We start from the raw sequence: 115,374 nt of genomic DNA, 5'->3' as shown, positions 1-115,374 counted from the left end.
TCACAATGCTCTTATTACGAATATGCCCATAATAAAAGTGAATAAAAAGTTGAATATCAGAGTATGGAATATAGGTATCTCATGACAAAAATAAAAAATTTGATGTCTAGAATATTTGCCTCTAATACTTATTCTGGCATCTGTTATTTTGATGTGATACAAGTCAAAATAATTCCCCACTTCCCACATATAAAAAACGACCTTAGATGAAAAAATTTCTTTAGTATTGTATAGGTTATTATAAGTCATTATTACCATCATGATATAAAGTTATTATAACAAGAACTATTTTGTAATAGAAATTTTGTAACTCAAAAAAAATTTATTTGGACATCATTGTACACAATGCATTGATTTAACCATCTCAGAGTGTCACCTGATCATAATATTTGAAAACCATAAATTTGCATATTATATTCACACAATACATAAAATCATCATAATTTACCCCAATGCAATAGAAGATCCATTTGGTGAAAATATGCAAACGGATCCTGGTTTATTCAGAGATTTTTCTCTCGTTGGTTCATTTGTCCACAAAGACCATACACGTAACCTGAGTGAAGAAAATTTGCATATTAGTTTAAAAATGTCAATACACAACAGGTTATTCATTAAAACTAACATATAAATTCCATACCATCTTGTCTAATATTGAATATTTACACAAGACAAAGGCAGTTCCGAGAGCTGAACACCGTAAGTACAGTAAACTCAAAACTATCAAATAGTAGATAAATCACAATGACGAACAGGACAAATATTGTTCATAGTTAGTCATTAAAAAAAAACAGGTCAAAAAACTATGAATAATGTGAATACAACCTTTTCTCAGAATATTTGCATTACGATATTGTTGCAAAGGTTTTTTTCAAACTAAAAAATGAAAACTAGTATGATTCAATGTGCTTTATGAAAATGTAGACACGGTTATTTAATACGCAGAAGAATACTTGTTTTGGCTTATAGCAAGATTTTAAGATTACTTAGAATGGTATATAAATTTTAATTCTAATCGACATTTTGAAAACTGCTGACAGTAAAGCCGCACCTGCATCCACAAAATTTGTTTCGGCAACTGATAATTAAATCAGCCAATCAATATACAATAAATCAAGCCAGTGAGTATTTAATATTCAATCCAATTAAACAATCTGTTAACTAAATTCTTATCGATCAAACATTTGCATAAATTTCCAAGACGAAGCTCAGCATATCGATAACTTTCATAATACACAAAGGATTATTAACATGTATTCGTTTGATCAATCATACATTTTTCCAAACGGCAATATGAAGGCCTACAGCATCACAATTCACAACTATCAAATATGCAATTACAAACAAAATGGCAAATTGGTATAAATATTCTAAGTTCTCTAGTACAGATCATATAGCTTATATATGGTATGAGCTTAACAAGCTATGAAGTTCATTTTCGTTGCATATTTCTATCCATTTTTCACACTTGACAGAGAATTGTTAGATACAGGTTATTCGAATCTGTTAATGTGTTGTCACTTGTCACTTACTTTTCATCTTCACATAAAGTTGCAATTTGACTTCCATCTGGTGAGAAACAGACGCAACTGAGCCAAGCACCGTTTGCACCACCTGCAAATATTGGTTCTGGTAGAGGGTTGACATGCCTAAAATTCAGCAACCAGTATGTTACTGATGTGTTGTTCTACATTAGGCTAATGACTGAGAAATAAGCAATAATCGAACCCCAGGTTTGTTGTTTTTGTTAATCGTATAATATGAGCATATTTGCTGGAATTTTTTGATAAACGCAGAGTTACCCATAACTGCTGACCAATTAAGCATGACTTGACATAATAATAAATATTTTTTACAACACCTATCACTCTGAACAGGGTCCTATACAAGCAGCTACTGACATTTAACGATATGTGAAAAGTTACTATTATTCGAAAGGTTATCATTATATTTCCAGTTAGGCATTACCTGCCAAATTTATTACACCATGGAATTTGAACCAGAAATGTGTAATATGTGATACAAATACAGTTGGGTGTCAGTGGTATGCCACATCGCGTTAAACGTTAGAAATATGCTCGCCAGCCGCCACTACACCTCTGATACCCTGCGTTGGTTTGCAGGTTCGAACACCGTAGGGATAATTACAAATGAGAGGATCGCTGTCTCAGATGTCTCTATGATCAGTAATGAAGATTTTATTATCTACACTAGGCACGTAAAATCATTTACTTAGCAATTTGAATTTTTTAAGCATAATTATTCATAAAAGCCCAAACTGCTATTCATTAAAAATTAACCACAAAAACGTGCGGTATGTATAGAATTCCTTTCAAATAAAATGATATTTTTAATATTTAACCAAACAGTTTTCTTACCCCAAGACCATAATTTGCTGACTGATGTGAGGATCCCAAACTATTACAGTCGTATCATGTGATGCAGTAGCTACAAGAGCTCCGTCAGGAGACCAGGAACACGACACAACATCATTATGATGCCCTCGTAATTGACTCTTCTTTGTACAATGTCTTTTGTTATGTAGTTTCCAAATAATTACCTTAATGATAAGCAAGCAAACAGTGACCAAACAGTGGTGTGACTAAATAAATATTAAAAACAAGTTTTAGTAAACCCTTCAGGTCCCTATTCTTCATAGTAATGAACACCGAAATGTTTTGATCAGGCAAATACACCCTTTTCATCAAACAAGGTCGTAGAGGTTGTTAGCACATTTACATCTGGCATGGTAAAAGAAATTCGGAAATTTTCTATAGGTCTGCAATTTTTTGAAACAATAGATTATTTGGAAGAAAATTGATAATTTGATAGACTTTTTCGAATTGTGAATTAACAAAAACCTCTAGTCTTGTGACTATCTGCGTCTATAATGAACAAAAAGTTCTACAAAAGTAATGACTGGTGCTAGGCTTGCACGTAATTTACAAATTTACGGAATTACGGAATTATTTCGAATTACGCAAGCGAAGTCACGAATTACGTAAAGTCGTAATTATTGGTCGAGCGCTTTCGCGATTGAAACGAGCTCTCTTCAGAGCAGTCAATTCCGTCGATTGTAAAAAATTAAAGTTTAAGGAAAAGAAGTTAGAGTTCCGGTATTCGCAGCCGTTTTTCTCTCTCTTGTTAGGCAGATGGGGAGGGCATAACGCGTCATTTACTAACCTATTATCAACTTATCTAAGATGGCCAATGTACATATTAACCGTAAATAAGGAATAGAATTGTGTCGAGACCGATGGACGCCAACACACCTGGTTTCAACTTCTTCGGGTGAAATGAGTGAAGAATGTAAGAGATCAACTTATAAAACATGGTCTATTTGTAAATGTCGTGATAATTAATGTCGCGCTTATCAAACAGCAAGAGACGGAAGAGAAATTGCGTAATGAACCAACGCAACTTAGTCCTTTCGGCATCGGTAAAGCGATTGAGACGGCAGAGAAACAACATTACGACGGGATTTCCCGTGTTTATTCTGCGCGAAATCCATTTTCTATTACAAAATCTTGATGTTCTGTTACCGGTTTTATCGTTATATATCTGTCCGGACTTGGCATTGCTCAATATGTTTTTCACAATGCCTCGCAAATCGCAATATGTCGGCCAAATATGATTACCTGTCTTTACCAAATGCGGCAACTTATTTTGATTTATCGTCGACCTGAATACCACCGGCACTCGACCAAACTTGTGTCAATCTTGGCAAATAGGATTGTCGACTTGAGTTAGAAAAATAAATTAATATTTTCATGAGTGCAAAATAAATGTCACAAAATGCATTGTTTTGCGATATAACTTTGTATTTCCGGAGAAGGCATGTCATATAAGTACGGTATTTTAAATAATGCGCAAATAATTAATATTTGATCTAAATTTATCGTAAATAATGTTATAACATTTAGGCCGCGAAATGATTTAATGTAAAATGAAGCATGGAATTCGGAATATCGTCAATAAGTCGGCATCAATAATTATTATAAAATGCTAACTAAGTAGTAAAGTCGGATATTGTAAAAAACGGTGAAATAACAAGTCTTCGTCGCGAGGCAAGCGAAAGTATAATCAAACGAGAGAATACGCTTGTAGTTGATTAATAAATTAGCAACCCGGAATTTTTATTCAATACGAAAGTCGTATTAATACGTCAATACGATTTTAAAAAAGTGAACTATCGTTTCTTAAATATATTACCAGTGTTGGTAATGATAAAATTGATCGCATAAAATTTGGTGATAAAGTTGATAAAGGAAAATCAAAGCTAATACAAATAATAAAAATCAGAATAAAATTATTTTGAATTCACTCCTTGATATTTGTCTTTAACATCTGTCTCCGGCGTGTGGTACTGCCGGGAATATGAAAACCAAACTTCGATGTCCCATTCGGAATAGAAGTGGATTAAATTGGTTGGTATGCTAGGTTTAAATGTGTGAAAAAAATATCGCAATTACGGGGTCATTACGTAATCGATTTGGCCGTAATTACGGAATTGATTTTTGTCAATTACGTGCAAGCCTAACTGGTGCAGAAGTTTTGAAGAAAAAAACTTGTCTTCAAACTCATGACCCAATTACAATCTATAATATGAGTCGAAACGCAATTAGAAAAATTCAATTTATTTTTGAAATTCTTAATTAAATGTGGACATACAAGAAGTAATTTTTAGGAAATATACTGATATTTTGTGGTGAAATTATTTCACGTTGCACTACTGCACCACGACACACATTCTAGGACCACTGGACTAGTTTATTGTGCCAATATAAGTCGACTTAAATTTATTGATCAATCTTTGACAACTTTTTACAGCATATTCTAACAGGTTCGCAACACAATGAAAGTCCGATTATTATACAAATTTACTCGGTAAATTCTAATTAAAAAAGGCATTAAAAAAATATTATTCAAAATCATCAGCAGAAAACAATTCTATATAAAATAGCATTCAGATGAATTTCTTCAGACATATTTTAATAGTCAAAGAACACTGTCATCTTAAATTCTATTCTACAAAGGTAATTTAGGTAAATAAACAAACTCACACAGCTTCCTTTTCCAACTGAACAAATCAGAGATGGATCAACAGGAGAAAAAGCACAATCAAACACTGATAATGGATGTCCTGTTATTGTTAAAGTCATGTTGCCATCGTCAGCTAAATCCCATACCTTATTTATAAGACATGAAAAAATTGCAATGAAAAAAACATACAGAAGAAAGAACGATTGAGTTATATTCAAAAATTCACGTAAGTTATAAATATCAACTGATAATAGTTTACCTTCAAAGTCTTATCTAGCGAGCATGATATAAGAAGTGGTTCCCCGAGTAAAGCAAAAGATAATGCTTTTACATCGAAATGATGATCTGACAAATTATACATCATTTCACCTAAAAAAAAAATGGTGAAAGGTTCAATAGAATATCAAAGGAACAGTGAGCCAGTCTTAGATGCTCAATGGAGAACACAATCAGATAAAAACTGTTGGACTCTCACTTAAAATCAGCCCGGGAGCATAGTCGAAACATGCAAGATAATACTGTTCATTACATAAATTACATTCTAAAGAGTATCATGAAGTCGGCAGGATAATCAATCGAAAGATTTTTATCGAGCCATATTTTTGGGGTTACGACCTTCACCAACAGGCCACAGCCCTGGGATATTGCTTGATAGGGTCCTCATTGTTGCGCTGAATAGCCCTAATTTCATTATCCTGATGTGCCAATGGTCCGGGCATGAAACACTGTGATAAAACTATACATATCATATTGATGCACAGGAAATTTTCCTTTGTACTGATTGATATTTCCAATTGAAGAAAGGGAAATTAAAACCAACCATTCATGCTGGGTTTACGGGGCTGAAAATATGAGAGAAAATGCCTGAACCCTCAACTAATTAATATAAAAAGTCACTGACTAATCATGGGTATATCACCTGTAAAAGGGTTCCATAATTTGATTCTTCCACAGTCCAGCCCAGTTGCCAAAAGATACTTAACATTTTCATTTACGTCACATCTCAAAGGACCAAACTTTAATGTTACGACCTTCTTTGCACAGTCAATTGTCAGTTCAGAGTTACTAAAAAAGTGGCATAATTTGACATATTTTAGTAGCATAATTTTATCTATCAATATGTGGCATAATTTTTTCTATCAGTATGGGTGACAAAAAGAGATCTTTAGATTTTTTAATAAGGTACTTCCATCAAATTAAAAAAAATCTTTTTATTGATTATTCATTTGAATACTTCTACAAAAATTAAAGAACACTTTAGCTTCTGTTTGTGTGTGATTATACCCAAACATTTCAGTAAATTAGTACACTTTGCAAAAAAGCTTTTTTTGAAATATGTTTCAAATGACAAGGGTTCTGTTTATTGAGTCACCCTGTATATACATATTCAGAGAAGCAGATACTTCGCTGAACGTACTTTGATAACAAACTATCTTCTGATGCATTCCTGTTTGCGATGGGTGCAAACCAGCAAACTTTTACAAATCCATGTGCAATAGACCAAGCTAGTAATTTTCCATCCGGTGAAAATGCACAACAATGTGTTTCTCCAGCATCTCCAAGTCTGCGATGTGATGGACCAATAAAACTTCTGGACTCTTGGATATCATCTAAAAATAAATCGAAATTAATCAGGTTTTTGCTTCAGAATTGGTATAAAAAACATCAATCACACGCTTATGTTGTTATCGCTCCCTACAGCTGTACAGCCGCTGTCAAGTGATCAAATATTGCGTTTCATGCTAAAAACCCTAGAACGCACATAATTTTGTTGATAATCCAATGGTACCGGTATCGTTTTCAGATTGTGCGTCCTTTTACTTTGATAAAAATACACTACCGGTACTGAAGTAGAATAGACTAATAAGATCTAGTTCTGTAGTTCCTACTGCAGTACTGTCAGAACAGCGGAATGTAGTCCAGTAGTGAATTACTTTATGGTACCAGTATTGATGATTTCAACAAGTAGCACTAAAAGACTAATAATAGTGACTAGTACAATATTTTTTTTCAAATTTTTCAGTAGTTGAATCAGCAAACAAAAAAAAATTAATCACCTAGGTCAGCATCTCCATCCACAAGTTTAATTTTTAAAAAGTTGTCCAGCTTTAGTTCATTCATTAATAATAAGGTTTTGATAATTACGGTACTGAATAGAAAATAAAAGGGTGAAAGGGGGGCTCAGTCAAAAAAAAAATAAAAAATGATAGCAAGCCGAAGGGCGCCGACGACTGAAAACAATATAATGTAACCTGAGTCAAGAACAGGTAAAGTAAACTGTAGCTGGTGAACATATCATAATTTTCAAAATTAACCAACTAAGTTTCAAACACTCCTTGACTACTTCGACTCGACGACAATCAAAAGGAGAACTCTATGAATGAGTTCTGGAGTAAACAAGGTATACCACTGTGAAGTGAGTCGCACGGTGACCTTTGTGCGCAACCAAGCAAAAAGTTCAAATATCATAGCAGAATTGCAGGCGGGAGTAAATACCCATGCGCATAATTCGGAAAATGAAAGTAAAAAAACAAAATAAAGATATTCTTATGTATCTGACTTGAAATAATAGTAGCGTCTAAAAAAATATTTAAAGTGCGAATCATCAAGCAACAACTTATAAATATGAGTTGAAAACTACAACAGTACGGCACGAGAAAGTACTTTAAAAAAAGATTGCTGAAAGGTAATACCGAAGTACCTCGCAAGTTAAACTAAACTTTATTGACATTTCTTTATACAGAAAGAATACCAACATTTTCAACAACAAAAAATATAAATATGCTATATTGTACAACTAGGAATTTTTGAGAACAATCCAATATATCAATACAATATATCCGAAATACATTGCTGGAAATGATATAGTTGTATCAAATAGCCATAATTAAATCATTTGGTATTACACCTTTTCAACCCATTTCGCCCAACTGGGGTGAGATATTATTATTTGATATTGCTAAAGTTCTAAAAGTCTACACAATACAACTTGAGTCGATGGGTACAAAATTTTAAAATTATGCGTAATCGATTGCTGAAAAGTGCCTATTTCTCAAATAATGGCATAGGTGAAAAACCGTGAAAATACACACTTTTCAAACGTTAGTCACATCGCTTTCCGCCCAAGTGGGGAGAGATTTTATTATTTTATATTGATTAGGTTCTAAAAGTCTACACAAAACAACTTGATTCGACGGGTACAAATTTTTAAAATTATGCGTAATCCATTGCAGAAAAGTGCCTATTTCTCAAATAATGGCATAGGTGAAAATCGTAAAAATACACACTTTTCAAACGTTAGTCACATCGCTTTCCGCCCAAGTGGGGAGAGATTTTATTATTTTATATTGATAAGGTTCTAAAAGTCTACACAAAACAACTTGAGTCCATGGGTACAAAATTTTAAAATTATGCGTAATCCATTGCTGAAAAGTGCCTATTTCTCAAATATCGGCATAGGTCAAAAATCGTAAATATATACACTTTTAAAACGTTAGTCAAATCGCTTTCCGCCAAAGTGGGGAGAGATTTTATTATTTGATATTGAGGAGGTTTTAAAAGTCTACACAAAACAACTTGAGTCGATGGGTACAAAATTTTAAAATTATGCGTAATCTATTGCTGAAAAGTGCCTATTTCTAAAATGATGGTATAGGTGAAAAATCGTAAAAATACACACTTTTCAAACGTTAGTCACATCGCTTTCCGCCCAAGTGGGGAGAGATTTTATTATTTGATATTGATTAAGTTCTAAAAGTCTACACAAAAAAACTTGAGTCGATGGGTACAAAATTTTAAAATTATGCGTAATCCATTGCTGAAAAGTGCCTATTTCTCAAATAATGGCATAGGTCAAAAATCGTAAATATATACACTTTTCAAACGTTAGTCACATTGCTTTCCGCCCAAGTGGGGAGAGATTTTATTATTTGATATTGATTAGGTTCTAAAAGTCTACACAAAACAACTTGAGTCGATGGGTACAAAATTTTAAAATTATGCGTAATCCATTGCTGAAAAGTGCCTATTTCTCAAATAATGGCAGAGGTGAAAAATCGTAAAAATACACACCTTTCCAAACGTTAATCACATCGCTTTCCACCCAAGTGGGGAGATATTTCATTATTTTATATTGATAAGGTTCTAAAAGTCTACACAAAACAACTTGAGTCCATGGGTACAAAATTTTAAAATTATGCGTAATCCATTGCTGAAAAGTGCCTATTTCTCAAATATCGGCATAGGTCAAAAATCGTAAATATATACACTTTTCAAACGTTAGTCACATCGCTTTCCGCCCAAGTGGGGAGAGATTTTATTATTTTATATTGATTAGGTTCTAAAAGTCTACACAAAACAACTTGAGTCGATGGGTACAAATTTTTAAAATTATGCGTAATCCATTGCTGAAAAGTGCCTATTTCTCAAATAATGGCATAGGTCAAAAATCGTAAATATATACACTTTTCAAACGTTAGTCACATCGCTTTCCGCCCAAGTGGGGAGAGATTTTATTATTTGATATTGATTAGGTTCTAAAAGTCTACACAAAACAACTTGAGTCGATGGGTACAAAATTTTAAAATTATGCGTAATCCATTGCTGAAAAGTGCCTATTTCTCAAATAATGGCATAGGTCAAAAATCGTAAATATATACACTTTTCAAGCGTTAGTCACGTCGCTTTCCGCCCAAGCGGGGAGAGATTTTATTATTTTATATTGATTAGGTTCTAAAAGACTACACAAAAAAACTTGAGTCGATGGGTACAAATTTTTAAAATTATGCGTAATCCATTGCTGAAAAGTGCCTATTTCTCAAATAATGGCATTGGTGAAAAATCGTAAAAATACACACTTTTCAAACGTTAGTCACATCGCTTTCCGCCCAAGTGGGGAGAGATTTTATTATTTTATATTGATAAGGTTCTAAAAGTCTACACAAAACAACTTGAGTCGATGGGTACAAAATTTTAAAATTATGCGTAATTCATTGCTGAAAAGTGCCTATTTCTCAAATATCAGCATAGGTCAAAAATCGTAAATATATACATTTTTAAAACGTTAGTTACATCGCTTTCCGCCCAAGTGGGGAGAGATTTTATTATTTGATATTGAGGAGGTTCTAAAAGTCTACACAAAACAACTTGAGTCGATGGGTACAAAATTTTAAAATTATGCGTAATCCATTGCTGAAAAGTGCCTATTTCTCAAATAATGGTATAGGAGAAAAATCGTAAAAATACACACCTTTCAAACGTTAGTCACATCGTTTTCCGCCCAAGTGGGGAGAGATTTTATTATTTTATATTGATAAGGTTCTAAAAGTCTACACAAAACAACTTGAGTCGATGGGTACAAAATTTTAAAATTATGCGTAATTCATTGCTGAAAAGTGCCTATTTCTCAAATATCGGCATAGGTCAAAAATCGTAAATATATACATTTTTAAAACGTTAGTTACATCGCTTTCCGCCCAAGTGGGGAGAGATTTTATTATTTGATATTGATTAGGTTCTAAAAGTCTACACAAAACAACTTGAGTCGATGGGTACAAAATTTTAAAATTATGCGTAATCCATTGCTGAAAAGTGCCTATTTCTCAAATATCGGCATAGGTCAAAAATCGTAAATATATACACTTTTCAAACGTTAGTCACATCGCTTTCCGCCCAAGTGGGGAGAGATTTTATTATTTGATATTGATTAGGTTCTGAAAGTCTACACAAAACAACTTTAGTCGATGGGTACAAAATTTCAAAATTATGCGTAATCCATTGCTGAAAAGTGCCTATTTCTCAAATATCGGCATGGGTCAAAAATGGTAAATATATACACTTTTCCAACATTAGTCACATCGCTTTCCGCCCAAGTGGGGAGAGATTTTATTATTTGATATTGATTAGGTTCTAAAAGTCTACACAAAACAACTTGAGTCGATGGGTACAAAATTTTAAAATTATGCGTAATCCATTGCTGAAAAGTGCCTATTTCACAAATAATGGCATAGGTGAAAAATCTTAAAATACACACTTTCCAAACGTTAGTCACATCGCTTTCCGCCCAAGTGGGGAGAGATTTTATTATTTTATATTGATAAGGTTCTAAAAGTCTACACAAAACAACTTGAGTGTATGGGTACAAAATTTTAAAATTATGCGTAATCCATTGCTGAAAAGTGCCTATTTCTCAAATATCGGCATAGGTCAAAAATCGTAAATATATACACTTTTCAAACGTTAGTCACATCGCTTTCCGCCCAAGTGGGGAGAGATTTTATTATTTGATATTGATCAGGTTCTGAAAGTCTACACAAAACAACTTGAGTCGATGGGTACAAAATTTTAAAATTATGCGTAATCCATTGCTGAAAAGTGCCTATTTCTCAAATAATGGCATTGGTGAAAAATTGTAAAAATACACACTTTCCAAACGTTAGTCACATCGCTTTCCGCCCAAGTGGGGAGAGATTTTATTATTTTATATTGATAAGGTTCTAAATGTCTACACAAAACAACTTGAGTCCATAGGTACAAAATTTTAAAATTATGCGTAATCCATTGCTGAAAAGTGCCAATTTCTCAAATATCGGCATAGGTCAAAAATCGTAAATTTATACACTTTTCAAACGTTAGTCACATCGCTTTCCGCCCAAGTGGGGAGAGATTTTATTATTTTATATTGATTAGGTTCTAAAAGTCTACACAAAACAACTTGAGTCGATGGGTACAAAATTTTAAAATTATGCGTAATCCATTGCTGAAAAGTGCCTATTTCTCAAATATTGGCATAGGTCAAAAATCCTAAATATATACACTTTTCAAACGTTAGTCACATCGCTTTCCGCCCAAGTGGGGAGAGATTTTCTTATTTGATATTGATTAGGTTCTAAAAGTCTACACAAAACAACTTGAGACGATGGGTACAAAATTTTAAAATTATGCGTAATCCATTGCTGAAAAGTGCCTATTTCTCAAATATCGGCATAGGTCAAAAATCGTAAATATATACACTTTTCAAACGTTAGTCACATCGCTTTCCGCCCAAGTGGGGAGAGATTTGATTATTTGATATTAATAAGGTTCTAAAAGTCTACACAAGTGCCTATTTCTCAAATATCGTCATAGGTTAAAAATCGTATATCATATATCATTCGATCGACGTACACAAAGAAAACAAAATATTCTTAAAGTTTGAGATTTATTCATATTTATTCAAAGTCCCTAGTGCATATTTGATACATACAAAACAGACCTAATATTATACAGACAAAATTTGAAAGCCAAATCGTAGAGAATTCATCTAGAAAAAGCCAGGTTTAATTAATGAATATAAAACATACAAAAATACATACAATATATACATGTTATAAGTCTTTCGAATTCAAAATTTTTTGCCTAAGGTGCAATTAAAATACATATATTTAGGATGCAAAAAATTTAGAAGTCCAGTATCCACGCAAACAGGGTGAGATTTTATCATTTTGTACAAATGAGCTATATTTAATTAATAAGGTACATACACTATACATACATCTCAAAAACATACATTGCGTATATATATATATGTAATCAGTAACTGATAATTTTATATCTGAGCATGTCGTTTAGCATATTTAATGGTCTAATGATAAATAAAACACATTTGATGCATTTACACTAATGAAATTCCAAAATGTCCGATTAAAAAAAAAATTGATAAAATTATCTGAACAAAATTTACCTGTTACGCCAGTAAGGGAGGTTTAGGGGGTGCTGTCACTTCTGGGTGAGCCCCTAGACTAGTGGACCCAGACTAGCTGCCTTAAGGCTCCATTCTCTACTGGCACCAACAAGCAACAGTAAAGCCACGAGCCATCATCCATCCTTTGTGTTGACTAAACTTCTGAAAAAAATATGTGATATGCTAACTAATTAATATTTAATATAATTCTACACGGACTCGAGACCAATAAAATGTAGACAGTATGCCCTTGGTTTGATTGTCAGCATGTTCGTGGTTTGCCCGTTATCCCTTTAAAAGATTGGCTGCGCATTTTACTGTTCAGAATTTAAACACTTCTGGTTTAGTATCAATTTTTACCTCTTTTTTTGAAAACATTGATCTTATACGTCAACAAACCAGTAAATACAAGTTTTACATTGATAATTAGTAAGACATCAGAACAACTTAACACATATACCAGAAATTTAGTTTTCAGGTTTAAAAATCTTTTCCTAACTGAGCAAACTTGACATCTTCAACTTACATCAGTTGAACGTGGTTGGTGGAATAATCTGATAACACTCATCGTTATTGTGGTACGAGAACAAGCATCAAAAGAGAATTACCGTAGTCTTGTATTATGGCACCGTGTCATAGGCCGAAAACAAATACATAGTCAACAAAGTGATAAGGAAATTACCGGTACAGAATATGGTGATACTGCACCTGATCAATTAGAGCCTTTTTTTTCTTGACGAGACACATTTCAATATAGAGTTCAATAAACAATTTTAATGCAAAGATTCGAATTATGTCATATTGGATAGAATTGTCCTATTTATTCCGGGGAGAGGGAAGGCCGATAAAATGGTTTATTCATACGGCGCGACACGGCCTTAGGACATGGTTACGAGTCCATAAAAATATCCAACCAGGTATTTAATTCCGGTGCGCGGACTTGACGTCGGAGGAAGTTGTAATCGACCGGGGACTACATGAACCACTTTCTAGAGACCAGCAGTCCTCTTGCATGTGATTATCCCAAAGGATTTGAATCTTTGAACCTGCCCATCGCATTCGGAGATGCGGTGGTAAACTAAGCACCAACCGTTTTGTAACAAGACATTGTCCGTTGTTATGGTGTGCGGATGCTATAATGTCATCAATATTCCCATTCTTTCCAAGTTGAAGAGGTGCAGAAAAAGGAATCACATCCGCAGTGAGATGAAAAGTCGTTCATAACTCTTAGTCACCCTACGTCACCCATCATATCCAACCATCCAACGTCAACATCGCACAAAATCCATAATTTCAGCAAGTATGTAAACAAGTTTTTAAAAAAGGTTTCGAAATTATGACATGTATTTGAATGTGGTGATCGGATTATATGGTCGAGAAAATTAAAAGAGCCAAAACCTATATTATTTGACCAAGCCGTTTCATAATTTCTCGTGTACTCGTTTGTCATCTTTGACTGATAAGAAAGCCCATGCATCAATAACATCGCTGAAACTAAAAATCTATTTCTTGCAACTTCTGAACGGCGAAAAAGTCATTTTATATTAAAAACGGTTGCGCTCATGCTACTGAAGAAAGAAGTCAACCTATGATACCCAACACCAAACCATGAGATATTTGACCTATCTGATTGCTAATCCCATATCTGATATGAAGACCGTATCCCGCTATGCAGTTTTCTGTATCTGCCTCGAGATAAATATGAATATATACTATCATACAATCCTACCAAATATTCCAAACAACTATTCAAGTATGCCAATATGAGCTCAAAAACATCATAAAATGTAGGTCATTAATTATGACAAACAAACCTTTTTTAAAAATTGCATCAACATTTTGTTGCAGGATTACGACGCACGCCTGCAGCCCCATATCGGAAAGATTGACGTCGTCCCCAGCCCAGTTCCCCCAGTATTCACCTAATGCAGGGGTGGGCAAATTACGGCCCGCGGGCCGGATCCGGCCCACCCGAGTGTTTCATCCGGCCCACTTGTGCCGACATCAGGACTATGGTTTTTATGAATATAAATTTCCGTTGAAAGTATCGATGATTTAAAATGACATTCCATTGAAAATATCGATTACTGATCGTCGGCTAAAGTAAATACCGTAATCCCTACGTATGGATGTTTCCCCCTGGTTATATCCGTAACAATGACCAATCAGCAAAAAGTTTACGATGACGTAGCTAACAATTAAAGATATTCAAGCATAGATGTAAACATTGCCTAGTTTTAGCGATTTTGCGTGAATTTGTCGATTTTTAGTTGTGTTCCAATAAATTAGTTGTAAATGAACTGTTTAAATTGTCACTATGTCTTTCGGTGAGCTTCAGTTTGGTTGCAATAATCAAACAAAAATGGAGAGGTTTGTGCATGTAAATCAGTTTGTACGTGTCAACTCTCCAAAACACTTGCAAACTTCTTTTTCTATAAACTTTATTCGTGCAGCTGCCGTAATATGCCATCCTCTGCTATAACGTCCCATTAATAATCGTTATGTCTACGTATTTACAAATAACCGTTTTTGATCATTCTGATTTTGGATCCTCTGGCCCAGTAACCAGGTCTATTATCCGAATCCGGCCCACTCAGTAAAGTAATTGCCCACCCCTGACCTAATGCTTCTAAGTTTATAATGCTCTATCTTTTAGTTATTGCCAATCGACAAATAGCATCATTGACCTCTGGCACGCAGTGAGCATGTCGGCCTGGTTGGGGAAGCACCAATGCCAAAACAACCTAAAATAAATAAATAAACTTGATCTATTAATGAAATGGAGATGGTATTTGACGCAGCATTTCAAGTTACAATGTGAATATAATAGCTTGGCTTACAGAGTTTGATAATTCTTATTCCCTATTGTTGTCAAATGTAACGAAAAAGCAGCAAAACTATAAACGAAAAGATGTATCTCCCTTAGTACTCAGATACACGAGCGACACGGCATCCAAAAGTGGGTTCAAGTCTTTCTCGATTCGCTTTCCATACGTTGAACAAGGGCCATCGATGTCGTTCGTACTGAGCGCAAGGATTATATGTCTACCAAGTGGAACATTTTACCCTCCAATATCTAATACATGATTTTAAAATTTTGTACCCGTCGACCTAAATTGTATTGTGCAGAGTTAATGAATCTTTTCAATATCAATCAATAAAATCTCGCCCCTCTTGGGCGGAAAGAATTGTGAGTAATGTTTGAAAAGTGCATAATTTTACGATTTTCCACCTATGACGATATAGGCGAAATAAGCTTTTTTCAGCAATGGATTACACATAATTTTAAAATTTTGTACCCATCGACTTTATATGTATTGTGTAGAGTTTAAGAACTTTTTTAATATCAATCAATAAAATCACGTGCCACTTGGGCGGAAAGATATGTGAGTAACGTTTGAAAAGTGCATAATTTTACGATTTTTCCCCTATGCCGATTTTTGAGAAATGGGCTTTTTTCAGCAATGGATTACGCATAATTTTAAAATTTTGTACCCATCGACTTCATATGTATTGTGTGGAGTTTAAGAACTTTTTTAGTATCAATCAATGAAATCTCGTGCCACTTGGGCGGAAAGACATGTGAGTAATGTTTGAAAAGTGCATAATTCTACGATTTTTCACCTATGACGATATAGGCGAAAAATGCTTTTTTTAGCAATGGATTACACATAATTTTGAAATTTTGTACCCATCGACTCCATATGTATTGTGTAGAGTTTAAAAACTTTTTTAATATCAATCAATAAAATCTCGTGCCACTTGGGCAGAAAGACATGTGAGTAATGTTTGAAAAGTGCATAATTTTACGATTTTTCACCTATGACGACATATGCGAAATAGGCTTTTTTCAGCAATGGATTACGCATAATTTTAAAATTTTGTACCCATCGACTCAAGTTGTTTTGTGTAGACTTTTAGAACCTTATCAATATAAAATAATAAAATCTCTCCCCACTTGGGCGGAAAGCCATGTGACTATCGTTTGAAAAGTGTATATATTTACGATTTTTAACCTATTCCGATATTTGAGATATAGGCACTTTTCAGCAATGGATTACCCATAATTTTAAAATTTTGTACCCATCGACTCAAGTTGTTTTGTGTAGACTTTCAGAACCTCCTCAATATCAAATAATAAAATCTCTCCCCACTTGGGCGGAAAGTGATGTGACTAACGTTTGAAAAGTGTATATATTTACGATTTTTTACCTATGCCATTATTTGAGAAATAGGCACTTTTCAGCAATGGATTACGCATAATTTTAAAATTTTGTACCCATCGACTCAAGTTGTTTTGTGTAGACTTTTAGAACCTCCTCAATATCAAATAATAAAATCTCTCCCCACTTGGGCGGAAAGTGATGTGACTAACGTTTGAAAAGTGTATATATTTACGATTTTTTACCTATGCCATTATTTGAGAAATAGGCACTTTTCAGCAATGGATTACGCATAATTTTAAAATTTTGTACCCATCGACTCAAGTTGTTTTGTGTAGACTTTTAAAACCTTATCAATATCTAATAGTAAAATCTCTCCCCACTTGGGCGGAAAGCCATGTGACTATCGTTTGAAAAGTGTATATATTTACGATTTTTTACCTATGCCATTATTTGAGAAATAGGCACTTTTCAGCAATGGATTACGCATAATTTTAAAATTTTGTACCCATCGACTCAAGTTGTTTTGTGTAGACTTTTAAAACCTTATCAATATCTAATAGTAAAATCTCTCCCCACTTGGGCGGAAAGCCATGTGACTATCGTTTGAAAAGTGTATATATTTACGATTTTTTACCTATGCCATTATTTGAGAAATAGGCACTTTTCAGCAATGGATTACGCATAATTTTAAAATTTTGTACCCATCGACTCAAGTTGTTTTGTGTAGACTTTTAGAACCTTATCAATATAAAATAATAAAATCTCTCCCCACTTGGGCGGAAAGCCATGTGACTATCGTTTGAAAAGTGTATATATTTACGATTTTTAACCTATTCCGATATTTGAGATATAGGCACTTTTCAGCAATGGATTACCCATAATTTTAAAATTTTGTACCCATCGACTTTATATGTATTGTGTAGAGTTTAAGAACTTTTTTAATATCAATCAGTAAAATCTCGTGCCACTTGGGCGGAAAGACATGTGAGTAATGTTTGAAAAGTGCATAATTTTACGATTTTTCACCTATGACAATATATCTCAAATAGGCTTTTTTCAGCAATGGATTACGCATAATTTTAAAATTTTGTACCCATCGACTCCAATTGTATTGTGTGGAGTTTAAGAATTTTTTTAGTATCAATCAATGAAATCCCGTGCCACTTGGGCGGAAAGACATGTGAGTAATGTTTGAAAAGTGCATAATTCTACGATTTTTCACCTATGACGATATAGGCGAAAAATGCTTTTTTTAGCAATGGATTACACATAATTTTAAAATTTTGTACCCATCGACTCCATATGTATTGTGTAGAGTTTAAGAACTTTTTTAGTATCAATCAATGAAATCTCGTGCCACTTGGGCGGAAAGACATGTGAGTAATGTTTGAAAAGTGCATAATTTTACGATTTTTCACCTATGACGACATATGCGAAATAGGCTTTTTTCAGCAATGGATTACGCATAATTTTAAAATTTTGTACCCATCGACTCAAGTTGTTTTGTGTAGACTTTTAGAACCTTATCAATATAAAATAATAAAATCTCTCCCCACTTGGGCGGAAAGCCATGTGACTATCGTTTGAAAAGTGTATATATTTACGATTTTTAACGTATTCCGATATTTGAGATATAGGCACTTTTCAGCAATGGATTACCCATAATTTTAAAATTTTGTACCCTTAGACTCAAATTGTTTTGTGTAGACTTTTAGAACCTTATCAATATCAAATAATAAAATCTCTCCCCACTTGGGCGGAAAGCCATGTGACTAACGTTTGAAAAGTGTATATTTTTACGATTTTTTACCTATGCCATTATTTGAGAAATAGGCACTTTTCAGCAATGGATTACGCATAATTTTAAAATTTTGTACCCATCGACTCAAGTTGTTTTGTGTAGACTTTCAGAACCTTATCAATATAAAATAATAAAATCTCTCCCCACTTGGGCGGAAAGCCATGTGACTATCGTTTGAAAAGTGTATATATTTACGATTTTTAACCTATTCCGATATTTGAGATATAGGCACTTTTCAGCAATGGATTACCCATAATTTTAAAATTTTGTACCCTTAGACTCAAATTGTTTTGTGTAGACTTTTAGAACCTTATCAATATCAAATAATAAAATCTCTCCCCACTTGGGCGGAAAGCCATGTGACTAACGTTTCAAAAGTGTGTATTTTTACGATTTTTTACTTATGCCATTATTTGAGAAATAGGCACTTTTCAGCAATGGATTACGCATAATTTTAAAATTTTGTACCCATCGACTCAAGTTGTTTTGTGTAGACTTTTAGAACCTTATCAATATAAAATAATAAAATCTCTCCCCACTTGGGCGGAAAGCCATGTGACTATCGTTTGAAAAGTGTATATATTTACGATTTTTAACCTATTCCGATATTTGAGATATAGGCACTTTTCAGCAATGGATTACCCATAATTTTAAAATTTTGTACCCTTAGACTCAAATTGTTTTGTGTAGACTTTTAGAACCTTATCAATATCAAATAATAAAATCTCTCCCCACTTGGGCGGAAAGCCATGTGACTAACGTTTCAAAAGTGTGTATTTTTACGATTTTTTACCTATGCCATTATTTGAGAAATAGGCACTTTTCAGCAATGGATTACGCATAATTTTAAAATTTTGTACCCATCGACTCAAGTTGTTTTGTGTAGACTTTTAGAACCTTATCAATATAAAATAATAAAATCTCTCCCCACTTGGGCGGAAAGCCATGTGACTATCGTTTGAAAAGTGTATATATTTACGATTTTTAACCTATTCCGATATTTGAGATATAGGCACTTTTCAGCAATGGATTACCCATAATTTTAAAATTTTGTACCCTTAGACTCAAATTGTTTTGTGTAGACTTTTAGAACCTTATCAATATCAAATAATAAAATCTCTCCCCACTTGGGCGGAAAGCCATGTGACTAACGTTTCAAAAGTGTGTATTTTTACGATTTTTTACCTATGCCATTATTTGAGAAATAGGCACTTTTCAGCAATGGATTACGCATAATTTTAAAATTTTGTACCCATCGACTCAAGTTGTTTTGTGTAGACTTTCAGAACCTCCTCAATATCAAATAATAAAATCTCTCCCCACTTGGGCGGAAAGTGATGTGACTAACGTTTGAAAAGTGTATATATTTACGATTTTTAACCTATTCCGATATTTGAGATATAGGCACTTTTCAGCAATGGATTACCCATAATTTTAAAATTTTGTACCCTTAGACTCAAATTGTTTTGTGTAGACTTTTAGAACCTTATCAATATCAAATAATAAAACCTCTCCCCACTTGGGCGGAAAGCCATTTGACTAACGTTTCAAAAGTGTGTATTTTTACGATTTTTCACCTATGCCATTATTTGAGAAATAGGCACTTTTCAGCAATGGATTACGCATAATTTTAAAATTTTGTACCCATCGACTCAAGTTGTTTTGTGTAGACTTTTAAAACCTTATCAATATCTAATAGTAAAATCTCTCCCCACTTGGGCGGAAAGCCATGTGACTATCGTTTGAAAAGTGTATATATTTACGATTTTGAACCTATGCCATTATTTGAGAAATAGGCACTTTTCAGCAATGGATTACGCATAATTTTAAAATTTTGTACCCATCGACTCCAATTGTATTGTGTGGAGTTTAAGAACTTTTTTAGTATCAATCAATGAAATCTCGTGCCACTTGGGCGGAAAGACATGTGACTATCGTTTGAAAAGTGCATAATTTTACGATTTTTCACCTATGACGATATAGGCAAAAAATGCTTTTTTCAGCAATGAATTACACATAATTTTAAAATTTTGTACCCATCGACTTTATATGTATTGTGTAGAGTTTAAGAACTTTTTTAATATCAATCAATAAAATCTCGTGCCACTTGGGCGGAAAGACATGTGAGTAATGTTTGAAAAGTGCATAATTTTACGATTTTTCACCTATGACAATATATCTCAAATAGGCTTTTTTCAGCAATGGATTACGCATAATTTTAAAATTTTGTACCCATCGACTCCAATTGTATTGTGTGGAGTTTAAGAATTTTTTTAGTATCAATCAATGAAATCTCGTGCCACTTGGGCGGAAAGACATGTGAGTAATGTTTGAAAAGTGCATAATTCTACGATTTTTCACCTATGACGATATAGGCGAAAAATGCTTTTTTTAGCAATGGATTACACATAATTTTAAAATTTTGTACCCATCGACTCCATATGTATTGTGTAGAGTTTAAGAACTTTTTTAATATCAATCAATGAAATCTCGTGCCACTTGGGCGGAAAGACATGTGAGTAATGTTTGAAAAGTGCATAATTTTACGATTTTTCACCTATGACGATATAGGCGTAATAGGCTTTTTTCAGCAATGGATTACGCATAATTTTAAAACTTTGTACTTCCATCGACTTCAATTGTATTGTGTAGAGTGTATGAATCTTTTTTATATCAATCAATAAAATCCTTTTTTGACATGTGTCCTTATTTCTGTTTTATTTCAAGGGTAGAGGTACTTATTCCGGGCGCTCGGGTTGGGCAATTGAAATGATTGATTTGACAGAAAATATATTAGAATCTTATTGATTGCTAGGCGCATTAGTGACAACAACAACAGCAAATTATTGCCACAATAGCCAAGATCAGTTCGTTTATCTAGAAGCAAAATACAACTTAGAAGTGAGATGGAACTAATAGTTTTTAGGACTAAAGAACTTATGTAGCAAATCTTTGCTAATGAAAAGTATGATTGGACCCTGGTCGCTCTGGCATGAATACATTTTGGTTCATTACATTTCGTTCTTTGTTATCTTATGATTATGTTTCCCTGTTGTCCTTATTGTGGGGTTAATATCGATGGCAGCCCTGGCTATAGGACTTCGGCCTGTAATTGTCCTGGTTTTAAAACATTTTCAAAGTCGTATATGGATACATGGTTCTCACGTTATAGTAGCACTGGCATTAATAATGGTATATTCTCTGAGAGTAAACTCCTTTGATTACGAATCTTATTAACTGACCTGCTCAGATCTTATTTTGTTGGACGGGTGAATACTTTTTTGATAAGGTATTTAAAAAATACGGTATATTTCTTGAAATTCTTATCCCTAAGTTACCGTAAAATGTACTTGATTTTACCGCTTATCGGGATGTATTTAGTTCATATCCCAAATTCGAGAGAATTTTCTCCGTGTTGAATTTAGGACTCGCCCATGTTTCACACCACCACTCTTCACTGAACACAGACGAGAGATTCATCGCACCACTACACAGGAATAGAAGAAGGCATGTGAGTCACTTCACAGTGGTACAAGGTATGATGCTTCATCAACCTACAAATAAAAACAAATAGTAGTGGTGCAAGGAGTCAATTCCAATAGAGTCCAATTCCAATGTGTCTAAACAGGACAAATCTAATTGACAGTTACAAGAGAGAGGAGAAAGTTTATTTCAGTTTGTCAAACAGGGAAAACAATAAATGCATACATATATAAATATCAAATAAAGATGATCATAGCGATATGTTTTATACAAAAACTTTTTTGTTATTTCGTATCGGGCAACAAACAAAAAAACGTTGATCGGCGGTGTGGCGCATCGTGCTGAGCGTTAGGAATACGCTTGCAACCGCATCTGTGATTACCCTTCGTGGTTTCGCAGGTTCGAATCCCATGCGGGGATGATCATGTGCGGGAGGATTGCTGGACTCCTCGCCGCCGTAGGGCGGTTCACGTAACCGATAATCGGTTACGGCTTCCTCCACCATCAAGTCCATGCTTCCAAAAACAAATAACTGACTAACTAATCCCATGGACCTTTCCCCGAGCATCGATTTCCTTGTTTACTTCGTGACCTTGGCCAATCAGCAAGATGCAAAAAGTGACGTAACAATGCTTCCTTTTGGCATCCGCTCAGACACTTTTCTCACTCAGACAAATTTTCAGGCGTGGACGTAAACATTACCCCGTTTTCGCATTTTTGAACTCTTTTCGTTAGTTTTCAGTTGTGTTTTGGAAATTTAAATATAAATCAGATAATTCAATGGTCACCCTGTCTTCCTAGGAGTTTTAATTTAATTGCAGTCATAAAAATTAGTGTAGAAATAGCTGTGATAGATTAGGCTAAAATTCTTTACCAGTACATTTAAAAAACAAATTGTTGTATGCGATGAATCATAATGATGGTTTGAAACACATACCCCATTTCACAGGCGCCAACTCGCAAAAGTACTCTTAAAATAGCCCCGAAAATTTTGCAATGGTAAAGTATAGGAAGAATTTTCCGGGGGTCAAAGGTCGGGGAAAGGTCCATACCCGAGCTGGAACGGTAACCGGACGAGAGGCCGTGGTTCGCCATATGATTAAGCCGTCTTATCAGCTTTCCTATCCCCTGAGATAAATATGTAAAACCTTCCTTCCTATTCCTAAATACAAGTTTGTCTCACACAGAATAAAATTCCCGATAGAAGCGTTTAGGTAAATTCAAACCCGTTAGCGCTCGTACCTGGTGATAAATTTTCTAAATGATTGTAACAAAAATTAGATATTTATTTTAGTCAATCATTTATTTGTGAACACAAAGTATACAAATGATGACGCAAACGTGCTAAATGTCAGTTATCTGGGTAAATTGTGTAGTGGGATCATGTCAAAAGCACGGTAATCTCTGTAAATATAACTCAGGTTGACAAGTATAAAAGGCAAGTACACGCAAGTAAATTTTAAAACCCGGTAAAAACGATTAAATCAAAGCAAAATTTTTTTTAAATAAATTGAAGAAAACGGTAATTTTGCGAAATATGCAAATAACCGAATATGTATTATATTTTTTTTACATGAAAGTTAATTAATTTTTCGGTGCTCCATGAGGTATGCGCATCAAGATGTCGCACAACCTGAATCCTAACCGTACACACATACCATGTTAAAGTTGTGCGCCATCTTGGTCTGCATACTTCCGGAGGTTCAATTTTTCATTTCATATTTATTTCAGGAAAAAGACAACAATCCGGGGTTGGTATTGCTGTTCATGTTTTGAGCTTCACATATGTAGTAGTAGCCTACATTGTTCAATTCGATGAATCGCCTAATTACAATTTTTTATAACAGAAATGTTTGTTTGTTGTTTTGCAATACTTTTTAAGTTTACGGGTCGCCAACAATATAAAAGGTTACATAACCCGCTGGTCAGTGGTTCGGCTCCTCTGAATTATATATGTTCCATGTACATTTTTTGATCATTTGTGACTCTGAGTCATAGAAATAGTTGAAACTATCCATACACAGATACCAAATACATCATATATACCAGGGATGGAGAACCACTGACCCGCGGGTCACAAAGTGACCCACCGCGTTTTACTCGTGACCCGCCAAGGCACGAATAAAATTAAAATAAAATGCTAGCATATCAGTGATGAAAATTGATGAAACCGGCCTTAAATAATCTAACAATAACTAAACTATTATAATGTACCGTCAGTTGGGCAGTTAGGGTTGCGATAGCTCACATTCAAATTCTTAATTTTCGGGCCGTTTTATTTCAAAGCTTAGTATAAGTTTATGTCGACTCCATAATTAGTATAACAATAAAATGATTGGTAAAAATAAATAAAAAAAATTGATTATGAAATCAGGAGAGCAAACACAACTTTAGATAAGGTTTAAAACGTACAGAATGTATATAAGATGGAAGGTTTTGCCAGGAAGAAGCGGTACGTGTTCACTCACCTAAACACCTAGCCTATAAGATTTATTTTAGAAGTTTCTTACAGATACTAACATTGATTAAATATCTGTGACCCACGCTCTTCTATTCAGTGATAAAAATATAATTTTTGACCTATTGATTGAAAAAGGTTCGCCATCACTGATATATACAGTATACAAATTTTGCCGATATAAAAAATCTAAACTTAGTCAGTCCTTATATGATATGTGCGTTACGTATATATTTTATGGGAAAATCCGTTTCTTTGCCCTTACTTCATTTTAAAATATAATGATAATGTCCCAATATAAAAGATTGATTTGATATGAAATTCAGTTATGGATACCCTATGTGACATTCGTGCTAAATTCCACTATAATTCAAAACAGGAAACAGCTGATTTGACACGAACCAAAACGTACGCAAATCGTAGTAGTAATTATATCCAAAAAACCATTCGGTAAAACAACCCATTCAATTTGGTCATACATGAATTTTTCAGCTTATTTGAATGTGATCTGAAAAAGCGATATATTTATAGAGTCGTTTTGTCAAACAAAATCTTCATTCTCGATCAACATTCACAGAAATAGTATTGAAATAAACCGCCGCTATGGGAAGGCTTGACAACAACACCGACATTACTGAGTATTATACGTGGCAAGTAATGCACGAATACTTACCAAAAGATAAAATATTAGATTACAGAAGGCAATTCAATGCATACGATCCCAAAAAATCAGGAACAATTTTATTGGAAGATGTCAGCAAAATTTTAAAAGATTTCGAGTGCTGTATTTCGGAGAAAGAAATGCATCAGATACTTGAAGTTAATATGGGAACTGCAAATGAAAACAATAATTTTGTCAATTTCGAAGAATTTATAACCATTGCTTCCTTGGCTCGCACGGTAAGTTGTTCTACGCTTCATTCTGAGTTGGTTTTTCGATGAATATTTTCTTAATGCTATATTTGTTTTTGGTGGTATCATAATAATGTATGCTTATTTTTCAATACAGATATGTGTGACAGAAGACGAAATATTGGAGATATTCCAAATGTTCGATAAAGATAAAGATGGTTTCATATCAGCGGCGGAGTTGAACAACTTAATGTTGCAACTCGAAGAAAATGTATCAGAAGAGGAAGTAGAGGTATGTGTCATGTTCAATATATATATATATACCATTTTATTAAATATCGATGATACAAACCCATGTCACTACTCAACATTATTATCAGCTATATATGAACAACGTAATATAAAGAGTAGACCAATCCTTCAGTGAGCAGATAGATTTGCCAATATATAATTTCATGAAATTGTCATTTTAATTTTTAGCACGTGGTTTTGTAAACAATTGCAAGTTATAGGCTCCTCTCTAGTTACAGCCTCTCTATAACAAAAACTTTCTTCTTTTTTTGTAGGAAATGATACATCTAGCTGACCAAGATGGAGACGGAAGAGTTAGCTATGAAGAGTTCGTTAGACTTTTGACTGGTTCAGTTCAGCACACAAGGGAGGAGACCAACTATAAATTAACAAAGCACGAATTTTTCCGCTGTATTTCAATGACGAACAAAACGATTGATATCACCACATTTGTGGAATTGGACAGCAACAGTGACTTTCACGAATTTACCAAATCAAAAAATACAAAGATATCCTCAACGTGTCGGAAAGCTATCAAATCGATGAAACAAATTACGAACAAATTCACATCATTTTTAACTTTTAAGTTTAACAAAAATTAAATCGGATTCGCGCCCATTGTACTAGTAACCTCGCCGCATTCATTGCATATTTCACTTACAAATTTTGATACAGCGCTATTTTTAAATTTTTCAATTTTCTACTAAACCAAATTGTTCATAATTTTATAGAATACTGGCGCTTCAATATTCACTATATTTTATACCATCATACTATTTTTGTACGTTTTTATTTTTTGATACTTTTACTTTTCAATTTTGATAATGCCCATATATATATTTATATATTTAAATACGGTTACACTATAAAATGTTTTTCGATTAATGGAGTTTGTGATGTTATAGCAGTATGCGTCGATCCAAGAGTATTGCAGAACCTCACTAAATCTGTCATAGCTACACAACTGTGTATACTGGATGGATTGGTATAAATATAGTAGTAATACTTCGAATTGTTAATTTGATCCCGACCTGACTTCAGACACTTTCTCCAATTCTTGGTATAAAAATAAACATTATAATTATAGTATAAAAATAAACATTATAATTATAGTATAAAAATAAACATTTTTTTAGCCACATTGGACCAATTCCTAATGTTGAGTGGACCAATTCCGAACTACATTTCTCATTTCTGACTTAAATTTCTTAGAGTTTCGTTTCATTCAAATATACATATCTTTATATAAATCATATATCATATATATTTGGTAGTTTTCTTGTTTTCCAAAGGTGGGAAAATATTTGATTTTTGTGTTTCGTTAACCTTTTGCACAACCTGAATCGGCGTTGTAGGTGTCGTTGTTTGAATACCTTTTGAGGTCCCTCGCGACTTCTGTCACATAATTCAAGTTAGTTTGGTTTTGTTATTTGTACGGTTTTTCTTATGATACGTTTATATTATGTTGACAAATAAATGACGATCGATGGATATATACTGCATCAATTTGATGATTCTATTCAATAACAAGAGACTGAGGCTTCGAGAAAAATTATCAATTAGTAGTAACCATTGTTTGAGACACGGTAGCTTTATTCAAAATCAACAGCCAATATTTTGACGTCAATCGACTGATATCGCATACTATATATATGTATATGGCATGAATATTTCGATGTCGCTCAGCATGTACATTGCATAAAATAAATTAAATTTATGCTTCCGTATGCTTATATGCTTTAATGAAATACAAAATAATAATTTTAGGGACAACTGTCAGATGACAATACAATACTATTCTTTCGTTTATGCCGGTCCTCAAGTTTAATTTGTAGAAATTATGCCAATCAAGTATATAAATAGATGATGATCTTACTACCAGCCGAAGACGCTGCTAGATGCAGCGGATATGATATAACGTCTGAGTGAAATAAACCCTTACTAGTACGGCAATGGTAACCGCTAGTTCTATTGAGTTTTGCATAAACGATTTTTATTTAGAAATGTGGTACTTCGGACCGAAGTGTATTCATTCTCCAATTACACGGAGTCTATCAGTCGAGATTGAAATTAAAATTTCAAACATTTAAAAATCGTAATCGGCATATACTGGTGTTATATTATACTGGTATATTAACCTGTGTTATAATATACTTAGGGTTACCATGTTTTTGTGACTTCAAATCGGGACGCCTCGACAACGACCCCTTAGCTGTGATTTTATAGCTTCACCGATTTTACTACATAGGCCTACATTCCTACATTTAAAGCTGTCTTTATTGACCATATTGTTATCGAAATTTCATGCGCATATTCTCTGTCAAAATATCGGGTTCAGTTCGAAAAATAGGAAGGACATGCATTCTACAAGCTGAACTCGGGTTCGAAATTTTTATCAATCCGGAATCAGAAATTGAAGTTGATATGGAACTCCTTTGTCTCCACAGCTATTGTGTCGCAATATTGCACATTCAATCCGAAAAAACCGTTATTACAATGTTTACATGAACTACATTGTTGAAATCCAATCATTGACCGATTACAATACTAATGTAGTGAGATTGATATGTTGAGAGCTAACTGTACTGTTGTCGATTCCAACCACAAGAATTATTTACGAGACAGAACGAATGTAAAATTAATTTACATCGTGACATCACGCACTGCGGTATAACAAATAATTAACATTGGCAATGAGATCAAATTGGAGTGTGTAACGCAATAGCTGCGCTTCAAATAAAACCAGAATTGTAAGATTGAATTAAATCTGATGCAAGTCCACAAAATACACTAAAATAACACATTACTGCCTCATTTTTCAACGTTTCTCAGAGCGCAGTGCATTACAAGCGGATTGAACCTATTACAATTTACAACCTTATATTTCCTATGTAAATTTCAGCAGTTTGAAAATTACCACGAATCAAATAGCAAGAACTGTTTACGCCTGCCTGTGTTTTATTTTAATGTAATGACGTGAACATAGGGGAAAACCAGAGACTGCATATGTGTGCTAGTTTATATGTCAACAAAATTTTGAATGGTGTTAGTTTTGAATATATGTACATATGTTTTAAGGTGAAAATTTCGTGACGTGAGGTGACGTAAAATAATAAGATTTAAATTTGAAACAAAAAACCCTCAAATGAATTATTATCTGTAGCATATGAATTTAATATTTTATATTTCCGATTTTTAAGTAAAGTAATGCAAATTATATTTAAATCCATACTTTTGCGTATATTGTGTGTATTTGTGTATTGATAACGAAAGAAAAAGTGTAGATTTTAAGTCCGAACCTACTTTGACTATAACACAAGGCCGAACGACAGACGGTTTCTTGTTCTCAGAAATGTACTCACATCACGCTCTAACCACCTCTAGCTTCTTCTGTCAAGCCGTCAGCGTGACGTGAAAGGGTTTTCTCCGAAAAGGGGAAAACAAACGCAGTTGTTAAATCCAGGAAACGTCCCATGGGATGGAATGAGACAGTACGAATTTGTATTTCTCATGACAACTCAATTACGACAGAGCTACCTTTAGTTTTTATACTTTTCACCCTTCGAGAGCTTTTTACTCGGCTTTTATATATAACACCTTTATCTATTATTTAATTTGTGGCGGGACACCGAATAGATGAGTCACCAAAGTTGAAATTTTGCATTTACAACCTGTTTTTGGCAATTTATAAAAGGGGGCGGGTCCTTAACTTAATGCGCATTCGCAACTCGATTTAAAATGCAGCGCGGTTTAACAGTTGTTAATTGTCGTCTTTGGCAATTTTCATTTCAAATCCAGTTAAAATCTGGCGTAATTTGGTTCACTGCTGTCAGCTATCTATTTCATTGCTGAATTTCCATTTGACTTAGTAACTTAAATTGGGCAATCAGGCAAGCACTTGAAGACATGGTATTACTGAGTATAGACTCTGTAAGCCTATTGTAGCGAGTACATGAGGACATTTACTGTTTGTTTCAATATTTTTCACTACGTATTGTTAATAGTGCATGTTATTTGTCTGAAACAATGTCTTTGCCTCAATGTATTTCCTTTGTGATATTCCCCTCGTTCAAGTATTGCTCGTCTTGTTCGTTCTTTGTTAGTTAGAAATTTGGTTTATCACATACAATTGCGTAAAGGTTTTAAGTGTAATTCGTTATCTGTTATTTGGATTAATACGATTGTGCAACTTTACAATATAAGAACATTTGGCATTACAATATATCGTGCGCGCATTGACTTCTGAGGAGTTCAGATCGGAGTTATGCTCAATTAAACGTGTGTTAAATAACACGTGAGCGAATGCGCAGATACGGTCTGTCTAACTATGAGTTCCGGGTGGTGCTAATACCGTGGTTGCTTATGTTTTGAGAGGTGACATTTGACTATAGACTGATGTTTCAAAAAATATGTCTTCATACGGTCTTCATCCGTTGATGTAAAAACAGTTAATATCTAAAAGTAAAGTCCCGTTACTTTAATTATTTTAAATGAATATAAACTGTATTTTGTATTCCATATTTTCATGATTATCACGTGCAGTCATGGGATGAGATGAAACGGGAAATTATATCCCATGAACAAGCCTGGTTATAAAATTTTAAAGATATAGAGTGTTGAAAAATGTCATGGCTCAAGGTCGGTTACGAAGTTGAATCAAGTTTCCATCGAAAAAGGACAGCTAGCACCAGAATTCAAATAAATATTTATTTATACTATACTAGCATCTAAAAAAAAACAAGTTGGATAAATTGAAAGCAATCCATGAATATACTATTTATATATGGCTAAATAGGTCATACCGCACCATCTCATTTAACTAAAACGCGATTGCAATCACAGATGTTCTTGGAAAAGTGTATAAGGGGAAATTTATTTTTATTTGACGGGTTTCTCCAAATTGAAAGCAAAACAAAATTAGCATATTTATGTTATCATATTTTAATTTTAAAAAAAGTGACAGGAAATTTTGAATTTTGTGAACTTTTCCAATTTTTTAGTCGTGATTTCAAAATTCCATACCAGGAAATCACGAATCGTCGAAATGTCACATAACGCACATTGAACGCTTCGATGCTCCTGTGTCTTTTAACTGTTAAAAGAAAAATCGGTTTATAAACAAATTTCGAATGAGATACTATGTGCTTTTATATATATTTTTTCAGATTAGAATTTGAATTTTAAGTACACAAAAATGTAACGAAATGCATAACGAAAGGATAAAAATTAAACAAAGAAAACGTTATATAATTTGTTGCGGTTATGTGGTTTCAGATTCACATGTATATTTCAATTGTTACGAAACGGGATTGTTGTATTAGATAGGGAATGAATGATTCATCTCTTTGTACATCCTTTTTCTGTTTATATGCTTTTATTTTGTACTCAAATTGATAAAACTGCAATATCCCGAAATACATAAAACAAGAACATTGATGTCGAGAAAACACAGCTCATTCCTTCTAGAATTTTGAATTTCACAGAAAACATATAAGGTAACAAAAAGCAATCTAAGAAGGGAAGTTCTGTAATGTATGGATTAGGTTCGAAAAATATCCCAGAGATATAGAGTAAAGAAATGATTCATTAATGAGATATGATGCCCCGGTAAGTATAAAAGATGGGATTTCCCTAATGTATGATACCTTCGAAAAATATATATATAGTGCACAGAAACATGCATAAAAACGTTTGTTGTAACAAGACAACGTCAACATCAATGCTATATTTTTTCTGGCTGCATATATAAGTTGAATATGCCACACAATGGTTATCCGCTAGATGACGGGCAAAAGCTAAAATTTATCTCTGCTGTAACAAAAAAAAGATGCGAATGATTGCTCATATTGCAAAAAAATTTCATTGTTGATAGATTCGCATCTTGGGGTATTACTGAAAAAATAATGCAAACAGCCCTCGGGGTTCGCGAAAAAAGTTTGACCGTGCCAAGTGGGCCATGATGATGAAATTTGAAGAACACTGCCGTATACAATAAGCATTGTATAGCAACAAAAATGCTGGAACTCATTGATATACAATGGCATTACTATTCATTCATTTCAAAGAAAAAGAAATGATTTTGGAGTGTAGATTCTTGCGGCAACACACAGCTAAGCATTTATGTAGATTACACATTCAAAGAAAAGTAATTATTATTCGATTGACTCATTTTGAGACTACAACAGAGCATCAAAAAAAATTACGGATTTAGGAAAATAGAATTCGCAGCATACATTTCAAGCCAAGTTATCACATATACAGATGAGCCCAGTACAAGTTATGTAGAAAGAAAGCAACCAGCAAATATTCTCCTATTCCTATTTTGACTATAACTCAAGGACGAACGACAAACGGTTTCTTGTTCTCAGAAATGTACTCACATCACACACCAACCACATCTAGTTTCCCTTTTCAGGTCGTCAGCGTGACCTGATGAACGGAAATACTTGAAAAATAAAGGATTTTCTCCGCAAAGGGAAAAAACAAACGCAGTTGTCAAATCAAGGAAACGTTCCATGGGATGCAATGGGACAGCGGGCATTTGTATTTCTCATGGCAACTCAATTACGACGGAGCTACCTTTAGTTTTTATACTTTTTACCCTATGGGGGCGTTTTACGTACTATTTATTTATAATACCTTTATCTATAGTTTATATCGTGCCGGGACACCGGATAGATAAGTCACCAAAGTTAACATTATGTATTTAAAACCTACTATGAGTAATTTATGAAAAAGGGGCGGCTTTTTAACTTAATGCGCATTCGCAAGTCGCAACTCGATTTAAAATGCAGCTGGTTTAACGGGTGTTGATTGTCGTCTTCGTCAATTTTATTTCAAATCTAGTTAAAATCTGGCGTAATCTGTTTTATTGCTGCCTGCTATCTATTTTATTGCTGAATATCTCTTGAAATTGCTACCTTGAATTGGGTAGTCAGATAAGCAGGCGCTTGAAGTTAGACATTACTGAGTATAGACTCTGTAAGCATGTCATCCCATATCGCCAATCAAACTTATAAGTACTGTGGTGGCTAATGTTTTGATCGGTGAAATATGCCAATAGACTGATGTTTCAAAAAATAGGTATAAAGTCTTCAACTGTTAGAGTCCCATTACTTTATTAATTTTAAATTAAATAAACTGTATTCTGTATTCAATATTGCCATGGGTATCCCGTGTGACGAGATGGGACTGGAAATATACGCCATGGACAAGACTGGTTATAACATTGTAAAGATATAGAGTTTTAAAAAATGTCATGGTTCAAGGTCGGTTATGAAGATAAATAAAGTTTTTCATCGAAAAAGGTCAGCTAGCACCAGAATACAAATATATATTTTTTTATAGTCTATACTAGCATGTGAAAAAAAAAGTTGGATAAAATAAAAGCAATCGATGAAAATACTATGGCAAAATAGCGCACCATCTCATTTGACTAAAACGCAATTGCAATCACAGATGTTCCTGGAATTGCTTCAAAACCACGGAAATCAAATTATGTTTCAAGCGTGACGTGTGTATAGGGGAAATTATTTTTAGTCAACGGGTTTCTCCAAATTGTAACCACAACAAAATTAGCATATTAATGTTATCATATTCAAATTTAAATATTTTTGTCTCAAAAAACATTGTGTGTGACAGGAAATTTTGAATTTCATAACTTTTTCAATTTTCTTCAATTATGTAGTCTACAATATATTACACTATTAAAAGTGACATAAAGTGGCTTTATGGGGAATCACATTGCGCGAAAGAATCTCAAGTAATAACTCTGTTAATATTAATCAAAAATCTTCTTGAAATACGAAAACATTAACTTCTATATATATATATTGCTTTTTTAGGTGGTGATTGGCATTTTTTTGGCGTTCGTCCTCATATGATGTGTTGTTACGTCTTTGAAAAGTGTCTTACAATACGTTTTCGTTATCAGTTTAATTTCTTTTGTGAATGAATTCTTTGCTTGTATCGTACATCAGTGATTTCCGAAATTCCATACCAGGAAACCACGAATCGTCTAAATGTCACATGACGCACATTGAACGCTTCAATGCTCCTGTCTTATACTGTCAAAAGTAAAATCGGTTTATGAATGAATTTCAAATGAGACAGTAGGTGCTTTCATATATACATTTTTAGATTAGAATTGGAATTAGAATCTTTATATACACGAAAATGTAACAAAATGCATAACGAAAGGATAAAAAGTAAACAAAGAAAACATTATATATTTTGTTGCGGTTAGGTGGTTTCTGATTCACATGTATATTTCAATTGTCACGAAACGGGATTTTTGTATTAGATTTGGAATGAATGATTCACCTCTTTATTCATATTATACGTTTTATATTTATATGCTATTATTCTGTTACTCAAATAATGATAAAACCGCAATATCCCGAAATACACAAAACAAGAACATAGATGTCAAGAAAACACAGCTATTCCTTCTAGCAATTTGCATTTCACAGAAACCCAGAGAAAACCATAATCGTGTTAGTAATGTTAATATACATATAAGGTAACAAAAGGCAATCTAAAAAGAGAAGCTCTGTATGGATTAGGTTCGATTAATATCCCAGAAATATAGAGTATACAAATGATTCATAAATGAGATATGATGCAAAAGATGGGATTTCCCACATGTATGATAACCTTGGAAAATATATATATAGTGCACAAAAAGCATGCATAAAAACGTTTGTTGTAACAATACAACGTGAAAACAATGCTACATTTTTCTGGTTGCATATGAGTGAACATTCCGTACTATGATTATCCGCTAGATGGCGGGCAAAAGCTAAAATTTATCTCTGATATAACAAAAAAAGGATGCGAATGATTGCTCATATTGCAAAAAAAATACATTGTCGATAAAATCGCATCTAAGGGTATTACCGAAAAAATAATGTAAACAGGCTCCGGCGGGTCGCAAAAAAGTTTGTCCGTGCCGGGTGGTCATGATGACAAAAATCTAAAGAACACTGCCATATACAATAAGTATTTTATAGCAACAAAAGTGCTGGAACTCATTTCACATAATACAAGTTTTACCAAGATTTTGTTACTGCATAGTCGATCACATTCAGGTATAGTAACGAATATAGATAGACTGACGAAGCCACCTGGCGGATATACCACCTGGACTCTAGCGAGCTGTTTTCAAATATGCGCAGGAAGAATCTAAGAACGCAAAATTGTATTCAGATTAAAAATATAAATCAAATTAGAATTCCAATAACCCTTCTGTAAAACAGTAAACAAAATATTGCTCTAGGTCTAGGTGATATTTTAAAAGTTTTTCGGTGTCCTCAATGTCATCGAAATTATAAACTTGCCATTCATGCTAAACCAAAGGTCTTTTAGAGATCCACATAAAACAATTACGCATTTTTTTGCGTGAAAAATCGATGCTTGTTAATTGTCCATTACGAAATAGCATCATCAAGATAAGATGACAAACAACAGGTGCCACTTCCTAAATTAGGAAATAAAAATATAAAATTCAATAGCTTTACGGCAGGTAAATTCGTTGAATTGCTGATTTAATGTAAAATAAATGCAATTATTACAGGGAATCTTCATATTTGAAAGGGAATAAAATAATTGGATGTTACGCTTTTTTCTTTATGTTTCCGTTCCCTTTTTTAACTCGCCGATTATTACATTTATTTCGATTTATGACAAATAAAAATTGCATAAAATAAGATTGGAATTGATTAAAATGTCTTTAAATATTTCAGAGATGATTATGTCGCCGAGTTTTCATGTTCTAAAGAGGATGTTGTGACTGGGAAACTACTGTCAAAAATGTTAACAAGATTTTGTACAAAAGACGAAGTGACTTTACCATAAAAAACGAGAAAATAGATTTGCGTCTGGTTTGCGTCAACCTTCATTAAATTTTCATAAAGGTGTCCGGTAGTGAATTTGAAATTAGGCCCACTCCAAAAATTTCCAATTACGTGTAATCTGACTAAATGTAAATTTTACCTTTGTAGAGAATACCAAAAATTTTATTGCCTTCTTTTTCTGTTAGAATTGATTTGGTAAAAACGGATGATATGATATGATCCAAGTATTAAATCGTTTATAATAATATTCCTCCCAGATGTACATATTTATCAGTGAGAATTTGTCTATCTCTGACTAATATACTATAATCCAATACGACCAGACATTGTGAACTTGGTGAATGGGGTTTGTATTTGAGAATATAATACACTTATATTGAATGGTGCTGTTGAATAAATTATCTTAGATGTCCAGCCCATGGGTTTTCCAACCTGGGGTGAATTCACCCCTTGGACCAAATTTGACCTACATCTGGCACCAACTTTGCAATCAAGAAATGTACCTGGTCATATTTAGCTCTTGACTATACATAAAAGATTGTAATATTGATATGATTGCAGCATACATCTTGGAACAGATGGTATTACGCTATCGCTGCGGAGAAAATGTCTAGCCTTCTGGTTTCAAAACTAAAAAATTATATAATAATGATAATCCCCATGTATTGATTTGCTTTGGTGATAATTGAAAAAATTATTTAAATTAATGAAGCTATAAATTGATGGCTGGTTTCTTTAATATACCAGGAAAATATAATCGTTGGTGAGAATTTGAACGTGCGTGTATAGGACGTCATTAAAATTTAATGAAGCCAATCTCGAACGTGGTTCAGAGCGAAGCAATGACGCAACAATGTTAATCCATTGCATCCGAAATAAAGAGTTCAAAGTGATGAAATATATTACGTTAGAAATATACGATCATCCTCCAAAATGATGAGCAATTGATAGTACTCGGTTATTAAACGTATATACGTCACTTTTTGAACCTGGCATAATAAACAAGAAAAACGATTTATGGTAAAATATAATTTATTCTTTGTATGTTCTGCTACAGGAGTTGATTAATCGCATCATTCTATAGTTTTAAAGTTATATTCATCAAACTTAACCTGTTTTTGGTGAACTTAAGATGAGCAGCTTAAACTCTCTTGAAAGTGAGTAACGAACTTGATTTAATGTTTGAATGACGTCTCTCAAAATCTTATGTCATTGGTATTTATGTCATAATTGTTCACTGTCATTAATGCAAATGCTACATGTCCTGTTATGTGAGAATACCAATGAAAGGTTGAGTGCATGGGTTCACGATAATCCGCTTGCGTCGGAAATCACCAACCGTTGATGAGGTCTGCTAAATTATTCTCTCTCGAGGTCGGGGCGCTTCATTTACGTCATTGATGCTGAATTTTTCTATTTGTACAATTTTGAGAGTCCCCTGGGTACCATGGAGTATTAATTTAAATTGCGCTAAGATAGATCTTCGGAGAAAATTAAAATTTCAGCTCATATATAAGCCGTTTTCCGATCGGTCGGCATTAGTTTCTTATCCAGTTTACAACAAAGAGCTGTTCTATTCCGTAAGTGACGAACATGGGGATTTGCGAAGTTAGTTATGAAGAGCCAAAAAACAGTGTCGTTCACGGTTCAGCACAATGTTATCAAAGTAACAACCTTATGAAGGAATATAGAGACGTATTCAATTTTTATGATGTGAAAAAAACTGGCCGCATAGAATTAAATGTAAGTTTCACTTTCAAAGTATACTAAACATAATTAAAATACTAGTTAATGCTAATTCAAGTATAAAACTTAATTTCGATAAATTTATATTTAGGATTTCATCGAAATATTGGATCGAGTAGGGTTGGACTCGTCAATTGAAAAAATAACAGAAGTAGCGAAAAACATGGCTATTCTTGAATGCGATCGACCTTTGTTGGACAAAATAAGTTTTGAAGAATTTGTGTCTCTTATGATTTCACTTGATCCAGTGGTAAGTAAAGTGATAATATTCAATTGATGTAAAATATAATAAAAAAAGTTTAATAAACACGTACAGAGTTGCAAATGTGGCCTTCTTATTCCATCTCGTTGATATATATATTAAAAATGTATGATATAATTTCGTTTAGAATTGGATTCGCGATGAAGAGATGCATTTAGTGTTTCAGCGATTTGATACGGATGCTGATGGATTTATATCAGGAAACGATTTAAGAAAATTGCTAACGAGCCTTGGAGAAAATATTGACGATAACGAACTTCAAGTATGCACAAATTTAAAATTCATTATTTGACCTGTCATAAGCATTTTACAATAACTAATTCTCAATCTCAACTTGAATGAAATCAATGAAAGGAATCAATATAATCATCGTTTCATACTGTTTGTCAATAATTCAACTTCAATAATGTGAAAAAAAATGTAATAAATTCGAAATGATATTCGAAGATAGTGAGAATACGACTAGCTGTATTTAATTAGCTATAACTTTGCCCTTGTTTCAATTCAAAAACATAGTTTCTTAAAGCTGTTCGTTTAGCTGCTTCTATTATTCAAGTATTTTGTTTTCATTAGGCGATGATGTCAGAGGCAGATAGAGATGGCGATGGAAAAGTTAATTACAATGAATTCATAAGAGTAATGACGAATACTTCCAACAAAACTTGTGAAAAATCGAAAAATATGACCAACAACAAAAGTCACGTTACAGAAGCGAAAATAGAATCTACGTCTCATACATTATCGCCTTCAAGAAAAAACAAATCACAAGTAAATGAAGACAAACATAATTCTAAACAGCGGAGAAGATCCCGTCTACTACAGATTCAAGAACAAGTGTCAAGAATAAGAATGCAAATAGCTGTAAGAAGAATATTGAACAAAGGTTCATGGAACTAAATTGTTGCGTTTATAATCTTTTTAAAAGTGCCTGTCGTATAATTATACATTTACAATCCTTGACTAGAATTATTGTGAACATGAATATAAAAATATTTATTATATACCGGCATGCCTGCTATATCTCAACTATACTTCGCAGATGTTGCAGCTGCTAACACAAGGGTACATTGCTATATTTTTCACAAACAAATAAAAAGAATTGCACCAATGACATACGTCCCGTCAAAGCAAGTAGTGTTCAGAAAATTTTACGGATATTTCCTAACGTTACACAATCGGAGCAAAACAGCGCAGATTTTTATTTATGGTAAAGGTGCCTCGTTGTATTTAATTTCAAATTCAAGCAATTGCCTAAAATGAAAAAATTCACAGAGACTTTTCTTATTGCGCAGGATTTCAGTATGTGTAAAACAATTATACAAACTGGGAAGTCGGTACAATCTGAAAGTAACAACGTTATTTGAATAGCCAGGAAGATTTTAAAGAATTATGTTATATAAATATATATACGTCATGTGGTTTATGAAACTATGATCAGATGAATGATGTAGGTAAAATAACTGAACTTTTCGAGGTGAGGTCACAAACAATTACAAAAGCAACGAACGCAGATAAAAACATTCAGTTCCGTGAACACTGAAAAAAAAAATAGATATTAAAAAAAAACATGATTCGTCATTAACTAGATCTACGTGAGCTGTAACCAAGTATGGCATCTCTTTAAAAAATAAATTCCAAAAATAAATTCCTCATATGTGAAAGAAATAATTGATGAACTGACGACTGTTACATTGGAAAGTACTTTATTTTGTTTGACGAAAGCAGACAAAGATATAGGGAATAGATAACCTTGACAGACAAAAAAAGGACCAGCTTCGTTTGTTTCAGTCGAGTGGTTCGTACACGTTCCATTAATAAAATATGACATATATGCTTTCCATTTGTTCGAAATGTGATTTTGACGGAGCTGATCTACATGGAGTTCTGACAATTAATAGCTTCAGGCCACACATGGTTTTAATATATCTATCGTACGTGTTGATGGCGCCTCTTACAATATAGCTGAAGACTATTTGCGACAGTTGGCATTTTGAGAACAACGACCATGATGAATTTAATATAATTTAGGAACAAAATTCGATAAAGTAGTGATGGTATTCCCAAGAATCTTCACGGATCAGTAGAGCATCCGTCTGTGACAGAAAGTAGCATGATTAAGAATTGATATATATATATATTATATATATATATATTTACACATTTCCTACCCAACTTAAATAAAAGTCCCTTTGATTTGAGGATGCTTTAATTTCATGTGTGAGCAAATTACTTGATAAAACATCATATTTCAATTTTAACCTCAACCTTCGTTGTTGAATCTGTTATTCTGGCATTGGAATCATTGGATTAGTTTATGTCATCAGTTGTAAAATATCATAAATTTATATAACCGTCACCTCCTATAGAGTTTAATTTGAACATGTCATATATACATATATATCAAGTAATTAAAGTGAAGTGTTATCAAACAGTCACTTAGTTGCGTTTTAACCCAGAACATAATACCCAACTCCGATGTATATGTGTTCAGATATCAGTTCAAACTCGCAAGTCGCGTAAAATCCTTTTAACGCGAACTATGCTTCTGCCGGTAGTGGTAAGATATGATTTAGTGTCGCGCGTGTTGTCGGGCGGTGTATTTCGAACGATTCTCTGAAATTTCCAAATTCAAACTAGATTTAACATATATTTCAAACACTCGATGCAAGGCCTATGATTATAAGATGTATACCTATAAAATACGCATTGGGGGAAATGAAACATAAATTTTATGATATTGGTAAACTCAATCATTTGAAATTTTATATACTCCAATACCTAGTACCTACTCCTGTCATAATACACATATGTCAGCAGGAATCGGGTAGGCCTGTAAACTTTACTATACCACGAATTTCTGTATAATGTGAATTAATATTGGTAATAATAATGTTAATATTGAAGGATGAACACAGGAGATGAACAGAAATAGGTACGTGATTGGGATTTACTCAGTGCTGTCAAAATATTTATTTCAGTGTTGCAAGATTATATCAGGGAAAATGCACACATGCCGGATACATTCATCAGTAACGGCTTTTAATTTGTGCGACTGGAGTTGTCTCATTTTTCAATCTGGATTTTTTGCTCTGTTTTCACGTCAACCATCATTGAATTCGGAAATACAATAATTGTCATTGAACGACATCCGTGAATGTAGTGTTAATTATGTATTCTTTCGGTTTTCAATCCGACTACATGTGGGTTCCATTAAATTCAACGCGCGGCAAAGGTCAAATTCATCAGTAAATATGTCGTTTTACTATTAACTGGGTCTTAATTACTAAGTTGGCCACATGTAGAGCGGAACTTATTACGTTGCCCGTAACAGACTTAGTACCCCATTATTTTGGAATGTTTTTTTCTTATTTTCAACGGCACTACCGGCATTTTTGACATTGTGTCACGTCACAACACGATGAAATTTCGTTTGTCGAGATTCAGTAAACTCGTATTAATTGTGCCGTGTTGCAATTGAGAATGGTGTTTGTTCGATGGTTTGTTGGTTTTCAGTGTCTCCAAAATTTCAGATTTTGGCCCATCGCGATAAACAGTCGCACGTCGCTGAGCTAGGGTGAAAACTTTATACGTTACCTAGGCTAAATTTGGTAAACAAATGAGATTTGGGAAGGTAGTTTTTTACAACATCCTTCCATGCCGGTAATATAATCTATAAGTCAGCATTGTCATGTCGGTAAACAACCCCAATAATACTCTAGGTTCTAGTTCAAACGAATTTGGTAACCGATGGCCGATGGCCTTTTTGCCGATGATTTATCACCTTTACATGCCAATACAGTCTTAAAGTATTCTGGTGGATTATTCAAATTAATATGTAGTGAAATAAACATAATTAGCGTACTCTAGTCTAGTCTACATACACCCGGAAATTCCCATGAAGAAAATGGCAACAAGACTCGCATAAAAATATTTGTGCAGTTTGATTTCAAAACCACACCGGGAAAAACAAAATAATGTCAGCGTGTAGCGCTGTCAAGTGCAATCGATTTCGGACTACCGCTGTAATTTCATTATCTCATTTGACAGGATTCTGAACAACATGACAAAATGAATATCGATCAATTTCCCCGTCAGGAATTTTATGCCGAAGCATTGAAATTTAGTGGTCGGCGCCATTCACTTTCGATCACCGCAAACGCCAAGTAATGGGCAGAATATAGCAATTAGGTCCTAATTTTTCATTTAGCCCGGAATTTATAAATAAATCCTGTGTTTATATTCATTACTTTTCCACATAATAATAGTGGGCACATGGAATGTTAAAATTTAGCAACACATTCTCATCATTATTACTCCATCAATTTCAAATCAGTAACGGCGAGGATAACAGTCACTAATCGTTGTCAAACGTATTTGATTTTGCCATTTACGCCCATTCAAAATTCGTACGCAATGTGTATTTAACGAAATCGTGACCAATCGGCCTTTATGAATTGGGCGCGCATTAAACGATCTCTCTTCATTTTGAAATTCTATTATTCATGAGATATCAGAACAAGGGAAACAGAAATGACTTAATAGAAGCAATTCTCCGATCAAAAGTAGATAATTATTTCTGAAACGAGTAAACAGCACTAAATGTTAAAACCTACGTCAGCGCCATAACTTAAATTGAATTTAATTGAAATTATCAAAACATAAAAATATTACCGTTAAAGTGAATTTATTTGTGATAAACTGATATTTCATTCATGCATTTAGGAATACAAACACCAGGCATATGTATTCTTTAAGTTTTTGAGAAAGTTTTGTGAAAAAACAAAAGACTGTCACAAGACGATACTACCTTTTTGCAATTATTTCACCAAGTTCGTTGGTGATGCGGCTGTCCAGGGTGGTTTATTATTATTCCAACTCCCTTGACTTCTGCTCTGAAATGTTCATCAGCAATATCTGATATAGGGGAAAGTGAGGACGGTTGGGACACTTTTTTTCTTTTACTTCTGTAACGGCTATAACCTGCACATTCATTTGACATTGTGGGGCTAATGCATAGAGGTGGAAATGTAGTTTTTATTCAACGATTAGGAAATTCCGACACACACACATCTTACCCCCCAAAAATGCTTTGAAAAACGTTTGTCAAGTGTCCCACTGCATCCCACTTGTCGGGCACATTTGGACACACCCGGGCACAATGTGGCGATCTATCAAAGTAAACGAAGTATGTCGTTAGAAATAAAAAAAAATAAAAAAGAATCAACATCTTCATCTAAAAAGCAACGTTTCCCCAAACTTTTTGCCACGGAACACTTACGATTTTTATCTCGCCTCGTGGAACACCAAAAAATAAAAGAAAAATGGTGTAGTGCAGCGATTCCGAAAGGGGTGGCGGAGTTGCCAAATGCGCCGCGAAAACTAACAGAACTAAAATATGATTGAATATTTTACATATTGCATTTATTATATTGATTTGTTGTTTCTTATTTTAAATGCTGTGTATATGAATCAATAAATTCATTTTACCTTTCCATGCTGACTGTTAACGAAAATGCCACTACACTCAAAAAGTTAGTCCGCTTTAAGTTGACGATGACGCGATATTGAACGGTCACCAGTTGGTCAAAAGCTTCACGACCCCGGGATCGCCATGTCGACCAATTTAGTCGTAATTTTGATCCCATTTCCACGGAACACTCGGAAGACGGTCGCGCAACACTATAGTGTTTCTCGGAACACAGTTTGGGAAACGCTGATCTAAATAACTGCACGACTTAAAATTTGGAGATTTATTATTATTTTTTTCAATGTTCCATCAAAAATTTTCAGTTCTTTTTCCAAAAAATTCCTTGAACAATGAATTTTGAACGCTGTTGAAAAAGAACAAGAAACGAAAGTGTATTCTTTTTCAATCACAAAAGTGTTAACTGCGTTCAATAAAACAACTAAACCAACTTTTATAACAAGTAAAATGTCTAATTCCGGCCAAAAGCGAATGATTTACTTTTTCGAATACATCCTAAATAATATTTTGGAATCTAGAAAATAATCCATATTGCGGCATGGGTCAAGAGCTACCCTAATATAACACAAAAATAACGCATCTCTAGGCTTCATAAGCACTTAATGAATACAACACTGTCGAATTTTGCTTAGTGTAGCATCTCTCACTGAACCCCTATCCATTTTTCCTCATAGGAATCAAATACTTTTTAGACTGCCCCACGTCGAGATTAAGAAGGCACATCCATTCGCCTACGTTATGAATATTTCACAGTAGACTAAAGCTAAAAATACCAGACAGTGGTTTGTTCTGTTGGAAAGCCCGAAGTAGAAAAAAAGGAAATATTGAGATAGCGAAATTAGAGTTTCAACCACCCAAAACCAATTTCATCTCATAGCTTGCGTCGCTCTGCAAGGCCGCTGTCCGTTTGTGGGGACGTCGTAACTCACCGAAAGGCGGATTCAAACATCAAAACGCGTACCGGATTCCGGATATAATATGAGTGTGAGAGCTGATTTTCCACTGTGCCCCGTGGCCCACCTTCCCCAAGTCTTTTACTAAATTTTGTAACATACACATATAATCGAAATTACAAGATGGAAAAATATATTTCATGTATTTTAAAATGAATAGAGAATAAAGTATACCAATCTTAAGTTTATAAAATTGGAACACACAAATTTACGACTAGTCGGATAGTACAAATTGCAAAATTATTATCAAATTTAGTGGTTGATTTCTACTAAAATCATTAAAAATACTACTTCTATAAACAGTACAGAATTCATATGGAGTGAACTGAATTATTTTCAAAATATATTTTTATTATGTGTATTACTTCCCTTGGTAAATGTTTATTCAAAATTAACCAGGAAAATTTTCCTGATACTTTCTCTTTCTTAGAAGTTGAGTTAAATTTTCTTTCAACAATTTGGCAAAAAATGTACTCTATGGTGTTATCAGCTCAAATAATCTTCATGCATAATGTGTTTGATGTCTAGTAACGTCATGACTGCGAAAGTAGTCCTGATACCTTTTCTTTCTCGGGAGTTTAGTTCAATTTTCTCTGAACAATTTGACAAAAAGATATTTATGGTGATATCAGTTCCACGAATCTTTATGCATAATACGTTTGACGGCTATCAACATCATAACTTTGGACACTTGATCTTGTAGATGAAACATGCGTGAAGTTCTTTTCCGTTGTTTCGAATCATATTTATCCTCGTTTGCTCGAGTTTTACTATTTTTAGAAGGCGAAGAATTCCTCAAGTGTCGTTCACTCTTTGAATGCCTCCGCAAGCATGAATTCGAACTATTCTCCGTCAATGTATCACTCGGTGAAAATAACTTGGTGGAATTTATCATTACTGAGGTAAAATCGTCATAACTTACTTTGCCATCTCCGTCAGCGTCTGCCACACGTAACATGTCCTGTAATTTATGAAAAACAATTATAGCAACAGCTGGACAAAATTAGGCGAGTAATGACTGAAATGATAATACTTGCCTTGAGTTCGTTATTGTCAATTTGTTCTCCAAGACTTGAAATTAAAGCCTTCAAATCTTCGGCTGAAACGAATCCGTCGTTATCCACGTCAAAGTGCTGGAACACCAATTTCATTTCATTCTCCTCCACCAAATTCTGAAAATTAACATTGATTATTATGCTTTTGTTTGTTAGAAATGATATATAAAAATTAAATCTTGAAGGTTAACAGTCTTAAACATAATTTTCCCAATAATTTCATAAACTCTTAATAAAAAAAAATATATAATTTCGGATTTAGGTCGTATACGCACAAGATACAACTGATTATGTAGGACGAGGAGTGTCATTACGATTCAAGTTATCATTCAAAACCGGATCCATTTTATCGAGTGGAGTAAATAAAAGTGGTGCTAATTAATAAATCAACTATTTTCGGCTGGAACTTTGTGTAAGTTGTCAAATATACCCAATTAGACGCTGTGAATCAGCAAATAAAATCAATTGAATCAAATCAAACTATATATATATATATATATATATACATTTTCTTTGAATCTGGCAACCGAATAACCTTGGTTCATATTCCTGAACCACTCATAGAATCTTTTTATTCAATTAATATATCACAAAGATAGCCACAGAATCACTACCTCGTTTGATACTTTATTTCTTTTTGTGATGTCCGGAAGCTTATCTTTGTTGTTAGGTCTATCACGGGCTTCCTGATTTCTCGTTGATTTCATTTTAATTTTCCTTCGAGGAAACGGTACAAACTTGAAACTGAAATATCAAAAATTTGTCTCATCTTAAATATAATTTTCAAATTTATTTTTTTCTTGTAAAAAAATTTATTTTTGAAACCTAGAAATTAAGAATACTAAAAAAGCTAAGTGAATCATGAATGGAAAAGATGACGCACCTTATGTGCGAGTGAGAGAATAATTAGCGTTTGCTTGATATACTATTCTGTTATCAACAGCCCTGTATATGTATCCATGGAGTACGTAGTCCCTGCTGGCCTTGATAATGAGTTCCGAAAAAAGGTTTTATATTGTGTCAACATTTAGAAGAGAATATGCTATTACCGTGGTGACCCACAAACCTAAAGATATCTGGTACTATTTAAGTTGCTAAAGTCATTATTGGGTATATTATAGGATTGCGTAATATCTTTGTAATTACAACGCGTATATCAATATATATAACTTGAGAAATATTGAATTACCAAATGTCGATGTTTTATTGAGAATAGTGAATAACTGAAGAACCGACCTGCCCGTATTCACGAGGGATTCTGGTTTTTGTGAATTGTCGAAATTCAGGGCAACATTTTTAAGCAATCCTAAATAGTCGGTTACGGTAATTACTCGCTGTTTCTAAGTTAAGCTAAATTCTGAAAACACAAAATAAATGATTCTTTATAAATCTTATAAACAAGAATAGTACACTGCTGTCTGGACCAATTGTCATTAAACAATTTCATACCAATGACGCGTTTACAAGACGTGCCGTACTTACTATCCTGCTAACACAAAAACAATCAAAAGTTTGTTTATCATTGATTCTGCCGTTGTAACTATCTGCCAGAATAGGAAAGGTATATTCTTCAAATATAACCATAAAACTCTACTTATGCTCAACAGCAACTCAGCGAAGGTGCAGTTTTAAAGCCTTGCACAAAATTAGCTTTGAATGTTCAAATCGTTGGAGTTCGGCAAAGCATGCTTGATAACGTAGGTTAGTGGTTCTCAAACTTCTTTGTATTGTGACCCCCTTCAAAAATATGTTCAAGTTGCTAATCCACAATAAAAACATCTTGATACTTTTCATTAAAAGACCTTTTTCGAAAAAAGTTTTTTTAAACGATCATACAAAACATAACGAAAGTCAGTGAAATGGCATTGAATGGGATGGGTGTAGGCTACTTTTTTTTACAAATGTTATTAAATCTTGTGGTTGAATTGTGAGAGAGCCGCAAGCAATTGTCATTCAAAATTTGCTCGAGATCGATATTTCGTCTAGATCAGGGGTGTCAAACTCATGAGTTTTCGAGGGCCACATTGCATTTTGTAAATTCTGCCGAAGGCTATGTGATATATTTTGAAATGTATACTTGAAGCATATTTTTAGATAGGTGTAGTCTGTGACATATATATATTGTGCTATCGGTTGGGTTTCTACAAGATCAACTAATTTTCCGTTTTCTATGCTTTTGCGTCGGTAGATCCGTATGCATATAATGCAAGGATGTTGTAGCAAGAGTGAAGATAACTATCCTGAGTAATTCAATAAATAGTCTTGCTGCACACTAACACAAATATATTTCTGTAACGTTTCGTCTGACCAAGGTCAAACTTACTCAGACATACATATTTCAACTAAAGCAAGAACAGCAATTGCAAGCACATTTATTTTATAAATGTGCTTGCAATTTAACTGTGCTTGCAATTGTTGTTCTTGCTTTAGTTGAAATATGTATGTCTGAGGAAGTTTGACCTTGGTCAGTCGAAACGTTACAGAAATATATTTGTGTTAGGAATAGGAATCTGATTTTGTACAAATTTATAGAAAATTTAACCGTCATCAGTTGATAGAATATGAATTCGTTGTCTTACTGTTGAGCATAGGTTGTTTTTTCGGGTGAAATTTAAAAGGACACGCTTTGTCAAGAGAGTATCAACCACCGAAAAAAAAAACTGGTTGCGCCATTGGCTGAAGCAAAATAAATCGCAACAAACAGTACTTTATACATTCATTAAATTTATTAGTGACACTTCTGCTGCTGTTTTTCAGTGACCAACTGAGAGATATGTGGCTTTGTTTCAGAAAGAGTAATTCTCATGTAATTTTATCATTGGAGTCATGTTCAGATGAGCAGGTAAAAGCCTATATTCATCAGACAAAGTCCTTTTTTTGGATAACATATTGCACAAAAAAGACTCCTCGGAATTACAAAGAGTTTTTGGAGAAAACAAACGTTGAACCACTGTGAAAATTGCGGTGTAATATACGCCGTGGCGAAATGACCATTGTTATGTCACAATGGTGTTTGCGGTCCATACCCCTTTGGGAAGAAGATGTTTTTTGTGTTATAAAAGTTGTGCCGATAATAAGGGGAAAACAGCGAAAGCAAAATGGCAACATTGGTGATCCAGAAGCTGAGATGATGTCTTTAAAATATACTTGGCTCGAGTCATACACATCACATATTTGAACTTGCCGTCAGATGGGAATCAAATCATTTCCTTATTGTTTCACAGAAGGTCGTCGACGGGGATGATATTTTTATGCAGAGCTCCGCATGGCATATTCTGTCCTGGAAATACTATCTTTCAGTGGAATTCAATCATGCCCTGATTTCTCATTCATTTCTTATGTGCACTTAATGCATTCAACTTGTTTGTAAAATTGAGCTACGTTTTATTAGTAGGTTATAATAACCATGCCGTTTACACAAATATCCAGGTTTAAAAATTAGAGGTTTGTAATAACAACCTTAGGTATTTTGAAGTCTACATCCAAGCACGTGACGTCTCTCATTGACAGGTTTTATAAAACATGAACTGAAGTTTGGAATTTGAATATCTGCTTCAAATTATAGTTATTTTTACATATTTAATTGGTTCGGAAATAGAAATACTTCGTAAAACACGACAATTTCGCAGGACCTTCGTCGAACCCCTGGTACAGCTCCACCGAACCTCAGGGGTTCGATCGAACCCAGGTTAAGAAACACTGACACAGAAACACACGACTTGACAACTATCGTGTTTCTCCAAAAATAACACCCAGCCTGAATTCCAAAAATAATTCAAACATAATCTCTCCCTTTAAAACAAGAGAGCAATGCTCAAATATATGGACACGAAAAGAGTGGACAATTTCCCGAAAATCATATGAGGTAACTTAATAGTACCTGTATCAAAAACGTAACAAAACAGCAAAAATGAGAACAAGTATCACAATTGTACAGACATTCTCATTACAGCTAAAGAAAAAGAGACAACAATTGAATTATCCCGCAGACACACTACAAGTAAATAAATTCGGTAAGCTATGGTAAAATTGCCAAACTTACGACAAAATAGAGTACTATTCTTATTTACAGTGATAACTCTATTGCAGTATTACCGGTACGGTATTAGGTAGGGTATGTTTTTAAGTCTGACATTCTATGATACCGGTACCGCAATCATGAAAAAACTTTCAATACTGTCCCCATAAAAAAATTTCAATTCCAACTTTCGCTAAGGCGGTACGGTAACGTCCCTGCAGAAAAAAAAACCAACATTATTGCAATACTGTACGGTACAGTACCGGTACCGTAGTAAGACAGCGTAAGGAAAAATCGTGGCAAAGTACCGTAAGGACTTCGTTACGAACCATCGACGTTCGATGACATTCTATGGTACGGTACCGGTATGGTACCTGGGTACCGGTACCGCAACCATGAAAAAACTTTCAATACTGTCCCCATGAAAATTTTTCAATTCCAACTTTCGCTAAGGCGGTACGGTAACGTCCCCGCAGCAAAGAAAACCAACATTATTGCAATACCATACGGTACAGTACAGTACCGGTACCGTAGTAAGACAGCGTGAGGAAAAATCGTAGCAAAGTACCGTAAGGATTTCGTTACGAACCATCGACGTTCGATGGCACGTGATCAAAAAGAAGAGGAGTGTCGGCTATGCGTCCGCAGAACGTTCGGTGACGTCATAGCAAACAAAAACAAATCTCACAGAGCTGACAGAAATATTTGAAATAAATAAAAGTAATAGCCTTCTGAAGAAAAATTTCATCTTTAACCAGTAAAAATTTCGAAGCAATCGGTCCAGTAATGAAAGAGAAAAGCGGTTTTTTAGAGTATCCACTAGATGTCCAAAAAGTGTCAAAGAACAACAACAACAAGAGAGCTATGCTCAAATATATGTACACGTAGAGTCACATAATTTTGATGACGTCATAGCGAAAAAAAAAGTAATAGCCTTCTGGAGAAAATTTTTATCTTTAACCACTGAAAATTTCAGAGCAATTGGTCCAGTATTCGAAGAGAAAAGCGGCTTTTTAAAAACGTGTCAAAGAACAACAACAACAAGAGAGCTATGCTCAAATATATGGACACGTAGCGCCACCCAATGGCAATAATTTTGATGACGTCATAGCGAAAAAAAAAGTAATAGCCTTCTGGAGAAAAATTTTATCTTCAACCACTGAAAATTTCAAAGCAATTGGTCCAGTATTCGAAGAGAAAAGCGACTTTTTAAAAACGTGTCAAAGAACAACAACAAGGACAACAAGAACAAGAACAACAACAACATAATATTGAAACGATCGTTATGTCCACTACGTGTCCAACAACAACATAATATTGAAACGATCGTTATGTCCACTACGTGTCCAACAAGAGAGCTACGCCCAAATATATGGACACGTCTGTTTGCAGTACAGTACGAATTACCATACCGTCGATCAGCGTGAGGAAAAAATCGTAGCAAGTACCGTAAGGACTTCGTTACGGACCATCGACGTTCGATGGCACGTGATCAAAGAGAAGAGGAGTGTCGGCTATGCGTCCGCAGAACGTTCGGTGACGTCATAGCAAACAAAAACAAATCTCACAGGGCTAACAGAAATATTTGAAATAAATAAAAGTAATAGGCTTCTGGAGAAAAATTTCATCTTCAAACAGTAAAAATTTCGAAGCAATCCGTCCAGTAATAAAAGAGAAAGGCGGTTTTTTAGATTTTCCACTAGATGTCCAAAAAGTGTCAAAGAACAACAACAACAAGACCAACATAATATTGAAACGATCGTTATGTCCACTACGTGTCCAACAAGACCAACATAATATTGAAACGATCGTTATGTCCATTTCGTGTCCAATAAGACCTAGTCGACAGCGCGAAATTTTTTTTTAAACTAGCCGATAGTAAGAAATCTCTCCTACACGTTTTAAATGATTGGTCATTTCTGAATAATCTATGTTTTGCAGTATTTTGTATAAACACGTGTTATTTATAAGTAAATGGATATCGATATTTTCATATTTTGTATATATATATATATTTGAAAATCTTTACTTTGTTTCGTAATTTTGTTTTTAGTGAATGAAAATAAAAAGCATCCCCCAAACGTGTTATTTTTCGAAAGAAAATTGAAATAAAACCCTGTCTTATTTTCGGGGAAACACGGTACTTAAAAAGTGAATAATAGTTTAAAAAAGGCTTGCCGACCCAACATTCCGGCCTTCCGTGCCTAATGGTGAATCCAGCACTGACTGTGAACGCTGTAATGAAACATTTGATTACATTATTTACATATAAAATGTGATTTAGTCTGTACCAGAATATATTTAAGAAACAAAATTCGGAGCACTATACTTAGCAACATAATTGCTAGAATAGGTTTTTCCCATTGTACCAGAATTTATGTCACCTAAATGTTGTAAATTACGACAATGAGACAAACAAACACGCCGTCGTCTATAAAAAGAAAATGAGTAATTTTATCCTTTGTTCCAGAAAATTCGATACACATGTTATTGACAATTGCAACATCATGAACAAACAAACCGACGCGATGCCCTAAATACGAAACATTGAGAATTTGCTAGAAACTTACAGTGCAAAAGCGTGCTCGAAGTTTGTCTGAAGGATTTTCACCGAAATACCCAGCCCTAATATATGGAAGAATTTAAAAAAAAAACATCTAATGTATTTCGTCTCAATTTAAGTTATCCTTTGTGCCCTTGTACTTTTTCTAACTTTATTCCAAGTTATGCTCGCCTTCCAGGTATCTCTGCATTTTGTTTGTCTGTTTACTTTTTGTGCTGAGAATACAGATTGATGCAGTGATTCCAGAGTGTTATCCAGAGCGCAATTTTTTGTGAATCAAGAGTCTTGATACACAATAACAGAATGTAGTTTTTGAACGTTTCAAAGACTCCTGGAATATTTATTTCCGTTGTTGCTACCTATCACCAAATCACACTTTTTCTTCTGCTCATCCCAGGAGACCATATAATTTTATTATTTCAATTTACATTGGAAAATGCATGACATGGTAAAATGGCTTCTCTTTATAACTTATCATTCCCTATCCCACTGTACCTTTATACCTTTCTAATCTTCTGGCTGAAATGCGTTCTGGCTGAAAATCGTTTTTGGCTGAATCCAGAATTTAAAAAAAAAACTTACAATAGTGAGTAATTTGATACATAACTTTATAATATTTCACCAAAACCTGTAGGGTCACATTTTGGCCAGAACAGCCATAGACCACTTTTAACACTATCGCCCTTGAGTGGTGCATACCATATATGTACACACCCTTTAAACTTGACCATTCCCGCTTTTTATAGTATGTGGTATCATCACTCAATGGTGTTGTACATTCGTCCAAATTCTTAATTTTTTTTTATTACTATATTCATATGCAGTGTGTTTCATGTTGTGTTGTGTCTCTATTTATAGATGTTGTTTTGCCTAACATACTCCTTTGTACAAGCAGTTTCGTACACTCCATCATTATCCCTGTTACCACACTTACCCACCCTCCTTGCACAACTGCCTGTATAAGGGACCATATTGTACATATTTGATTTACCCCATTACAATTTATATATATCAAAAGGGGTGTATACCGCACATTTGTGTTATAATTACTTACTCTTTTATATTGCTTTTACGAGAGGAATAAACATACATACATATTCATTTTTTGTTTGCATTATACGCACTCACCAGCAAATGATCGGTAGTTGGCCTCGCATAATCTCATTTGAAAGTCATGTGCAATTTTGCCGTCACTCGTTCCTATTATATTTTGTTGAACAGTAGCAGAAGATAAGTTTTTGAGACATCGCCATGTTTATATTTCATAATCTTGCGTGTTTTCACCCATTTTTCGATTCATTTAAACTCAAACAGGAATCGATAAAGATGCTAACAAAGTCGAACTGATCCAAAATAAACTTAGAACATATTTCGTAATATATATATATATATTAAAAATATATTTTATTGGCATTAACATGTATATAAATCGACAAATTTAAACTAAGTTATGTATTAGTATTAGGCCAAAGAAAAATAGGTAATGTCAATAACAGTATATAAATAACAATTCTTAAAATTGGTGTCAAAATGGTAGTCACCAGATTGAGTATCTGATTAATTATAGATAATTTCATCCTCTTTCCCTTCTTCGCTGCATATGAGATCAGCTTTACCGTCATTATCCAAGTCTTTCACATTCAAAACTTGGGAATTTGATTGACAGAAACCATCATGAACCTGCCCTCTGGTCGACTCTCCAGCGACATCGAATTTGCCATCTTTAGAAAGTACCACGGTGTATTTTCTGTAATCCCGATGTCAAATTTTAAACGCCGAGTATATCAAACAGGGAAAACAAGCAAATTTGGAGAAAGATCAAATATATCAGGGCAAGTCAAGCTAAAGCACATATACGCGACATAAACCTTTCGCGATCGACTGTGCACAAAATTACCAAAAATAAATAACTGTATATTTGTGACGGTAGTTACAGATGGATTTCCCGAGGCAGAGTGGGAGCGGACGGTGGCAAGAGGTAATTTCCATTGCGGGTAACAACGAGAATACAAGGTATATAAAAAGTTCCCTCAGGTGAGATTGAGGTTTAATGACATGGTATGTATTGTAGATACAGTTACAGCATTCGACCTTTCAGTACCGGTATGGCCCACCGTGGTCAGCCAGTATTGATAATTGGGAAGTGATAATGAGTATAACAAAAAAAAGAAAATGCTTCATTCACTATACAATAGAATCACGATATGTTCTCCTGGCATTTCAGGTCAAAATTTAAATCTCTACTGATTAGTTAAAATTTCTACAAAAGAGAAAATAAAGTTTTCAATTGGATCTTCAACAGCTATTGGCAATGATATGGCTGGAATTAGTATTGCATTACGAATGAAAGTATGTTTACTATAATTAATTGTAAGTTTTAGTAGCCTGATTAGCTTACTGAAAGACGATTTTCCTCATTAATAACCATAGCTTTTGAATTATCACTAAAATAAGAATAACAAATCCATTTACCATAAGAAAGAACAAGTGGATATAATACATAAACAAATCGATCAAAATGTATTCATACTGACCTGGCGATAGGATAGGATTTACATATTTATCACGGAGAGAGGAAAGCCGATTAGACAGCTTAATCATGTGGCAATGTCGGGTATGAGATTAGGTAACCAGTTATCTGTTTTAGAAGCATAGACTTGATGGGTGACGGAGCCGAAACCGACCAGCTGATACGCCACCTTACGGCGGCGAGGAGTCAAGCAATCCTCTTGCTCATAATTATCCCCACGGACTCGTACCTGCGAACCAACTCAGGGTAATCAGAGGTCGAGTGGTGAAAGTATTCCTAACGCTTAGCAGAATGCAAACATTGCCGAGTCGATCAGTTGGAAACTTGATAATAATAATTTGGGGTATTAATTTATGTTCCCTGTGTCATAACCAGCAACTCAAAGCTGATAATCAAACATCTTACCCTGTATGTTTTTCAAAACACATCAAATCATTTGCTTTATCATTGTTGAAATCTTCAGCATATACCAGTCCAATTGTCTCTGTCCAGTTGCAAAATCCTGCATCACTCTCCCACTCTGGGAGTTGAATTCCATCGTCACCAACCGTATAAGCTATTTTGCTACGATCAAAAATATTTATATTTGGATTCTACTAAACTAAATAACAGTCTTTAAATGACGAGATTCACCCCTGTCACCTAGAACAAGGACAATACAAGCAGCCACTGATATCTGATGATACGTTAAAAGCTATTTTATTTGGCATAGCCTCACAAATTTAATACACACCATTGCTGACCTCTAAGTCTATTTGATGATCGTTGTTTTTCTTTTTCTTCTACAATGGTTACTTCAATGATATTTTGAAATAAAATCATTATCTATCTCTCTACGCTCTTAATGAGGTGAAGAAATCAAAAAGTACAGACGGATTCTGAATCTTAAACTACCTTATGTACGTCGTCCGAGAAGTTTGTAAACCTATTAGAAACATCGAAATATCCAAAACTCACATCTTCCCTTTTGAGCTAAGACACAGCATATCATTGACACCGTCTCCATTAAAATCTTTCTGATATGATCTGCTACCAGTGGGACAGAATTCTGGTTTACTATTTTGAGGCTTTCCTCCAAACATTCTCTTTTCAGTCGACTTTGGTTTTGTTTGTACGGACTGGCTCGAACCTTTAAAAAATCTAGCCAGCTTGCCCTGGGCAAATATTCCTATCAAAAAAAAATTATTTAAGAAAAAAATTTTGAAATTTTGAACACGAGTCTAGTAGTTATCAAGTATAAAAGGGCATATGTGGATTTCATAAGGTTTTTATGCAAATGGACAGTAGAACCTATAAACAGCCTATCGAAAGAAATGACATAAGTTTTATATCTAAATGAAACACATTCTGAATTGTAGAATTCAATTCTAAAAACTAAGAAATCAATGTCTTCTTTTATTCAGGTGTCATTTTTTAAATTATATAACATCTGTACTAAAGTGTGCATTTCGTCTACGCATTTACCGTTTATTCATCCTACCGTACCATATATCATAGTTCATGGAAATTTAACAGTAAAAATAAGATCACAAGAGAAAATTGAACTCCCTTTTTTATAAACGGAACAAAATTAAATTTATCATAACAAAAACCTTTTTCGTTGGACTTTTCTTTTTCTTTTCCAACGTCACAAGAAATGATTTTACAGTTTTTGAAATCTACATCAGATCCTTTACATTGATCACGATCTGCAAGGCACAGTCTTGTCCTGTGAAAAAGATAAAAATAAATACACAAGTTTAGAAGATAAGAAACACCAAGCATTCTTTCTAGATATGTGATTTTTTTAATTTGCTTTGAGCTTATGCAGCCTTCTGCCTTATATTTAAAAAGCTTGCAGGAGAACACCCAACTCCATAATTGAAGGTTGGCAACACGATACCATTGAAAAGCTGATGACATCGGTTTGTAGGTTCAAATCCTAAGGATAATAATTCCGATGAAGAGGATTGCTGGACTCCCATACACGTTGAACATGAGCCATATCATTGACTTTCCTCTCCCCACTACATAAATATTGAAATCCTATTTTTGAAATTAGATGGATATACTAGTACCAAAATGTAGAATAACATCTTACAGCAAATGAATTCACAAAGTGCATTTACCGAGCACGTAGACAATCGTTGTCTACAACTTATACAAATTTAATATTATACCTTCTATGCTTTCCAGCTCCACATGTAACATTACAATGTCCCCATGACTGCCAAGCACTCCATAATATAATCGGCTCTTCACAACGCTAAAAGTAATAGGAAATGATGCATGGAATAATATCTTTTGTATCAATAACATACATGCATCTATTAAACTGGATTCCCAATCACGTACATGATCTTTATGGGCAATAAAATGATAACCAATCGTTTGTAAATGTGAAAAATGATTACGGTAGGTCACTTTGATGACTTTTCTTTTCTACTATTGAAAATTCAATGCAGGTTTCTGAGAATGAGCTTCATGTTGTAATAAAGTTGTTCCTATGTTTCACAATAGCGAAATAATTTCCATTGAATGTTCTATTCTCTTTTATGTTCAAGTTACATTTTAACGTTTTTTAATGTTTAAGTTTGGTAACATAACAATTCATAGTCGTGGCGAAGTTTAGAGTTAAGACCAAGAATAAGCGCTCTGAGGTCTGCCCTGCAAGCAATGCAAATCAATTCATTCTTGATATATTGTTTTTCATCCATTAAGCCTCAGTTTGTGCTGCATTCTACAATTACAAGTAACATTAAAATCAGAAACCGCATTATGTAGTTAATGATACAAAGGAAAAGTTAAGACGACCAAATGGTGCAATTACTTGGTGCGGCGGTGTGACTCAACGGGCTAAGCGTTAGGAATACCCTCGCCACCGCACCTCTAATTACTCTGCGTGGGTTCGCAGGTTCGAATCCCATGCAGGGATGGTTATGTGCGAGAGGATTGCTGGACTCCTCGCCGTCGTTGGGTGGTTCACGTAACCGCTGGTCGGTTACGGCTTCCTCCACCACCAAGTCCATGCTTCCGAAAACAAACAATATAACTAATCCCATACCAGACTTGGAATGGAAACCGGACGAGAGGCCGTGGTTCACCATATGTATAAGCCGTCTTATCGCCTTTCCTCTCCCCCGGGATAAATATGTAAATCCTATCCTATTTGAAAATGATACTGACTTGGGTGCTGCACTTTTTCTTTTCTGTGATATGCCCCTTAGTTTGATTAGTCTTCGTCAAGCAATCATATGCCATGACCTGATTAGCAGTTTCACACAGACGAAACCTCTTCTGCCATCCACCACCACAAGAAACAGTGCATGGAGTCCATTGATACCATCGAGCCCATCTACTGCCAGTGAAACCTGGATCTGAAATAACAAATTTTTTTTTTTTGCAAAAATATTGATTCAAATTTAATATTCTAGTTTTTAGTTAAGATTAGATAGGCATAATAATTTGATATTGAAGTATTCTATCTTATAAGCTATCCAAAAATAGAAAAGAACTTTTTGGTAGAAGTACAATATTAAACATGAAATTAATATGGAATGTCTGTTCAATGATCTGGTAGTTTAAATTTTCTATTAGCAACAAATATCCAAGTTTTAACAGATACATAAAGCGTGGAAACTTGTTCAAAGCCTCATGCAAATTAGACACTTGTGCCAACCACGATTCGGCATATTGCCGAAACAATTTAAGTCAATGACAATGACCAGCAATGTCATCAATATAAACTAAGAGGCTAAATGTTCCCATGCAGTTCAGGATGACCAATCAGATAGTTAATAGTAGTAGTAGTCATGTTTTCGAATAATAATATGCCAACAAACTGATAGTCGATGTTCTTGATCTTGGCTCGGGGGTTGGTGCATTGTGCTAAGTGTTAGGAATAAGCTTGCCATTACATCTCTGATTACCCTGTGAAGATTCTAAGCTTGTATGGTTCATTCTTGTACAAGGGTTTTTGTACCTTCTCATCAGCATAGGGTAATTCACATAATCACTGGTCGGTTACGGTTATAAATACCAGCATCAAGTTCATGTATCTGAAACAATGTACTAGTTAACTATTCCCACCCTCGGCATGAACTGGTAACCGGACACAAGAGGCCATTGCTTGTCATACAATTAAGTCGTCTTGTCGAATTTTCTTACCCTCTCAATAAAGGCTGATACTCACCAACAGCAACTGATCTTCCTGCTGTATCACAAGATTCGTCGTTACATGTCCTTGTATCATAAATAGCATCCCATTCGCATCCAGGATCACCTAGATTGCCTGCTAAGCAGCTTCGCAGTCTGGAAACAAGATAAACAAAACTAGAGCAGGCAACTCTGGTGACAAATTGTAATGCTTGTGCTTAAATTATTCGCTTTTGGTCAAGGGTGGGAAATGTTATAACTAATATTTTATGTCACTAGGTGAGCGTTTTGTATTGCATGCTCAATCCTCAATTGACGTTTTGACAACTTTCCTGAACTTTTGTTCTGTGTGTGTTGCTTTTTATACCATGGCATAGTTTTCAAAATAACTTACCAATCTTATTTTACATTTTCTTTTACTAATTGTAAAATTTTCCATCATAAAATTATTGAGAAAAAAGATGAATTGGTTTAATTTTTGAATCAGTGGACTTTGTAAAAATTTCAAATCAAAAATTACATCTCCTGAATAGGAATTATATTTGAATACATAATGCAAATTTATAGAGTGAAAAACGTCAAGGCATAAGAAAATGTTATGTGAGTTAGCAAATATATAGTTCTGTTTTGGGAAAAAAGACAGTAAAATCTCAACAGAAATTCAAAGCAACATTGGTAGGCAAACTTGTCTTAGAGAGTCTCGTCTGCCTCAGAAACTTCATACTCAATCTGATATAAATACATATCAGATTCTCAACTGCAGTGAACAATCTGCTAAGAATTTTAACAATATCTCAACTAATCTTTCATATAGTTTCATACTCATTTTCTAACTCTAGTTATGGATACAGTAGCAACACAAACCTCCACTGACTTCCCTTACATTCTGCACTACATTCTCCCCATGATTCCCACTCTGACCACATAGTTTTATCTGGATCACAGGGCTAAAATTAAATAATTTTAATCCTCTATCAATAGTATTTGCATTATAAATTGAGTCTTAAACATCAGTCTATAATATCATTCAATTACAGAGTAGTGCATAGATATATGAACATATAGGCGTTGATCATGTAAAAATATTGTATACCGTTCATTTAGCACTCATACATCAGAAACAGATCAGGGAAAAATGGAAATAATAACAACACCTATGTAATTCTACTTCATGCCAAATATTCACTGCATGTTGTTTACAATAGAATGACTATCAGGATTACAAATTTGCCTGAATGCTTCTACCCATTGATGGCTCCTTGTTCAATAACTCAAATTCATTAACAAACTATATAAGAAGCAATTTAGACCATATCATAGAAATCACTGAGAAACAGATTAACCTGAACCTACATCTGAATCTGAATATGCAATTCAGACCATATTATGGAAATCACTAGATTAACCTTAACCTACATCATTATGACAGGTCTCCATTCTTGACTCTTCATCTAAAAGTTCCATTGATTCCCCACAGTCTGTTTCCAAAGTGAGTGGCACAGAAGATTGACATTTCCTGGTCCTGACTTTTCTACCACCTCCACATGTCACTGAACAATCTGACCATGGGCCCCATGGCTCCCACAGTGATACTGTATTACATGTTTATGAATAGACAAAATTACAGTTGATTGTTTTGAGAAGAATTCAATCAGTCTCGATCAGAGCTGACCAGCTCAACAATAGGAACCATGTGCAAAGTGTTGGGAATATGCCTCTCATAGTACCTTCGATTGGCCTGCGAAAGTTTGAATCCTGTGATGGATAAATATGTACAAGAATTGCTGACCTCCTCATACATATGATTAAGCCGTCCAATTGCCTTTCCGCTTCCCGATGATAAATATAAAATTTCTATCCTATCAAAACTTTTTGAGTAATGCAATATAAAGGTTTCGGACAAGCGCATAACGCTGAAACCATGTTTGTCGTCACACTACCGACTACCCTATGTTGGCTCCTAGAGAGAATGATTATGTGACAGAAATTGTGGGACGCATCACCAAAATAGGTTAGCTCATCTGCTCACTTGACCAAAACTTATTAGGTAACGCAATTTAAAGGTTTCGGAAAAGCGCATAATGCTGAGACCATGTTTGTCTTCACACTACCGACTACCCTATGTTGGCTCCTAGAGTGAATGATTAGGTGACAGAAATTGTGGGACGTATCACCACCATAGGGTAGCTCATCTGCTCACTTGACCAAAGATTAGTTTCCTTTGCAATTCAAGTCCATACATCTTGGTCAACTAAATAGTTGGGGGAATCCATTAGTTAAATACTCAACTTAAATCAGTACTAGACAAGATATATTAAACAGTAAAATAGATCATATGATAAAAAACAACTCACAAACAGGATCAGGACAGACAGTCATATTGCAGGACTGAATTTCTATGTATTCACCAACACAATAATTGGCTTCTTTTCCACTTTCTGTCAGACATTCACGAGCTCTGAAAATATAATACTCAGTCCAACCACATTTTTCCATAATATTTTTTCTATAGTTCATTTACTTCGGAACAGCGTTTCTCAAACTTTTTTTGCCTCGGAACACTCACGCTTTTTATCTGGTCTCGCAGAACACCAAGGAATTAGGAGGTAAAATTTGTAATAAAAAATTCACTATATGCATCAACTTGCGCAACCAGCTTATCACAACATCTTTCGAGGCTTCCAAATTTAAGCCAACATTCCATTGAATAGGGTTGGTGTCCCAAAAAATAGCCTATGATAAAAGTAAAAAGTTTGCTGTAAACTTGACAATTACAAAATAGGGCCGGCGGTTAACAATATAAACAGTTGACGATAATGCCATGGTTGCAGCAAAGTTGTGAAACTAAAACACACAACATTTAAAAATAGGATTAATTCATCAAAGTAGACGAAAATATTATTACTTATATTTACCTTTTGAAAGATCCCACACCGCAAGTTCTTGTACATTGACCCCAGTCACCCCATTCGCTCCAATCCCCGACTTCAGGAAGAGTTTCTGGGCAGGGTTCGGCAGCACAGATTTCTATCTAGAAAATTGAACACAAAACCCTATGCGGATCAGAGCTCCCAATAATGTTATATTAGCCCTCCTATAACACTGACAGCTTAAAAAGCGAATAAATGAACTATATACAATGACACATTATTGAATTTTATTACGGTAATCTTGCAATAAGGCCTCACTGAAGGTGTCAGCCCTTTAAAATCGATGCACATTCTAGCATAACACAATTTATTTTAATTCCCACCATAATTGACTATTTGGATGTCTAAGCACTATGTCAATATGCTGTACAAGTCTTACTTCCAAATGTGAAGTTCCAACTTGTGGACATCTTAGATTCTCAACCGTGTCTTCAAACAAGTCAAAACAAGATCGATATCTACGCTTCATACCATTACCACACGTCCTCAAACATTCACCCCATTCTTGCCACCCCGCCCAGAATGAAGTTTCTAAAATAAATAAAACATTTATAAGCATATAAATCTGGTAATCAATTAATGCAGATCAAAGACGTTATAAAAACAGTCAATGCTTCTTCACCATACATATGCAGCCTGTGATATGTAGCTCGGTGAAATTGAAGGCTTAAAATTGCAGTCAAGGTATGACATTTTTTGTTAGGTGTGGATAGGATTTACATATTTATCCCGGAGAAGAGAAGACAACTTATGGTCATATGAACCACGACATATCAATGGGTTACCAGTTCATGTCAGGTATGGGATTGTTTATTCAGTTATTTGTTTCAGATGCATGAACTTGATGATGGAGGAAGGCGTAACCAACCAACAGTTACGTGAACTACCCTGAAGCAATGTCCAGCTATTCCCACACACATAATTATCATCCTTGGCATTTGAACTTGCATGTGTAATTAGAGGTGTGATGGCGAGTGTATTCCTATTGCCTAGCACGATGCACCACACCGTTGTGTGTGTTATATTTTTGTTTTCTATTTTCTCATGATTATTCCTATACTATTTCTTGCATGATAAAAAGTAATATCCGATTCTCTATGAAAAAAAATCTTCATATTAATGTTTGATTCACGGCTGGGAGATAGTTTCAAATTGCAATGTAACAACTCATCTTAATGATTTTATCCTGTATTATTTGATGCATAATACAAATACAAACCAGGATCTTCGCATTCTTCTTCTTCACATTCTTCCACTTCAGATGTTGTATTTTTTCCACAACAAGACACTCTGAAATAAAATGAATAGGACAGCAATAAACTCAAAACCCTGATTATACCAAGAAATATACATGATAGATATATTCCAGAATATGGGCCACAAAAAATGGAAAAAAATGAAAGAACACATGCTAGCCATCATAATAATCATTGTCTTAATAATCATCAAACTTTTAGTATTTGAGATCAATCATTCATTTTGACATGGCCTAGTGGACTTAAGTAGTAGACTTAACTGTATTGGCATCGCAGATTACACTTCTCAGGTTCAAATCCCATGCCCCCTGACTCACTCCGGTAAGCAAGGGTCCAAATATTAGCAGCTCCTTACATATCGTTAATTATCAATGGCTTCTTGTATAGGGCTGGAGCGAAAAGCGTGAATAAGTGTCATTTAAAAAAAATATGCTGAAAAACCAAGACAGATGATGAAAATAAAGGTTTATAACATGACTCACAACCTGCTAACCAATAGTAGGATATGGTTCAAAACGTTCAAGCTACCTTTTTCTGGTCCCAAATCCACAGGTATGATCACACTGAGACCATGGTCCCCAAACACCTTGTTCACAAGGTTCAGATTCACATTTTTCTTCCAAATAATAATCTGTACCACAGTAACGTCGTGGAATAATTGCATTTTCACCATCCAAACAATCTCGTACTTGATAGGCAACTCCAGAACCGCAAGTCATTGAACATTGGCCTAACTCCGACCACTCTCCCCAATGAGCTCCAGCTACTTCTTCTGTGTTAATGAGATGTTTAATTTAAATAGCATGTATGTATCATTTGGTTACTGAAAAAGTTCTTATTTTTAATATGATATAAATTCTACCTTCGCTGGAGAGAAAACACTCGTACAGAGAATTAATTTCCACAATATCTTCTTTTGACAAGCCTTCCCTTTGTATTTTTACAGGTTCAGAAGTGTTCAGATCAATCATAGATGGTTTAGAAAGGTCAATACTGAATGAAAAACCACTTCCCTGCATAACAGAATCCACATCATATGGTGATCCAAAATCAAAAATAGTTTCAATACTTCTAGTGTTGAAATGGTGTTGGTTTGCTGTGAAACAATATTCTAAAGTTTGAATGTGGATAAGCAAAGCAATAATTCAACAAAAAGCCAAACAAACTGGTACTGGTACTAGTTTTGAGTGTAGGCAATAAAGCAGAGGTGTGAAACATTTTTTGACGGTGGACCATATAACCAACTACAGACATCTGGCCCACAGCTGCCTGTTGCAAACCCCTGCAATCAAGAATAAAGCACTACCTGATCCATACATTAGGATTAGGCACCTGCTTAGAAGACTGATATATTTGAAGTGCGCCTTATGGTTCATACGAAACATGGACATATAAAGGGAAATAGGATGTGACTTTATAATTGCACTCAAATACAATTATTTCATGCCACAAACTCACATTATGAATCTTTAACATTTTGAACTATTATATGAGTACAGTACAGTTCATGCAAAATATGCATCACTATGCTTTTTTACTTACAATTACTTATCAATATTTTATTTTGATCTGTCACTATCCATGCTACTTCAAGGGGAAGAACAATTGAAAAATAAAAATGAATCGATTTGTTAATATGTTGTTGTTCGCTTTTCTCTTCAATCACTTGGCCAATTGCTTTGAAATTTGCAGTGGGTAAAGCTTGTTGTTGTCGCTAGAAGACTATTGCTTTTATTTATTTCAAGAATATCTGTGGGCTCTATGGGATTAGTTTTTCACTTCCAACTTTTGTGTGAAGACATCACAAAAATTAAAAATTGTGTGCAGTGGTTCAAGGGTCACATCTTAGTTATCTGTCAGACTATCGGTTTTGAGCTACGTGGTCATATATTAGACCAATCTTTTTTTATCTATGCATTACATCCTGACATTCCTGGTGCATTCTGTTATCTTGTAAACAATATTCAATAAAGACTCGCTTACACTCATCAACATTTTCCCATAGCACTCTGACATGTTCATTTCTGTCTGGTCTTGAATGTTCATGCCAAAAGCCAAGTGTGTGCATAATTTCATGTAATACAGCTCCCACAGCACTACAATGTTTTGATAATATTATATGTTGCTCTCCTCCTAGTCTGCTCACAGCTGAACTAGAAAATGGCAATAATTAATAATAATTAAGAATTATACAAGACGTTAATATTCAAGGGGTAAAATAAGCCAAGTCAAAAAAGTCAATGTTCTAACAAACTTATTATTGAGCATGGAATACAAGACGGGAATCACACAGGAGTCAGTGAGGACAAATTTTAATTCAATGTATGTATTACCAAATATTTGAATGCACTCAATCACAGATTAAAATCTGGTGAGGGATAATTTTGCACAAGAGGATCGCCGGAATCTTACCATAGCAAAGTTGTTCATGCAACGCTAGTCAAGTACTAATTCCCCACTTTGTCACTTACGAGCATCCGAAGCCATTCTTGAAGAGTATATAGTCTGGTTCATTAGTTCGAACAACCATTTCAATGCATGTTTCATTGATCAGCTGTTCGATAGCAGTATTGATGCCAATCAGTACAGCAGGATCTGCAATACAGCGATATTTCGACGTATAATAACTAGTTGTCACTTTAATCAATCTTATTTGTTAGAGCACTATGGCCAAATGACAAAATAGCCTGTATACAGATTGTAGAATTGATATTAGAAAAAATCGTCATATCAGAGTTTCAAATGTGAAAAAAATAGTTTTCTACTCTACCATAGTGAAGTTGAAAATATTGTCAAACATTGCTATAGTAAAATCCGTGCTTTCTGTAACTGATTGTTTTTGCTGGTTACAAATACGCCTCTTTCTGATTTCTAGATACTTGCACCCAATATTTTATCACAAAAAGCCTTAGCGGTCATTCCCGAAGTTCAGAGAGTTGACTCACCCAAATTATCTGCAAGTACATATGGTACTCTAACACTGGTACCCACTTTATTCAGATTCCAAATATTTAAAACATTTGTTGCACTGCCTGAAAAGAGCTGAAATGTGTGATCTTCCACCGTCATATAGGCCTAAACATATAAGCAGTCATTACAATGGGCGGGGGTGATGGCGTATCCGAGTTTAAACACCATTACCACCACCGCATTTAGGATGCAATATATTAGGTAGGCAATGAGAAACTGAAAAGAAGGCCATTCCAAACAGCGTTTTTTCAAAATCCCTGAAGTCTGGAGTGATAGTCAACATTTTGAATTCCCCGAACTGAGAGTGTCTGAATTTCAGACATTTCATAGTGATAGCCTAATCAATTTCTAAATTTTTACTGAAATCAAGAAAGCGTTCATAAGAGTCTATTGATTAAAGGAGCCTTGCATAAGCCAAACTTTCTATCATCAAAATTGGATTTCCTGGAGAGTTCGGAACGAAATCTCTATCAACCCGGCGTTAGAGTCAAAATCTTTTTGAACACAGAATTTGTAGACAAGTTTGTGAATTTTCCACAGCTCTACAGTTTGCTATCCAGAGCCGCGTTTAGATTGAAAGTGAAAAAAAAATTTATTGTTCTCAACCATTAGCATGAAGTGAACAGTTTTCTTCAAAAGAGGTGAAGATAGAATGAGTGAAATCGAAACACTTACAGAAAGTAAAGTTTGTAAACTTTCTTTATCATAAGCCACATCTGATTCAAACAATCCTTCTGTAGCACAATTACATGATGTTATACAAGCAAACTCATCAGTTTCAAGACCAAGTGGACACAAAATGTCACAAGATTCCACATTAAATTCACATGTCTGACCTGTTTGAATTCCTGCAGAGAAAAAGGAAAATTTTATATTGATCCTATTGACCTATTAAAATCTGTTACCATGGCATACATTTTATCATAACAAATTATAATCTCTTTTTTAAAATAGCTCAAACTTGATACCAAAATAAAAGCAATGATTGGTCAACTAAGCGTTTTACAAAACTACTGGTTTATGTTTTCATCCATTATATGTCAGGTCTCCAACAATACCAGTTTACTCCTTGAGCATGACATTATCAAAAACCAGCTTGTCCGCCTATGATTATGAATTTTTTTAAAAATTTCACTTATACGAAAGTTGATTATGTAAAGAAGGGCTGCTTGGTATCGTAGTGCGGTCAGTAACAAATTTCTCCATTGTCTGTGTCTATCTATCATCTGGAGCAATTATTTGAGAAGCTATTTCCATATGTACGAGCCACCAGATTGACTTTGCTCTTTTCTGCATTTAAATCCTATTTAGCGATACGAGAGAGAACTGAGAACAGCTATTTGGATTTGCAAAAAATTAACTCAATAATTCAGTCCTCACTTGCACATATGATAGCTTTGTATTCTGCTGGAAGTTCAAGACTTGTGCACTCATTATCACCAAATAACATCGGCCACACTGTAAATAATATAATGAAATAAAATAAACAATTGTAAAAAAACACAAAAGGGGCTACACACTTGAATTCCGTAACATACTTAAATAAGCATGAATAATTTGGCTTTTTTGAATGTTAATTCCAATGCCTTAACTGACATGAGACGACAAAAAAAAGTTTATTGAACAAAGTTTAAAAAAGTTTAACTGATAGATCATCAAAAAACAGGCCTATGGATTTTGTTCTAGATCCCCTAAACACTTTTATCACCTAAGCATTTATCAATATGTACAAGAAATTTGCTTAAATTTGATCTACCTATGTAGGAAAGCTTGGGTGTAGATCAGAGCAAATATGATATGAACTATACTACAAAATAACTGCAAAGTTATTTTTAAATTAGAGCACGGGTAATTGCTACAAGAATATAAGTAAAAATATCACATCACCACTTACAATATAAGAAAATTCCAATAATTCCACTGAGCAAGAGTGAGAGTAATAACAAAAGACCAATTATTTTTCTCCTCTTTTTATGTTTATTCTCGTGATAAACTCTTTCAGTTTGATGCCGGGATCTAGGTTTCTCGGCTTGGACAGATGGCTTCCTACCTTGAACAGACTGCCTTCGAGATCTGTGATACAACAAAAAACATATCATTCTCAACAAATTCTACTTGGCCCACAGACAGGATCAAACAAAGCTATGATCTCACATGTTCGCATGACAAATAACAATGGGGAAATGTTGTATCTAAGTAATAAATTTTATAACTCAAAATTTAATCATGTCTTCAAATCAGTGGTAACTCGTATAATATGTGATTGAATCAAATAGCCTAGTAAAAAGGCTATAAGTTCAAATGTGAATCTGTATTCTTCAAGCAAGTCAAGTTAATTCCCTCACAAAATGCTGCTGATATAGTCATTCTGAAATTTGAATTATTAAAAGATGTAAAAATATGTAATTTCTCCTTGCATTCAAGAAATTTGAAGAATGAAAGCTTTATATTTGTATTACATTGGAAGTATGAAGATCAATATTTAAAGTGAGGGAAAGAAACAAATTGCAAGTGTCTTTGACTGAACTGTTTCCTCTACAAAGAAGGAGCAAAACAGCAACAATGCGAACAACCTGAGGAAAAGATTAGAAATCTGTCTGTTGTCATCGACATTTTTTATTCAGGGCAAGTTTCAATAGAATGTCTTGAAACTTTGCCTGTACAGCTGCATTTTCTTGGATAGTTTTCAATGCAACAATTCATAAAAAAAATAGATATGTCCATATTCAATCATGCAGGGACCACTATGAATCTGACAATGCAGAATAGCTGAGATAAACATTGTTCTGACTGATTTTCTATTTTTCACATAGCCTGAAGTAAAACTAAGTACTGTAAATTTTTTTGCCTGACCATTGCATGTCAAATTCTCAAAAGACGAATTTGGAAATGATTATTCCAAATTCTTCCCAAATGAATATAGGCTATACCAAATACTGAAATAACTACATTTAATGCAACCCAATTTTGAAGGTATATGAACAACATTTTGACACTTTTTGTACGAAAATAATGTATTACATGACAATTGATAAAGTGAGTAATCCAAATTTTCTAACCTTGAGTGCTTCCTGTGCTCAGTCTTCGGAGCACTGGCAGATGGCAATGGTACACCAGTATATGTTCCTCGGCTAATAACTGGCAGAGGAGGGTTTGTGTATGTACCTCGACTCGATAAGCGAGGAGGTGGGGGAGGAGGTTTTTTTTGCGTCTTCTCATCCTGTTTTATTGACCTTTTGTTGTTTCTTTTTGGACTTCGCTTTGATGGGGTTCCCTTTTTCATATTTTAGTACCACAGCAAAAACAGAACAAATGTCCAATCGCAAATAATTTATGCTTCATAAACAACATAAGATAAAATACTACAATAACAGAAAAAATGTGAAATATGACAAGAAGGAAGATAAAGTTAATTGAAACGAAAATTTAGCGCCTACAATTTAAGCAATTGTGAAAGTATGAACACAGACGCTGACCAGAAAAATTTGATTCCACAAACTGATGATGGAGCATATGCATCTAATGCACAACGCCTACCGGTATGTCTGTATCAGAAATGATGTAGAAATGTGCGAGTCAATTACATTACTTACCGTATACATCTATGAACTACTGCACTAGAGAGAGAGAGAGAAAGAGCAGGAGAGTGAGAATTTTCGGCAGACCAGAAAACACGTGATATAGTCTACCGAGATATGGTAACAGCATCATAATCAACTATATAAAAGCTTACATTTTATATAATTCGTTTATTATGAGCCAGACTCAAAATAATTCCCAATTCAATAATTTCCAAAGTGTAGTCTGTAGATTACTGTTAACAGTGTATCACCACTCGTCCTATTTTCAATAAATGCAGAAGCGGTAATCGTATGTCATGCTCTAGTTTAAAATTTGCACCCATTTTGATTACCTACCGGTATTACATTTGTTAGGACAACTTTTACTAAAAAAATCACGACAGCCAATCCTACACTTGCTAAATGCTAATCCCCCCGGAATAAATATGTAAATTCTATCCTAAATGTAAAACCATAATAATCGAGACGTACTATAGCTACATTATCCAGACAATGGATTATATTTTTCAACTGTTTCATCACAGTAACGTGTCTAATAATTTTACTTCGAAGCAAATGGTAGGCAGCATGTAGCATTGTTGAGAGGTTCGGCAATAGGCTAGCTAGTAAGCTAGTTGTCTAATTAACAACAAGTCACATATGATAGCTATTTTCAAGTGAATCAGATGAAATTTTGATATTATTTTAGTCATGTTTCAGAATCTTAGCTAATCGTGCGCGTTAAACGCTTTCCCAACGTCACTAATGTATTGTCGAAAGGGATATAAAAAGTTGACTAATACTCGTTTTCGGAGTTTTGAGAATAATTTGTCAGTTTTTACTTTTGTTTCCGAAATTTAGGTGTTAATCAATGAACTTATAGTCGTCATTTTGTCTAAAATGAGATTTAGTTTTGTTGCAAAAATAAAAAAACGATCCCGACTAAAGCTAAAGGACGAAATTAACTGTCAGTACTGATGGGATAATAGAGACTACGTGAAAATTTTGAAACAAAATGTTGATTTTGGAGATGCATATTAACGGGCCCAAAATAAAAATGAAAGAATTTGCAATGGTGAGTACTTTGAGGATTTTTTTCTAGACAGTGGTTTCTAGACAAAACAGTGGTTTCTATACAAAACTTCAAAGACAAAACAGCTCAACGAAGCTGAGAATATATATAAATTATGTTTGTGCAACAAACATTGGTACTTTTATTATACTGATTGGTACAACTAATTTGCTTGTCATCTAGGAGTCGTAGGTTGCTGTTAATTTTACTGATTTTCGCTAATCATTGAACTTAATTGAGCGTTGGAGTTTTATGCTTGACGGAAGCTTTAGTATATTTTTTAAATGGTTACCTGTTGCCTTATATATAAATATATATTACTATTTTAGGTGCGATAATTTTTAGAAAATATAGAATATATATATATACTCGTATATATTGTTTATTCCAGCATATGTGCAATAAATAAATGTTTATTGAAAATCACTATTAAAAAAACAGATATTCGCTGTAACCTCCAACACCATTTGCTCGTGACTTTCGAATCTAACGAGTCCCAACGCTTATCTAAAGCGCCAGACGACCCAGCGAAGCGTCGGACGCTTTGCCTAAGCATCCGACGCTATCCCGGCGTCGGATGCTTATTCAATTGAACCAACTCCATTACTCATGCATTTTCACTCAATTCAACTCGGTAATTGTTGCGTGCTTCCGTTTACATCGGGTATACCGCATCGAGTTAGTCTTGTAAATATTTTATGGCTTATTGGTTATGATCGTTGAGTTTTCGGGCTTCAATTCTAAGTATATATACCAACAAGCCTGCTGTGTAAACTATTTGTGATTTCTATGTCGTATAATCTTTCCGCATTCAGATGATATTTCGCGAATTTGCTGTGAACAAATTGACATAAATATTAATTTCAACTTTTTTTATTCATTTTTTTTTGTTTCCTTGCCAATTTTGTTTCCACCTATTTTTCTTGGAAATCATTTAGCGACCTGAAAATCAATAAGTCTATTAGTGAAACTGAGATTTGTCAGAAAGGCGGGCCAGACCTGACGTCTTTGGGTGTCACGGTAGACTATATAAATGGTAGAGATCCATGTCTTTAGTCAGAACAGCCAAACAACTCGCGATGTCAAGTTCAAGAGTATTTTTTATATTATTCGCAATAGGTGCAGCCGATCTTGCGGCGGCTAAATGCAGGAATCTACCATTAAGACCAATCGACTGGACGCGGGTAAGACGTAATACATATATATATTATTTTTCTCTTTGAATAATACAGTACGCTTGATTCTTCCGCATACTATAATCTGCTAACTGAGCAATAGCAATGATCTCACAATTATATATCTTCTTGGTAGTTTTCAGGTATGTGGTATAATACCTTCAGTTACAAAGATGATCCAACACAAATTGAAGGACTCTGCAACAGCATGGTGGTCGTCGGTACAAAAGGATACGAGGGAGTTGCTGTTGTTAGAAACGTTATGCCAGGAACGTATGATTTGAAAATATTTTAACATGCCATAGCGTTATTGTCCATGTAGAAAGACCGTTAAGATGTACAGGTATTGCGAGTTCATGCTTCTATAAATTTGCTCCATCGTGGATTCGCCATCAGTAATCGAATTTCATAAATCTTTGCTTTGCGTGTTACTTCTAAGTTTTTCATTCGGCCATTTTCGATCGCTACTTAAAATTGTATTATGATATCACGTTTCAAATTTATGACGTCACTTCGGCATTTTAGGCGTATGTCTTCGCCCACATTGATTCTCAATACTTCGCCCACTCCGGGGAGTCCGGGCAATGAAGTTGACTATCTAGTGGGGGTTAGGTCATTCAATAATCTAATTATGATATAACGTTTCGATACTATGACGTCACTTTGAATTTTTGGATATGGGTCTGCGCTCTCATTTATTGCCAATATCCCACTCACTCCAGGCGATGAAGTCGACTATACTGGGGCGGTTACGTGATTTTCAATATATAATTGCTTTGTCAGTTTAATTGATTGTGTGGTATAATTGTATCTCGATTGCTTTTCAGCGCTAATAATACGGAGGGAGAAGAACATGTGCTGGCAAGCGTTCCAGAATACTTCCGTAGTTTGGATCCAGGTGTTTACCAGCTCGACCCTTTGTCGCGTAAGTCAAATTTATTATCAAATCACTTATGCGGAAACACTTTTCAGTAACGCGTGCTCCGCAGTAATTCCTCGATTCAAAATATTGCGAAAAAATATTATTCAATAATTTTATATTTCTACGTTTACAGAAATAGAATGGATGAATATTCACGAATTAGAAAAACTCATGCCAAGAAATAAGATCACTTCTTTCATGAACGGTAAAATTTTCTTGAGTTATTTTTATAATTTTTAATTCAGTATATAAACGATAGGAATTGGCCACCAATATCGCAGAAAAACATGAATGTTTACCATTCGTTGTCTTGAAACATGGAACTTTTCCTCTTATCATCTTTCTGTCGAGACTCGAATTAATTCCATTTTAAATAGCAAACAAGTTTAATGCTAATCTAAAGCTTGAATCATTCACTATAATAAACTTGGTAGAATTTTGCTGTTTTCCAGTGTAACCCGACCTATTTATTACGAGGTGTATCATTAATGAATGAATAAATATAAAATACGCTATTCGACGCCATTAAAACATAATTTTAAACTGAAGTTATTTGCAGCAATTTCGAAGCATTACACAAACCCATTTCAAATCACCGCGGGAGAAAACTTCTTCATGATTCACCAATGCGATTGCACCGGTAAGGAGTTTTAATTCTTTAATCTTCACCAGCGGAACAAAATTAGCCAATGTCAATTTATAGACGATTGAAGTTTATTGTTATTTCTCAATTTTAACAGAGGACAAAGACATGGTTTGGATATACACGACGAATCCTAATCCGACAGAAGAGGAAACGAAGAGTGTCCGGGAACATTTGGTTTCGAGGGGCATTGATGTGGAGCTGCAGAGCAATGGAGCATGCTTCGATTCCTTGAATTATATTTATGAGAAAGCCAATGGAATTAAGAAATAATTTCTTGTAATTTCCAAAATATTTATCCATATGTTGACTTCATGTGTTTACTTTTCACAATCATGACTGCTAATTATGCTCGATGAGTTCTTTCATTGTGAATGATCTTTAAACACAAATGCTACTTTGGGATGTCTTATTTTCTACAAAATAAAGACATATTATAATGTATAAATTTTCTGTTATGAAAAAGAATTGACATAAGTTTCAGATGGGCAATTACAGGTTGTGGGTAGGCTAGTTAAACCAGAAGTCGCGGAGATCAAATTCGCATAAACAGTGGTTTTTAACCTTTGCAAACGTGTCAAACCCCTACGTTGTTCTGCAAGCCTGTGTCGCGCCACAGCGATTTGAACAGTTAAAACCAGAGGCGCAACTAAAACTTTATAAGCGGGAACATGAATTGCAAAAAGAGAACTATAACTCCGCGTGGTCATCGGTCTGAGTGCCCTATGTGATTAACTCATTTCTAAAAAAGAAACTCGGAATACAATTGTTCGGAGTTTTCAGACCAACTAACAACCACCGTCATCATTGCACTGTCGAAATCACTATTGTTGTATCACAATGGCATAGGCGACAGGGAATTTGTTGACAGAAAGATGCTTAAATTTGAGTTGGGTTGCGCGAGACTAACTTCCTATCTTTTCCCTATGCCTTTATGCTAGTGGATCCGTATGCGTATACTGCAAGGATACTGTAGCTGGAATAAACATGACTATTCTATTCAATTAAAGAGTCCAGCTGCACACTAACACAAATGTATTTCTGTAACGTTTCGTCCGACCAGAGTCAGACTTCCTCAGACAAGCAGTTTACAACAATGGCAAGAAAGAAAATTTGCTAAATGAATTTGAAATATCAAATCAAGTATGACGTAACAATGCATAAACATTTAATTTGCATTTAGCCGTAGAAGTAATGATTGGGAAGATTAGAACCACAAATATCAGTGGAGCTCATTTCAGATGTAATTGAAAAAAATAAAATTTGTTATGCTTTATGTTGTATAACTTGTATCAGTTGTATGGGTGGGAGAGGGCTAAAATGCGACTTTGGATATTTGAAAGATGAACAAATACCCCGAAAACGCTGATGGCTCTCGTTATATTTTCTCCAACTTTAAATATTCAGCGTGAATCCGCAACGTTTTTCACAACAACTCATATATTTCGAAGCTATGGGCAGATAACATCTAGAAATGCTATAATGTGAAAGTACGCCCAAAAGTGCGACATTTTCGATGAAGTGTACTGAGATCAATCATTGTAAGGTCCACAGAAACGTATATCTGTGCGATAAGCTAGATATTTTAGGAGTTGAATATCTGCTGTAAAATAAAGGTATTTTTACATAATCGATAGGCTGGATACTAGAAATAACTTAATGATATACAAATATTTCAGAAGATTTTAGTCGAATTAGCCTTAATTCTCGATATTTCATAAATTACCGAAACGGCTACCGTGATTAATTAATAAATTCCAAAATGACCTAATTTGTCATCTTGTCCTTGCGATCTCGCATGAAATAGATTCGAGTGAAGCCGAATTGTCTGAAGTATGACAAATGAATGAAAGTGAAACGTTGATTTAGTTCCCACGTTCGTTAGGGCCAATATTACGGATGTCTGCCAATTCAAATAAACTGACTAGCCGGGAAACGGATGTTGCCAGGTAATAAAATGGCATATCCTTGGCGAGTAGTTTGTTAGTTTGAAAATATAGAAAAGCATAAAATCGTTTTTGGAAACACGCCACTTTAGTTTGCACTTTTAGTTGTGAATCACAAGAAAGTTAGTAAGCTGAAAAAATGGCGAATACAAGCATCTTATAATTTGAAATCATGCACACTGGGTCTGCCCATAAATGTCATTTGGGGCAGTTTCGCTATTTCAATTTGGCTTGGTTATAAAAAGCTATCAGTCAATTTATATCTATATTATGCGATCATACTTCATTTTTGAAGTCATTCACTTTAGCGAGAAAAATAGTTCCGATTCCTAATACAATAACTTTGTCATCGTTCCTAATAACGATGTGAATATGCCAATATTGTTTGTCTGTCTGAATTAAGATAATTCTTACTATATATATACATCATTGGCATATATATTTGTTTTCAAATGGCAACAACGTATATCTATATGTCTGAAACGTGGAAATTGAATAAATCTTGGCGTTGATTTCCACGTTCAATAATGCCAATTGTATAGAAAGTCGCCAATTTAAAGAAACCGGCTGAATAAAAATTTGGATGTGACGATGCCCTGGGTACGCCAATTCATTTGCAACTGTGATAATTGGGAAAATACATAGTAGTAGTAAGAATATTATAATGTATAATAAAATACATAGTAAGAGTAGTAGTATAAAAATGAAAGTCAAAACATAGATAAATATCGTATTTGCAAAAAGCGGCATCAGTTGGGAATTTCGGAGAAGTTCAGAACGTGCCCAAATACAAACAGTACATGTTTAGGATAGGTGTCCTAAATATAATTAGTTATCAGTGACGCTTAATATTCTCTGAAATAGTCCCATTCATTACATTTGCTATTTAATTCAGATTTGTTTTAGTCAACCATTTTTATATACATTTCATACTTGAAGTTATTCACGTTATTGAGACAAATATTTGATAATTATTTCAAATAAGAACTTATATTCGTTCTAGATGTTGTTGCAATACTTACACAACTTGTATCGGTTTTGCATGTTTTACCATGAATATATAAGTCTCAAAACAATCACTCGCATATCCATTTTTGTTTACTGTTTATATTTCAAAATCGCAAATTTGACGCTAAAGTGTGTGCCAGTTTATAAAATTCCAAAGGTATTATAAACATGAAAACTAAATGAGGGTATATGCACAATGGAAGACAAGGGAAATTTTGACACATTACATAGTAGTAGTACCTATATTTTTAGCTGAGGTAGTGTGCCATTGTCAAGAAAAAACTGTGTGAAAAAGAGATGGCCTACTGTTTGAAATACAATAAAACCTGATAGATAGTTTATCAGTGTTAATTATAGTTTACTAACCTGACTTGATAACTTGGAATAACAATTTCAGCTTTAGGTCACATACAACGTAAGTCGGCCTACGGGTGACAGGTTTTACGTCATACAGGAAGGACTTCACTATTAAATCGTTATTGATCTATTATATATGTGCTTTCTGAGGACATTTTTCACAATATCTGTAGCATAACTTATCGCTTCAAATTCCTGATTAAGTGATGTGTCGAAAGTTGATACAGGCCATATGAATAAAATAAAATTGTCGAATATTATTAATGGCGGTATTCAATACTTGATCACATTATAAATCATCCCAGATAATTTATGTTATATTTTTTAATTATGTCCTAATATGGGTCAAAGACTATGTTAGCATTGGAATGTATTATTCTATTCTATTTTTATCGTTGTTTCCTGCAATTTTTCAAATGGTAAGTATAAAGTTTTGCACGCGATGATACAATACATGGAAACTTGATTAATTAAAAAATTAGCAAGCATGCGCGCGCCGACTTTGCTACTTTATTAACTGCATATATAATAAAATAAAGTCTACACACAGCCAACACCATTTGTCTCTTGAGAATAATTTCCTAGAATGTTACAGTGGTATGGTTTGACAATTTTCAGGGGGTAAGTCTCACACAGTAGGAAAACCGTCCTAACAATTTTTTTTTCGTAATCCCCGTTAATCTCGCTGGTCTGCTAATGGACTTGGCCCGCAATATTCGCATCCAGTCAAGAGCATTGTTGCGTCTCGATGTCAGTCGCGTTGTCGGTAGAGACAGTAATAGTAATAGCGACACTTCTCGCGAGTTGTGGGCTAAACTTGCACAAATCGAAAAGTGTCGGTGCCCAATAAGTAATCATTTCTAATTATCGCACCGTTTTCTTTAGGAAAGCTTGTAACTTTTTTGAATACGGTAACAGTCTGTAATCCATTAGTTTAGGGCCAAAGTGCCACACCTACCGCGAAATGCGCACGTTCCAGTTGCGCGTCATCATATTTCTACAGGAGACTGGAGAAAAAGTACGCTTACAATGGTATTTTCCTATCCCAACCATTAAGTTTTACACTCTCAATCACCAGTTTTGTAAGACGCTATTAAAGATGATTTGAGATTTTTTGTAAGCAAATAAGAGAATCTGAACCATTCGGCGTTCGCAAAACTAACTGGATACTGTGATATTTGAGTAGGATAGTGAAATGCTATCACCTACTATAACAGATGAGCACGAGTATTAAAACATACCCAACAACGAAATATTTTATTTCAAAGAACAATGATAGTAAAGAAATTTGCATTAAATAAGAACAAAAACAAGAAAACAGCGGTGGCAGAAATGGCACAGTTTAGACCCAATGACTTTTTCCAAGCATGATCATGCTTCAGCAGCACTTTACAGAATATTATACAAAGCGGCATGATATAAATATTGCAATATATAAATTAAACAGTTTCTTGGAGACCGACACTGGTTGGATCAAAATAACCTGTCTTGTGTCGTTCATCAGACGATTCCTTTCTCATTTTCATTATTTGCTGCAGAACATTGATTTCTTCTTGGTCATCTGAGACAATAAATTATCAGTCGGTAAATTATTTTTCACCAAAATGGAAATACACTTGATGCAAACATGCAAATGGCATTTCACGGTGATGGGTGACGCGAAAATACCAATGTTAGTTAGCAGCGACAACCACGATAAAAGTCTAACTTTGATACTGGTTGAATAAAGAGAAGTCGAACAATATACATAATTAGAAAGATTACTTATGTCCAAAAACAAACAAAAAAGAGACTCCGAGCACCGGCGAGGTATCAGTTATTAAAAAATATATGATCGTGATTCTTCGCTATTAATTCGAACAAGGATCAAACAATCAATCACTCAGTAAACAAATTAAATAAAAGAAGCAAGCAAAGAGAGTGAGACTATAAGTGAATTCTCTCAGCTTCTGAATGGTTCCACTTCATATATAAATACCGATCACAAAATAACGATTTAAAGCTCATTGCAAGCCAAATACTGATATTTCCCTAATTTACAAAAAACAGCAATACCTAAAAGCTATGGTTACAGACCTTCATTCAGGAGGTCAGTTGTCTCTATTATCACATTATCTTTACTAGTAAATGAGGCATAAGATGGTACAAATGGAGCTTCATCAGCTTCAGATGGAGATTCTTCAATAACTTCGTTCATTGCACTATCTGCATATGGTGTGCTGGGCGGGGTTTCGCCATAACCAAACAAAGCTTCAGGAAAGGAAAGAGAAGGAAAAAATTATTTGTTGCATATACATAGTGTTTTATAGTCAATAGATATATATATATATACACTCAGATATCAATTAAAAAAAGAAAGTGATTTTTTTACAACAACAAGGAGAAAAATACAAAAGACAAAATGATCCATAGGCATATTTCCACTTCATATCCAATAACCTACACCAACACTGATCAGCGTTACAGTACAGCATTACAGTATACCAGAAAATTTTAGAAAAATTCTTACCATCTGGTACCAAATTTGACTCCTCTTCAGGTAAATCTTGTGTTCGTCTGAGATAATGCCACGTCCATCTTTCTCTACATATTGATGAATCATATGTAGACACGCCTTTGTCTTTCCGAACAGCAAAAATATGAGAACAAGGGAGACCAGTCACAGTGTTGAAAACGCATGGGCAAGAGGATATGCTTGTAACTAGCACACCATATTTTGGACTTTTAATCGTTGATACCTCATCGTTTAGGCTCGAATCAATTTTCACCTTGGGAAAAAAATGAAGTTGTCTTTTGACAAAACTGAATGCGTATGTTGTAAGAAGGTTTTTGTATTGCATCTCTGCGATGTGAAATTCAGAAGTTATAACAGGACCTTTAACAGGAACGGTGAGTGCTCTCTGTTTTCGTTCAAGCTGAAGTGAACCAATGCTCCTCAATAGGTCATGGAAAAATTTGGGAACGGTTTGAAAATTATCACAAAGGCTTTTTACTATTTGGTTAATAGCATCCAGCCTATTGTTCTTTTGATCAAGAAAATAGGCAAATGGACATTTTAGGCCATCGACCCATTCATCCTGTACTGTGTGCCAGTTATTCATGAAGTACGCAAACAATTCTGCAGGGGCATACAATTTCAACCTCTCAAAGTGAAATGAGTAAACTTCTTGATTCTTAGCTAAAATCATTTTCTTCATAATTTTGAGACATGCATGTTTCTCTTCAACACATTCAAAACCGTTGTCTTTTTCTGAATAAATTTCACGGCGGAAATTTCTCATTGCGTGAAAATATGAGATAAACGATTCTGCATTGGGAAGATGAGACATCAAAAGGTTTCTGTTGCGAAATTCTTTGCCACAAACGGCCACAGTAATTTGTTCCCAACCTGGATTGTATTCTTTAAACTGCTTGATGAGGTAAAGTAAATTATCTTCATTCTCTTGAGTAACAAACCATAAAGAGACGATTGCAGCCTGACCATTGCCATCTGTGTTCATAACAACATACAGCGTCAATCCCATGATCTCAATTTTATGGCTAGCATCGATAATAAACACCTCAGGATAAGCTGCAAACATCTTCCTCATTTCTATAGTTTGAAAATAAATTGCTTGTGGCTTCATTCGTTCCTCATAAACTTCAGTTATGGCGCCTAAAGTGAATGAGGCCTTGTTGAGAATATCTAGGGCACGAACAGTGTATTAAAAATGTAAAAAATATAATTTGCCAATGTTTCAAATATCTATCCAGAAAAACTTCACCAGGGCACATTATGGTAAAGACACTATCATATTATATAGAAACGAGGCAAAAAATGGGCGCTCCAGAAGTGTGTGTACCAATATGGAGGTAAGAAATTTTGTTAGCCTAAGTTGTGTAAGAGACTGAAGCCTAGGGCAGGGCATATATCCACTTGGCTAACACAAACAGCCCCCGAGCTTGTAATAGAACTAAAATAAGAAAAATCGGAATAAAAATATGGCCTAACCCTAACCTGGTACACACACTATGGGAGTACCAAAAAATGTAATATCTAATCAAAGAACAAGATGACATATGAAGCTATGATATGATATCTGGGCTATTAGGGCCCAGGGACTAATTTAATAGTCATGTATACACAGTCAGGGACATAGGGCAAATGATTTTACTATATAATACTATAAAAAACACATATCAATTGGTTGTTTGTATCGTGCTTTCACCCAAGTTTAAATGGGCATCCAACTTCACCTAAATAAAATATACTAAGAAATGCAATCCTGATAGATCTACATTATTCAAGCAAAATGGGTAAATAGAATTCGGATCTCCTAAAGTATGCGCACCAAGATGGCGCACAACCTGAACTCAGGTTGTGTACAAGGTTAGGGTTCAGGTTGTGCGACATCTTGGTGCGCATACTTCAGAAGTACCTAGAATTCATTAGAAATCACTTACCATTAACTTCGTAAAATTTTTCCACAAGTTTTTTAAATTCCACTCTTTTACTGAGTTGCTTTTTCACAGTCAATAAGTCGACAAAGTCATTTTCTTCTTCTTCATCATCATCGTCTTCATCATTATCACCCAACAAATCTCCGTTCATCATTGAAAAATAATCATATGAAGGTCTGTCATAGATTTTTTTATTCCTCATTTTGGATGGTCGTTTCATTGAAGAGGGCATTGCATCAGTGTGTTTTCGTTTTTCCTAAATAGGTTTTTTTGTTGTTAAAAGATACTATCACTCTGAACAAGACTCTGTATAAGCAGCCTCTGATATATATATAGGGCGGCTAATTGATAGAAAATGATCATGCCTAAAATATTTAATTTATGCAGTGCAACAAGCCAACAACACTACTGTCTAATTTTTGAATAGTGGTAATGCTACTAAAATACTAAATAAGAAGGGGCAAATTTTAAAAACCATTCAATTCTATCTGAGATGTAAAATGAAACTCACTGATCTCTTGTTGTTACTTGTTTCCATGTCATGTCCATTATGATTAGAGGTAGAAGGTGCTTGTAGAGTGGATATGGCTTGCTCTACATCATCAATATACTGAACCAAGCGATTGTTTCCAATTGATGATACTCTGCTGGATGCTTGTCGAACAGGTCTAAATAATTCATAAGTTATGTTTATGAAACTGAAATGTATATTTAATATACTTTCCATCAAGTTCTTTATTAACAAATAAGTATGCATCAAAATGACACCCGATTATTTATGGATGCCATATTCTGATGTTTAAAGTGAGGGGTATAAACTGAAAAAGTTAACACTGGAAAATCTGTCAGGTATTTGCTCGAGCTGGCAAGTATATCTTTTTTTACAATAATAAAAACAAACTTTGAATTGTTTTATTGAGTTTGAATTATCCAATATTCACCTACTCTCAACTCACATATCACAATGACAGTTCAGAAGTGCATTCGAAATTGGATATTGTGAAATACAGCATGAACCAGACAAGTTCTAGTCACAATATGACTCATTTCAACTATTGCTAAGTATTTAATAACAAACTGATGAAAGTTTGATATAATTAAAGTACACTATTTACAAACAAAATTCGAAATAAAACAACTTTGAAGTTTATGAATATGAGTGGAAAGTCGCACCTGACTCTTTTCTTTTTATGCTTGGCATTCAACAGTCTATATTTTGGTGAGCATGAATGAAGAGTTCTGTGTTCTGATATTACACTAAATGTTTTCTGAAAAATATGAAAGGGTGAACACCAAAGCAAAAATACCTAATATTTTATCTTATCAGTGAAGAAAACAACATCTTATAGTTTCACTGGAAACACTTAGAATTACCCTTTTTTTTTCTCAAATTTGGTTTGAATACTGGCTCAACGGTGTGGCGACGTGGCACATTGTTCTAAGCATTAGGGATACGCTCGCCACTGTGCCTCTGATTACCTTGTGTGGGTTCGCCCAACATGGACTGGTAACTCAACGAAAAAGCCATTGTTCACCATATGATTAAGCCATTTTACCGACTTTCTCTCCCACGGGGTAAAATGTAATTCCTATCCTATCCGTTTAAAAGCAAACTTTACAATAAAAAAAATAATAATACCAAAATAGGTTAACCATAAGATAAGCTTAAAAAAAGTATTGATTACTACCGAGCCGGTACATCCAATAACAATAGCTTAAGTTAGTATACATAACAACACAATGTCATAATGCATCTTCCTTATTCACCTTAGAAACATCATGATTGTGTACATCGCATATTCTTCGAACCTCAAGCAACTGGAAATCATCAGAAAGACCAATTCTTATTTCTGCTTTGCATTTCTCTGGATTTTTTTTCAAGATCTCCGGAAGAACTGACCTACTATGAATGATTTAATAAATTCATAGTCAACAACCGTTTTAAAATACAGTACTTAAGAGAAGTAAAGAACTTGAAATTTAGATTGTATTTTTTCTTATATGATATTTCCCCTGTAGCGAAAGTAAAATTTAACCATATATAATTAATTTTTGCTGCATGAAGAATGAATACGAAATATTGAATTTATTTCAAAATTGGAATTAAATTATTTTCATAAATTTTAAAATACTAAAATAGCCATGTTAAAATACAGCATAGTAAAAAATATATGGAATTATTAAGGAACTAATAGAAAATCCCTCTCCTGATAACAGAAATGGCGTCATAAAAAAAGATTGAATAATTGAGATATAATACATGATATGCTCAATGCATTCATATAAAATGCTTAGCGGAAACACAATTGAAAAGATTAATTTTTTTGTGCAAATTTTTTAACTTTTTTTTATCAAAATCTGGTTGTATCAAAGCAAAGACTTGTAAATTGAGACGAGATGAAGAGATTAATATACCATCCCGAGTAGTTTAGTAACATTTAAAAATTTACAATACAAATTTCACAAATACATTTTTCCTGTAAATACATTCTATAACATAACAATATTTGACTCACCGCCCAGTGGTTTTTGCTTTTTGGGAATCTCGCCTTCCAAACACACAAATATAAAGGATACTGTGGTAGACAAGATCAGGATTCGCCAAACGCGCAACTCTTGGTCGTTTTTTCACGGCTCCTTTCAATGTCACAGAATCCCGCATGTAAAGAAGTATTTCAGATTCATCCTGGACTCTATCGATAGTTTTTTTAAGGTCTTCAAAACAACTGAAAGTGTCTCCAGCCTCTATCCCAACAAACCTTTTTCGTCGTTGCATTACTTCAATAGAAAAATATACATAGGCCTATATCCACATTGCAATAGAAATGTATTGAGAATTGGGATCATTTATATTTGCAAAAAGTTGATGAAGCTAAGTCACGAAGTTGATTAACGGGCATTTGTATAACATGACTCAATCTTCTTTTTCAGACTTGGCCTACTTCAATCAACCAAATTAATTTTTGTTAGGCATTCCCAAAAGAGCAAAAGCTAGCGCAATAAAAGAAACTGTCCCTATGTTTACATGATATATTTGTCTGTTTGGTTTCACCTCAAAAGTGCTTGGCAGTTGGTTTTACATCAGAATTTCTTGCTGTATCTGCAGTCTGCACTTTACAACCACATAACCAAAATAACTTTTGTATATACCAGCGGTCACCAAAAGGGGGCACCTGGGGGCCATTTGCTAAGTGCGCCCTGAAAATTAAAAGAGTTGTGTTGAACGTAACTAATAAATGATTGAATATTTTACATATTGTATTTATTATGAATGTTTTGTTTCTTATTTTAAATGTTGTGTATATGAATTTTACCTTTCTATGTTGTCTACTTTTTGTTATCTAGTGTCTGTATGTAGACACTACTTGCTGCTTTCGCAGTTCATATTTCTGTATTTGTCTGCTGAACCAAGTTTAGCGAACATGTGTGATTTTTCAGTACTACAAAGCAAAATCAGGCAGAGATGAGGAAGAATAGTTGATATTGCCTATTTTCTTCAAGCCAGCATGTTTTCACATTTTGAAAGGCATAAATAAAGCACACATTAACAATCACAAAATTGAGTTTTATTTGAAGGCAGCAATTATTGTTATTTTCGTGTACCGGTAAGTGCCCCGTGGGTTTTCCACCTGATAATTTGGCGCCGCATGAACGAACAAAAAGGGAACCGCGTGTCTCAAAGATGAAATATCAGAATAGATTACTTCAAAAACTCAATCTTCATGATCTTTTAAACTATTTTCTATGTTTGATAATCTGGAATGTTTTTAATGCTTAGCGTATACCATCTGACCGTGTACGTGTGTATTTATATTTTATGATTCACTATAACATTCTGGAATTTCAGAATTTGATGATGAGCGGTGACCGCACAATTGCATCGTGATCATCCAAGACTACCGCTTAAACTTTGTGCTCATATTTATATTTTTGGTTTCCAATAATGAAAAAAACTCTCTCTCGAATCCATTTTACCTATCTCTAACCCTGGGTACGGACAGCGAGAAAAGGCACCATTAGAAACCTTACCTGGCGCGAGGGTGTGATTGTTCTGATTGGGACTCGGAAGCGTACAATCAGGGTTGCCAGACCCCAGCGATCAAAAAAAGCCAAATCAAGACATAAAAAAAGCCAGAAAAAGCCAATAATTTTACTAAGTACAAAAGCCCCCTGAGTTGTCAGATTTTAAGCGCTTGGCAATGTACCGGTACTGATGATGATGTAGAGCCATCAGTTCATTCGGTGAGGCACACAAATAGAAAGTAAAGTTCCTATAGAACTGTAGAAAGTAAAATAAATATCAAGCGGACAGCATCATTTTACCATTCAATATATACAACACAGGGTGTCGCCTCAGTCTGTCAGTATGTAATATACCGGTATCTATATGTTTCTACTTAAACTTGTGATATACCTTAAAAAATTCTCCCTATATCAGTATATCGTGCTTTACAAAAAAATTTTTTCCTTTTAAAATTTATAAACCATCAATTTTATTAAAAAATTATCTAACCCCCTGCCGCTCACAGGTGGACCACTGATATCTAATTCAGTAGTTTTAGCGTAGTTAATCACATCGTTACTGCAATTGCAGAATTAAACTAAAGCTCACATTAACCATATCAGGCATAATGAAAATTAAGTTATACAACTATTTTTTGGAAACAGAATGTAAAACTGACAAATAGGCAAAACTATAAAATCGAGGCAAGGTTTACAACCCTGCTTGAACATCTGTCTGAGCAGCTGCAGAAACTGCATTTATTTCTTATTGGGTAGGATATGGTTGAGAGTTAATGTAACAAACAAGGAAATCGATGCTCCAGGAAATCCTAATGTTAAGTAGCTGAGTACGTTGTTACACACTGAATATTGTATTTCATATGATTTCAATAATAGACACTAGAATAGACTTGAAAAAACGCCAAAAAGCCAAACGGAAATTCTGACGCCAAACGCGTTTGAAAAATGGCAAATTTTGCGTAAAAAAAGCCAATATGGCAACCCTGCGTACAATCCATTGAGGTGTATTTATAGTGTACCATGTTAGTAGTGTCTCAATAATTCCCACTAGTGGCGAACTCGGATCATACCGAATGTATACTCGACTTATATATCTTGCGCGTTAGCCCAGACCCCGGACATCATGCGCAGGCCAAGTTGTGAATTGTAATATGCATCCTAAATATACCTTTATAACTGTATGAGCGAGTTGAATCAGAGACCAAATTCCATTATTTCTTATCGCTCGATCATTTTGAGATCGCCTACCGGTACCTACGTATCAGGTATCGTTTTTCACTATCGTTATTGCAGTCCAAAGGTCATGTCTGCGTGCAGAAATGTGGTGGATAAGCCGAAAGGAAAGTCTGAAAGTGTTGCAATGTAAATTCCCAGACTGTGAATGAGGCTCTAATTAATAAATTAATGTACCTGGGTTACGATATTTGCTTTATATTTATGGTATTGCAGTATTGGAAATATTTTCATGAAACGGTACCGGTACAATTCTGCAACAACTTCAATTTTTCTGACAAGGATTTCCCTTTTTAAGTCAGACATTTTTTAAAACATTCAGTATAGTTTAGCAATAATCATGGTACCGGTATAGCCTGATAGCGATACTGGTAGACAATATTTTCGACGTGTTCGGATTTTTAAACACTTTGTCAAGTCTCAGATCTCAGACTTAAAGTACGGCACACTTTACAGATCGAGAGACAATCTCTCGTTTTAGAGAAACCTATTTTAACGGTGATCGAATATCCCTCCTTCGATGGACGTCTGGCGGATTTTGTCTCCCGATATCGATAAATTGAAGCTGCGCAGTAAACTAACAAAAAGCGCAATCTAAAACCATCACCATTGAATTCCTCGTGAAAAAATAATCAGATCTACCGATGTAAAAAAAATTTTACCAGTGCGTTCGAGAGAAATGAGCAAAAAACGATTGACGGCGTGTGACGTCACTGAATTTCAATCGACGCACGCAGGCACGCATCGGCCGTTCCTCGACGTAAACCTTGGCGTGCCGTGTTTCTCTCATTTTCAATGTAGATAGGATGGCGTGTTAACGATAATAAATGGATCAGAGATAATAAAAATTACATTTTGATAACACACAATCGATAAACAGTAAAATTAATGCCTCGATATAGCATTAGATGAATTAGTTCTAAAGCAATAATTTAATCTAATGCCGCAACGAGACATTCATATGCCGAAAAATGTGCAACTTGCGTAATTTATACAAGAATAGATCGGCGAAAAACGAGAATCAAATTAGCAAAATAACTTAATATAATGCCACATCGATGTATTCATATGCCGCAAATGTTCAGTTTGCATTATTTATACTAGTATAGATCGGTAAAAAACAAGATTCAAAATAATATAATGTCCCATCGATACATTCATATGCCGCAAATGTTTAACTTCGAAAGTTACGGTATACGAGAATAATTTAATTCAATGCCACATCGAGGCATTCATATGCCACAAATGTTGATCTAAACGAAAATAATTTAATTCATATGCCGCAAATGATCAACTTGCGTAATTTACACAATAATAGATCGGCAAGAAACAAGAATCAAGTTAGCAAAATAATGTAATATCATGCCGCATCGATGTATTCATATGCCGCAAATGTTCAATTTGCGTAATTTATACTAGTATAGATCGATGAAAAACAAGATTCAAACTAATATAATGCGGCATTGATACATTCATATGTCGCGAATGTTTAACTTCGAAGTATACGGAATACGAGAATATTTTAATTCAATGCCACGTCGAGGCAATCATATACCGCAAATGTTAATTTGCGTGATTTATGCAAGAATAGATAGGTGAAAAACAAGAATCAAATTAATATAATGCCGCATTGATGCATTCGTATGCCGCAAATGATCAACTTGCGTAGTCTGTGAAAAACAAGAATCAAATTGGCAAAATAGTTTAATCCAATTAATCATCGAGGCTTTTATTTTACTATGGATTGTTGACGCTCAAATTTAAATAAAAATCTGGAATATAATTATTAAATGATATCGTAATTCGTAATCGTTGTGCGTTCTGGAAGTTTCAGTTCTAAATAACCGAAGATGCTATGTTAAATTGTTGTAATTACAGGTATTAACGGGCATACAAAGTTTCACTATCGATATTAATTTAACTATTGAAAAAAAAACTTCGATATCGTGCATCGTTTTGACTTCGTTATACGACAATTCAAACGATGTCATGTAGTCACAAACACTTATAATAAAATTAGTTGGACTCGTAGACGTATTAATCGAAACGCCTAATTTTGTAATCTCTTGATATTATTTAAAAGTAATTATTTTATTCACAGACGTTTGCATTTACGCGACATTATTTTAATTAGGCACTACCAACAGTAGACTGAATATAATGATTCAGAAATACATCGTATATCTAACCATAAATAGGTCAGTATACATCGGTAAAAAAACGAAAATCAAATTAGCAAAATTCGAGAGCCGTGCCGATCTGTGCGTGACTTTCTTTGACGTCATATCCAGACATCTGACGTTCTCACGCATCGAGCTCGCAGACGACTCGACGCCCCCCGTTTCACAGACGCCTATTCATATTTTGGCTCTTCCGGAATGTAGACGCAAATCCGGATTCGGGATAGTGTGCCGTACTCAGAAGTTTATGTTTACCCATCAATATTGAAATTAAGGTCTGAAGGTTAGAAAATTCATATTTCAGTATCTAATATTTCTATTGTCATCCCAGATTTCCCCGAATGAAGGATCTTCTACTAGTCTAGCGCAGCCAAAGAAAATGCCGTAATGTTAACTGATTTAAATAATACAGTAATACCAAACAAAAATGCTGTAATGTTAACTGTTTAAATAACGCCAACAAAAATGTGTTGTGAAAAAACAGTTGAAATTTCAATTTATTTTTTAAAATGAAAGTCTGTATTGAGCAGAACGCTATATCGTATTTGGCATGAGACATACCTTTGTCGTTGAAAATTGAATAGGTTTGATTTTAAATAAACTCGTCTGTCAAGAATTTGATTTTGCGCCAGACAAAGTTTTTTTAAAAAAAAAATATAAAATTTTACATCACATTTTGTTTGGCCTTATTTAAGCAGTTACGAAGTTCACTTCGCGAGACCTCTTTTACCAGTAGTCTAGTAGAAGTGACGTTCTTCTCCATTATACAGGAAATTATTGTATCCTACTTTGATTTTTTCGAGCATATAGACTAATTGGTAGAAATTAGTAAATACTGAAATATTTCTTGTACTGTTTTTGAAATTTCTTTCCTAATTTTTTCTTGACTCCTAGACATGAGGTAGTTTTTATGTTCAACCTCCATTCTGTCATTGCATTAATACCGTACGCAGCAATACAGTTGCCTATATGGTTACACATTCGTAGATGTGCGGTTATGTGATAAATTTTTTTAATCCTCCTCATTTCTAGTTAACTTGTGACCTAATAAAAATGATGACGCTCCTTATAGGTCTGATTTTCACACACTTAACACTTTAACATTTTTATTAATTCATATTGACAAATCATGAATGATCATATTTATAAAGGCAGAAATGTTAGAAATAGGTATAATTTGGTGGTAAATATATGGCCTAAAATACAGCATTTTCAGATATTTTTAATACAGATATTTTTAATGAAAAAATACAGATATTTTTAATAAAAATAAACAGTATCAGAATATAGTATGCTGGTATATTGGATTACCAAGCTCTGCATTTCTAATTAAAGATTTATGGTTGAAATTAATATATTATCACATCCCTGCATCCAGCAAAAATTATTTTTGTTCTTATGTTAATTGCTATTCTTCCATATTCACATCTGTATTTCATGTAAAACAGAATTAGGTTAGTCTTCCTGAGTTTCAAACATCAGTTTTTCCTTCCTTATTTTTCAAAATGGCCGAGCAAAGTGCATGGAAAAATTTTATTGCTGGAGGAGTTGGCGGTGTTTGTGCTGTAGCCAGTGGTCATCCTCTTGATACCATTAAAGTTCGTCTTCAAACTATGCCTGCTCCCAAGCCTGGTGAAGCAGCATTGTATAGAGGTACTTGGGACTGTTTTATCAAGACTGTTAAGAATGAAGGCCCTAAAGGATTATATAAGGGAATGGGTGCTCCCATCGTTGGCGTTACTCCAATCTTTGCTCTTAGTTTTTTTGGCTTTGGTGTTGGAAAAGATCTCGTTCGTTCAGTAACAGGAGACCAGTCTGAGAAACTTTCATTGTCGAAGCTTTTCGTTTCTGGAGGAGTCGCTGGTGTATTAACCACTGTCATAATGGCACCAGGTGAAAGAATTAAATGCCTCTTACAAATCCAACAAGGATCAGGAGAGATTAAATACAAAGGACCAGTTGATTGTGCAAAAAAGCTGTACCAAACTGGTGGTATTAGGAGTATTTACAGGGGAACGATTCTTACTCTCTGCAGAGATGTACCAGCAAGTGGTATGTATTTTGCCAGCTATGAATGGCTTAAGAACGTTCTTACTCCAGCTGGTAAAGACCCCTCTGAACTGAGTGTAGGAAGTGTGCTTTTTGCTGGTGGAATGGCTGGGATTTTCAATTGGGCTGTTGCTATACCACCTGATGTCTTGAAGTCAAAATTTCAGACCGCACCTGATGGAAAGTACTCTGGTGTAATGTCTGTTGTTAAAGATGTGATGCGTACTGATGGTTTCAAAGGAATGTATAAAGGTTTTGTACCTGTTATGTTAAGAGCATTCCCAGCTAATGCTTGCTGTTTTATGGGTTACGAACTTGCACTAAAATTCCTGAATAAACTTGTACCTCCGTCCTAATAAGTAATTTTTATGTCGATAGATTAATTTCTTAGTATTGTCAGATTCACCAGTTATTTTTTCCAATTACAATGCAAAAACTTAGTTTCAGTTTCAATTATCTTCACCAAAAGATTAATATTCTGAGGTGTCTTATATTTTTGAATGTTCTGCATGTTCCACGGATCAGAAAAAAACATAATTTGAGTCTTATGATTTTGATATATTTCCTATTTCAACTATGACCTTCATGGCTGAGATAATTTATGTTTAGTTGTACACTAGGCAAGGCCATAAAAGTAGTCCAGTTTTCCTCATGTGTACTCTTCAATTACAGGAATGTGCAAAATTTGAAATTGGTGTACTTTGCAGCAAAATTATGTTATATAGCAAAATACCTAAATGATAATTTTGCTGTTGGAAATGCAAATTTTATACAAAAAAATTTTCAGAAATCAATATAGAATTAATTTGAATTTTGAACACCATTTTGAACTGTTACATCTGTAACTGTTCTGTTATCAATGTTAGATACTCTCATTCTCTCACTTTTTTTGTGTACTTTGTACTAAAAGTATTTCAATACGTTTACTAATTTGATAGGAGGTTATTAACTTATTATGCATTCAAATTTAGGTTTATGCTTTTTTAGGAAATTTTTTATTAATTTATTTTCTTAATTAAATGCATATATACATAGCATTTATATGACAATACCAAAAGTGCTATCATCATAAGTTACGGTTGATTTCAAGTTTGTTCATTTTGCAAAAGTAGAATTTGATTCTTAGAATTGATGGTTATGTGTCATTGCAAACTTCTGTCTTCTCAATATAGAGCTCGAGAAAAAGTTTGAACTAGATAACTGTATAAAAGATTATTTTTTGTGTTAAAGTCTTCTGCGATATTTGATTGGTTCATGTCATTATTATACTCACAGTTATGGACTTTTGTAAGGAACTGAAACATATAATAATGGAGCTTTAGTAAAATTGTACATCATATATAGGTTATAGCCTTTTGATGAAAGTATAGTTATGTTTTCATGGAATATTAGAAAGAGGTATTTAGCATACCAGCCGATCTAACACCTTAAAATATTTCGCACTGCTTCTCTTTCCTAAATTGCTGAACTTTTGACAGTCTTATGTCTTTAATTTAATTAATAAGTGTTAATGACTGTGATGATGAACCTATTGGTGGTAATTCAAGTTGATTTTGTTGCAGATTGAGCACTCATTGTTTCTAGCACATTGAATGTGTGTTCGCGAATAACTACACTAGATTATTTAAAATGACGAAAGATAAGCATGAGAAAACCAACTCAGTTACGCAGGGATGGCTTCTAACTTACAACATAGCAATGATGGCAGGGTGAGAATGCTGTATTTTGTCTATATTACTCGGAATTTGAACTTGCTCAGCAGGATATTTTATAGGCTTTTCCCATCATTATTTCTAAGGCTAAATATAAATTAAATGTTTATTCATTGTTTCGTCATAATTAATTTGAGATTTTCATTTCAAACAAAGTTATTTATCTAACTAAATGATTGTTCATTTCTTGCCATTGTTGTAAACTGCTTGTCTGAATTTGGTCAGATGAAATGTAACCGAAATACATTTGTGTTAGTGTGTAGCAGCTAGCAGGACTCTTGAATTGGATAGAGTACTACCAATTATGGTTGCATGTTGCAGGACCAAGTTTTGTGTTTCAGTAATAATAAATATTACAAATTATAGTGTTTCAATATGTGATTTCTAAATACACACACATACATATAACCACACATAATAACGGTAGAGCTCTAATAATTTATATTAATTCTATGCTAGGGATTCTTATTAGATTGTATTCTTGAGCAATGCACGATTAATCTAGTGAAATTGTGATTCATTGAATAAAACTGTCATATTATCAGTCTCATATGTGATTTAAATCTTTATGTAGTAGGCTAATTGTTTAAAACAGGGGTTCCCAAACCGCGGCCCCCGTGCCAAATCCGGCCCGCCGAGCTTACCTGAAATAGTGTTCAACAGATTTTATTTCTACCATTTTGCGATCTAGATACCGCTAATTTATGTCATTATCAGAGTTCAAGCACGTGTTTATCGTTCGTAACAATTCAATTATGCCAGTATATCAATTATAGGTACCGGTGTTAGGATTACAAAGGACAGTAATCTAGTTATCAGCCATATAGGAAAGCTTAAAGATGTCAGAAATCAAACGAAAACTAGATTCAGAAAACTAACGTTTCTTGGATAAATGTCAGTGTTCCAATTTCTCCATTGAAAAGAATCAAACTTTAGAGATTTGTCTTCTTTGCCAACGAACTATTCCAGTTCTGAAGGAATACAACGTTAAGCGCCATTATGAGTCAAACAAACATATTTCAAAACAATGTCAAATGAAAGTGAATCCACTCTTGGGCGCTACATTCTTTCGGCCCGCGAACATCTTTCCGATTCTAATTTTGGCCCGCGGCCAATAAAGTTTGGGAACCCCTGGTTTAAAACATATGTCTGAGCGAGCATCATTTTATAATTTTCAGATGGCTGGCAATTGGTATCGGGATGTTTATGCATGTATGGAAACACAGAACAATAAAAGGTCTCTACATACAAATGCAAAGACAATTGTTGTTTTTCCAAACATGTGCATTATTTGAGGTATGTATGTTATTTCGCATTTGTTCTAATTACGATACATATTTCCTTATTATATCAATTTGATGAATAGTTAAATTAATGTGATGTTGCCGATATAAAGAGCTGTCAAATATACCATTTTGATAAATAGATATGTAGTTTAATGTTGAACTTGAAAAATTTTCCTCCGTCATTATTTGTATGATCTGTATATATATGACATGGAAATTTTAATTTATTTTGTACCAGATTTTGCATGCAGCAATAGGAATAGTACGAAGCAATGTCATCCTTACAACAGTTCAGGTGTTTTCAAGAGTTGGACTTTTGTGGATGATCGTTGAACCAGTTTATCAGGTACTACTCAACATCATTCATTGAATGTTTCCTAATTAACTTAGTGTGACAATCAGATGTTTACTTTGTGATAGTGTCATCGTAGTATTCCACAACAAGCAATATTTCAATTAACTATATTTTCTTTTGAAATATAAAGCATTAAAGGACTTAGCTTCAGTTGAAATAACATACCACAATTCATGTCATTAACGTATAACTTTAGTTGAAATATATAATTTTTGAAGCACCATAAAATAGAATCATATTTTTGCTGATCTTGTCCTGAATCAGAATTTGCAAATCTAAATTTATATGATGACTACGTTTCTTTACAGGTGCAAGATTCAACAAGTGTTGCAATGTTCATGGTGGCATGGACAATTACTGAAATTATTCGATATGGCTTTTACACATTCCATCTTCTCGGATCGTCTCCATTTCCTATCGTGTGGCTCAGGTGAGATTTTCTGTCAATATTTGCTCTTTTTCACTGGAACAACAGCTTACCCTAAAATTGAAAACTTTACAAGAGAGCATAGACAAGTTTGAATATGTTTCATGGTTCTTGTCCAACAAACAGAATAAATACACATTGATGGATTTTAACTTCTTGATCTTGCCATCCCAATCTATTTGAGCCATGTACGGTAATTGAATTATCTAAGCTTTTGTTTCAATACTAATTTAGCAAACAAAGACCTGAAATATTCTTTTTCATAAAGCTCAAATTCTAACATCATACATACATGAACTAAAAAATATTTCATGTGTATTTCAGATACACTCTCTTCATTGTTCTTTACCCATTGGGAGTAACGGTGAGTAATTATATTTCTTCTATTATAATTTTCTCTTCAACCAAAATGGCAAGCGCAAGTCATGTTTACTTTCTTAAAAGCGCGGTAACTAGATAAAAACATGCAAATTTTACCACCATCGCCTGTGCAAAGATATTGAAGTAGTGTTGCTAACCTTATTAGAAATACAGTGTATACATGAATACACATCAGATTCAGGAGATATCGTAAATTCAAATCTCTTTTGCAGGGTGAACTCCTAACAATTTACAAGTCTCTACCTTTCGTAGCAGATGGAAATATATACTCAGTATCAATGCCAAATGCAGCAAACTTCTCATTCAGTTATTATTATGCACTCATTGGATTGTTTCCAATATATTTTACAGGTAATGCAAGGATGCCATTCATTATTAGTATTTTCTTCAATATTCATGCAATCAAATTTTTTTAAGCCAGTTATATATGTTAATGTCATACTTCACCCAGTGTCTGTCATGAATTAATAAATCAAGGATAAGATTGTGACCACTCCAACCTTGCTGGTCGATTTCATGAAGTTACAATGAGGGCTTCAGATTCAGAGTCACAAAAAAACGAGAGAATATAACGTTGTATATGGTGTAACTTTCTGGATTTCGTTTTGCGTGTCTTGGATGACAGTCCGTAAACTTAGGTCATTGTGACTTGACTTTTGGATGAATTATTCCGGAATTACATATTAGTAAATTATCGAGCCATGTCCACTCACTATAAGTACCGCTGTTACTAAACTATACCTCACAAAAAGAGATGGAATCACAGACATTCAATGATGATAAAAGAAGTCAAATAGCATTCTGCATCCAAATTTTTCCGGACTCTGCAGCCATGGCCATAACAGTTCTACTTAATTCTCAGTTGCTCTATATCTAAGAAACATTACCATTATTACTTTCATTTGCACAGGTTTCCCACAATTATACTTCCACATGTTTGGACAAAGGAAAAAAGCTTTGTCTGCAGACAAAATGAAGAAAGAAAATTAATCTTGTGATGGAACAGTTTTCATTCAAATTATTGTTTTAGTTCGCACCTAATTTATACCCTCGCAATCTCTACAAAACCTCCTTGTTTTTACAGCATTTCAAAAACTTATCCGACTGTGATTCGATCCATTTCATTTTGTTTCTTCATATTATTCATTGATTTTGTACGATTTGTGTTAGTTTTATAATAAGAGGGTTCACTCAATATTAATAAATATGCAAATCACACTTCTTAGTTCATGATTTCTAAGTGAAGGATTTGATATTCTATTAGGACTTTAAAAGGGAGGAGTAACAATATAAAACGGCTTTCAGGATGGTAAGGTGCGCGCACAAGACATTGGATGTGCGGCCTTCGATTATGCAGTATCTATTTATGTGTTACGCGGACTGCTTGTGTAATAATATTAGCATCCATCCAAACCACCACAGGTTATGGAATAGTCTAGCTAGGTTGGAGACACAAACAATGCTACTGACTTCACTCTTCATCAACCTTGTTTCTTCTACCTTTCATGAGAGCGTCTTAAATTGACATCTCACACAAATGCATTCATGGTTTGCTTGAAACATACTTTATTCAAACATCATAATGATACTAGGCTCCTGATAAAAAGAATATAGGTTGGGTATGTCAAAATGCTTGAGCACTTTTGGGGGGTTGAACATTTAAGATAAATTAGCGCCTATCAAGTATTTGATTTCATAGATGGCATTGGAATTCAGTCCTATATAAAATTTTGATTTGGGGTTGTTATCATTTTATAATTCATCATGTGGAGTTCCATCTTTTTCAGCTTGAAGAAAAATAATGAAATCATTTGCAGTCATTCCGTCAAAACTTCTTTGAAGTTCTCCATTCTTGAAGTATTTGAAAGATGGAAATTCTTTGATCTTCAATTTGTAGCATATAACTGAAAATAAATAAGTAACATATTACTTATTATAGACAGTTGTTTTGCAAGAGATATTTTGTGTAACTGCTTTATTACCAGTAAGGTTTAGCATGCATATGGTCATAATTTTATCATTATGCACTGTGATGACAATATATTTTTAGAACTTGAACATGACCATTCTCAAGATAGAAAAATATTTCCATATTTATCCCTTCAAGAACAGCAGCTTGATTTTATGGTACCAGTGACCTATTTTTTATTGGTTACCATTACAACTCATGCATGATAATATGAGTGTAATGCTGGGCACTTGTGCATAGCATGATGCACCAATTGTTTGTAATCAATATTTTTTGGCACTTCCTTTATGTTTTTTAACCCCCTTAAAGGACTTTGGCCCATTCTGTTTTCAACAACTTCTGAAATTTTTTGTATGGGATGCAAGGTAAAACAAGGTGACTTAGGCCTAAGATGCACTGAACAAATTATTGGGTATGTAAGTTTCGGACATCTTATTTCTGATGTCCATCTTATTGGAACTTAGGCTTATACTGTTCTTAACTTCTACAAAATATTATAGTCCCAAGTCCAGCTAAAATTTTTATCATTGAGAAATTCGGGATCTCAAGACCACCATCTCGTAGAGTAGAGCTTGGCTCAAAACCCCAAAATAAGGAAAAAAGCGAAATTCCAAAAAATGTGACTTAGGCCCCTTCTGTTCTCATCCAGCGATTTGTTATCACTTTTCCGTGGTATTTAGAGAGTTCTGGGCAACCAACTTCTCAGAATTACACAGACATAACAACATACTTCCTTGCTCTGGTTTCCTGTGACAATCAATAGCTCCCATTCCTATTTCACTGGACAAATTTTCCGATGCTTCACGAAAGACTTCTCTCAGTCCTAAGCAGCGTGAATACCATGGTGAATGAAACATTATCATTGCAATTGGCTGTGAAATAAAGATTTTGTAAGCAGGATAATACATAGAGTTGGACTGGACAATTTGTATATATCTTCATTTTGAGGCAAGTCTTGGAAACAGTGTTGTGAATTTACATTCGCTTCCAACCTCTGGGTTGAATAAAAAATTTTAGTTGTGACTCCGAAATTCTGGCTGATAAATTTGAAAACAGCTCTCGTTCATTTTTTAATTGCTATCATGGTTAACTGGTATTTGATAACTTCGAAAATAATCACCAATCAAATGATTGATATAGTGATATACCTAGCCAACATAAAATAAATTGCAGAATCTTACATGCTCTTTCAAAAATGCATCATAAGTATGGTTGTCCAAATGTTCGACATTTCCGTAGTTAGCAGATGGCAAATCTTGCCAAGATGTTGGTTTTCTTCTTTTTGCTAGTTCTTTTGATGGTCTGAAATAATGTAAGTTTTGCTGTCAACTTTTTTCTGAGATAAACAAGCCCTAAATTATATGACACACAACATACTTTTTAAGAAACATCACCAGAGATGCAGAATCATACGGCCCTTCATATTTGTATTGCATTTTTCCATTCCTGAATTCAAAAATAATTGCATCATTAAATTTCATAAATATAGAATAAAGAACAGCAACCTGGAGGGGATAAAATATGGATAAATAGAACAAAAACTGCTTCAGCTAGTGGAGGACAATCTTGCCAAGATTCAATTATGAAAATTGCATATTAGATAATTGTTTCATATGAGCAAACATGATAGCATTTATCACCCTGAAGATCAGTCACAAGTCTTGAACACCAGGTAATTATTGATCCAACAGTGACATTGTCAACTAACACACAACAGGCCAACAACTATAAGTTCAAATCATTCTTTCAGTTCTACAGAATCGAATTTGCTTCTACTACTTCTTGGATGTTTAATACACAAATAAACTCTGAAATTTTTATTTTAAGAATGTGATCATTCTTAAATATAATTTACAGAAAATACACTCACATGAAATATAGGAATGTGGGAAATGAATTGACATTGAGCTTAGAAGTTATTGATTTCTCCCAATCACCATTGATGGCTACAAGCAGAACATCTGGTGATTCATTTGCCAGCACTTCTGCTGCCTCAACATACTTCGGCTTCACAGTATCAATGCAATATTGACATGCTGAGAATAAATTTTATGTTAATTCAAAGACGATAACCGTTATTGTTATTATAAGCTTAGCATGAACATTACCATTAATATAGAAGAAAACAATTGCAGTTTTGTGCTGCTTGAGAGTTTTGTCAAAATTATCCCTGTTAAGATGAACAACTTTATCCTTTTCTGCAATCCAGCTCGATGGATCATGTTTGGTATCTGCTCCCTCTATTTCATGCGGGCTGCGAATACAATAAATAGCAAAACCTTTTATAGGGAAGTTAGAATACATTACATACATCACAACTACCTTCAATTTATATTTAACTTTCTCTATTTAATAATAACCGACATCACCACCAAATAATCATTCAGAAAAAAATGAGGTATACACAATTGTAAGGATGTAGTCCAAGGGTGTGCAACCTTTAATACAGGTGATCCAGATATAAATAACTGGGCGAAACCGAAGGCCGCCCCTTTATTTAACATAGGCTTTCTAATAGCTGCATGCACAAAAATTTTGGTTATTGATCTTGTGACATGCGTTGTTCGCTTCACATAAGCTAGCTGTTAGGGCATTGTAACGTCATAGACATAGAAAATAAATTTGACTCATGTATAGGCTTTGCATTGCACAGGGATTGGAATTACTCGAATGTAACAGATTATACTGAATTGAAAATTCGTTTCACAGGTTGAATATCATTCAAAATTGGCACTTCTTCATGGGCTGCACATTTTTTCCTTGTGGGTCGCAGGTTGCACAGCCCTGATGTAGACAATTAGTAGGGAAAATAAAAAATTTAAAATACTCGGCCATGAAGTCTGTTAATGCTTCTTTCGTAATTTCTCCATTATATTTGTACTGTTTCTCTCCATTACTGAAATACCATAAAGTTGGATAACCCTATGAACAGAGAGAAATTTCTCAATGAGTAAAACATAAAAATGACATACCATTCTAATAATTATATTCCAAGTATGGTGTATCATTAGTTACGGTAGTTCATTAGGTGAACATGGGAACGTTTAAATCCAATCCAGACAATGATGGTCAAGATCTTTCTTACTGTTAGTTATAATTTCTCAAAGCACCTATGTTATCCGCCCAATGTGCAAATGTAAAACATTTTAAATTCACAAGTGAACTTATCAAGGGTGAATTTGTTGCTCATCATAAAAATCTACTCTGTACCTTAACATCAAATTCATCTGCAAATTTTCTATGTTTATAGGCATCGAAAATAGCCATGCTGGAATCTTCCAAATCTTCGTATATATCAACTGCTGCTTCAAAATATGGTGTTTTAGAGTTTTTACAAGATCCACACCCTAAAAAGAATTTAAATATTGGAATGAGTTTAGAATGGGATATTAAAATGTTATAGAAGTAAATAAATCAATGAATTGTCTACAAACACTTGCATAGAAAATAAGGTATATATTAGAAATTATCCATACAGGAGTTAAAAATATTATTCATTTTTCTAGGATGAAATTACAATTTTAAAAGAAACAGTGAATTAATTGGCATGTTTAAATTATTAGAATGTGGGAAAATGGAAATCAAAATAAATAACACCTAAAATATAATTCGATTTTTGTATACACTCATACCTTATTGAGAAAAAATAGAATATAGCAAATACCGCTATTCAGCCAACTTACATGGTGCATAAAACATCACCATAACATTATCATGCTCATCCAAATATTTCTGGAAATTTTCTGGATCAAGAAATTCCACCTCATATGGTCTTGTTGAATTTATTATATCAATTTCAACAGGTTTTGTCTGTTGATCCTCACTTGTTGATCTGACAAAATATTATATAATAAATAAATATTAGACGAGAGCCATTGACCTTGATATAAGCAAACTTTCATAAACACTTATGAAGCGCTTACCCAATCATAAAATCCACAACAGCATTAGCTATTCTCTTCCCTTTGTAATGTGAAACATACTCATGATTCCTGAAAGAAATATGATTGACAGTGAAATTGAGCATAAAGTAATTGAAATTGTTATCCAAAAACACACCGCCCTTGTTTAAACCTTAAACACATTAAATATTGTTGATACCAACATCCACTAGCTATATGCATACTTACATAAAGTAGACTAAAGTCGGAAAGCCTTTGACATCATATTTGGAGTTAATCTTGTTGTTATTATTGCCATTGAATGCTGCTAGCTTTGCATCTGTAGTTTTAGTAGCAAGAATGTTGGCTGCTTTTTTAAATGCTGGCTTGAATTGTTTGCAATGGCCACACCCTGCAAAGTATGGTATGTTATTTCTATAGTTAATTCTATAATGTGTATGATAAAGTATATTATATTTGTTATATAAATTAAAGATTTATCACAAACACTTTATATGAAACTTACATGGAGCATAAAACATGACAAGTACGTTATTATGCTTTGAGATAAATTCTGAAAGTGTGTTTTTGTCCAATAATGTCACATTTGTTTCTTCACCAAACCATTCATCATCAACTTTAGGTTTTGGAATAAAGGAAGGCCTGGAATATATTTATGCATCGTTTGTGTAACAACCATTCTGTATTTACCACTAGTTGAAATTAGAATACATACAATTCAAATATTTCCGTGCAGTTCACACCATAATATCAAATGTTATTTTCAACTCAACAAACTGGTATTCAGATAAACACAGGTCATTTGAAATCATCTTTAGCAATAGCTAGTGATGGATAAACTAAATCTAATTATTGGTTAAGATAAAGTATTTTCTAAATACTTACTTGAGCATAAAATCTACAAGTGCTTCAGCTGTTTGTTGGCCATGATATTCAAATTTCAATTTCTCATGTTTAAAATACAAAAATTTTGGCAGGGAATCAATTTCATACTTCTTTTTTAAAGTGAGAGCTGATGGAACAAAAATTCAAGTATTAAATTTATTGTAATATGTAATACATTGTATGATTATTTTTCATAATCATGTTCAAGGCAAATCATGAGTTCTGCTTTATTATTGATAAAGATGTTGAGTTTATATTCCAGTATCATAAATATTTCATTTTACAATTTGAATGAAACAATATTGCTTCAAACATCATTTTATAAATTACTATATTTAACTTGTGCATACGAAGATAACTATTATGAAATGAAAAATTTTGTGCGTATATAAACTATACTACTCAGAAAATAATAACATTTAGAGAAAAAAATGAAAATGTTCAATGTGACTTACCTTTTCTAACATTCACTGCGCCAAGAGCTACTTCGGGTTTCAGTTCATCAAGTAAAGTTGCTGCCTCTTCATACTTAGGTTTGATTTGGTTACATGCTTTGCATCCTGTGAGAAATGAAGCATCTCAGATCAGTAAACACAATACACATACTTTATAGGCATATGAACAAATTCACTATTTGCATACACAGATTGGAAACAATTACTTCACTCTACAAAAACATGTAAGTATATAGAATCAAAATCTACCTGGCGAATAAAAATATACCAATGACTCTTCGTGTTCTCGGAGAAATTCTTCAAATATTTCATCATTCAAATGAATGATGTCTTCTGAACTTTCTTGCATGGACCATTCAGGACCTTGAGCTTCTATTTCTCTAAATGTAGAAGAAGCTGTTTCATCAATTGCACTGAATGGACTGAAACCCCAGAAAATAGATCAATGATTTACAATCAATGAGTTCTGGATTCTCGAAATAAGACTTACCGTATATCAGTACATGAAAGCTTTAGTAAAATTGTGTGGATATTTATATATAAAAAATAAGCAACTAGTTTGATCAGAAAAAGCTATTTTGCGTCTGATTCTTATTACCAAAAACCAGCAAAACATACTCAGAAATGAATTTCATGATTCCTTCCATCGAACGAACTCCCTCATATTCAACCTGTCTTTGTCCGTTAGCAAACCAAAATATGGTAGGCACACCCATGTCCACAGACCATAAATGAGGAATATCTTCATCAGATAAATCCTGTTCCACGACACCAATTTCTACTTTCATCTGTAATAGCAATAGTGATGTTTCATATTTTTTACCATATTTGTCTGTGGATATCCATAAACAAAATTTATGAAAATAGTGAAAAAAATGAAATAGAAGATCAGCACACCTGTCCTTTTTTCAACTGACGTGCACATTCTCCAAGTGGTTTCCGTAGAGCTTCACAATTTGGACATTTGGAATCATATATCACCAAGATAGCTTTAGAATATTCTGCTACAAATGTCTCCCAAGAGGTTTCTATGTGAAAATGAATTGTGTTTTAACTCCCAAAGAGCAAAATACATGAAAGTGAAGTAATTTAAATTGTATTAAAGAGGATTTATATTTAATATGACAGTAGCCATTCAACAGATATCAACTGACCTTATTTTGTCAGCTCCGGACCAACAATTTAATTTGTTCAGTACTATATATGCTGACAGGTAAACTACTTTATATAAACAGCAATAAATATTTATCTAATATTTGCTGGGCATACCTGTTAGCTTATGGAGTAAATCAGAACCAGGAATATTATCCCAGAAATCTGGTGAATCATCCTCATCTTCATCAACTATATCAGGATTTTGCAGAACATCCTCAACGAAATTTTCAAAATCTAAAGTCTATGGAGAACACGATAAAAAAAGACCAGAGAATCAATCTAATAAAAAAGTTTTTTCAGCAATTACACGCCGAAGTACACAATGTCAGACAACGCGCATCAGCTTCCACAGCATGGCTACTGCTTTGGTCTCTGGTTTTTAACAGAAAGAAGTAGTTATATACAAAGCTCCTCAACATTTAAAACTTGAAATCGACAATAAAATTTGAACACACCACTTAGAATTCAATTGTAAGAAAAGTCTTTCTGGCTGTTGATGTGGGTACCTTATCTTAACATGAATCAGATCCAGCATTTTCAAAACAATCCTACATCTAGAACAGTCATTTCTTAATTTAGTAGGTATACATCTCTTCTCTTCATGACAGCGATATTTATTGTCAAAACTGATATACCGAAATAGTATATATTGAAGATATGAATAGATCAAGTGAAGACTAAAATACGTCAGCAAACTTAAATGCATTTCCTGCAAAAGTCACCTATAAATAATAACAATAGACTGTTTAGCATCACTACCACTTCATTTATTGAAACTTGGAATTGTTCGGGGGACGTGAAAAAAGTATTGCAAAAACATAAATTTAGTAACAAACTGTAAATTTTGACATAATTTTGCAAAATATAATGATAAGACTCGTAGGTAGATTGTGTAAGCATAAATAAGCTAAATCATGGTAATACCCTAAGAATCACTGGTGAATTTACTGAAATGTCAGTGTTTCCCAAATAATTTTTGATGTGATGATTTCAAAACATACCGTAATTTAAATTCTGGAACATAGCAAAATGAAAAATTTGGCAAGGATCAAATGTACAATACTTACGGTAAATATATTATTTTGATGCATTCCATAGATCTTACCTCTCACCGAGAAAAAAAGTTCGAAAAAATTTTGTAATTAATGATATCGAACAAATATTTTAGATGTTTTTTTCGTAAAGTATTAACTTTGATTGTGAAATCAAGATGTGTCAATTATAGAAAAAAAATTTAATATTTCTGCAAAACGAATATTCAGATATATTCAGAATTGAAGGTTGTGGGACATAATGCTCTAATACCAAATTATTTGGATATAATGAGCTATTTCTGAAGTCTAAGAATCAGGTAATACCGTATATAATATATTTCAAAACCTTTTTTAGGAAAATTCTTTCCTGAAAATTACCCCCGCACAAACGATAGCAAACAAACCAACCAGCTTCATAGCAATAGAGAGAATAGAAAAAAAACATGTTATAACAATGCTTCATTATAGAATGAAGAATAAAATTTGGCAAACAATTTAACATTGTCATTTCACATAACAGGCAATATATGAGATATATTATTCTAACACATAATTAATTGTACCACTAAAAGCAAAATACTATTTACTATGGAACATGATCTTAAATCAGGCACTACTCAAAGATAAACACATGAACAATTTTTCTTTAATCTTAGCCAGGGGTGGAGAATCAGAAAAATGTGAAAATACAGCAAATCTTAAGGAGATAATGTTAAGATTTACAGACCATAAGGCCAGGGGCGGACACTTTCCATAATTTGGGGAGGGGGGCGAACTTGGATCATTACCAAAAAACATCGTTACGTAACAATAACCTTTCAATGTCATTCCCTTGCGTATTAGGATGTCATTTTTAAGGCACTTGCATCGGGTCACAAGGCGCAATGGTTTTTAAAGCAATGCCGGTATTGGTTTTCAGTGTTGGCGATAAAGCACTACTTGATCCATGAATTAATTAGGTGCATTGAATTATAGGAATGCACCGATTTTTGACAAAAAAAGGATTTAAAGTGCACCTTATGGTCCAGAAAATCCAGAATATTAGCCAAGGGTGGTATATATCAAACGAAATAAGGTTATTATCACTTACGTTTCAAATATGCGAATTACATTTAACATAACAGCGAAATTTTGCACAATGCAGATAAGTTAATCATTTGCAGTACGTAATAATACAGATAAAGCATGAATTTTGAAAAATAAAGTTCATGCTGTATTAATATATAAACACATAAAGCAAGCATATAATGAAAGTTAGCACCACATGACATCAATAACTAAAAAGCAAGATATTGGGACACAAAACCAGGAAATTCCAACACGAAAAAAAGATTCATTTAAGCTTTTGCACCTTAAAGTTTGGCTATTTTGAACAATGTTAGAATTTGATTGATAGAAAGATAGTAAATGCAATAAGACATAATTTCATATTTCCTAATGGTAACGTAATATCAAAGTACTGGAAGCTTCAAAACTAGGATCGTTATGCTTCGTGTAATTTAAACTAATGATGCTCTTTCATGAAAACATTCATCAGCAACATGATAACACGCATTAAAGTTCAGATTTTTGGACCCCAGTCTTTTCTTGTATGAATTCAGTGAACGCTGCCTCCTGAACAGAAGGGACAAAGTATTACAATATGGCGAGGATTTGATTTACTCATCTCAAATTTTGTTTCCAATCTTTGAAGCATTCAATATTTTTTTATCCTTTTTTTATGTGTATATAAATTGGAACAAACACAAACTTTTTGAGTGTTCGATCTCAATTTTTCTATCACAAGTCATCCCCCAAAGAGAAAGAGGAATTTTTTGTTTTTGACAAGATAATTTCACTTAATATTATTGTTTTTACGCAACCAGTTTAAATTATTTGAACTATACAAAAACCAGAATGTGAGTGTATATCGCTATCTAATTGTCCAAAGAAAATTGAACAACAAACAGACACAGTTTTTACCTTTGGCAAGGGAGGATTAAAGAGTTTTCTAAAATTGGGAAAGTCAGAGATATACCAAAAAGGTTTGGAACCACAGGCCTAACACTTATTAAACAGGTTTATAAGAGAAAGCATCAAAGAAACTTAAATGCTTACTCCTGATTATGCTTTACTAATAGCTAAATCTATAATTATGAAATCAAAAGCATTTTTTCATTTGATTTCGATTATTTTAGAGACATTGAGAGACTGAAATTTGATCTACTATGGTTTGATTCTTACCTCTCTACCACCTTGGTATTTGGTCTCCGATTTTCCATATGACAAGTAATAAAATGTGGGATATCCTTGCACTGAGTATTGCTCACAAGTTTTTTTATGCTTCGTGCAATCAACAGCAGCGAACATCACCTAGAAAACAAAGCTAATTTGTCACTGGAAGATCAATAGGTAACAAACATGGTCAATTTGCAGCTAGGTACTTGGAAAATATATAGAATACAAAGTTTTGAGGGCCAGTAAGGATTTTAATGGCTGATACAGTTATAAGGAATAGGTAGCATTGGATGTAGTAGTAAGGCACTCTCAAGATGTCAGAAAATAACAAATTACCGATATTGCAAGTATTATTGCACAAAAGCCAATACAATCCCAAGATATAGAGCTGGGGTTTTGAAACCCCAGATGGGTTGCAAAAGGGCTCACTGGGGGTTGCGGAAAAAAAATTTTTGACACAAACTTCTATAAAAACAAAATATCAATCAACCTCGAAAGCAGTACTAAGACCCACCATCCCCCGAATAGAGGCAAGATTCGATTTTTTGTGTGAGAATATGCAAGCACATTGGCCTCATTAATGGCATTGTCAATTTTAATATTATTTCAAATATTTTCCTTATTTTTGAAATTTAAATACTTTTGCTTTAGTTCCAGAGGGTCGAGACAAATTTGGCCATGCCTAGTGGGTTGTGATCAAAAATGTTTGAAGAACACTGGTATGGAAAATACTGCAAACTAATGACTATTTTCTCCAATCCATATTGATTTGAAAGATTCCTTATTGGTATATACTAACATACCAAAAATTGCAACAAATAATATTCTAATACCAAATTCACAGCAGTTTCAATCATTTTGGTTATAAGTTGAAAGTCTTAAATGACCGGATAAATTATGAAAGAACCTATACCTTTTTATCATCAGCAAAAGTTGCTGCTGCATTCGTGTATTCAGGTTTGGCTTTTTTGCAATGACCACACCCTGAAATGATGCAAGATATTAGTTACGAGAAATCACCAAAAATAGATGCCTAAAAAAAACTATAAATAAGAAAAATTCTGAGCGATTACGGAGTCTCGCTGCACACTAACACAAATGTATTTCTGTAACGTTCCGTCTGACTTACTCGGTCATACATTATGCAAGCGATTGCACGCATATTTAAACAATGAGTGATACACCCATTCACTTTTCTTGTTGTAGTTGTTGTATGTATGTTTAAAGAAGTCCAACTTTGATCAGACCAAGTGTTACAGAAATATATTTGTGTTAGTGTGCAGAGAGACTCTTGAATCACTTAGGATAGTTATCCTCACTCTTGCTACAACATTCTTGCAATTTATGGATATGTTTCAACCTGCGCAAAAACGCTGAAGAATAAGAAAACCAACTAAATGGAACAAGGAAAATATTTGCTTACATGGTGCATAGAACATAATTAGGGAATGCTTCTTTTTCTTTGTTGCAGATTTAAAATCTTCATCGGTTAAATGTTGAACGTCACTTTCAGTCTCATGCCATTCTTTCTCTGGTGGAGGAGGCTCTTTAGGACTAAATAAATAAAATGCATATCCAACAACAAGAAACTTACAAAAAGATCCCCTAATTTTGAGATCAACTATGTTGACAATGCAGGTGACAGGTGCACACTCCATACCCATCACCTATCCAAGAACTTATAAAAAGAATAGACAATGCAAAACCAATAGGATTTTTAATCCTTGAAAAATGATAGCTAATCACATATTAATGCCTGCTTAAGCAGGGGATTGATTGGAGAGAAGGAACATCATGCAAAAAAAAATTTTCCCTTTCCATGAGTACAATTTATTTTCAGACATCTAGCATCTTCGCTTTATATTTCTTCATATTATGTAAATTGACAATATAGTTCGTAAGTATAACATACTCTTTAATATATTGCACGATTCCTTCTGGCGTCCTTGTAAAAGCACCTGATGCATCATATTTTTCTTCTCCATTTTCAAAGTAGATTACCGTGGGATAGCCTTTCACCTGTAGGCATTAACATACGGTATGTTGATAAAACTGGTGTAGCATGTGAACAAACTAATTGCCCATGCAGAAAGAAAAATGCTTCAACCAGAACTACATTTATTTTAACAACAATGAGCAATGCTGTACTCGATAATAACAGTTCTCAAATAAAATAATCATTTCCTGATCCTTTAATCTAGATCAGAGAATTAGAATCTTGGGCATTGTGCTTGATAATCATTTTGATTACATGCGGCCTTCTCTCTGCGGTAAAGTTGTGTGTGCAATTATTTTGTATGTTATTGTTATTTATTTTACTGGCTGGACTAAAAAAAAAGGATGACAGGAAATAGCATGTATGAGAGAGCTTTTTGCATTGAATTAATTTAATAGATTGACAGAAGAATCTCCACTGACGGAACGAACACCTACTTGAAACTATAAAAAATTATTGATGTGACGCTTAAAGCAGTTCAATTCTACTGGAGGAGTATATTTTACATGGTTAAGCATAGATAGCAAGCATTCATTAGAACCGGAGACCATATCAACAAAATACAAAAAATACACGTACCTTGTATTTACTAGCTAAATCATTGAATTTAGTTGCATCAACAGCTGTCAATTTTTCAGGTGCTTCTTCTTTAGCAAGTGTTTCTGCTGCTTTGTCCCAGTGAGGTTTCAAAGTCTTGCAATGGCCACACCCTGGAAAATGACATATAATGGTCATGCGAATACAAGTGTGAATGCTGGAAGCTTTAATAAGTCTAAATTAGGAACATGTTATAAAAAGAATGGTCTTTGAAAATAATTTTTATTGTAGAATGTACATACATATATTTGAATAATGAAAAAAAAAAATTAATCTGGCAAGCTCTTACGCTAAGAATTATTTTAAGAAAAGAAAATAAGTGCACATGAATTGATTCTGAAAAATTGATTGAATATGACCATACAGATTTGTTCCTTGCCAAATAGGGTTATTTTTATATGACGCTTTTCATTTCTTTCACCCTGAATAAAGCCCTGTAGAAAGTACTTGGGGCTAATATTGAAAAAAAAAAAAATCGCTCAAATCAAGGTCACACACACACACTCAGAAATTAAGAAGTTTGATCTCAGAGAGAAGTTACTGGCGAAATCAAATGCAGAGAGCAACTAGAATGACAGGAATTACAGCAAAACAGTTATAAAGTCGGATGACTCTTTGAAACAATCTATCTGCACACTGAGAAAGGTATTGGACATTTGAATCAAATCCAAGATTGAAAATATGTAACGACATAGGTCTAAAGCTTTAAGCACCAAGCTTTCGATCCCCTGTTTTGGTAGGAGCTTTTAATCAAAATAACAAAGCTAAATTAAATGAAACACGTGAAGAAAACTATTATAACTTACATGGTGCATAGAAGAAAACCATTACTTTACTGTTTGCAGCAATAAATTCATCAAATGTTGTATCAGTAAGATGAACAACATCATTCTCAGTTTCATCCCATCCTTTCTCCGGTTCCTTTTCTTTTTGTGGTTGTGGACTATGTATTATTAAGTTGAAATAAAATAATTATGATTGAAATATGCCTACAAAAAAATATCACAAAAAATTTAATCCGAAAAAAAGAACTTCATTGTGATTTAAATTACTTCAAATGAGGTTCTTGGCCAGTACAACAAGGAAAAATTGGAGTAAAAATTCAAAGCTGCTTCAACTGGCAGACTTGTTCTACCAAAAATGGTTATTAATCAGCATATTTTATTAGAAGCGTCGGTACACCCGTAGTATGTGTACCAGGCTGGGGTTGGGCCATGATTTTATTCCGATTTTCCTTATTTTAGTTCTATTACGAGTTCGGGGACTGTCTGTGTTAGCCAAGTGAATACACCCCATGCCCATAGTAATCAGTCCCTGTATACAACTTGATGTAAAGTAGGCAAACAAAATTAGTTACCTTCATATTGGTACACATACGCGCCAAAGCACGGCAGTCAGATGAATAAAATAAAAAATGGATAGACCCTACACTACATTAAACTAGTGAGCTTTTTTCAGCAGTTGTGAACAAAGAAGAATATGGTCAAGTCTTATATTTGAGAGGCTGCTTGACAAAAATTATATTGAAAATGATAACTTCAAGAAATTGATTAATGAGAAATAACTAATTGATGTCAAATTCAACCTTGCTTCCGAAACAGACTACAGTACATATACCGTAATGCAAATTTTAACAACTCGTAACTCGATGCCAGAATCCTCAATTCAATGATAGTAGTTCTTACAGTGCCAGAGCAAGAAATATTAATTAATATTCATCTTACTCTGCAAGCCATTCAACGATATCTGATTTCTGATGTCCTCCAGAATAATCAAACTTCTGTTTCCCATTTCTGAAAATAGTATTCGAAACATACAGGTATTAGACATAGATAGGGATAAAACAAAATGAATAAGCCCTTTCTAATAAAAGTATAGTAACACAGGTTGCACCTAGGAATCACTATCTTAATACTAATAATAATTTATATTTCGTGTGATGAATAAAAAAGTAAAATAATGATGACTAACTCAAAGTAGATAGTCTTCGGAAAACCGGTAACATTGTAGGTTTGACGAAGTGAAGATGCTTCAGGACTATCAGCATCAACTCCGGCAAAAATCTGAAACAGAAGGATAAGTGAATGCATTATAGTGTGGTCCATTCATCTAACAGCCGTTAAGGGGAAATTTTATCGTATATAGTAGACTAGTAGTAGTAATCTATACATATATTACATAGTCGATTTTGAAAGTTAACATAAATACACACAAATATAAAACATAGAACAAGTGAAGTTGGGGATTTCTGAAGAAAACGTATCAATCACTCGAAGGGTAACAATTTTTAAAAACTTTTGAATATACACCATATATAAAATATAGAACAAGCTGAGTTGCAGCTTTTAAAGGAACTTGTGACTCTCGAATCAATGAAAAGGGTAACAATTGGAATTGCTATTAGTTTTAATTCCCAATATAACTGTTAGGTCGTTTTGCTGATTTCAACATCATTAATTATTCAAGAAATTGAACACATTTTGATAAAATGTGTGAGATTCTGACAAGTACCATAAATAACACTGCAAAAAAGACTTGTTAATTTGATTTTGAATTCATGTTTTTGAAATAACACAGGGGTTCGGTCAGAATATACCTACGGGTGCTTAATCTATGAAAATATTCAGGTATATTTAATTTGAATTCGTCAATTCGGTTGAAAATCTGTTGCATATAACAATGTTAAATTAATAGCAAATAGGGAATAAATAATTAGTTTTTAAATCAATTAACAAAATGATGAGCTGGAAAGCATATAATACACTATAATGGTAATTCACTCTGTGCTCTCTATGAAGACTAGTCTAAAAACGAATTAATCGAGAACAAATTCACTTACAACTTTGTTCTTCATATCAGTTGCAGCTTCTGAATATGCAGGCTTGAATCTTTTACAGAATCCACACCCTAACAAAAAATATATACAATAGAACAATAATAAGAGACTGAAAAAACAGTTAAATTTGGACGAGGAAAAATTGATACTTGCTTCAAATATTATTTGATGCAGATTTAAGTCACAATTATGCAAAAATCACGGTTAATTTGATTAAATATCAAAATTTTCAAATCAACATCAAATTCTATGAATAAAATCTATACAATTCTCTATTATGACAATAAAAACCCAAAGATATACATGCAATTGGAAATACATACATGGGGCATAGAACATGATCAAAGTAGGCTTCTTCTTTTTCAAAAGTTTGTTGACTTCGTTTTCATTATGAAGATGAACAACATCCTGAGCACTGTCTTCTTCTTCCCAAGGTCCATCGGATGTAGGATCACGAAGAAATGCTAAAATGGACTGTAAAAATATATATGCAGTGTGAGAGAATTCACTTGTCAACTGTGTGAAATGACTCAAAACCTGCAAAACAGAACAAACAATTTTGGTATCACAGTTAAAAATCTCAACCTCACTTAGGGTGTGATAAATTGTGTAATAATGAACTAAAAGATTCCAGTCCATAATCTTGTACATTCTCATATATCAGAGGATGTTTGTTTGTACAAAGCCTTGTTCTGAGTGAAATGCATATGAAGCATTGTATAAAATAGGAAATCTATATGTCTGAAAATAATAAGAAAAAGATCAAAAAATAAAATTCATATTTATTGGGCATATTAATTTTTAAAAGTAGAATATTTTAAATCAATCTCCATTGTAAGTATCATTATTGTTACTGGTATTTATTAACTCAATCAATATTGAACATATTCTTTGACAATTGGAATCCATTATTTCCTGAGATGTGCATTACAGTAATATGAACAATAGTGTGAAAAATCATCAGTTTCCTCTCGGCTTTTGTTGCTATTCACATGCTATGCAGAATATTACATCTGATAGGAATATTGCTTATATCCTGATAGAATTAGCATTTGGTTACATGAAGTCAGAAGTAATTTGAAAGTGATTTTGATTTTCAATATATAAAATACAACTAATTTATTTTATACTTGTATTAGGGAGGACTGGTGCACACAGAACCTAAAAATTTATTACTTATTAGGAGACAGGAATGGATTACCCTTAATGAATAAAACATTCAGAAGCGTTATTAAAAACAGAAACAAAAGTTACCAAATGGCCCTCTAATACGTAATTCTCCAACCAGCAAATAGGCTTTTAGCTGTTGCAAACACAGAGACAAGCTCTCACCTTGACTGAAAATTTTCGATCATAGTCAGCACTGTATTCACCATCTTTATAGTGTTGGATTACAGTAGGATCCGGCTTTGCCTTTTGTTTCTTGCAGAGCTAATGAAAATTCAAGGAAATGTTAGAAATATTTTTAGCAAAGAATCAAGAATTTTTGATGTAATGTTACTATTTCGGACCTCCAAAAGTATGTGCACCAAGATGGCGCACAACCTGAACATAGTATGTCTGTATCGGCTAGGATTCAGGCTGTGCGACATCTTGGTGCGCATATTTCTGGAGCCCCCTGAGATAAATATGAAGCATGTAACATAGTTGCATTGTTAACGATAAAAATCAAATAACAGAGAGTCATCTCTTATGAAATAATATTGGTTGCCCCAGTTTCATGAAAGGGTTTCAAGTATTTGTGAATGATTTAAAAACGACAGAAGTCAACAATAATTCTGTTATTCAAGAGTCCTTCATATAAAATCGATGGATGAATTGTTTTGAAAGTCTGCCAGATGTTTGAGACAAGCATTTTCTAGTATTACATGTGGTGAAGTAATTTAATGACTATTGATTATTCTGTCAGTGAGGTACCATGACAAATTTACCGTAACATTAAATCACTAACATCAGGGTATAGACCTGAAAACATTCTGTGTTACATAGATTGCACAGAAAAATTTCTGACAAAAGTGCCGATCCCAATACTGTTACAATTTCTTGTCATGATCGTTTATATTGATCTTAATTTCAAAATAGCTATACATAGAAAAATTACATATAGCTTTTTATTGAGAATGGACTAAATCAAATAATTTACTATTTTGAATACATTTAAGCAAAACGAGAGGATTTAACCCCTAAGCACTTGAAAAACATTGTTATTCAAAAATTAAGGCAAATGTATACTCGTTTTATTTCAATAATTATATAATTGTTTATTGAAATACTTGGTTGAATATTGCTACATTAGATAGCAGCTTAAAAGAACTCCTATTTCTCAGTAATAAATTAAAAAAAAGCTTTTTTTCTAAATTTCAATTTTCAATGTAAAATTTTTTTTTGAAAATATATATTATAGCATATTAAATATATCCCAAATTTAAACAAATCTTTGTAAATTGTAGATATTAATTTAGTAGTGCAGAATAATTAAGATAAATATTGTCCTGATAATTTCCACTTTTTCAAGTATAACCAAAGAATAATATTCAATTCGTTTTGAAGATCTCTTGCAATACCTTCTTGCCCTCTTTGGTGCTGCAATCAACTTCAATTAATGTAGCTGTTCCTTTGGACGCAATTGCTGCTTCGCCAAAGACATCCATTACTGAATTTGCAGCAGAACCTAGAACATCAGTGCTTTATCATAAATATTGGCTTGCAGAATTATTAACAAGAATTGAACTAAATTGATAGATATTTTAATATCGTAACTTTTGTGAAAAGCGTCCTAGATTACTGTAACATTTGGGTAAAATCATATTATACAAACAAGAATTAAAGTGTTAAAAGTTTTTTATTCATTTTCCTAGCAGCGTAATAATTAAGAAATTTATGGGTTCTTTTTTGTAGAAACATTGTAGAAATGCAACAGATTTATACTCAATTCAGTAGTTGGACTTCAAAGTAGGCCTACTTGTATATATTTGCACAATCCTAAATATAAAAGATACTAATTTGAGTGGAAATAAAACAGATGAACACAAATATGCATGGCAAACTTTCATGACAAAAAAACAGCAAAAAACTTACCAGACGAAGAAAACAACACCAAAACGTTTATTCTTGTTCTTAATATTTTCTTAAAATCTTTAATATTGTCAACTTTTTGAACATGTTTAGAATAGTCTGTCTTCTTCTTTCCTTCACAATGAGTTGCAAACAGCATCTAGAAATATAAATAATACAGTGCATTTGAATGATGCAAAACCTAGCTTTGTACTATCCACATATCCAACACGCAGCCACATTAAGATGTCAATATGCAAAACTTTGGTTCTCAATTAACATTGAACCAGACAAACATATCAATATATTTATTGCTGTAAATGCAAATTTCAACACTACATTCTGACATTATTGAGGAAAGTACTCTCTCAAAAGAATGGCATCTCATTAACAAAATAAAGAGATAAGCTGTAAAGGTTGCAATATTCCAGTATTCGGACATCTAAAATATGAAATAACGGATGCACATATCTGAATTTCGCACCAATTCACTGCAAATGAAATAACATAATGAGTGATATTTATCTTGTTTTAGGCGATAAATAGTACTCACCACAAAAACAAAAAGCAGTGCCCATGTTACTTTTGTCATTTCAATATCTTAGTTTATTACTGAATTGCATACAGTTGTGCAGCAGCACCGTCTGGCAGTAGCAAATACCAGGAGGACTAAATATCCAAATAGATTAACTAAAATTAGATATCTGAGATGTAGGAAAAGATAATAAAAGTTTCACGATAAGATATATATAAATTCCCGATTTAAGCAGCGAAACGCAGCACTAAAGCGCCATCGACAACGCGCAGCAAATAAAACGCTATGAAAGACGCGCTTCCACAACTATACGAAGGAACGATTCACTTCCGGGTTCAGCAGACACGTACTATTCTAGTTGCCGCCTGACGATCGAATGGATCGAACCGTAAATCGAACA

The 115,374-nt window shown here is 33.9% G+C and overlaps 9 protein-coding genes across 12 annotated transcripts in view; 5 read left to right on the top strand and 4 right to left on the bottom strand.

Moving 5' to 3' along the window:
* LOC120342190 (WD repeat and SOCS box-containing protein 1-like) overlaps nucleotides 1-7,260 on the bottom strand; it is a 9,977-nt gene extending 2,717 nt beyond the window's left edge. Inside the window, exons 1-8 of the mRNA XM_039410909.2 lie at nucleotides 7,101-7,260; nucleotides 6,461-6,653; nucleotides 5,963-6,108; nucleotides 5,303-5,412; nucleotides 5,064-5,189; nucleotides 2,379-2,560; nucleotides 1,533-1,649; nucleotides 449-556 (exon numbers count right to left, since the gene is read on the bottom strand). Coding sequence (XP_039266843.2) covers nucleotides 449-556; nucleotides 1,533-1,649; nucleotides 2,379-2,560; nucleotides 5,064-5,189; nucleotides 5,303-5,412; nucleotides 5,963-6,108; nucleotides 6,461-6,653; nucleotides 7,101-7,164 — 1,046 coding nt within the window. The 5' untranslated portion in view covers nucleotides 7,165-7,260. The remainder of the gene's footprint in view (nucleotides 1-448; nucleotides 557-1,532; nucleotides 1,650-2,378; nucleotides 2,561-5,063; nucleotides 5,190-5,302; nucleotides 5,413-5,962; nucleotides 6,109-6,460; nucleotides 6,654-7,100) is intronic.
* An 18,014-nt stretch (nucleotides 7,261-25,274) lies between these two features.
* LOC120342646 (uncharacterized) lies at nucleotides 25,275-27,219 on the top strand. The gene is made up of 3 exons (XM_039411564.2): nucleotides 25,275-25,571; nucleotides 25,681-25,815; nucleotides 26,090-27,219. The coding sequence occupies exons 1-3, from the start codon at nucleotides 25,275-25,277 to the stop codon at nucleotides 26,414-26,416; spliced, it is 759 nt and encodes a 252-aa protein (XP_039267498.2). The 3' UTR covers nucleotides 26,417-27,219.
* Nucleotides 27,220-37,194: 9,975 nt separating this feature from the next.
* LOC120343094 (uncharacterized) lies at nucleotides 37,195-38,767 on the top strand. Its single transcript, XM_039412204.2, has 4 exons — nucleotides 37,195-37,411; nucleotides 37,506-37,664; nucleotides 37,804-37,938; nucleotides 38,250-38,767. Exons 1-4 carry the CDS (start codon nucleotides 37,262-37,264, stop codon nucleotides 38,571-38,573), a joined length of 768 nt encoding a protein of 255 aa, XP_039268138.2. The 5' UTR covers nucleotides 37,195-37,261; the 3' UTR covers nucleotides 38,574-38,767.
* A 5,694-nt stretch (nucleotides 38,768-44,461) lies between these two features.
* On the bottom strand, nucleotides 44,462-69,590 carry LOC120343233 (uncharacterized). Of its 2 annotated transcripts, XM_039412368.2 has the most exons (24): nucleotides 68,630-69,590; nucleotides 67,465-67,643; nucleotides 66,951-67,028; nucleotides 66,246-66,418; nucleotides 65,546-65,675; nucleotides 65,072-65,195; nucleotides 64,584-64,753; nucleotides 63,463-63,696; nucleotides 63,129-63,372; nucleotides 62,564-62,634; nucleotides 61,724-61,875; nucleotides 61,330-61,445; nucleotides 60,769-60,872; nucleotides 59,831-60,006; nucleotides 59,279-59,361; nucleotides 58,452-58,570; nucleotides 57,446-57,636; nucleotides 56,440-56,525; nucleotides 55,873-55,988; nucleotides 55,238-55,448; nucleotides 54,686-54,844; nucleotides 45,784-45,913; nucleotides 45,152-45,286; nucleotides 44,462-45,075 (listed from the first exon to the last, which is right to left on the bottom strand). In XM_039412368.2, the coding sequence occupies exons 1-24, from the start codon at nucleotides 68,851-68,853 to the stop codon at nucleotides 44,743-44,745; spliced, it is 3,738 nt and encodes a 1,245-aa protein (XP_039268302.2). In that variant the 5' UTR covers nucleotides 68,854-69,590; the 3' UTR covers nucleotides 44,462-44,742. The 2 variants fall into 2 exon arrangements, with proteins under 2 accessions (XP_039268302.2, XP_039268303.2); XM_039412369.2 differs by lacking the exons at nucleotides 44,462-45,075; nucleotides 45,152-45,286; nucleotides 45,784-45,913 and adding an exon at nucleotides 53,158-53,497.
* Nucleotides 69,591-70,908: 1,318 nt separating this feature from the next.
* LOC120342605 (uncharacterized) lies at nucleotides 70,909-73,387 on the top strand. Its single transcript, XM_039411518.2, has 6 exons — nucleotides 70,909-71,386; nucleotides 71,514-71,650; nucleotides 72,205-72,302; nucleotides 72,433-72,504; nucleotides 72,859-72,939; nucleotides 73,040-73,387. Exons 1-6 carry the CDS (start codon nucleotides 71,249-71,251, stop codon nucleotides 73,213-73,215), a joined length of 702 nt encoding a protein of 233 aa, XP_039267452.2. The 5' UTR covers nucleotides 70,909-71,248; the 3' UTR covers nucleotides 73,216-73,387.
* Nucleotides 73,388-77,483: 4,096 nt separating this feature from the next.
* Nucleotides 77,484-83,736, bottom strand: LOC120342897 (uncharacterized). 3 transcript variants are annotated; one of them, XM_039411943.2, is made up of 8 exons: nucleotides 83,210-83,736; nucleotides 82,461-82,596; nucleotides 81,867-81,961; nucleotides 81,205-81,361; nucleotides 80,697-80,949; nucleotides 78,763-79,908; nucleotides 78,309-78,503; nucleotides 77,484-77,814 (listed from the first exon to the last, which is right to left on the bottom strand). In XM_039411943.2, exons 1-7 carry the CDS (start codon nucleotides 83,467-83,469, stop codon nucleotides 78,322-78,324), a joined length of 2,229 nt encoding a protein of 742 aa, XP_039267877.2. In that variant the 5' UTR covers nucleotides 83,470-83,736; the 3' UTR covers nucleotides 77,484-77,814; nucleotides 78,309-78,321. The 3 variants fall into 3 exon arrangements, with proteins under 3 accessions (XP_039267877.2, XP_039267873.2, XP_039267872.2); XM_039411939.2 differs by having other exon boundaries at nucleotides 78,330-78,503; nucleotides 82,461-82,593; nucleotides 83,210-83,735; XM_039411938.2 differs by having other exon boundaries at nucleotides 78,330-78,503; nucleotides 83,210-83,733.
* Nucleotides 83,737-89,560: 5,824 nt separating this feature from the next.
* LOC120341960 (mitochondrial carnitine/acylcarnitine carrier protein-like) lies at nucleotides 89,561-91,741 on the top strand. Its single transcript, XM_039410579.2, has one exon. The coding sequence runs from the start codon at nucleotides 89,635-89,637 to the stop codon at nucleotides 90,532-90,534; it is 900 nt and encodes a 299-aa protein (XP_039266513.1). The 5' UTR covers nucleotides 89,561-89,634; the 3' UTR covers nucleotides 90,535-91,741.
* A 4-nt stretch (nucleotides 91,742-91,745) lies between these two features.
* On the top strand, nucleotides 91,746-95,557 carry LOC120341962 (very-long-chain (3R)-3-hydroxyacyl-CoA dehydratase 2-like). The gene is made up of 7 exons (XM_039410580.2): nucleotides 91,746-91,887; nucleotides 93,069-93,186; nucleotides 93,415-93,522; nucleotides 93,840-93,961; nucleotides 94,283-94,322; nucleotides 94,552-94,690; nucleotides 95,250-95,557. The coding sequence occupies exons 1-7, from the start codon at nucleotides 91,808-91,810 to the stop codon at nucleotides 95,327-95,329; spliced, it is 687 nt and encodes a 228-aa protein (XP_039266514.2). The 5' UTR covers nucleotides 91,746-91,807; the 3' UTR covers nucleotides 95,330-95,557.
* On the bottom strand, nucleotides 95,246-115,158 carry LOC120341795 (uncharacterized). Its single transcript, XM_078110347.1, has 32 exons — nucleotides 114,993-115,158; nucleotides 114,464-114,599; nucleotides 113,950-114,056; nucleotides 112,718-112,816; nucleotides 111,709-111,859; nucleotides 111,389-111,456; nucleotides 110,521-110,612; nucleotides 110,274-110,342; nucleotides 109,356-109,492; nucleotides 108,532-108,662; nucleotides 107,869-107,975; nucleotides 107,380-107,510; nucleotides 106,870-106,940; nucleotides 105,963-106,091; nucleotides 102,820-102,946; nucleotides 102,448-102,578; nucleotides 102,169-102,338; nucleotides 101,800-101,930; nucleotides 101,551-101,655; nucleotides 101,096-101,222; nucleotides 100,716-100,852; nucleotides 100,439-100,601; nucleotides 100,232-100,300; nucleotides 99,992-100,140; nucleotides 99,519-99,655; nucleotides 99,136-99,230; nucleotides 98,417-98,562; nucleotides 98,179-98,344; nucleotides 97,686-97,754; nucleotides 97,490-97,610; nucleotides 97,039-97,180; nucleotides 95,246-96,243 (listed from the first exon to the last, which is right to left on the bottom strand). The coding sequence occupies exons 1-32, from the start codon at nucleotides 115,029-115,031 to the stop codon at nucleotides 96,092-96,094; spliced, it is 3,804 nt and encodes a 1,267-aa protein (XP_077966473.1). The 5' UTR covers nucleotides 115,032-115,158; the 3' UTR covers nucleotides 95,246-96,091.
* Nucleotides 115,159-115,374: the final 216 nt, after the last annotated feature.

This window comes from Styela clava, chromosome 3 (assembly GCF_964204865.1).
Source record: "Styela clava chromosome 3, kaStyClav1.hap1.2, whole genome shotgun sequence".
In the NCBI taxonomy this organism is placed as follows: Eukaryota; Metazoa; Chordata; class Ascidiacea; order Stolidobranchia; family Styelidae; genus Styela; species Styela clava.
Note: the sequence above shows the minus strand (reverse complement) of the source record. Positions and strands in the feature narration are given on the sequence as shown.

What these genes read in the sequence shown, in the direction of transcription:
- LOC120343233 (XM_039412368.2), bottom strand. Translation starts at nt 68,853, where the DNA reads ATGAAAAAGGGAACCCCATCAAAGCGAAGTCCAAAAAGAAACAACAAA. An exon ending in GTTTACAAACTTTACTTTCT is followed by an intron (nt 65,676 to 66,245) that starts GTAAGTGTTTCG and finishes TTATATGTTTAG; the next exon opens with GCCTATATGACGGTGGAAGA. An exon ending in GTGTTTTCTCTCCAGCGAAG is followed by an intron (nt 63,373 to 63,462) that starts GTAGAATTTATA and finishes TCATTAACACAG; the next exon opens with AAGAAGTAGCTGGAGCTCAT.
- LOC120343094 (XM_039412204.2), top strand. Translation starts at nt 37,262, where the DNA reads ATGGGGATTTGCGAAGTTAGTTATGAAGAGCCAAAAAACAGTGTCGTT. An exon ending in CTGGCCGCATAGAATTAAAT is followed by an intron (nt 37,412 to 37,505) that starts GTAAGTTTCACT and finishes ATTTATATTTAG; the next exon opens with GATTTCATCGAAATATTGGA. An exon ending in TGATTTCACTTGATCCAGTG is followed by an intron (nt 37,665 to 37,803) that starts GTAAGTAAAGTG and finishes AATTTCGTTTAG; the next exon opens with AATTGGATTCGCGATGAAGA.
- LOC120342605 (XM_039411518.2), top strand. Translation starts at nt 71,249, where the DNA reads ATGTCTTTAGTCAGAACAGCCAAACAACTCGCGATGTCAAGTTCAAGA. An exon ending in GACCAATCGACTGGACGCGG is followed by an intron (nt 71,387 to 71,513) that starts GTAAGACGTAAT and finishes TCTTCTTGGTAG; the next exon opens with TTTTCAGGTATGTGGTATAA. An exon ending in AGAAACGTTATGCCAGGAAC is followed by an intron (nt 71,651 to 72,204) that starts GTATGATTTGAA and finishes ATTGCTTTTCAG; the next exon opens with CGCTAATAATACGGAGGGAG.
- LOC120341960 (XM_039410579.2), top strand. Translation starts at nt 89,635, where the DNA reads ATGGCCGAGCAAAGTGCATGGAAAAATTTTATTGCTGGAGGAGTTGGC.
- LOC120341962 (XM_039410580.2), top strand. Translation starts at nt 91,808, where the DNA reads ATGACGAAAGATAAGCATGAGAAAACCAACTCAGTTACGCAGGGATGG. An exon ending in TTTCCTATCGTGTGGCTCAG is followed by an intron (nt 93,962 to 94,282) that starts GTGAGATTTTCT and finishes TGTGTATTTCAG; the next exon opens with ATACACTCTCTTCATTGTTC. An exon ending in GTTTCCAATATATTTTACAG is followed by an intron (nt 94,691 to 95,249) that starts GTAATGCAAGGA and finishes TCATTTGCACAG; the next exon opens with GTTTCCCACAATTATACTTC.
- LOC120342646 (XM_039411564.2), top strand. Translation starts at nt 25,275, where the DNA reads ATGGGAAGGCTTGACAACAACACCGACATTACTGAGTATTATACGTGG. An exon ending in TTGCTTCCTTGGCTCGCACG is followed by an intron (nt 25,572 to 25,680) that starts GTAAGTTGTTCT and finishes TTTTCAATACAG; the next exon opens with ATATGTGTGACAGAAGACGA. An exon ending in TATCAGAAGAGGAAGTAGAG is followed by an intron (nt 25,816 to 26,089) that starts GTATGTGTCATG and finishes CTTTTTTTGTAG; the next exon opens with GAAATGATACATCTAGCTGA.
- LOC120342897 (XM_039411938.2), bottom strand. Translation starts at nt 83,469, where the DNA reads ATGCAACGACGAAAAAGGTTTGTTGGGATAGAGGCTGGAGACACTTTC. An exon ending in AAAGCAAAAACCACTGGGCG is followed by an intron (nt 82,597 to 83,209) that starts GTGAGTCAAATA and finishes AATCATTCATAG; the next exon opens with TAGGTCAGTTCTTCCGGAGA. An exon ending in AACTGACCTCCTGAATGAAG is followed by an intron (nt 77,815 to 78,329) that starts GTCTGTAACCAT and finishes TTATTGTCTCAG; the next exon opens with ATGACCAAGAAGAAATCAAT.
- LOC120341795 (XM_078110347.1), bottom strand. Translation starts at nt 115,031, where the DNA reads ATGACAAAAGTAACATGGGCACTGCTTTTTGTTTTTGTG. An exon ending in GATCATGTTCTATGCCCCAT is followed by an intron (nt 111,457 to 111,708) that starts GTATGTATTTCC and finishes ATTTTTTGTTAG; the next exon opens with GGTGTGGATTCTGTAAAAGA. An exon ending in GTCAGTTGAAAAAAGGACAG is followed by an intron (nt 102,339 to 102,447) that starts GTGTGCTGATCT and finishes TTGCTATTACAG; the next exon opens with ATGAAAGTAGAAATTGGTGT.